Source organism: Tasmannia lanceolata, unplaced genomic scaffold (assembly GCF_043159265.1).
Source record: "Tasmannia lanceolata isolate RefF3 unplaced genomic scaffold, GAP_Taslan_0.1 ptg000006l, whole genome shotgun sequence".
Lineage (NCBI taxonomy): Eukaryota > Viridiplantae > Streptophyta > Magnoliopsida > Canellales > Winteraceae > Tasmannia > Tasmannia lanceolata.
The window spans coordinates 33,853,006-33,990,123 of NW_027518683.1; the positions used below are offsets into that span (position 1 = coordinate 33,853,006).

The 137,118-nt window shown below is 38.8% G+C and overlaps 2 protein-coding genes and 1 pseudogene across 2 annotated transcripts; 2 read left to right on the top strand and 1 right to left on the bottom strand.

Annotated features, from left to right (window-relative positions):
* Positions 1-11,711: 11,711 nt before the first annotated feature.
* ARF4 (auxin response factor 4) lies at positions 11,712-64,482 on the bottom strand. Its single transcript, XM_077383075.1, has 12 exons — positions 63,767-64,482; positions 63,607-63,663; positions 63,156-63,332; positions 62,919-63,003; positions 62,247-62,337; positions 62,008-62,172; positions 28,507-28,626; positions 28,355-28,430; positions 13,707-13,869; positions 12,825-13,615; positions 12,551-12,741; positions 11,712-12,068 (listed from the first exon to the last, which is right to left on the bottom strand). The coding sequence occupies exons 1-12, from the start codon at positions 64,031-64,033 to the stop codon at positions 11,885-11,887; spliced, it is 2,367 nt and encodes a 788-aa protein (XP_077239190.1). The 5' UTR covers positions 64,034-64,482; the 3' UTR covers positions 11,712-11,884.
* A 10,134-nt stretch (positions 64,483-74,616) lies between these two features.
* On the top strand, positions 74,617-86,650 carry LOC143878945 (putative amino-acid acetyltransferase NAGS1, chloroplastic pseudogene; annotated as a pseudogene).
* A 27,487-nt stretch (positions 86,651-114,137) lies between these two features.
* On the top strand, positions 114,138-120,323 carry LOC143880247 (Peroxidase superfamily protein). The gene is made up of 5 exons (XM_077383077.1): positions 114,138-114,895; positions 116,150-116,298; positions 116,542-116,730; positions 117,661-117,826; positions 119,767-120,323. The coding sequence occupies exons 1-5, from the start codon at positions 114,820-114,822 to the stop codon at positions 120,171-120,173; spliced, it is 987 nt and encodes a 328-aa protein (XP_077239192.1). The 5' UTR covers positions 114,138-114,819; the 3' UTR covers positions 120,174-120,323.
* Positions 120,324-137,118: the final 16,795 nt, after the last annotated feature.

The following is a 137,118-nucleotide window of genomic DNA, read 5'->3' on the forward strand; positions in this document are numbered from 1 at the left end:
AACTTCTTACAATAGTGTATTGCTCCAAAAGGCCCTGCAGATTTGGTCCTTTGATCTCTTGTTTTTAAAATGATTTGAAATTCCAAAGTTTTGTGAAAACTTCTAGAAAAACAAACCAAGATCCTCATCAGAACCAAATCTGACAAGGATTGTAGAGTCGCCACCTAGGAATGGGCCTAAGACCCTTAATTGACTTTGTAAAAGGCTTAAATCTAACCAAAGCACTAGGTTGTGCTAGGTTATGTGAGTGGAAGGTGTTAGGCACCGCCCATGAAATCTTTGTCTTATGAATCAAATCCACTATTTTGATAGAGTCTAATCTCATTATTTAAATCCTGGTCTAAAATTTCGTACAAAATTAATTCTATTTTGTAATTTTGTACAAAATAGAGGATAATTTCGTATATATTTTCATACAATTTTTAATTTGAAATTTTCCTCGGAAATTGAATTTTCATACGAATTTGTTCATACAAAAATTACTAATTGATTTATACGAAATTCCAGATTCCAAGAATTCTTATGCAATTCTCTTGAAATTTTCAGAGCCAAACTCTAATTATGATGTTAGAGATTATTAGAAACCTAATTCTAAGAGATTACCGACTGGATTTCTTTCAAAATTCAAATGACATTGAGTTCTTTTTGTGAATTTTGGGAATTATGGAAACTTTGTCCACAATTCTCAAATTCCATAATTAGATCTCACTGGAATTTGAATAGATCAAATTATAACTGATAGAACTAACCTAATTCTACTACAATTTGGAGAGAAAACTAGAGAACTAGGGTTTGAAGCCCTAAATCCCCTGATTTCCTCCTAATTCTAGTTATTCTACACAAAAATCAAAATAAAAGAAAGGAAAACCTGTTTGTAGTGACTTTTGAGTGGAGAAGTGGTGAATGAAATAACGGCGCTCTTGCAAGAATTCCGGTAAACTTTGGTAGCGCTCTGATTCTTCAATCAATCTTTCCGGCTAATTTGACGGAGAATTCAAGCGAGGAGACTGAATAAGGCCTTTAAAACCTTAGTCTTCTTTGGAATTTCTCCGGCGAAGTTTCCGGTCAGATTTCGGCGAGCTCCGGCAAGTTCATTCTTTATCTCTCTCAAAAAGGAATAATTCCCAATATTTCGAGAAAAATTGAATGAAAAATCCCAAAAGTCCTTGAATGAATCGAACCAGGGCCTATTTATAGGCACAAATAGTTCGATTGTGAGGAAGAGAACTTGAAAATTTTTCTTCGAGGATCCATGAACCAGGCGCGTAATCACACAGAAAGCTGTGAAAGAAATCACAAACAACGAGATGGAAGATGACCGCGAACCCTGAGGGGTTTTGTCCGTACATCACTAGGGTGCTTGTAACTCTACACCCGTTAGATCTCAGTCCGATGAAGATAGACGAGTGAGATCGAGGATCGATGGAAAGATGCTAGGAGGAGAAGAAGAAGAGGGAGGAGAGAACTTCCGTGTATGTAGAATGAGCTCTAAGCTCACTTATATAGAGAGAAGAAATTTGGTAATTTCCAAATTACCCTCAAAATCTCTACACTCTCTCAAGGGCAAACAAATCGCACTCCCTCTTCAACTTGATTACAGTTGTGCCATCAATAATTAAATCACCAAAATGCCCTCCAGGCTCAATGAAAATTACTAAGCAGCCAAACATAGAGGCAGTCAAACCAACGGCACAAAACCAACCATCTAGCAATCCTATCCATCCATGTCTGATCTCAAATATTGAAAGCTAACAGGTGAGACCTCAGGGACCAATCATCTCCTCAACGTGAGCACCGTGCCAAATCTCCATCCGACCAGCATGGCAACATCACAATCACATCTAGCCTGCCCTAGACCCACACGATATACACCGAGATGAACTGCTCTAATCCCAAAGAGCCCCCATCCACCTCAGCATGCACTTGTTCATTTGTCGAGCAAACTAATGCATTGCAAAACCATTTCCCAAAATAATCATATTTAATTATATGAATAGATTTAGAAAACAATTTGCAAAACTACAGATAAAACAAGATAAAAATACTGCAGCAAATAAAGAGAAACAAGTGCACGCCATAGCCCAGCCATAGTGTAAATATCATGGGATCTTCCCTAACCACAATGCTATTCCGTATCGATCTTGCTGTAAATATCATGGGATCTTCCCCAACCACAATGCTATTCCGTATCGGTCTAACTTCTTTCCCAGCAATGCGCCATTAGGTCAAATTGATCACAACCGTAACGCATGCCAAAGTAGCAAGAATCAAACCTCAACTTCATAGTAAAGTGAAGGGTACTAAGGGTAGAAGGGTCACTTACGGAACCGGTTCCTCACACATGGTGCTAGGTAAAAGGGATTAATCCTGCACCTATAGGTAGTGGTCTCTAGCACGTGTCGTACCCAGTGCACATGCCATGGTGTAAATCTAGAAAGCACATACCTATCCAGAACTAAATATATCTTCATGCGCTTACACCATGCAGGATCGATCATCAACGACTATCAGGCTCATCCGACTCATCTTGAGAATACCTCATCCTGGCTCTAAAACCTGTCAATCATCCTGATCTCCTATAGAATCAGGACGGCCAATCACCTCCTCACACATCCCAGATGTTGAGGTGGCCAATCGCCTCCTCATATTCGGCATCATCTCGCACATCCCAAATGTCGGGGCTGGTCTGTGTCGTGTGAGTAGCAGACCAACCTGTTGATGATCATCAACCAATCTCAATGATTAATTAAATCCATCTAGTCACTTAACATGCATCTCCACAATAATGCAATGATAAGCAAAACAAGCTTCCACATATTAAGCAAGAATAATCACAATTATTAACATGCTTAAAATAACTAGCATTCATCAAATCCAAGTAAAATTGACTGAAAGGACACACCAATGTCTAACACAAATGAGAGGGAAAAGTCTTGCACAAATTTCAAAAAGTGGTTACATATCTGGATTTCGTACGATTGGAATTTCGTACAAAGATTTTGTATACTCTGGGGATGTACAAATGCAAATTTCGTACAAAATAATTTCAAACAAAGTTTGGAAATTTCATATATTTTATGTAAATACAAAATTATTTTGTACATAATAAAATGTACGAACTAGGCTCAGAAAGTGGCTAGCTTTCTGCTGTTTGCTAGTTTTTTGTGCTCGATCTCGGGAATCTCAGGTATGCAAGCTCTGGGCTATAATTGCAAACTGGTTTGGGTTATATTTTGTGCTAAGTTTGGATGATATTTGGGATTAAGCAAAGGTTTTGAACTGGGAATTCTTCCACTCTTTGTGCCCATAATAGACCATAATTCTACCATCCAGGGAATGCCAAAACTCTCTGGATCACATGCTTGAGATATAATATCACAAGGATAAGCTTTACCCCTCCAAACATGGATTCATCATTTGAAGCATCATCGCGCCAAACTATCATCAGTCTGATTTTGAAAAAATGGGATGTCTACAGATGCCCCTCTTTCTCAGAGAAAGTGAAGTATAATAATTCCAGAGCAAAATAGACAACAACATTTTGACAAGAGAGGACTGACAATAGGGTGCAAGTTCCTTGGGTCCTAGTGTGTCCGTTACCAAGCACTCTTCCTGTCAGGTCCTTGAGTTGAAATCTCTCGCTAACAAGTTTCGAAAACAAACAACAACTAGATGGGTTAGATCCCCGAGTAGGAAATTTTTCACTAACCAATTCATTTTGAAAATTTTGATTAAAAACATGAAGACATCAAAGCATGTCCTTGAGGAATTCCTCTCCTTCACTAAGTTGCTGAATGAATCAGGTCCCGGGATGTGGAAATCATCACTGATAAAATGAATTGGGTCTTGGGATGTGAAAATCCTCACCGACCAATTTCAGAAACATTTTCACCCTGCTAGGGAATAGAAAAGAAAGCTAATCGTAAGCCCAAGGGTTCCCATGGGTTCAATCATTCACCTTACCTTCTTGTTTTGAAGCAAATACAAATTGATTAGCATTGATGGACTGATATGTTGCTTTGAGGTGTTGTGTTATATACAAGAATTTCACATGTCAATCGCCATTACACAACTCATCTCAACACATGGCTTGTGGATCCACACACACAATGATCAAGTAGCTTGCACTCATAGTGAAGACATCATCATTTGGAGATGTTCACGTCAAGAAGCTCGAGATGAAGATCCCACAAGTTCCGTAGGAAGTGTCAAGAAGAAGCTTGGAGATGAACCAACATGGTGACACCTCATGTACCTCTCAACATGTCTTGAAGATTGGAGGGAGTCACAAGAGCCAAGTCAAGTTCAAGATGTTCACTTTTCAATAGGTTTTCAAATGGTTTTCATACTTAATATTTTACATCTTTGGAAACCATACACACACACACCCTAAAATGTGTTTTGAAAACCTAGGACTAAAGCCCAAAGACCATGGCCCAAGACCCTGGACTTTTAAAGTTAAAATGAAATTTTATACAGGGCCGGTCGACCGGAGCTTCCCAGACAACCGCGGAAGCAAGGCTGGAAGTCCAGCACTTGGCTTCAAATAGCGGGCCGGTCGACCTCGGATAGGTTTTTGAGCGGAATTTTTAATAAAAAAGGTAGCCCTCGCCGGACGATCGCCATGGGCCGGTCGACTGCGACGGTAAGAAATTTGAAAATAAAAGAAGTGCGCCCGATAAGGGCGGGTGACCACCGTAGCCCGGTCAACCGCCACTGTCTGGCAAACTAGCCGTTGGGGCTTCTGCGGCTTGACTTTTTCAACACAGTAAATTACTATTTTGCCCCCAAACGGTCATATTTTCAAATACACTATATATACCCTATCAAAACCTATCTAAAGAACCTTTTGCAAGATCAAATCCTATCCTTTTGAGCTTAAACTTTCATAACAAAGGTTTTACCTCTTTGAACTTGTACTTTTACATTCTATCAAGAGGAACTCCATAGGCTTTTCATTTGTATCTTTCTTTGGAGTGTTTGTGAGCTTAAGAGTTTGTAATCCACCTATTAAGAGGCAAAGAGAGAGTTTTACTTTTAGTTCTTCATTTGTATTGATGGTCTTCGATTCGACCCGATAACAAAGGTGAATCCGTTGTAAGATGGAGTGTCCCCTCGCAAGGCTTTGTGCAAAAAGGGTTTGTTCCCTTTGGAGATTGGAGAAGGTGGTGTACGGCTTGGAGATTCGTCATTGAAAAATCTCATCTTTTAGTGGAGCATCCAAGGAAGTAAACTTGGAAGAGTGGAGTAGGTCTTGTGATAGTCCGAGCCACTATAAAATTGTGTGTTCCATGTGGCTTGGTTTATCTCTTCTCCTTTCCTTTGCAGATCTTGGTGATTGGTAAAGTCTAACCCTAACTTGTGTCTATGTTTCATTGAACAAGAGTTAGTAAATATAAACAATTGTAATATCTAAACCCTAACTTTATCATCTTGATTATCTGAACAAGGGTTAGACTAATAATTGCTTAATTGATAAATTGATTTGTAAGAATCCATCTAATTAAGCCAAGATTTTTTAATTTGCCGATTCACCCCCCTCTTGGGTTGTCACACCTGCATTTCACTAGTTTTGAAAATTTTATGACAGTTTGACAGTAGCAAAGTGAGTCATCGAGGAACATGGTTTTAAATTTCGGTTTCGGTACCGGTTCGGACCCCACCAAAATCGATATTTTGCTTGAAATCCGACGGACTAATAAAAAATTATTTTATTCGCAATCGAAATCCCTGAAATTTGGGTCGAAATTTCGGGATAATTATAAAATAGTTAAAAAATTGAAAAAATTGGTCAAAATCCCTAAAATTTCTCATGAAATTTCAAAAACAACGAAATTCCGTACGAAATAATGACACGTTTCGGGTATGTGCCATTTTGGTTTTGGTCTCCACCGAAACCCGTCGAAATTTCGGATTTCGATCGAAATTTAAAACCATGTCGAGGAATTCCTCTCCTTTACTAATCTATGCAAATGGTCAGGTCCTCGGATGTGGGAATCCTCATTGAATCGGGTCCTAAGATCTGGAAATACTTGCCGATAAATTTTGATAACATGTTACATTGCTTGGGGAAAAATCATCAAGGTAAGCTAACCTTGAGAAAAATGAAAACCTTTAACCATGAGAGTGCTTTTATAACCATTCACTTATTTTTTGAAAGAATTTAAAAATGGTCCAACAGATAGGCGGGTCCCATGAGACTTCTCACCACACTCTCTATCGGAGAAAATTGAAAGAGAGAGAGGGAGGGAAGCCGCACCCTCGAATTGAGAGTTTCTCATTAGCTACTCAAACTCTAAGAATTCCAAAGAACAAACAATCAGGTGGATCTCCGAGAAGACTTTTCACCACAAAAATTGTCTAAGAACATAGAAAGAGAGAAGCCAGTCTCCCGAATAGAGAGTTTCTCACTGGCAAATCAAAACCGAAAAGATACAACAATTAGATGGACCCCCAACGGGATTTCCCATCTTACAAACCATCGGGAAGAGGTAGGAATTAAATGAAATTGATTGGATAACACAATTGGAATTCACGGGATTCTTTCATCCCTAATTGCATTAGGAATAAACTGAATTGACAATTCTTTCATCCCCAATTGCATTAGGAATAAACTGAATTGACAATTAGACAGACCTGTGGTAAGGTATGTCACCATACTAATCGTCGGGGAGGAATTAATAGTTAGATAGATCTGTGGAAAGGTATCTAACTATTGGGAAGAACACAACTGGACTTTACTGGACACTTTCATACTTCCAATTATATTCGAGATTGAATTGATAGTTAGATGTATCTGTGGAAAGGTATCTAATTATACTAACCATCAGAAAGATTCAATAGCTAGATGGGCCTGTGGTAAGACTTCTCACCATACTAACTACTGGAAAAGAGTTTGGGAGCTTCTCACCAGCCATCTCTCATGAAAGGATTGATAATTAGACGGGCCTGTGGCAAGGCTTATCACCTTACTAACCATCAAGAGAGGTAAGCCAGACTCCCAAGTCAGGAATTTCTCACCGGCTTTTCCTTGGAAAAGATTTAATAGTTAGATGGGCCTGTGGCAAGGCTTCTCACCAAAACAACTATCAAGAATAGGTTGAAGGATCAGGTTGACCTCGAGGGTCCGTGATGGTACATTATGAAAGAGCCCCGCAAGAATTGAGGGTCCATGGCGATGAGCCATGAAGAGACCCGCGGGAAATCGAGGCTCCAGGGAGATGAGCCATGAAGAGCCTGTAGGAAATTGAGGGTCCATGGCGATGAGCCATGAAGAGCCCACAGGAAATCGAGGGTCCATGGCAATGAGCCACGAAGAGCCCCGCAAGAATAAAGGGTCCACGGCGCTGAGCCATGAAAAGCCATGTAGGAGATCAAGGGTCCATGGCGGTGAGCCACAAAGAGCCCCGCACGAGTAATTTTGAACAAGTCTAAGGCAACTGTAGACACCTCATTTTGACCGGACCCTAAAAACCCAAAATCAAATAAATTCTGAAGTTTAATAAAATCCCGAAACCAAATCTCAAAATCTCCGAAGAACCAAGCCCCGAATGCAAAAGAGCCTAAAAATCTAAAAGCTTCCTTGTTGCAAAGCCCTAATGGAGCCTAAAAATCTCAAAATCTCTCCAATCCTTGATGACAAGGTATTTCGTCCTTGCTTGGAAAGTTTACATTAGTTTTTTTATGACATTTTGATGTATATCCATAGCTGGGATGAGCATTTACAACACTTGCATAGTACTCTGGAGCTATTACAACATCACTATCTGCATGTTAAAAAAAAATCAAAGTTCTTGTACGACCGCCTCGAATTTGAATATTTAGGACATATCATCTCCAGTGAAGGAGTATGTATGACTTCATGGCCTAAGCCCAAATCCTTGAAGTCGTTGCGTGGGTTTCTAGGGCTGACATGCTACTTACTACAGGCATTTTGTCAAAGGGTACAATGCAATTATCGCCCCGCTGACAAGTATGTTGAAAAAATATGCCTTCTATTGGACCACAAAATCTGAGTCTGCTTTGACCAATTAAAGTGTTTCATGGTGACAACTCTAGTGAGGACTTCATCGGGTCCCACGGTGTGTTCCGATCAGGGCTGGCAATTTCACCCGGAAAAGCGGGGATCTGCCCCGCCCCGCTTGGGGAGGGGATTCCCCGATTTGAGTGGGGAAGGGGAAGGGGAAGGGGAAGGGGATTTTAAAAATTCCCCGGTGCGGGGAAGGAGAGGAGAAGGGGATGGAGTTCGCCCCGCCCCGCCCTGCATTAATGCCATTTTTTTCTTGTATTTTTTTAAGTGTTTTTTTTTTTTTTTTTGGGAAAACTATTAGAAACCCCTTGGATCAAAACATATCTACAAGATTCCCCCAAAATTTTCATAATTTCCATTAGTACAGTTTTGTCCCTGAAATAGCTTTTTATGTTTTCTTTTACCCATAATCTATTGGGCATTGTCCCTCATTATATTAGTATATTACCCTTAGAAATCCCTAAAATCTCTCCATCGAACCATCACTGTAAGGCAACATTAAATTCTTTGAAAATCTCCCTCCCCCAAATAAAGGCAACATCTCTCTGATGAGTGATGAGATTTTATATGGTGTGCGTTCGTATAGTCCATTATTTTTCAAAAAATAATGTATGTGCTACACCATAGGATGATCCAAACCGTCCATTTGATAGGCTACAATTTAAAAGTTCTTTACAGGCCACACCATAGATCATCCAAACCATCCATTTGATGGACCACAACGTAAATAGATTGCGGCCCAAAAATCATTTCCATAGGATGATTGCAACCCTCCGATCTATTGAAGGTACCATAATATGCAATTCCTCTAAAGATCAGAGGGTTGGGATTATCCTATGGAAATGATTTTTGGGCCACAACCTATTTACGTTGTGGCCCATCAAATGGACAATTTGGATTATCCTACAATGTGCCCATCAAGTGGAAGGTTTGGATCATCCTATGCCTATGGTAGTATGGTGTGCCCATCAAATGGACGGTTTGGATCTTCCTATGGTGTGGCACGTACAATACTTTTTGGCAAGTGGGATTGGGAATTAGGGATCTGCTAGGGACTATTGATCAATTAAATGAATCTGAGAGCAACCACCTTTGTCCCCATGTTAATAAAATGAATAAGACAAAATCTTAGCCTATGTGGGTTGTGTGGCTACTCTCACATGCAACAGCCAAGCTGCAACATGCCTGAAGTGATTGTCCCTAGCAAATCTTTAGTTTTAAACCTAACATTTAACAAAGTAAAGTGATTGTCCCCGAAGAATGCGGGGCGGGGAAGGGGAGGGGATGGGGATTAGATATTCCCCATGGGGAGGGGGATTCCCCACCATCCCCGCAGTGGGGAGGGGAAGGGGAGGGGGAAAATTCCCCGCAGAGGGGAAGGAGTAGGGGACCCCAACATCCGGCCCCGACCCGCGCCGTTGCCAGCCCTAGTTCTGATAAGGCAATAAGAGAGGACTCTAGCGTTAGCTTCGAAGGCGCTTTCTCCATCTAAGGTAAGGGAAGAACCTTAAGGAAAAACCGCATTCTTACCAATACGAAGGAAGAAAGAAGGAGCCGCTCGTCCCGGTAAACGAAGTACGCTTTGGTGAGCGAGAAGCAGCCAGGTATAGGAGAAGGGGCGGTTGGCTCAGTAAAGTAGAGAATAGTTCCACTTGGTGATTAGTGCCTCGGCTCGGTTGAGTAATGTTGTTTACTCGGCTCGCAGCAGACTTGTTCTAGTGGAAAGACATTTCTCTCTGGGAAAAACACATCAGATTTGTTCGCTAGAGCTCATAACTGAAAAATGGTGGCTTGGCTTTTTGGAATTAGAGAAGAACTTCTTTGCGTGGGCGGCGTACGTACAAGACTGTTCGGACCCTCTCCGTCTTGTATGAGGTGCATTGCCATCGTCTCTTTTTCCTTTGCCAGGTTACATGGCGCCAAACTGTTGGTGCTCGAATCTGACTCAGGGGCTCGAGGGCATCACTAGCTATCTAGCTGGGGCAAAGGAGCAGTCGGCAGGGTGAACTGCTGCCAAAGAAGTTGGCCAGGAATGCCCAGAGTTGGAACTCAGGGAAACCCTTTGACACTCAAGTCAGTTGAGACAACAGATGGACCTAAGTGCTAGGAGAGGAAATGGTCATTCTGAGTGATCAGTCTCTCGTACCCGGCTGAATCGACTGGAATCGAATCATTTTCATGGCGTGACTGTTTACCTTTTATATGCGGAGGTTCCGTAATTCATGGAGAAAAAATGGAGTCGTTGGAAGGCAATCGCTAGCATTGGTGCCTGTATCGGTTCTGCATTGTCTCATGAGCTTTATGGCGGTGGCCGATTGGGCGGCAGGACAGCACATGGTTTTTGGATGTTGTGTAGACTGGAGGTACGATGTTGGCTGAGAACTTGGGTGCTTGTTGAGGATCCGGTTCTGCTATGCCACGTGGTGGTCATTTGTTATGCGGTTGCCACCTTATTTTACCCCGACACAATTCAAAATTACTATTGGATAGCCTTTTGGTTTGCTATAAGCAAAAGTATAGGTATGGGCCCACCCACCCAATGATCCAAACTAGGGGTGTAAACGAGCCAAGCCGAGCCGAGCTTGGCCAGGCTCGGCTCGGCTCTTTAAGCTCAAAAGCTCGGCTCGGGCTCGAACCAGGCTCGCGAGCCTTACCGAGCTCGGGTTATATTTAGTTCACACCCCTCATCTTCCCTGTACAGCCCTATCTAGTGTAATTTGACTACTCTTTTTACACTATAGGGGGTGGTCCAAGTAACAAATGGGGTTCCAAAAAAGATGTGGCATATTTTGCCTCCCCCTTTCACTCTCCCTGGACAACCCTTTTAGTGTATATATTAATATATAATATATATTTAAATATATTAAATTCTTAACGAGCCTTAACGAGCCGAGCCGAGCCGAGCCTGGCTTAGTTCGGACTCGGCTCGTTAAGCTTAAAGAGCCGGCTCGGCTCGATAAGGATTCGAGCCAAGCTTTTTCCGAGCCGAGCTCGAGCGAGCTTCCTAGCCCGAGCTAAAATTGACACCCTTAATCCAAACCATTGATTTTTTAGGCTCCACCATGGATGGACAAAATTATCAAGCTTTAATTGCTTTTAGTCTTTTAGTTGATTGATATAAGAAATAAATTAAACCCTAATCTATAATAAACGATACTATACTATTTTAATAATGCGAAAATGTAAACATTTTTTTAGGTGCTTTGCCCTTCCCTAAATCCCTTTATTTCTTCTGCTTTTACTCTTATGTTTTTTTTTTTATTTAGCCCAAATTATCGGCGTGTGATTCTCTATCCGCCTATTCTTGCTTTTGGATTGGCATTACTGTCGTAAAGGGAAAACGATTCCTATCCGGCTATCCAAACACACCCTTAAGGTCGGCCTCGCCGAAGAGTGGAAGAAAGCCTACAAGGCAGAAAGTCAAATGATAAAAGAAGGGGCGAGGGGGGCAAATTTTATGTTTTAAAAATAAGGGTGATCCAGGAAACAATAATAATGTTGTTTTTTATAATTAAAAAAAGTTGTTCTTATAATGATGAAAAATCCAAATTAAAGTTTCAAATTATATCCACTAACCTTAGCTACACATGCTGTAGGTTAGATAATGGTTTTCAAATGCTCATTCAAACCCAGAAATCAATTTGTATTGTACATCAAGGTGAATAGCAAATGTTCAAAATAATAATTCAAAATGAAACTTAAACATTGTCATTCATGGTAAATGTAATGAAATCCCTTCGAGGGGATCGATACAAACTAGAGCTTTTAACTCTCAAAAGTACATAGCTGATCCAGCTTTAGGAAGTATGTATAAGTCAATATGGGAGGTATTTAATCCCATAATAACCACAGAATTCAAGTTCTAGTCAATGTGGGAGAAGAATCCTGAGGGTCAAGTGACGAAGATTTTGAGACATCGATCACTACCGGAGCTTCTTCCAAACAGCTTTGAGCATCATCACTGATCATTCCAATTGTCATCTTCTCCACTTCCTCTTGCGTATATATAAGAATCTTGGAAACGATGTTACAAAACTCCCTGAAAAAGATCCAAAGACATAATGGCTAGGAGCTAGTGAGCATATTCATAATCAATGAAAGGAAACTAATCACAATCTCTACAATATATGGTAGCCACTCGATAACGACATGAAAAGAAATGGCACTCTGGATGGATTTAATATGCATGAATTTAGCGTATAACTAATTCAGCGACATGAATGAATGGAAAAGTACATTAGGCTCTGTTTCCTTCGATGTAAAGAAAATCAAATTTTAAGCCCATTTTAAGAGGGAATATGGGCTCAGTTTCTTTCGATGTAAAATGGCAGTAGAGCAAATTTTACGCCCATTTTAAGCCAATTTTTAAGAGGAAAAATGGTTTCCGTTTCTTTCGATGTAAACGAGTGTAGAACAGATTTTATGCCAATTTTTAAGAGGAAAAATGTTTTACACCCATTTTACGTCAAAAGAGAGAGAGCCTTAATGAATAAGGAAAAAACATTATAGAGAGATACTCACTCCCATGGATCATCCCCCACAAGCATCATGTCATGTTCACTGTCTGTGTAAACAACTTGCCATCCTTTCTGAGGATCACACAACATGCCTTCCATATTAAAAATTCGTTCCAGTTCAATCAGCAGGTCATCATAGCCATGCAATTTGGAGAGATCAACAGCTCTTCCCACCATATTCCCTTGCTTGTGGACCTACACTCGGTTAACATAGGGGCATCGATTAAAAGAAAAAAGAAAAGGCCATGACAAACTATATCTGCATTATTACAACTTACCTTAGTACAACTACGCCGACCAGAGCTCGCCGAGTTTTGAAGGGGAGTTGCAACAGCCAAGGAAAACCCGAAAAGTTTACAGGCAGTTTTAGTTTCACCATGAATTTGATGGAAGCTTCTCGAATCTGTCTCTCGAGTAGCAGGATCAGATAAAGGGTCCAGTGGGCTTGATAACTTTACTATGTCCTTTGAAATAAGTTTGCCTTCATTGGCTCTCAAAATGTCAATGAACTTGGGAGTTTGGGCAGGAGAGAAGTTGAAACCAGCACTACCTCTCTCGAAATTGATCATGTGTGGTTGCGTTTTAGAACCATAGTTGTGTGTGTGTATGCCCTCAAATGGCATCATATTCAGATGACTTCTCAAGTACCCATATTCAACACCTTCCTGTGCATATGGGCTGATGCTATGGTCGGGTCTCTGGGACGTGTTGAATGTACTGCAATCATGACCGCTTTCTTGCCAAGCTTTACGTTCAAACTCGGCTCTTCTAGGAAGGGATGTAACAGGGAGTATTTCTTGACCTTGCAAGACCTTCTGGAATCTTCTAGATTCCCTAAAGCCTACGCTCGTACCAGGACTAGCAGAATGTGCTAGCAAAGACTCGTTAATGCCAGTCTCAATAAAGGATGATCCAAGACTTCTATATACTGGATTGCACACCTTGAAGTCCAATTGTCTATTTATTTGATCACCAGCATCATAGGGTGATCTAAATACTACATTTTCTTGACCTTGCAAGACCTTAGAGGCTCCAAGAGATTCCCCAAAGTCGATACGATTACCATCAGCTGTAGTGGGAAACCACACAATCTAGATCTTACAAAAGTTAAAAGACACCAGATAAATACAATTTTAAAACAACGACAAGAATGTTATTACCAGAAAAAGGGGCATCTTCTGAGGAAGAATGCCAACTTGTTCGTAGTTTCTTCGACCGTGGGCCAGATGGAATGCTGAAGGCCGGTAGAGAAATTGATGGCTCAATCTCCCATGGAGAAACTCTTTCTTGATGAGCACTCATGATGTCTTTATCCCACCTGACCTGTCACATATCACAACCAGAAATGTACGAGTTAGAAAACAGTAAAATTATCAAGACTATTACAAAACTAGCATGCAATAAGACTGTGTATTAGTTTGTAAGCAACAAGTAGACCATGTTTCAAGAGAATCACTGATCGCAATAAAATGTGGTTGGAAGTGGAAAGAAATACAGCAACTAGAACTATGGTTGTCTGTAAGTACTTGTAAAGCTCTTATCAATATGTGCATATACTTTTACTATCATAAATATTCCCAGAGTACTGGAAGATTGGAAACCCATGCTTATCTTTTGGGCAAGTTCCAAACATGTTTTACAAAGTTCTGATAAAACTTGGAGGATGGCTCTGACATTTTGTTTGAAATGAATCTCCGAATCTTCTGAAACAAATAGGGCCTCCCCATACTGACCGAAAGTCACTGAGCTCATTTCGGGAGATCACCCAGAAGAGTTAAAAGACACCCGTAAAGGACAAGCAGTAAAAGCTCAAACCATCGCTTGGGACAAACTTGACCTTGTGAGAATCTTCTCTTGCTTGAGCTTCCACATTTGTGGAATGCTCGGGAGAGCACATGGGCACAAAGTGTTGAGGTGCATTTTGTACACTCGTGTCATAGTGGGTGTCAGTTAATTAATTGATGCTCTACTAACGAAGCATAACCTTGAGGTCCATTTAACCACAACTAGGATGAACTTGGAAAAATTGGGTCCAGGAGTGTGATTCAGTGATTGACAGTAGTTCATTCACCATTGATGGTTCAAGAGAGATGTGACTCTTTGGTTTTGTGTACCCACAACCTCATACAATTTGTGCAAGATACAAAATGAAGTGTAACCAGGGCACATGGAAAAAATAAGAAGAGAAGGGTGGATGCTTTATAGAGAAACCATGGACAATCATACTAGTGGTTTACTCTGATGCCACTCTGGTGCAAAATATCGAACCTGTGATGTGTTAAAAAAAGCATATATGTTCATGATGTACTTTTTGGTGGATTACCCCCCATTAAGGGTATTTTAGTCTTATTACGTATGGAAGCCATTTCATCATATTAACAATTAATGAAGACATGTCACGTAGTCTAGGGAAGAGAAATAGAAGAATAAGAAAGAAGAAGACGAGATGTACAAGAGAAATAGAAGTAGAAGAGAAGAATTTTAGGTGAGAAAGAAGCACTCAAATCACTCTCAATTCAATTAATCATCCAAAAGTTATTATCCCTAATACATGAGGCCTATATATAGGCAATTGAAATAAAATCCATGGAAAATAAATGGCCTGACAATTAAAAACATGAAAATAAATATCTGTGAATCAAAATAACATGAAAATAAATTCCTAAACTAAATATTATGGAAATAAATCCTAATGGGAAAATATGCCTCTTATTAGGCCTACAATCTGCATCATTCTCTCCTTGAAAAAAACTCATCCTCGAGTTCTAGTCCTTCTGGATCAAATACGTAGACGACCCACTCAAGCAGCATGAGTCGCAATCCGCCATAGCCTCGAATGTTGTATAACGCGCGTGATATCTGTGAAAGTGGTATGGAATGCGAAAGTAGTGATAGAAAAGACATCATCCATGGAGAACCATAAGGAAACAAATCTCCCCTGACAAGTAAATGCGATAGGGAATATAGCAACGTACTCTTCTTGGATTGGAGTTCATGGGTAGCATCAATCCCTACTCTAGAAGATCAATATCTAGGAAGCCTCAGCAAAACTTCTCATTAATCTGAGAGTCTCATTTGCCCCAACTGAACCAAACGCTGCAAATGCTAAGACCTCCTAATCAACCTGCGTAACAAAATCATCTGGTCAGCACAAGGTTCCACAATCCGCTCAACCGGCTCAACGATAGGGCAAACCTTCCTAATATGCTCTCGATCATCCATCTCAGGTAATGGCTCATCAGTCAGGTCACTCAGCTCTGACTCATTATGGTGCTCGGTTGACTCTGTCAATGGATCAGTCTCACAGGGCTCTGCCACAATATCTGCCCCGAATGTGGAAGTGTCAACCTCTCTCACTAGATGCTCAACAATCGGCCCTAGGAAAATCTCTGAATCGCCATGCTCATCGATGTCGGCCTCATCAACAACATCAGCTGTCGGACCACTAACATTATCCGTGTCTAGCTTTTTATCTGACTGATCAATGTTTGACATGGGCTCGTGCTCAATGTCGATAACGGTCTCATAAACATCCGTGTCTAGATCATCACACGGCTCCTCAATAGTGTTATCAACTTCATTCTTAGCTGATTGATTTGTCACTTTCATCTCGTCCAAGTCACGCACTATCCTTTCCAATATTGCCTGAACTTCGACTTCTTGTACAAGTCGAGCGGCTTCTTCACCCATCAATATTTTTTCATACTGATATGCTAATATCGCTTAAATACCCATAAACTCATCACGGGCCTCCTCCCATTGATGGAATGGAGGCTTGCCTATGTGACGACGCTCCGTCACAATGCATATCCAAAACGACTGGGCTTGTTGTTTCCTAGTTTCTCTGGCTCGGTAGATGGTTGCTCAGTGATGATAGCAGTAGTACTCATGATATGCAAACAAAGCATAGATCCACCGTAGACATGCATATCCTCATAATAACTATAGGGAGTGTAGCCTTGCAAATATCGATCATCATACACATCAAAAAATAAAATCAACCGTCTGATATGTTTGTCATGTTGAATGGAACACAATGCTTTTCACGGACCGTCAATTGGATGTCAAAAAGTTGCTGATAGGATGATGGAACATGATCAACGGCCGAGATTTCTCCTGTAACCGGGCTGATAGTTGCAATTTGTTGCTGAAAATGAGATGGATGAATTCTACTAGTCACACAGAACAAATCCCGTGTTGAAGTTGCGAGCCAATTCTTAGCAGAAATAGCTCAAATGAAGAGAGAAAATTCTATTTCTGTTTTCTGATTTTTTTGATTTTTTGGCAAGTGCCTAAAGGTAAAAGAGGGAGGTCAAATTGGGTTGAGAGAATGAGTGGGGGTGCCCAAGGTAAGGGGGGGGGGGGGGGACAAGTTTATTATTTTTTTTCTGGGTTTTTTTAAGTGGGAGGGGGTGGGTTATTGACCTTAAATGAGAAGGTAATTACTATTACTAGGGAGGTGTTCTAGGAAAAAGAAAGGGGGGGGGGGGGGGGAGATTTTCCTCTTCTTATTTCACTTGAACAGTAACCCACTTGGAATTCCTTTTTTTTTTCCAGAGAGAGAGAGAGAGAGAGAGAGAGAGAGATGACGCAGATGGTTGCGGGGGTCGAAGCTTCGCCGAAAGATCCCCAACGAAGGCGCAACTTTGACGAAGAGGGTTTTCTCCTTTTCTTTTTTTTTGTGGGGCTGGGATTTAAAAGGGAAAGATGGGTGAGATGGAAGGGGCGGTTTGGGGACATAAATTCAAGGGTGAAGGGAAGTGGATCGGTGGCTGAAATTGAAGGACTGTTGGGATTGTATGGGCATTTGTGGGATGAGAAAGGAATTAAAGAAAGGCTGTTGTTGAATAGAAGAAGAGGTGGGGTTGAAACAAGTTTGGGTAGTTTGGGGTTGAAACAAGTTGAATAGAAAAAGAGGTGGGCTTTTAGGATATGGGGACTAGTTTGGGTAGGATCTGTAGACGAAGAAGAGGTGAGGTTGAAACAAGGGCTGGTTATGGGTTGATGAAACAGTAAGGTTTTGGGGTTCGGGTTAGAGGTTAGGGTTTGGATTAGAGGTTAGGGTTTGGGTTAGGATTTCAAGGGTTCTATTGGGAAGAAGTTTGAGAAGATGGTGGGCTGGTTCGGCTGAGAATAAGCTAGGGAGATGAGATGCCCTTGTTTGTGATGTGTTTGGGCAGAAAAAAAAACATAGATTGCAAGGGGGTTCGGCTAGGGTGTTTCGGATGGGTTATTGACAGGGACTGGTTCGTGGGTTTTTGGGACAGAGATTTGGCTCTGGCGCGGCTCTGGTGGAGATGTTTGCTTCGGATCTTTGGCTCTGATACCAAATTTGATGTAGTCTAGGGAAGAGAACTTAGAAGAAAAATAAGAAAGAAGAAAGAAGAAAGAAGAAGAAGAAGAGAAGCACTAGAAGTAGAAGAGAAGAAATTAAGGGAGAAAGAAACACTCAAATCAGTCTCAATTCAATTAATCATCCAAAAGTTATTATCCATAATACATGATGCTTATATATAGGCAACTGAAGTAGAATCTATGGAAAATAAAAAGCCTAACAATAAAAAACATGGAAATAAATATCCTAGAAACTAAATTCCTAAACTAAATATTATGGAACTAAATTCCTAATAAGAGGCATATGCCTCTTATTAGGCCTACAATCTGCATCAATATGTCTACACTCTTCCCCACAATTTTTTCCTCCTCTCTGTTCTTTTAACTCCATCACTCAATTCAAGTAGGCTTTCTACATGGTACAATAGCTCTGGGTAGAACCTAGTCTCTTTCTTGAAAAATCATTATCCATTCATTATATCCCCACTTTCGCCTGACTTCCTTGTCTTTCCTTTTGCTATTGTGCACCTCAGGTTAAGGCTCATATTAGCACCTGACTTAAGTGAAATCTCGATATAGAAAAGGATCCCTCCTTATACCCTAAGTCAAGGTGCAAGTTATTTTTTTTGAAAGGTAAGTTTAGGTGCAAGTTAGCACCTCAATAGTTGGTGCAAGTCAGTCTCCTCTCAACTCCCACTCTTTTCTTAGAAAAGAAACCAAAACCCAACCCCTCCTTATGCAATCTAGGGTTTTCCAAGCCCTGCATAAATCCTTGTCATTTTTCCTTTACCACTTCCTTTGATTCGAATTTCCTCTATCTTCTGATTTTTTTCTTCTCTAGTTCTTCCATCTTTCTACATCCTTCTTCCTCTTTTTCATAAAGTTCCTTTCCTACACGCAATTTTTGTTTGTCTCTTCCTTTTCTTTCTCAACTATTTATCTCATTTCCCTTGGCAGCTTCTTTTGTTAGAAGGGTTGTAACCCCCGGGCAAAATCACTACGCATAGCGGAACTAGAAATAATGAAGAATAGAAATATTTCTTCAATTTTACCCTTTATCCCAGGGATCCTAGGGTCTAGATGATCTGATGGTGATCAAAATAAAACATAGAATATATAAATTACCTCAGTTGTTATTGCAAAGAAGAACCTCCACGTGATCTACTCCTCGAACGGCTACGAACGATCTAATCACCGCGACACCACAGGTCAAACCGATGGATTCCTTTTGTTCTCAGTTATAATCTGATTTAAATCAGACATTTAGATGGGAAAAACAGTTTTCTTTGATGGAGCTTTGGTAGTTTTCAGAAAAACTAGAAGTAGAACTAGTGAAACTAGAAGAGAGAAAGAGAGAATTGTTAGACCTTTTGGAGAGTTTTTTTAGCATGGGAGAGCATCCAAAAACGTGCTAGATTGATTTGTATAGAGTTGGTTTCCAACTTTTAAAAATTTCGAAAGTTTTCTCACAATTTGACTCATATTGGGAAAAATAGTTAACTAAACTTATGAAATTGGAAACCAACACAAAGTGGGAACTTATGGAGGCTTCCAACTAGCATTGGGAGTGTTCCCAACCTTAAAAAAATGTGGCTTGCTGTTAGAGAACAAGGGTATAATTGGAAAAATTAATTCCTATTTTTTATCCTACAAAATCTCCTACAATCTCTCTCTCTTTTCCTAGTAATTCCCCTTCCTATTTTCTCTCCAAAGAGATATTGGAAAAGATTTTATTTAATTAAAAATAAAGCCAAATCGGATTGGGAATCCATAATGGGCATCTTTGCATTGGGCCCACCCAAGTCCTATGTGGATTTTCACATTGATTTTCCAATTTAATATAAATTCACATTTAATTCTCCAATTAAATAAATGAAATATCTTCCCATCTAATGGGATTAAAGCTCCATCGAAATAATAAGTAATTCCCAAAATACCCCTTTGGGTAACACTTAACCAATCTGGTATTCCAATTGTGTCCCATAGTGCATATACTCCATTGAATTTTGTAAATCTTTCCATTTGCATCAAATGTCACGAAACTAGTTTGTGCGTGCAATCCAATAAATGCGGGACCCCTATCCAAAGGATATAAATGGGTCATTCACGTTGTGAGTGGGATCGTTGCAGGGATTCGACAGTCGATCCTGTAGAACCCAAAAATGGCCCCACCGCGATTTTTGCTCCATAGTCAAAACTACTATCGCATTGGATCAGTGGCCTCTATCGAGACGTAATCTTGAAGATAACCGTCAAATCATCATACCCCTAACCACATCTAATATGTGCAAGTTCCTTCCCCTTTTCACATCTACTGAGTTGGGTCTTACGGAGTGTGGACGTAGACTACCCCCTGGGCCCACTCATGGTATACCTTTCAGTCAAGCAGTTTGCGCCCACAAATGCGTTTCCTAAAAACATTTTAAAATATTTTCTGTAAAACTTTTGATAAACCTTTTATAAAATCTACCTGGCCAGGTAATTTTATAGGCCTATTGCTCTGACCAAAACTGTAGATGTTGTCCCAATAACTGGGCGGAGAATTCCATGTCGGGTATCCCTATTAGCCTCGTAGGTTTGTTCAACATTCCAGTAATACCGTTAGGTGATCCTTACTAGAACGACTATTACATATACCAAGAAGGAAAGATGGGCCCACAGACCAATATGATCCCTCAGGTCGAAGGGCATGTAAAGCGTCCTATCTAGGGGTGCAACTCGGGTCGGGTTGAGGCCAACCCGACCCAACTCGAGAAAGGCAACCTCCAACCCAAACCCAACCCAACCCGACTTTGAACCCAGCATGGTCAACCCAACCCAACCCAAATTGATTTTCCCCTAAACCGAACCCAACCCGACCCACCCAATTTCCCAACTAGAGAAGAATTTGTTAGGGTTAGGTCTTTTGCCTTTTAGGTTTGTGATAGGTTAAGATTACACATCCACTTTCTACACAGTATTGTGTGATAAAATACCGTTTGTCCCTCCACCACAACATATTTGTTTCATCAGCAGCAAAGAAAAGCAAAATATGTTTCAATAGAAAATTCTACAGACAAACGAGGTGGAGGAACCAATAAAATTACATTACAGATCCTCCTCGTAGAGAAAGAGAAGCCACGACGGTCGGAGGAAGCCAGAGAATATGGAGGCCGCTGTTTCCTTTCTTACTTCTTACGCTTCTCCGAAGTCTGAACCAAAGAGGCGAACTAGAGAAGAAGGATTTGTTAGGGTTAGGGCTTTTGCCTTTTAGGTTTGTGGTTTTTTACTTTTTTGAATTTCAGTCTTTTAGACTTTTTGGAAAGTGAAATAACTTGATTAATAATGTAATCCGTAATTGACGCCGTGGAAACTTAATAGTCGAGAAAAATTAAAAAACATGAAAGCTCTGCTCAATCAATACACGTAACATATTACTATTTTAATATATTAGTCGGGTTACGGGTCGGGTCGAGTTGCTCGAAACCCCAACCCAACCCAACCCGATTTCCGGTCGGGTTGACAATTCCCAACCCAGACCCAACCCAGAAAAGCTCAGCCCAACCCGCCCAAAAAACAGGGTTGAACCCGTCGGGTTCGGGTTGACCCGACCCAAGTTGCACCCCTAGTCCTATCTGGTAGAATAGCCTTACTATCTCCTGTCCACAGGCTATTCTAATATAATCATGTTCAGTGCACAATCCCATTGCCGCACCCACTCTTCTTGCTTAGGGTCCACTACTCAAGCGACTGAGATAAGCCCCTCCACAACAAGTGCATGTAGGCAAGACTGGTGCTAGTTGTGTATAGGAAGAGATGTCTAATCTCGACCCCAACTAGGAACCTTTAAGGTCTACAAAGGACCGGAATGCCATATCTCCTTGCTTCTTAGGATCTGTGAATCCTTGAGCATGGGATTCCTACTTTTTTTTTTTAATAATTTACTCATTGCTCCCTAAGGATAAATATGTGTAAAACAAATAAGCACATCTCATATATTTATTTAAATAACACCCAAGAATGACATGAAATGAAACTTTTAATAATAAATAAGCGAAGTACACTGGTTTTTAGGGCACTAATTCTAACAATCTCCCACTTGCCCTCAAAGCCAGTCATGCATATATCTGAAACTCATTCCTTCAAAATGCTTATTAAACACCTTTTGACTAAGAAACTTAGTAAAAGGGTTTACCACGTTATAAGCTGAAGCTACTTTTGCCATGCCACATCTCCCCTGTCAATAATCTCCCGTATCAAATGATACTTCCGAAGGAGTGCTTGGACTTTGATCAGGCCCGCAGTTTCTTTGTTTGAGCAATCGCCCTGTTGTTATCACAATACAACGTAATAGGTCTCTCAACAAAGGGTACGACTCTAATGTCATCTAAAAACTTCCGCAGCCATACTTCCTCTTTCGGTGCATCGCTTGTAGCGATATATTCTGGCCCAGTTGTGGAATTCGCTGTGGTGTCTTGCTTGCAACTCCTCCAAGATACTACTCCATTAGCTAAGGTAAACACAAAACCCGAAGAGGCTTTCATGTCATCAACGTCAGACTAAAAGTCTGCGTCGGTAAAACCAGAAATGACCCCGTGTGCTCCATAAATCAAACAGTAATGCTTAGTTCCCTTAAGATATTTAAAAATATGTTTAACTGTCGTCCGATGCTCAGGACCTGGGTCCGACTGATATCTGCTAACCACACTGATAGAGTGACAGATATCTGGCCTAGTGCACAACATGGCATACATAAGAATTCCCACAACCGGAGCATATGAAACATTGTTCATAACTCACTTATCATCAGGTATCTTGGGAGACATTTTCTTGGATAGCTTGATTCCATACTTGAAAGGAATTAATCCTTTCTTGGAATTTGTCATATTGTATCTCACCAATATCTTATTTATGTAAGTTTCCTATGACAGTCTAAGCCTCCTATTTTTACAGTCCCTAAACAATTTAAGTTCCAAAATATAAGAAGCTTCACCCAAATCATTCATCGTGAATGTTCTAGAAAGCCATAGCTTTGTAATGGATAACATCCCTACGTCATTCTCAATGAGTAGGATATCATCCACATACAACACCAAAAATGTCACAGTACTCCCACTTACCTTCTTGTAAACACAAGCCTCATCTACATTTTAAGAGAAGCCAAACTCTTTGACCGCTTGATCGAAACGAAGGGTTCCAACTGCGAGACGCCTGCTTCAATCTATAAATGGATCTCTGTAAATTGCACACTTTTTGACTACCCTCTCCAGCAGCCTCAAAACCCCCTGGTTGGACCATATAAATATCTTCCTGAGTGTTTCCATTCAAGAAGGCGGTTTTGATGTCCACCTGCCAGATCTCGTAATCGTAGTGCATAGAGATGGCTAATAAAATCCTAATAGACTTTAGCATAGCTACTGGTGCGAAGGTTTCCTCATAGTCAATACCAGCCTCTGAAGCACGGGTACTTTCCCCAACCCCACGCACCAGTGTCGGGAGCGTACGGGTGCGCCCAGGTACGCACCCAAATCAAAAAATAAATAAAGATTTTTTAAAAAACGGGTATGTGTCGGGTGCTTTTGGGGTACGCACCCGACACATATTTACCCTTTTTTGGCGTGAGAGTTGTCCCGAGTAAAAAGGGGGGCGGTTAAAAACTTAAAAATGGGGGTTTAAATTAACTTAAAAACCCTAGAAAGGTTTTTTCCTCCCTCTCTCTCCCCGATGCTCTCTCTCTCTCTCTCAGCTACCACTCTCTCTCTAGGGCTCTCTCTCTCTATACGGTCCTCTCTCTCTTTCTCTACGACCCTCTCTCTCTCTCTATCCGACTCTTTGTCTCTACGACCCTCTCTCTCTCTCTCCAACCCTCTCTCTCTATCCGACTCTCTCACTCTCCGTCTCTCCATCTCTCTCTGTCTCCCTTTTTTATTTAGGCCCTGTTTATTTTAGATCGTGACAACTTATTTAGGCCCTTTTTTAGATTGTGACTCACAATTGAGCGCCCAAAACTGATTATTGGATTCAAAACTTTGTTTAATTTTGAGTCAAATAATCTGTTGGGGCTCTCAATTACATTTAGGCCCTGTTTATTTGTGAGATTGTGACAACCGATTGAGAGCCCAAAACTGATTATTGGAGTCAAATTTATGTATAATTTTGAGTCCAATAATCTGTTTGGGGCTCACATTCGGTTTGGAGTTGGGACTTCGGACAACAAACCATGTTTTTCTTGGGTTTCAACTTTCAATTACTGGGTTTGCTACTTTGCTTACTAAAATTGTTTTTGGTCTTTTAATATATTTAAGAATATCCTCATCCGGTGCTAGTGTCAATGCTGCACAATCACATACACCTTCTAGTGATGAGGATGTCTCGAAGCCTTTATGAAAACATGTGTCTAGATATGATAGAGATCCTAAGGGGGGAGAAAATGTGAAGTGGCAACGCAATTGTTGTCAGAAGACTTTTAGTAGCTCATACACAAGAGTTAAGGCTCACTTGTTAAAGATACCTGGGCAGGGGATCGGAGCATGTCCTAAAGTGAAAATGAGTGAGCTTGTTGCAATGCAAAGAAGGTTGGAGGAAGAACCCAAGGAGATTATGAAGCAAAATGCTCCAAAGAAAGTGTCATTGAGCCATCACCTAGTAGTGAGTCATTGGGTTGTACAAGAATATTTATCCCTCCAAGTTGTGATTTAAAGAAGAGAAAGACAAATGCAAATGAAAGTTTGAGTGCAATTGAAAAGGCATTCAACATTGCGGTACATGATCAACTACAGGCCGAGATTGCTAGGATGTTTTATTCCGGTGGCTTGCCATTTCACCTAGCAAGGAACCCATACTATGCAAGTTCATACACTTTTTCCGCCAATAATGCACTTTCGGGTTATTTGCCTCCGGGGTATAACTTGTTAAGGACAACTCTATTACAAAGAGAGATGGCTAATATTGATAGGTTGTTGCAACCTATTAGAAATACATGGAAGGAGAAAGGCGTGAGCATTGTTAGTGATAGATGGAGTGACTCATAAAGGAGGCCTCTCATTAATTTCATGGCGGTAACGGAAGGTGAGCCTATGTTTCTTTAAGGCGATAGATTATTAGGGAGAAAGAAATGACAGATATTTCATTGCTAATATGTTGAAGGAGGTTATTAATGAGGTTGGGCATGATAATTTTGCCCACGTTGTTAGAATAAGCCTATGGGCATTCTAGTAATTGTACTTTGCCTTTCAATATATAAATAAATCAGTGAGGGGGAGACAACCCTAACTTACCATTCTTTTCTCTCTAATCTCACTTAACATGGTATTAGAGCCAAAGGTCTCGAGTTCAAAATTCCTAGATAGCAAAAATCCACATGCGATGGTCGGCCCAAAGTGGGACCACATGTGCCACATGTTTGCCAAGTGGGCCACACGTGCGGGGGAGTATTAAAGTATAAAAGATAAATAACGCCTTTCTCCAACAGCTTAAGCTTTTGGAGAAGTTGGTAAGTTAACACATGTAATTACCAATAATGCTCTAAATTGCAAGGCCACCAGACAACTTGTTGAAGCTCAATTTCTTTCCATTTTTTGGAGCCCGTGTGTGGTGCACACTCAACTTTGCTTTGAAGAATATTTGTGTGGCAAAGAATGTGGAAAATAATGAACTTGTCTGTGAAGAATTCGGTTGGATCTCGAATATTGCGGGAAATGTCATGGTAATCAAGAATTTCATCATGAATCATTCAATGAGATTGGTCAGATATAATGAGTTTAATAGTTTGAAGTTACTTTCCGTTGCAGAGACATGCTTTGCAAGTGTGATTGTGATGCTTAAGAAATTTAAACTCTTAAAGCAAGGTCTTCAAGCCATGGTGATTAGTGACAAATTGTCTTACTATCGGGAGGATGATGTGGGAAAAGCAAGGTTTGTGAAATAGATGTTAGATGACATTTAGTGGGATTCTATCGAGTTCATACTCTCCTTTACACCTATGTATGATATGCTTAGAGAGTGCGACACAGATAAGCCTTGTCTTCACTTGGTTTATGATATGTGGGACACAATGATTGAGAAAGTGAAGACGACAATATATAGGCATGGAGGAAGGAGGAAAGAGGAAAGAAGAGTTGTCTAGCTTTTATGAAGTGGTGCATCAAATTCTTGTTGATCGTTGGAACAAGAGCAACGCTCCACTTCATTTCTTGGCACATTCGTTGAATCAAAGGTGACTTTAGTATGAACCTTATTTCTTAGTTTTAACTTCAAATTGAATTATTATTTTTCTATTATTAATTGTATTATAGCGAAGAATGGCTTACTGAGGGTTTAGATTGAGTTCCTCCACGCAAGGATGCTGAGATTTATGCAGAAAGGATAAAGTGCCTCAAAACGTACTTTCCCAATTCAACGGATCGCACGAAGGCTAATGTGGAGTTTGCCCACTTCTCTATGAAGACTGAATTATTCAATGAGATTGATTCCATTGAAGCTTCTTATGCAGTCTTCTTGTGGCGAGAGGAATTAGAGCACTTACTCCTTTGTGCATTCCCTGAAAAGGAATAAGATAACTCCACAACGAGCTCAGGACTTAGTTTTTGTTCATAGCAATCTTCATCTTTTATCAAGATGATCTCCACAGTATCAACAGAGAGAGACAAAGATGTAAGACATAGGTGGAGATTCATTTGATTCGGGTGGAGATTCATTTGATTTGTTTGAGGATGTTAGGGTGCCTGAAGTTGCTAGTCTTTCACTGGATGAGCCAAAGTTGGAGGTCGTAGTTTTCACAGATGATGTTGAAGATGATATTGGAGATGAGGCGACAGAAGTTGTGTTTAATGAATGATGCGATCATGTACTTGGATGGAAGGTGGGGGGATAAGGATCTGGGGATGACAACTTGATTGAGGTCTCAATGATTCATCGCGGAGATGCTAAGATCTACAATGCACGACTCTAACAGCAAAGAAGACAATTATGTCAAAGGTCTCAATGGTTCTGATAGCGAAGAAGGTAAGGTGCACAATAAAAGAGAAAAGAGTAGAAAATTAGAGTTCTATGATGCCCATGCCTTGGATCTCGCTCTGATACCGTGTCGAAGTTTAGAAAATCATCATTGCTTGATTCATGTGAAGAAACAAAAGATGAAGAGAAGAATTTTCGTGAAGGTTGAATACAAAACCCCATTATTTGAAGCATTTTTATAATTTTACTCTACAATAATTTTAGACTATGCCCTTGGGGACATCAATGATGGGCCCTATTAAAATACGAATAAGCATGCATTGTAACTTCATGTAAATCTAACTTAAATTCTTAGAAATTTATATCTATTTTAGAGGATCTATAAGTAGTTCTGATGGGAAAAAGGATCTATCATTAACATATCTATTTTAGAAAATATATAGTAAATATCAGTAATGAGTTAAAAATGAAGCATTAATATATAAAACATGATAATTATACGCTCTATGAAATTGGTGACATCTATGAAATTGGTTACACGAACTCATTGATGAAAATAGTAAAGTGGTTGGACAACATCATGAAAAGACGAAATTTGTAACCAAGCCAAAGAGATGGCATAAAACATCTAGGATGATTGCAGGAACGTATAGAGAGCGCTTATCCCTGAATCATTTCTTGGTAGCCGAGGAAAATTTTGGGGAAGAAAAAAACTCTATCTTCCTACCTACCACAGCAAATGGTAGATGTTAACTTACCAACTTCTCCAATAGCTTAAGCTGTTGGAGAAAGGCGTTATTTATCTTTTATACTTTAACACTCCCCCGCACTTGTGGCCCACTTGGCAAACACGTGGCACATGTGGTCCCACTTTGGGCCGACCATCGCATGTGGATTTTTGCTATCCGGGAGGTTTGAACTCGAGACCTTTGGCTCTGATACCATGTTAACTTACCAACTTCTCCAATAGCTTAAGCTGTTGGAGAAAGGCGTTATTTATCTTTTATACTTTAACAGTAGAAAAACCCAAAAGACTAGTGACCTATACTTTATAGAGGGGAGAAAACTCAGGCTTTATATGTGGTTGCAAGCAATAGAGCTGATGCCATTTCTTCCTCTCGTCAGCTCACCACTAGCAGTTAAGAGTCTTGCACAATGTTCTCGGATCAAGAAACCTTGTAAACACACACCCTCTTGCTACTAGAAATGCTAATCTTTTATTCTTGAAAGAAAGCAAGGAATTTTCATAACTAAATAGACATTTCATATCGGCATCAATGTGAAAAACATATCCATCAGGACAAAAATGACAATTTAAGAGCATTGTGATACCAAATCCAGGTTCTATAAATTGAAAGTATAAGCCACTACCATCATAAATCTCCATTTTGAATAAGGCCATTAAATTTTCATAACTAAATAGACATTACATATCAGCGTCAATGTGAAAAACATATCCGACAGGACAAGAATGATAATTTAAATAAGAACATTGTGATACCAAATCCAGGTTCAATAAAGTGAAAGTATAAGAAAGTACCATCAAGCATCTCCATTTTGAATCAGGCCATCTAAGAGGATCCATATCACTCATCCCACTTACAACACCAGTGCACCTGCAAAGAACATGCAAGTTCTAATATGGAAAGAATAAGATATGATAAACCATACTTGATTAAAAAAATAACGGACCTCCTCTCCACTGTATCTTCCATATCAAATCTCATTTTGAACCTCATCCCAATTGATACAGGGCGCTTGATGCTTTTAACATATTTTTGAAAGGGTATGACAAACTCAGCAGGACTGCCTCTGCATTCCATCATGTTAAAGCCATCAAATGCTAATAAGAGTTGCAAAGGTAATGAAGAAAATTAAGTAAGGGTTTCACGTGCATAAAAGAATAAGACGAGCACTGATTTCCAAGGAAGAGAAGAATAATATTCATAGTAAAAGTTGAAGGCAAGAACTTTATTACTTTTTCTAATAAAATTGCATTTAATACAATTGATCGGTGGTAGATTGATTTTCACAATTAAAAAGAAAAACAAAAAAGTTAGTGGAACTATTCATAGTTAGAAAATATCATAAAGCTACAAATATGAGCATAAAATATCATTTTCCCATTAAAGAACATTTTCTACGAAAATGTAATCAATTGTTGATAAATTATTTCTGCTATGAAATAACTTCATACAGAAATGCACATATTAAAGAACTATTTATTTACTACTTCCGTTTGTCGAAAGATAGTTTATAATTTGGGAATTGCTAGCGTCCATCGCAAAAGAGTTTTCGCGGCTGGTCTGTCGCACATCAGACCAGCCACCTCGTTAATGAAGACAACAGCTTTTGTCTCCATTCACGAGGTGGCTGGTCTGCGTGCGACAGACCAGCTGTGAAAAGCCTTTTGCGATGGACCTTAGAAAATTCCTTATAATTTATATTCAAATAAGTTAAAAAACCAAGATATGGCAAAGTGGTGGGATTTGATAAGATTTGGATCGAGTCTGATAACAAGATGTCGATTTATGCAAGGACAAAACAGACCCTCCCTAGGCCATAAAAGTTTACTGGCATGATCTGATATCACTTATAGCTGAGCTGAAACCGCAGATGTCTACAAAGTGGTAAATCAAGTTGCTGCTTTTTTAGTATTCACGCTTGCAATAATAAGGTGGTATACCAAGTATTCACGCTTGTTGATTTTTATTATGTCTTTAGATTTTGGAGAGATCTTCCTAATAGTGCAAGAGGTGCAGCTAAATGTGATGATTTGGGTATAACAGGTATACGATGCAACTCAGTTGTGAGTTAGTATTTTTTTTTTTTTTTTCAATTCAGAGGTAAGGTGATATATCCCCCTTGTACATTTTTCTTATATCAATAAAATTTAAGGTTCCAGCCTGGGTTTTTAGTTAATTTTCGGGTTAAAAAAGTTAAAAAAGACAAGCAAAATTCTGTATTTTAAACCTCTCTAGCTAAGGAATCAACCATTTCATTAGCCTTTCTACAGATATGAGGAAGGGAAATTCTGGGCCCTCCAAAGATATGTGCATACCGATCTGACTACGCTAGGAAGCATATTTCATTAGAATTTATAAATTTCCTTCCTTTGTCCAGAATTTTACATCAAAGATCTTTATTTTTGAATAATTTTTACATCAAAGATCTTGTGCTCATACTTATAAAAAAAAGAGTTACTGAATGTAAATCTAGTCATCTACTTGACATTGTGCATACTATAGTACTTAATATAAGTGTTACCTAATATTCATTCGGGGGATGCTGTTTTAAGTGCATGCCACTTGATTAATCGCATGCAATCCTCCATCTTGAATCAGAAGACACCGCGCACCTACTTCATTTTCCTAATACTCATTTGTTTCCTATTCCTCCTTGTGTTTGGATGAGTTTGCTTTGTTGGTCTGAGCCCTAACATAGATAAAATAGATCCTCTCGCTATTGTGTATTTTATTAGGTATTATCTTACTCAAAAACGGGTATCGATGCTATCATTCTGTTTCAAGAAAAAGGTTTGCAAATGCAGATTTTACCTTTTTTCTTTTTCTTTTTAAAAAAGACCTATTTTTGTACTTTAAATATAGTACAAGAAATAGAATTATTTCATACTCCAAGAAAGCATAATTTTAGAGAAAATTGTGCATGTCTTCCACTCCCTTTTCTATTCTTGCTATTACCCCCATGTCTAATGTTGATGATTCTCAATCCTTTTCATTAGCTAATGTACATCAAGAGCAACCACTACATGTATATACACAACAGATTGCAAAAGATATGAATTGACCCATCAACCATGATTTTAAATTTCTACCGAAGCCGATATAAAACAAAATAATTCTGTTTCCATCTCCACTGAAACACATACCGATACCAAAATGCATACCCAAACTGAGACAGTAAGTTTATATATTGCATTATATCGGTTAAAACTTGGAACCATGTCGATTTCGATTAAATTTTTTTTCGTGAAAATCATGAAAAAATATGGAAACATATGTAAATGATGGAAATTTGAGACGATACTTCAGGAAATGCTACAAAAATATTTATTGTATTTAAAAATATAGAAAACAATTAATTTATTGTAGTAAAATGTTAAAAAACTAATAAATAACACTTAGAATTTATAAAAATTAGAATGGACAAATAAATTATAAAAATAACACAATTAATTATATTGTTACATTATATACTATATTATATAATATTATAACTAATTTTGGCTCTAAGACCCTTTTGGAGGGTTTCAGAGTGGATTTGGAGATGCCTTAATTGAAGTACCATTCAGTAGGCACATGATTATAGGATCTCAATACCCACTCTGAAAACCATCTATTACCTGTTGTGAGGTCTTATCAAACATTTCTGAGAATGTTGAAGGACTATGGAAGAATGTTTAGCCATTTGTCTTCTCTGGATCACATTGACTCTTTTGTTATCGAATTCCTCAAATTAGGACGAAGGGTAGAATTTTCCATCCTTATTAATGGTTTGACCTAATTAAGGTAGTTTAATATCGATCTATTTATTTCTGTTGGCTGTAACACTTGCTTGTGACCATTTTATATTAAGAACTCAATGCATAACAGTGACGGAAACTGTTTTAGATCCCATCTGAGAAAATGGGATCATTGCTGATCATAGTGTTTAACAATAGATTATTATGTTCGATTTCTCCTACGTATATGCATGTCCATTGTTTGGATCACATTTTTTGTGCCATCTACTTATGCATGGCAATGATTAACCCAAAGGAGCAACATTGCCTTGTACAAATAGATATTATGAGGGAGTTCTATGCATACGAATTGACTTGAAGAATTTCTTTTACCAATGGTGAAAAATTACTCTAGTGATGTGTTATTTGTGTTTGGCTAGCCTCATGTTGGAGAGCCGATAGTATGTCATGGCTCGGCCAAACGAAAGAGTCATAATGACACTAGATTCTCGCCAAAATTACATTGATGTGCCTTTAGTGATTTTGAACAATCTAACTAAAATTTCCACGAACTTAGATTGATTGACATGGATTATTTTGTCCGTACTCAGTTGTTTGTGGTTAATAGTATTTATAATTGTGAGCATTTTAGTAAATGTGGCCTTCAGTTTATAGCATTAAACGCTAGTTCTGTTTCACAATAACTGCTTGGTATTGAGTACTTGACTACTTCCAACTTTAGCAAGTGGAAGAAACATATTCATATTTTTCTAGCCTGCATGGAACTGGACTGCATTGTTAAAGGATGAGCCCAAGAAGCTAGAAATGAAAGCTCTCTGGAGCTAAGGCTACATATTAAAAGTGAATGTTTTAACCACATGGGTCTGATGATCATGAAAAACTCTATTTCAATGTCATTCTTAACATGAAGAAAGGACTTCACCACAAAGGAATTCATGAACGCAGTCAAAGAATAATTTAGAAGATCTCTAAGGCACTTGCTAGTACCCTTGTGAGGATGATGATTGCTATGAAATACGATGGGCACTGTGGTGTACATGAGCACATGATGAAAATGAACGATATGGCCTCTAAATTGAAGTGTATGAACATATAAATCTCTGAAGGTTTCCTCATTCCATTATGACGTCTCTTTCTCCGCATTTCAATCGTTTTTAAGATCAGTTACAATATGAGAAAAGAAAAGAATAGAGTAAGCCAGATGATTGTCATATGGTTGTAGGAGGAGAGGCTTAGGGCTGAAAAAGTTGGCACTGCTAAGGTTGCTACTCTTGGATCATGTAAAACCAAACATCGAGAAGAAAGGTAAGAGTTTTGGCAAAGGCAACAAGAAGAAACTTGCAGACGTCAAAACCCAGCACAATCAATCGAATTAGATAAAGGTTGGCATTAAGTATCATTTATGGAAGAAAATCTGTCACATAAAGGAGTATCCTAAGTTCAAGGAGTGGCTGGAAAAGAAGGTCAAATCCCAATCTTCGATGTTTTGAGTCCTATTCAAGGTTTTAAATTTCGACCGAAATCCGAAATTTTGGTCGATAACAAAATCGAAATTGTATAAAGTCGAAACGTTACTTTATTTTGACCGAAATTTCAAAATTTCGGTCGAAATTTCGTTTTCCTAAAATTTCGGTCCTTGAGAAATTTAACTGATTTCATCCAAAAATCTGGATTTTTAGATATTATTTGATATTATCCCAAAATTTCAGCCGAAATTACCGAAATTTCGGAAATTCCAATCGAAATAAATTGGGGAGAAAAAATAGCCGTTTTAGGGATTTCGTCTAATTTAGCCCGAAATTTCGGCTGAAATTTCGGTTTCGGTGAGGACTGAAATGCATTCTGAAACCGAAATTTAAAACCTTGGTCCTATTTAGTTGATGCTCCTAGAAACACTTCGTGGATGGATACTGGTGTTACTATTCATATATCAGATTCTAAGGAGGAATTTCTCTCTGTTGGAAGGTTAGTAGAGGAGAGTAGACAATTGCAGTAGGGAATGAAGTAGGAGTGTGTAATGTTCCCTTTTAGGAACATTGATCAAGGCTCGTGGTTCGTAGTGTACAAGGGCCACTCTTTTGGTTTTTCTCACAAGGGTTTTCCTTACGGTGTTATGGTGGGTGTGAGCCACAGGCCATCTTCATGTGGGGCCCACTCCGTAGGACAAAGATTGGAAAGAAGGCAAGGCTTTGGCCATGTGGGGCCCCTTTTTGTGTGTTTGGGCATCATTCAAGGGGTCGGATCGTGTCGAGGTGACCCACTTGCGAGGCCTATGGAGTGGGAGTCCCTCTTTATCTTTGGGCAAAGGCTACTCACTTTTGGGTATTTTCACAAGAGCATTAGAATGATATTGGCACCCCATGTGGTGAGTGGAAGGCTTTGTTAGTACGGGCCAAGAAGGGCACAATCATGCAAGGGGTTCTTTGGCTAATCTAATTAAGATGTTGAAATGATATTGACAGCCACATGGGATTTTGGTGGGCATCTTGCAAACATATATAAGATGGGTCAATTGAGAAAGAAAATTATGCTTGCTTATTATCTCCTTGTCTCGAAGTGAAGTTGGCTAGTGTAGCCGATCAGCCGTGGTAGTGAGATAGTGCATCTCCTACATGGTGAAGGTGCAGTGAGCACCCCATCTATCCTCCTCGCAGCAGTGTGCACTTGGAGATCGCCCATCTTCCACAATCATTCAAGAGAACACCCCCTCCATGAGCAGTGCGCCCTTGGATGCGGCAACCATCTATCCTTCCCCATCTACTCTTCTCCTTCCCTACATATTCTCCACAACATCCCTCCATGTAATGCCCCCAATCTTTTGTATGTGACTGAATTGATACATGAAGAGATTAACTTCAGATTGCCCATCTTCCACCTATCTTTATATTGTGTTTTTGCATATGGTATATTAAATGGAGTGCTGCCATTAGTGCTATATGAATGCAATGCAGTCTTTTTCTTGAGTGTTTAATGTTCTTTATAGAGGTTGAAGAAAAGGGTCATTACAGAGTGGGTGCTGCTGAGGTGATTGGGACTCTGTCTTATTTTAGATACAGACATCTTTTTGGATTTAGTAAATACATTTATGTTCCTATTATGACGATGGACCTTGATTTTGCTTCAAAAGTTCATTCCTTTGGCTATGAATTTCAGGTGGAAATAATGGTTTATCTCTACTCAAATCATTCCACTTAGTATGTCCAGTTACCCTACAGGGCAATCTGTATGGACAAAGATTGGACTTGCTCGGACTTGTGTTGTATATAATGATGTAATCAGAAATGTTGGAAATAGATAGAATCGAGTTAATGAGAACTCATCCAATATGCGGCATAAATGTTTGGGCCACAAATCCAAGGAAAGACTGGAAAGATTGATTAAGATGGAGTTATATTCACTTGATTTTACTGATTTTAGTGTTTGTACGGATTATTGAAGAAAATTTACAAAGACTAAAATAAGGGGTGCCACTAGGAGTAATGGTTCACTAGAGGTAATTCAAATTAACATCTGTAGACCACTTCTGACTCTGACCGTTGGTGGTCAAAGATATTTCATCACTTTTATTGATAACTTTTCCCACCATGGTTATCTTATTTACGAAAAGTTAGAAACCTTAAATATATTTAAAATCTATAAAGAAGAAGTTGAAAACTATATCGTAACTATATCGTCACGCTTTTCCTTTGTTATTTCCTAGATTCCTCGCCTATTCCTCTTCCTCACATTCCTCTGATCTCGAGCAAAGACCCTCAACTCTCAAAGGGACCACCAATAGCCCAAATCACTGTAGCAAACCCTCCCCTTAAATCAATGGATAACACTTGAAGGCCCCACTGACCCAAAGTGATTTAGAAATATTTTTTTTCTCAATGGTGATTCAGTCATGATTTCTATAGCATTGCTTCTTCTTCGGCCAAAATCTTGATTTCATTGTCTTAAAAGACTTAGATGGTAAGGTCTGCTAGAGGCCAAGAGTACTACAGTAGATATTCTTAGACGAACCCCAATCTAGGAGAATTCGCTTTGTACCTGTGGGAGAATGATCTCGTCTCTTCGTATAACTTATGGGTACATCTGAGAAGAATGGTGTAGCTAAGAGGCGAAGCTGTACACTTATGGACATGGTGAGGAGCATATCCTGCAACTCATTATTGCTTGAGTTCTTATGGGGTGAAGCCTTAAAAATGGTGGTGCATATCCTAATTGTGTTCCTAGTAAGGTTGTTTCTAAGACTACTTATTTGCTATGAGTTGGAAGGAATCCAAAGTTAGGGTATTTGCACATTAGGGGTTATTTAGATGAAGCAAAGGTTCACAACCCACAAATAAGGATTTTGGACCTTAAGACCATTAGAAGTCATTTCATTGGTTAACATGAAAGAATTTTATTATATTGCTCATAGTATCCGTGTTACCAAGACTCGACATGAAAAATGCATAGAGGATGGTGACCTCGGGAAGAGTGTTGTGCTTGTACCTAGAAAAATCACTTTTGAGAAGAACTTGGTCGTTGTTTTAGTATCGACGATCTAAGATAAATTAGTGACAATGCCTATTCTTGAGGAAATTGATACACCAGAAGGTGCATCTGAGTTGGCACCAAATAGTGTTCATTTTCTGGATACCTTGGGTCGGGACTTTTTGCACTTTCGGCATCAGATTATTGGTTCGGGGTCTTTCCCCTCTCTCACGGAGGTCTATTCCCATGCTCAGCATTGCATCCCGGCAGCTCCTCCATTCTTCTCCCTACTGATGGCTTCGTACTTGCCGCCTATGATGGTGGTGACTGTCCTAGCCATGCAGGTGGCTCCTTTGCCCGTAATAGAGCCCGCAGAGGCCGTGGTGGTGGCCGATCGTACTGCACTCACTGTCAGAAGGAGGGCCATCATATTGAGACTTGTTTCACTCTTCATCAAGAGCTCCGTGCATCTCGTTCAGCGCATCTTACCACCACTGACGTCCCTGATGCCCTGGCCATTCCTACAACACCAGCACAGGGTGATACTTTCGCTCTCTCCAGGGCAGATTATGAGGAGTTCCAGCATCTACGCTTGAGCAATTGCCCACCTACTGTAGGTTTCGCACATCCAGGTAGTTCACCCATCTCTCTCCTTAATAGCTCGAGCTCCTGGATTATTGATTCGAGGGCCTCCAATCACTTGACTGGTAATTCCACTTCCCTGAGTTCCTTTCGATCTTTTCATTCTGCCTCTCATTCTGTCACATTAGCCGATGGGACCACTACTCTCATCTCTAGTATTGGTACTCTTCCACCATATTCGAGTTTTACTTTATCTTCAATACTTTGTGTACCTAGGTCTCCTTTCAATCTGATTTCTGTTAGTCAGCTTACTATACACCTTAATTGCTCCGTCTCATTCTATCCCTCTTATTGTGTGTTTCAGGATCGCTCGATTGGGAGGACGATTGACTCGGACCGTGAGGTGGATGGACTCTATTGCCTCGGCAGTGATTCGCCCAGTACTGCTTTACACAGCTCTGTAGATTCGTACTTGTTGCCGTCTTGGCCATCCCTCTCTTCAGAAGCTTCGACAGACATCTACTGTGTACTCTCTTGTTCAGTCTATTCATTGCGAGTCATATGAACTTGGGAAGCACCATCGTGTGTCCTTTCCCTCTAGGGTTATTAGTAGAGTCTCGCATCCTTTTGATTTAGTGCACTCAGATGTATGAGGTCCCTCAAGGACTATGTCTCTTTCTGACTATAGATACTTTATTATTTTTGTGGATGATTACTCTCGTCTGACTTGGTTATTTTTTACTTAAAGATCACTCTTAGGTTTTTAATGCTTTTCGCATCTTTTATGCTGAGATCACTAACAAATATAATCGTACTCTTAAATGATTGTGCACTGACAACGCTCAAGAGTACTTCTCTACTGACTTTCGAGATTTTTTATCCACCCATGGCATTGTTCATCAGTCTTCTTGTACCTACACCTCTCAGCAAAATAGTGTATCTGTCAGGCAACTGCGATATTTTCTTAACATCACCCGCGCTCTCCTCTTCCAGATGCACGTTCCAAAAACTTTTTGGAGTGATGCGGTTCTTACAGCCGGCTTCATGGCTAATCGCCTAGCCTCTTCAGTATTGGATGTCTCCTCTCCTTACTCGATCCTTAATCCTGAAGGGGATCCCTTTCCTCTCATCCTACGGGTCTTTGGGTGTGTCTGTTTCATCGATAATCTCTCGCCCGGCCCGGATAAATTGGATCCTCAGGCCGAGAAGTGTGTCTTTCTGGGATACTCTCGTACCCAGAAGGGCTATCGCTGTTATAGCCCTTGCATGAGATGCTTATTTGTTTTCGCCTACGTCACTTTCTTTGAGTCGGTTTCCTTCTTTACTACTACTGCTGAGAGCAACCCTCTTCTATCTGACCCTCCAGTTCCCCTTCCTCTTCCTATTGTTCATGATCGCGTTGATTCCTCTTCTTCCTTAGATTCTTCTGCTCCTCCTCTGCCTTCTCCTTTGCCTGCTCCAAAGGTCTATCAGAGACGGACAAGACTCAATGTTCCTCATATTACACGTGAGCCAACGCCTTCTCAGCTGGAGATGCCAGCGCTTACATCTCAGGTACCTTCTTTACCCCCTTCTGGTGCGCCAATTGATTCTCAGATTGCATTACATACTCGGTCCATACGACCGCTCACTCTATTTCTTCTGTTGTTTTCTATGATCATCTCGCCCCTATGTTTCACAATTTTGTCTCATCCTTGTCTTCTGCTTCTTTGCCTAGGTCTGTTCACGAGGCTCTTTCCCACCTAGGCTGGCGTGTTGCTATGGAGACTGAGATGGCCACTCTTCAGGCCAATCATACTTGGGAATTGGTTCCTCTTCCTCATGGGGCTCAGCTAACTGTCATTGGGTATTTTCCATTAAAAATGTACCAGATGGAACTGTTGAGTGTCGTAAGGCGCGCCTTGTTGCCAAGAGCTACACTCAAACATTTGGGGTTGACTACACAAAGACTTTCTCCCCCGTTGCCAAAATTCTTTATGACAGAGTGTTTATCTCTCTTGCTGTCAACCGAGGATGGCCTCTCTATCAGCTTGATGTGAAGAATGTCTTTCTACATGTAGATTTGACTGAGGAGGTTTATATAGAGCAACCTCCAGGATATGTTACTCAGGGGGAGATGTCCTCCTCAATATGCAGACTTCGCAAGTCTTATATGGGCTCAAACAATCTCCTAGAGCATGGCTTGGTCGATTCAGTGATGCTATCATGAGATTTGGCATGAGGCAGTGTGCAATTGATCACTCTGTTTTCAGTCGATGTTCTGACGATGGCCATGTCCTCCTCATAGTCTATGTTGATGACATTATCATTGCAGGCAGTGTTACAGCTGGAATACAAAGGTTGAAGGATTTCCTGCAGAAGGAATATAGCACAAAAGACCTTAGGCGCATAAGATACTTTCTGGGGATTGTCGTAGCTTATTCTGGTAGCAGCCTCTCTTTCTCTCAGAGAAAGTATGTGCTAGATCTGTTAGATGAGTCTGGTTCTCTAGGGATGAAACCAGCTGGTGTTCCTATGGACTCAAATACAAAGCTACTTTCGAAGGAGAGAGATTTGATATATGACCAGGGCAGATACCGTCAGCTAGTTGGGAAGCTTATTTATCTCACTGTTACTCGCCCAGATATCTCATATGCAATTAGGGTAGTTAGCCAGTTTATGAGTGCTCCATGTATCTCTCACTGGGCAGCAGTGGTTCAGATTCTTCGCTATCTGAAGGGGGCACCATGGAAAGGCCTGCTATTCAAGAAGCATGGGCATACAAGGTTGGAAGGATTTTGTGATGCAGATTGGGCATGATCTCCAGCAGATAAGAGACCCACCACTGGCTATTGTACCTTTGTTGGGGGCAATTTAGTGTCATGGCGAAGTGAGAAGCAGGACAATGTTTCCAAGTCAAGCGCAGAAGCAAAGTATCAGGCAATGTCTCATACGGGTGGAGAGCTTATTTGGTTGCGTTCTCTCCTATCAGAAATTGGTCTTTCTTCCTCTTCTCCAGCCCAGCTTTATTGTGATAAGCACATAGACCTGCTATTCACATTGCTACCAATCCTGTCTTCCATGAGAGAACCAAGCACATAGATGTTGATTGCCATTTTATTCGTCAGAGAATACAATGGGGCAAGATACACGTTTTCTTCACTCGATCAGTGGACCAACTAGCTGATGTCTTTACGAAGCCTTTAAGTAAAGCCAAACTAAATGACATTTGTAACAAGCTTTGAATGTATAATATCTACATTCCAGCTTGAGGGGGAGTGTTAGATATGTAGATGTGCCTAAGGGCAAAGTGGCCATTATACCCTAGTTCTCTTTTATCTAAATAAATAAGTTGGAGGGAAGGGGGGGGTATGCTCTAAGTCACATACTGTCCTTTTCTTCTCTTCTCTAACTCTCAACAGAAGCATATAAGAAGAATCCCTTATGCTTTTGTAGTTAGGAGTCTCATATATGCTCATGTATGCAACCATCCAGACATAACTTGTGTGGTTGGTATGCTTGGAAGGTATCAAAGTGATCCTACTATGGATCATTGGAAAGCAGCCAAGAAAGTTAAGGACTATTTGCAAGGGACTAAAGATTATGTTCTCACATATAAAAGATTAGGTAACCTTAAGGTAACTGGTTATTCTAATTTCTACTAAGTTGGTTATTGGGACACTAGGAGATCCACATATGGATATTGTTGCAAAAGAGATTAGAGAGAAAGTGTGTGAGTTGGGTATCTCCCCCTCACCCTTTTATTAATATAATAAAAGTTGTACAATAACTACAATGACTAAAATGCCCATAGGCATATAGGCTTATTCTAACACTCCCCTTCAAGCTGGAATATATAAATTGTACATTCCTAGCTTGTTACATATGTCACTCAGTTTTGATTTATTTAATGGTTTGGTAAACATGTCAGCCAACTGTTCTGCAGAACGGGTAAATACAGCGCGTATCTCCCCTTTCTGGATTCTCTGACGAATGAAATGACAGTCAACTTCAATATGCTTTGTTCTCTCATGAAAGACTGGATTCGTCGCAATATAGATAGTTGCTCCGTTGTCACAATACAACTGTGACGGCGAATGAAACACAGTACCAATCTCAGCTAGGAGTGATCTCAACCAAATAATCTCAGTCATAGTATGCGCCATGGCTCTGTATTCTGCCTCTGCACTTAATTTTGCAATGACATCCTGTTTCTTACTTTTCCATGAAACTAGGTTACCTCCAACAAAGGTACAATACCCAGTAGTCGATCTCCTATCCACAGGGGATCCAGCCCAATCAGCATCTGAGAACCCCTCAATTCGTGTATGACCATGTCTTTTGAATAATAATCCCTTTCCGGTGAACCTTTCAGATATTTGAGTATTTGAACCACTGCATTCCAATGCAAAGTACGAGGAGAGGTCATGTACTGGCTAACCACCCCAACGGCATAGGATATATCAGGGCGAGTAACCGTAAGGTATATAAGTTTGCCCACAAGTCTTCTATACCTACCAGGATCCTTCAACAAGTCACCCTCTTCTGAAACTAGCTTCACATTTGGATCAATGGGTGCAGCTACAGGTTTCACACCAAGATTTCCTGTCTCTTCTAACAAATCCAGAACGTACTTCCTCTGTGATAGAGACAAACCACTAGAAGAATATGCAACCTCTATCCCAAGAAAATATCTGAGACGTCCCAAGTCCTTTGTCGCCAACTCTTTTTGTAGGAAGGCTTTCAGTTTCTGAATTCCCCCTAAGTCACTCCCTGTAATAATGATGTCATCGACATATACAATTAACATAATGCATCCTGCTGAGGACTGATGACTGAATACGGAGTAGTCCACACCACACTGCTTGAGGCCAAACCTCATAACTGCCTCGCTAAATCTGCCAAACCATGCACGCGGCGATTGCTTCAACCCATAAATTGCTTTTCTGAGGCGACAGACTGATGAGGACAACTCCCCCTGAGCAACATAACCTGGTGGTTGCTCCATATACACCTCTTCAAGGAGGTCGCCATGCAGAAAAGCGTTTTTCACATCTAACTGGTGAAGATGCCATCCATTATTGACTGCAAGGGAGAGGAGAACCCGAACAGAAGGAATCTTCGCCACTGGGGAAAACGTCTCATGATAGTCGACACCGAATGTCTGAGTGTAGCCCTTGGTCACCATACGAGCCTTCAGTCGATCAATGGTGCCATCAGGTAGATATTTAATGGAGAACACCCAACGGCATCCTACAGGACGAGCACCAGCAGGTAGAGAAACTATATCCCATGTGTGATTCGAATGCAGAGCTCCTATTTCATGATCCATTGCAGCTCGCCATCCTGAGTGATGAAGAGCCTCATCCGGAGAGTGAGGTAACACAGCAGAAGACACAGACAAGACAAAGTTTTTGAAATGAAGAGTTAGACGATCATAAGAGACAAAATTAGAAATGGGGTGAGCAGTAGAATGAAAACGAGTACGTGAAGCAATAGGAGAGTCAGAAACAACTACAGGAGATGAAGGTACCTGATGAGAGGGTAAAGAGATCTCTGCCTGTGAAGACGATTTGTCGGTGTGAGGAAGTTGTGCCTGTTGTTGACGATGTTGATATTGGACTTTAGTAGGGGGACGATCCACCCTAGGAGCACACGAATCAACCTGTCCAGTGGGGCAAGCAGGAGGAGGTGCTAAGGAAGTCGGAGGAAGAGGGGCGAAGAACAGGAAGAGAAATGGTCACATCAGGTTCCGTTCTGACAACATGAGGAACGGAGGTAGAGCCAAAGAATGATTCTGATTCAAAAAAGGTCACATCAGCTGATACATACCAACGGCGCAGACGCGGATTATAGCAACGATATCCTTTCTGGGTGCGAGAGTAACCCAGAAAAACACATCGTTCTGACCGAGGGTCAAGCTTGTCGCGGCCAGGTCCCAAATGATGGACAAAACAAACGCAGCCAAAGACACGGGGCCTAAGAGGGAATGAATCCTGATGTGGATAAACGATGTGAAATAGAGAATCCCCATGAAGCACCGAAGATGGAAGACGATTGGAGAGGAAACAAGCAGTGAGAATGGCGTCAGACCAATAGGTTTTAGGAACATGCATCTGGAAGAGGAGAGTGCGAGCCACCTCAAGTAGATAATGCAGTTTTCTTTCGGCGACACCATTTTGCTGCGAGGTGTATGCACAAGAGGATTGATGGATAATGCCATCAGATGAGACATAATCTTGAAAGCCACCAGTACCAGAAAAAAACTCACGTGCATTATCAGTACGCAGGCATTTAAGACTGCAACTAAACTGGTTTTTTATTTCATTATGAAAATTTTGAAATGCAAAGAAGACCTGGGAGCGGTCTTTCAATAGATACAACCAAGTCATTCGAGAGTAATCATCAATAAAAATAGCAAAATACTGAAATCCATTATTCGACGCGTCCCTAGAAGGTCCCCATACATCACAATGAACGAGCTGAAATAAACTATCTACTCAAGTGACAACTCGAGAAGGGAAAGACACTCTATAATGCTTCCCGAGTTCACAAGACTGACAATGAAATGGAGAGACAGAAGAGGGAACTAAGGATGTCGCCCGGAGGCGCTGAAGTGATGGGTGACCCAGTCGACAGTGCCACTGAAAGGCATCCACTGAACTGTGTAAAGCTGACGAAGAGAGGCTACAGTCAAGACGGTACAGGCCATCCACCTCACGACCCGATCCAATCATTCTCCCAGTCGAAAGATCCTAAAAAAGACAGTAAGATGGAAAGAATGAAATAGAGCAAGAAAGATTTTTCGTAATTTGGCTAACAGATAATAAACTAAAAGGAGATTTAGGTACACACAATACTGAAGATAGCGAAAGATTAGGTGAAGGACATGAGGTACTAATACCAGTGATAGGGGTAGTGGAACCATCAACTAAAGTAATGAACTGAAAAGCAGATGGAAAAGTGTGAAAAGAAGAGAGCTATGACGAGTTACCAGTCATATAGTTCGAGGTTCCCGAGTCAATGATCCAGGACTCGGAGCTAGAAAGTAATGTAGTATGTGAACTACCTGGCTGGGCAAAGCCCGCAGTGGCCTGTGAAGCACTCTGTCGAAGGCACTAGAGCTCCTCATAGTCTGCTCGCGTAAAGGAGAATGAGTCATCAGCAGGTGGCAAGGCAGGGGCAGAGACGACTGAGTCAGATGGGACAGAATTGCTGAGGTGAGCTGATCGAGACGGCCTGAGCTTAGGGTGCAATGTGTAACAAGTCTCAATGACATGGCCATCGCGCTGGCAGTGGGTGCAATAAGGACGGCCACGCCCACTCCCAACACGACCACCACCACGGCCACGGGCTCGTGAAAAAGAACCACCAACCCGAGAAGGACGAGTACCACCACCACCATCATATGCTGCAAGAGCCGAACGGTCAGAAGTAGGGCGCGAGGGAGTCTCGCTAACGCACTGCTAAGCTCGGAAGTAAGTCTGGCGCAACGAAGGAATGTTCCCAGAACCAAGAATCTGTAGCGCAGATGGGTAAACTCTGGGCCTAGGCTCTCAAGATAGTGCACCACTCAAATCTGTTCCCGTTGACGCCGGAGAACATTAATATCAGAAGTGAGTGGCAGAAAGACATCAAGCTGCTGACATAAAGAGATGAACTTCCCGTAATGAGTTTCAAGAGACATGTCGTCACGATGGAGCTGTATCCACTCAGAGTATGTGGAACATATACGAGTGATGTTCTCAACCCCAGAATGCGTTACTGCAGTATGATCCCAGATCTCCTTCGCAGTCGGAAGAAGAATCAGAGTAGAATAAATATCAGGAGTCGTACTCTGCCATAGAAGACTCCGTATCAATGCATCTTCCTGCTCCCAGCGAGTATACGTAGGATCCTTAGGCGAAAGAGGATCCTCACGAAGGTAAGTCTCAATCGCAACCTTCCACGGTAAATAGTTGGTTCCATCAAACTTGGCAATATTCAACTGTGGGTAAGAATTTTCCACAAGTGCCAAGTGAGAAGAAAAAGAAGAAAATGCGGTCGAGGTTGTCGTAGAGGCACTGACATCAGTGGTCATGCCAATGGAGGGATCCACAATGACGGGAGGATCTATAACGACAACGAATATAAACGAACAAAGAAACCACTACCAACAACAACAACAAATAGAAAGGAGAGAAAGATAGGCAGAACCAACAAATCAATAGAAAGAGTCATATGACGATGTCAAAGGTGCAGGACATGAGTATAGAGAAACCCATAAAGAACCAAGAAGATGCTGAAAGAGAAATGGAGAAGAGGATTAAAGAAGATCAGCACATTGAGCAAACAAAAACAATGAAACGCAAGACCAGAAAATAGATTAGGGTGTAAAAGAGGGTTTTATAGGGTATAATAGATTAGGGTTTAAAAGAGAGGAGAAGTAGCGGTACTGTAGCAGTACTGTAGTGGTACTATAGCGGTACTGTAGCGGCACTGTAGCGGATTAGGGTTAGGGTTAGGTGAGAGAGAGGGAGAAGGGGGAGGGTTTAGGGTTAGGGTTAGGCTCGTATAAATTAACAGTTGAATTAAAGGTTGATTTCTTTACTTAATAAAAAATCATAAGGTTTTGCTTGTACCATTATCACTCAAGGGTTTACAATTATTTTTAGTAGTGAAATCATGGGTTTCATGGTGATATAATTATACGAGCCTTTTAGTTGTCTGTTTTTAAGACCATATGTTTCACAAATTTTCTTTTACAATTGATAGTATTAAATAGACCATAGGGCTCACTTGTATTAGTAAATGCTCAAATTTTATCCATTGATGACATATTTATGAATGTACGCTTGAGTCTAAATCTGGGCAGACATGTTAATTATATTGGCGTGTGGATTTCTCGATCTACTAGATATGTATTCTAGGTATTATCCTCCTCAAATCTTTACAAACTTCATTGCATCAATTAAATACTTGAATAACAGTTGACCCTAATTAATAATAATCAAAGGTTCCTTTTTTATTGATTTTATACTCCGATCAATAGTTGGGTGTATCTTTAATAGATCAAAAACTTCATCTGTGGACTAATAAGTAAATTCGCATATTAGATAACTTACAACTGTTGATCATATTTACATAGATGTAAGTATTTCTGTATGAAAGCTAAGACAGGAAGTGGCCATCTTTGTTGCACAATCGAACCTTTTGAGTGAAACTTTGATTATGCCAGCGAGATCTTAGTATATGTATCTCATCCTTGCCAGGTTATCAATCTTCCCACCTCCTCTAGGGGGCTCGTCAATTTCTTATCCACAAATCTAACTTGAAGGCAGGTGACAGCTAGACCTTGTTTTGTAATGGTTTCAATATAATTTGTTTCATACAATGTAATCTTACGTATACAATTTTCTTAGTGATAACTTTATAGATCATTGTACTTGTTACTTGAAATGACATGAATAATAAACTATTTCTAACCTTTATGTGGAAGGATGTAGGAAAAGAAGGCAAAGGTAATGTACTTCAAAATCCTCATTTGCATATCATACATGGGAGAGAGTGAAGGGGAAATTAAGAGTGTGGTGGTATCATCCTGGGACCTAAGGTCCAAAAGCTAACGCGAAAAGCGTGTACAGCCTTTCGTTGGCAAACCATCTAAAGGGACCTCCATTGAAGACCTCTTGTCTTCCTCCATTGAAGCCCATGCCCTAACTTCTTCTTCCATTGAAGCCCGTGCCCATGCCCTAACTTCTTCTTCTTCTTCTTTTTCTTTCTTCCTCCATCATCACAGGTTGCCCCCCTGGAAAACACAACTCTTCGCTGGTTGCCCCCCGTGAAAACCCAACTCTTCCCTGGTTGCCCCCTGCGCGCCCCCCTGGGAAACCCAACTTTTCCATGTTTGCCCCCCCTAGAAAACCCAACTCTTCCCTGTTTGCCCCCCTGGAAAACCCAACTCTTCCCTGTTTGCCCCCCCCTACGCGTTCTCCCCTCTTTTGTAATATCTTTCCCCATCTTCTTTGACTTATAAGGATAGCGTTCTTCTCTTCTAGTCGTCGGGTGTTCATGCCCTAAATCTTTCTGTTACATTTCTCACCTTTTTGGTCGCGGCTCCGCTTTGTTACATTTTTCTTTGCTTCCTACTTGATGACTTCAGCCTTGTCTCTATGTTTCGTTGTAGTTCCACAAGTATGAGGCTTCATGCTTGTTCTTTCGGAGTCCTTCCGGCGGATGTTTGTGGTTTTTCCTTCTGATTGTTTATCTTCGTGGTGATTTGCTTGCCTATATTTGGCTGCCCTTTTTTGTGGGTGTCTGTGATTGTTGTGGTGTGTCTTGTCTGGTCTGCTTCACCCACATCCCATTTGAGTTTTGGTGTTTATTATGGCCTTGCCATCAGCTTCTTCCTCCTTCATTTCCGATGTCGGTGACCTCTATAACATCCATTAAATTGGATGGTGCTAATTACCCTGCCTGGAGTCGTTCTATTCACCTCTATCTGCGAGGTCAGGGCAAGTTACGTTTCATCACGACGGATCCTCCGAATCCGAAAGATGCTGGGTATGATAAGTGGAGTCAGGATGATGCCCAGCTTCAGTCTCTTCTCTGTCAGAGTATGGAACCAAAGATTGGAAGCCACATGCTATTTCTGGATACATCACGGGCAGTCTGGTTGCGTGCTGAGACACTCTATTCCAGCAGCAACAATCTGACGCGGATTATTGATGTTTACAATGACTTCTTTCGTATCTCGCGTGGAGATAAGACTGTCGCTGAGTACTATTCGGATTTTGTTGGTCTTTGGGAGCAGATTGATATTTATCATCCACCATCCACCGACCTTAAGGTCTTGGCTCAACAGAAGAATGAGCTCCGTACTACTCGGTTTTGTGGTGGCTTAGGGCCTGAGTTTGTCCCTCTTCGGCAGCAGATCCTTGGGTTAAGCACGCTCCCATCTTGGATGAGATCTTTTCTCGCGTTCAGCGCGCTCTACGTATCGATCCGGCTATCTCTGTTGCTGGTGACCAGTCCGCATTTGCTGCCCAGTCTGGTTCCTTTCGGGACACTCGTGGTAGGGGTCGTGGTCGCAATCGTCGCGGATAGGGCCGTGGCTTTGGCCGAGATTCAGGAGGAGGCCGTACTTATGCGGATCGTGGCTCACGTTATTGCAATCATTGTGACATGGAGGGTCACACTATTGATTTCTGTTATGATCTCCATCCCGAGCTGCGTCCTGCTCGAGCAGCCCACTTCACTTCTGAGACACCTGCTGCACCTACTCCTACTACCTCAGACACCATGGTCGTCTCTCGGACTGAGTATGAGTCACTTTTGCGCCTACAGGAGAAAGGGAAACAACCGGCTGCTCAACTTGCTACAGAAGGTAGCAACCCATCTTGCTCCCTTAGCCACTCTGCTTCCTGGCTCATTGATTATGGTGCCTCTCATCATATGACCGGTAACAGTACACTTCTTAGTTCTTTTACTTCTTGTGCTCCTACTAAGATGGTCACCTTGGCCAATGGGACTCGATATCCTATTTCAAGCACCGGGACTTTACAGCCACATCCCACTTATCCTTATCATTTGTACTCTATGTTCCTACTTTTTCCTGCAATCTTCTTTCTGTTAGTCAGCTCACTAATCGCCTTAATTGTTCAGTCACATTATTTCCGTCTTATTGTGTTTTTCAGGACCTTGCGACTGGGAAGAAGATTGGCTTGGGGCACGAGACAGATGGCCTATACTACCTGGATGATGCTATCACTCCCACGACGTTTAGTACCTCAGCAGATTCCTTTATGTGGCACTGCCGGCTCGGTTATCCTTCTCCTGAGCGTCTGCAGCGTTCTTCAGTTGTTTCTGGTGTTATTAGTCATTTTCATTGTGAGTTCTGTCAGTATGGAAAACACCATCGTGTTTCCTACCCGTCTCGTTCTGTTAGTCGTGTCAGTAGTCCTTTTGATTTAGTGCATTCTGATGTTTGGGGTCCATGTCGTACTCCTTCTATGTTTGGTGGGAAGTACTTTGTTATATTTGTTGATGATTTTTCCAGGATGACCTGGCTTTATATAATAAAGGATCGTTCTGAGGTGTTTTCTACATTTTGTTTATTTTATGCTGAAATTACAAATCAATACTCATGTTCCCTTAAATGTTTACATACTAATAATGCCTGTGAGTATTTTTCTACTCGGCATGGTTTTCAGGAGTTTCTTTCTAGTTGTGGAATTATTCATCAGTCGTCTTGTGCCCACACTTCACAACATAATGGCGTTGTCGAGCGGAAAATACGGTATCTTGTAGATATAGCTAGCACCATTTTGTATCAGATGCATGTTCCCAAATCTTTTTGGGCTGACGCTATGCTTATAGCCTGCTTTCTAGCTAATCGTCTACCCTCTTCAGTTCTTAACAATCGGTCCCCTTTTTCGGTGTTACACCCTTCTGGGGATCCGTTTAATTTACCTCCCAAGATGTTTGGGTGTGTTTGCTTTGTTCAGGTCTCACCCCAGGACTTGATAAATTGGCCCCAAGGGCAATCAAGTGTGTTTTCCTGGGTTATTCACTAACCCAGAAGGGTGACCGATGCTACAGTCCTCAGCTTAGCCTCAAATTTATCAGTGCTGATGTCTCCTTTTTTTAGGATACTCCCTACTTTCTTGCTTCCTCTTCTTTACCGGTATCTCCTCCTCCGTTGCCATTGCCGGTTCTGGTTCCCAGTTTGCCACCGGATCCGGTTCCAAGTTTGCCACCGGATCCGGTCCAGCGTCCCTTCCAGGTATAAAATCGCAAACGTTTTACTACTTCAGTTGAGCCTTCATGCCCTGCCATCTCTTCTCAGCAAGCAGGTCCTTTACCCTCATCCTCTGATGATGCTGCTCAGGTTGATGAATCTCTTGATGCCGCCATTGCGAGCCTTACTCGTTCTCGTACCACTCATCACCCTATTTCTGATGCGGTAAGTTATGCTCGGTTATCTCCTTCGTATTCCGCATTTATATCATCTTTGTCATCGATTTCTATTCCTCGCTCTGCTCGAGAGGCTATGCTTGATTCGGGATGGCGAGCAGCTATGGAGGCTGAGATGGATGCTTAGGCCAAAAACCAAACATGGCAGTTGGCTTCCCTTCCTCCTGGTGTTCAGGTAGTCGGATGTAAGTGGGTGTTCACCGTCAAATACCTACCTGATGGCTCTGTTGAGAGGTTAAAAGCCCGTCTTGTTGCAAAGGGCTTTACTCAGACTAATGGGATTGATTATGTTGAGACATTCTTTCCAGTGGCAAAGATTCCATCCAGCCGTGTATGGATTTCTTTGGTCGTGAATCAGTCTTGGCCCCTATATCAGTTGGATATCAAGAATGCGTTCCTCCATGGTGATTTGCAGGAGGAAGTGTATATGGAGCAACCACCAGGGTTTGTTGCTCAGGGGGAGTTGCAGCATACCGTCTGTAAGCTTAGAAAGGCGATTTATGGTCTTAAACAGTCTCCTCGTGCATGGTTTGGGAGATTCAGTGAGGCCATCCTACGATTTGGTATGAAACAATGTGTTGTAGACCATTCTGTGTTCAGCTCTCGAAGCAAGGATGGTTTGATTCTCCTGGTTGTATGTGTTGATGACATTGTTATTACAGGGAATGACAAAGCAGGAATACAATGCCTCAAAGATTTCCTTCAGAATGAATTCAGCACAAAAGACCTTGGTGTTCTGAGATACTTGTTAGGCATTGAAGTGGCACATTCACAAAGGGGGCTATCTTTGTCCCAAAGGAAGTATGCTCTTGATATTTTAGAAGAAACAGGTCTTCCGGGAGCAAAACCTGCACAGACTCCTATGAATCCAAATGTCAAGCTTTCACCTGATCAGGGGGAGCCACTAGAAGATCCTGATCGATACAGACGGTTAGTAGGACGGTAGATCTATCTCACAGTCACTCGTCCGGACATTGCATATGTTGTTGGTGTGATTAGCCAGTATATGAGTGCGCCTTGAACATCACATTGGTCAGTTGTAATTCAGATAGTGAAGTATCTGAAGAAAGCTCCAGGGAAAGGTCTTCTCTTCAGGAAGCATAACCATTTGAGTATTGAGGGATACTCTGATGCTGACTGGGCCGGATCTCCTGCTGACTGGCGATCTACTAATGGCTATTGTACCTTCATAGGTGAAAATCTAGTATCTTGGAAGAGTAAGAAGCAGGACGTTGTGTCACGATCCAGTGCAGAAGGAGAATACAGGGCCATGGCTTACACAAGCTGTGAATTAATTTGACTACGGTCGTTTATGTCAGAGATTGGGTTCTCATACTCCTCACCTGCGTCCCTCTACTGTGACAACAAGTCAGCCATTCACATAGCTATGAATCCGGTATTTCACGAACGAACTAAGCATATAGAAGTGGATTGTCACTTTATTCGTCACAGGATTCAAACAGGCCAAATTCAAACCGAGTTTACTCGAACGAATGATCAGATTGCAGACACGTTTACCAAGCCGTTGAATGGAGTTCGATTGAGTGATTTATGTAACAAGTTGGGCATGTATGACATTCATACTCCAGCTTGAGGGGGAGTGTTAGAATAAGCTTATGTAGCTTAAGGGCATTATAGTCTTTTCATATTCTTTTCATAATAAATATGTGTGTTAGGACAAGTAGGCTAACACACAACATTTCATTCTCAAATCTCTCTGTTAACAGGATAGTATCCCCGAAACGGCTCGGCATTAAATGCGAGACCGAAATCCGAGTCCATAACGCCACTACCTTTGGACAGGGGTAGTGGGTAGTCGTGCGGCAAGGACACCGGCAAAAAGAAAATGACAGAAGAAAACTGACAGAAAAGAAAATTGGGAAAAAGCCGGATGGATATACCTGGGGAATGTGCTGTCTCATTTTACATACTCGTTGCATACATAGTATAAACTTGAATCATTGTCACTCATTTTTATTTATATTGCCATGGATAGTGTAATTCATTTCCAGTCTTTATTATTATTTCTAGATATTGCTAAGGATTTGGATTATAGTGTATGCACTTTTTATATTGTCTCTCTTACTCAGCTCGGTCTCTGGAAGAACCTGCTCTAACGTTGTTTTCTCCACTACAGGAGTTGAGGCGTTAGATGGCGGAACATTTGCAAATGACGAAAGCGTGGGATAAGGGATTGTGTGATCGGCGAGTTCGTGTCGTGGATTATTGCGCTATGACGTCTTGCGTAATTTTCTGTTCTTATTTTTTTGTCGGGACTTTCTTTAGTTTGAACTTTAGTTGTTAAAAATTTACTTTTCATTTGGAGAATGAGTATTGAAGGGACCTCTTGTTATGGTGGACTTATTTAATTTGGAATAAGATTTTGGTTGTGGATGTTGGTTATCTTATTTACCCTCTTTAAAAAAAAACTTTCCATGATTTTTGCGTTGTTCTTTTGCTCGTAGCGACTCGATGGAATCGGGTCGTTACAAAGAACAACAAATCAAGTGAACTTTCAAAGCATATTGAGATTAATTATCGTATTGCAAAGGAAAGGATTTAGAATAATCTAGTGTTTATATAGAACTAAGTACGAACTTATGTTGGAAGACCCCATGACTGAAGGCTTACCCCTTATGTTCTATAAGGAACTTGTTATTCAGAGTGGGGAACATGTTATTCAGAGTGAGAGTAGTGGATAAATTTACTTATTTTAGATAGTGGGAGTTTGCATATGGTACCGATATTTTTTGTATTAAGATCACATTATTATATAATAATATATTTTGTTTATCATTTGGTCCATAGTTTTTATTGTGCATATATATGGATGTTTATAAGAGGAAGAATGTCTAAAAGACATGTTGAATAACATGTATTAGAGGTAGTTTAGTCATTACTTATGTGTAGAGGGTATTTTAGTCATTGTACATTGTTGCCCTAGTTTGGGCCTATATATACATCATTTACATGAGGAGCTCCCTAATGGAGACTCTCCATCTGTAACGACCCGGATTTGGGGCAAATTTTTAGACAATTTTTTGTTCTTTTCTTTTTCCAAAATCCAAAAATCTAAATTGCTACCCCAAAAGAGAAACAAGCTGACACATCTACAAATTACTAATTATATTTCTTTTGAAATTACAAACCATCATCACTAAAATCCAAAAGTTCCCTGACAAGGATAACTAGTCAAACCAACAAAGCCACCTGGCCTAACACTCTTCCCTCGATCCCTTAGTGGGCTCACATAATAAAAGTTAACAGTAATGAAATTATATTATAACAATGATCCTTATGTCAATGAACAGAATAGGCAAGAGCGTGAATAGAGATATGGAAATCGAAATAAGAGTATCAGTATGATAGTAAAAAGACATGAGAACAAATAAAGAGGATATCAATGGATCATGGTAGAGATAAATAACGCCAGAACCAAAACCTCGTATAGGTGGAAGAACATAGATAGGTACCGTAAAAAAAATCACATCGTATACCAAAGTATACGGTCTCAAATCCGAATCATTATATATATATATATAGAGAGAGAGAGAGAGAGGAAACGGTTTGTGTGCAGCTGCACAGAGAAGCTATATGTGCATGGCTGCACAAACCATGGTGGGGGCCACATTTTTTGGGGGATCCAAAGCATACATTTGGAAGGCCCTTCCATGGATAGGGTGTGCACCAAAAATCACCCCTATAGGATCATCCTAACCCAATCAAAGTTGGAGGGGAAAATGGACAGACGCTGTTTCTGCCCATTTTTTCCCTCCACAAATGACAGGTTTAGGATGATCCTAAAGGGCTGATTTTTGGTACACACCCTATCCATGGAAGTGCCTTCTAAATGAATGCTTTGGATCCCCCAAAAAATGTGCCCCCCCCCCCACTATGGTTTGTGCAGCCATGCACAGATAGCTTATCTATGCAGCTGCACACAAACCATTTCCTCATATATATATATATATATATATATATATATATATATATATATATATATATATATATATATATATATATATATATATATATATATATATACACACACACACACACACACACTAGTAAAAAACCTCGTGCGATGCACGGGCCAACAAAGAACTATACGGACCACATCATAGGTTGATCCAAACCGTCCTTGTGAGGGAACACAACATCAATAGGTTGTGCCCGTAAAATCATTTTCATAGGCTGATCCTAGCCCTCCAATCTATAGAGGTTTCCATAATTAAAAAAGCATAAAGGAAGGGGGTAGGATTGAAATTATGTGGTTTTAATGGGTGCCTTTGTTAAAAAGCATAAAGGAGGGCGTAGGATTGAAAATATGTGGGTTGAATGGGTGCCTTTGTTAAAAAGCATAAAGGAGGGCGTAGGATTGAAAATATGTGGGTTGAATGGGTGCCTTTGTTAAAAAAAGTCAAAAAAAAGTGATGTGTAATTCTCAAAGAATTTTGGGAGAAATTCAAATAATTTTCTGGGCAGCTACACTTTTCTTATATATATATATATATATATATATATATATATATATATATATATATATATAGAGAGAGAGAGAGAGATAGAGAGAGAGAAAGAAAATAAAGTATGTGCCACAGATAAGCTATCTGTGCATGGCTCACAAACCATAGGGGGGGCCATATTTTTTGGGGGATCCAAAGCATTCATTTAGAAGGCCCTTTCATGGATAGGGTGTGTACTATGTTTCTTCCCATTTTCCCCTCCACAAATGGCAAGGTTAGGATGATCCTATAGGGCTGATTTTTGGTACACACCCTATCCATGGAAGGGCGTTCCAAATGAATGCTTTGGATCCCCCCAAAAATGTGGCCCCCCTATGGTTTGTGAGCCATGCACAGATAGCTTATCTGTGCAGCTGCACATATTTTATTTCCTCATATATATAAAGGAAAGTATCTCTAGTCGGTCGACTAGAGAACCTTCTCTAGTCCACCGACCAAAAACACAGTGGGCCCACATTGTTCGGATGATCCAAAGCATTCATTTGATGGGCTCTGACATTGATAGGGTGTGCCCAAAAAATAAGCTCCATAGGATCATTTTAACCCTTGGATTAGTGGAGGTTGAAAATGGACAAATTTGTGGAGGTTTATACCAAGGTTGCCAGAGCGGGAATCGAAAGCGGAAATCGAAGGCTCCCAGGGAAGAATCCTGCTCAAGGTTGCCAGAGCGGGAATCGAAAGCGGGAATTGAAGGCTCCCAGGGAAGAATCCTGCTTCCTTGGTTTACACACATCCATTTTAACCTCCACAAATCGAAGGGTTAGAATGATCCTTTGGAGATGATTTTTTGGGTACACCCTACCTATCTCGGGGCCCATAAAATAAATGACTTGGATCATCCAAACAACATGGGACCACTGTGTTTTTGGGAGCACCGTATCTTTGGGGTTTATACGCGTCCATTTTAACCTCCAGAAATCTAAGGGCTAGGATGATCCTAGGAAGATGTTTTTTTGGGCACACCCTATCTATGTCAGGGCCCATCATATGAATGATTTGGATCATCCAAACAACATGGGCCCACTGTAGTTTTGGTTGGCGGACTAGAGAAGGTTCTTTAGTCGACCGCTTAGAGACACTTTCCTCATATATATATATATATATATAGCAGAAGAGAGAAGAGAATAATTTTTTGATTTATTTCAAAATTCTGTCAATTTAACACATCAACATGGTGGTTTTTTAGTGTTTAATGCCCTTGCCATATGTATGTCCAAACTAACTACGTGAGGGTAAACAAGTCATTTTATTATTTTTCCCCTACTTTTTTAATGTGAATGTGTCACGAAAGTCAACATTGCAGCCTTTCTATATGCAAAATTACGGAAAGTTTGTAGTAATTACATGATATTACGAATTCCGGACACCTTTAAAAATATTGACGAATTCCGGGGCACCTTAAGAGGAACAACAATTATGGAAACCTCTATAGATTGGAGGGCTAGGATCAGCCTATGGAAATGATTTTAAGGGCACAACCTATTTATGTTGTTTTCCATCACATGGATGGTTTGGATCAACCTATGATGTGGTCCGTACAGTTCTTTGTCGGCCCGTGCATCGCACGGGGTTTTTTACTAGTATATATATATATATATAGGAGAAGAGAAAAGAGATTTTTTTGAATTTTTTGAAAATTCTATGAGAATTACACATCACTTTTTTTGACTTTTTTTAACAAATGCACCCATTCAACTCACATATTTTCAATACTACCCCCTCCTTTATGCTTTTTAACAAAGGCACCCATTAAAGCCACATAATTTCAATCTTACCCCCCTCCTTTATGGTTTTTTAATAAAAAATCTATAGGGTGATCTTAACCATCCGATTTAAGAGGACTTATGAAAACCTCTATAGATTGGAGGGCTAGGATCAGCCTATGGAAATGATTTTTTGGGGCACAACCTATTTATGTTGTGTTCCATCACATGGACGGTTTGGATCAACCTATGACATGGTCCGTATAGTTCTTTGTCGGCCCGTGCATCGCACGGGGTTTTTTACTAGTATATATATATATATAGAGAGAGAGAGAGAGAGAGAGAGAAAGAGGAAATGGTTTGTGTGCAGCTGCACAGATAAGCCCATGGCTGCACAAGCCATGGTGGGGGCCACATTTTTTGGGGAATCCAAAGCATTCATTTGGAAGGCCCTTCCACGGATAGGGTGTGTACCAAAAATCAGCCCTTTAGGATCATCCTAACCCTGCCATTTGTGGAGGGAAAAAAAGGGCAGAAACAGTGTATGTCCATTTTCCCCTCCAACTTTGATTGGGTTAGGTTGATCCTATAGGGCTGATTTTTAGTACACACCCTATCCATGGAAGGGCCTTCCAAATGAATGCTTTGGATCCCCCAAAAAATGTGGCCCCCACTATGGTTTGTACAGCCATGCACAGATAGCTTATTTGTGCAGCTACACACAAACCATTTTCTCATATATATATATATATATATATATATAGAGAGAGAGAGAGAGAGAGGAAAGTGAAGCTACACCGCCGGCTTAAAATACAATGGGCCCACATTGTTTTGGTGATCCAAAGAATTCATTTGATTGGTCCTCACATAGATAGGGTGTCCACCAAAAATCAGCTCCATAGGATCATCCCAACCCTACGATTTGTGGAGGCAAAAATGAACGTGTAAAAACCTTCACAAATTTGTCCATTTTTGCCTCCACAGTTTGAAGGGTTGGGATGATCCTATGGAGCTGATTTTTGGTGGACACCCTATCTATGTGAGGGCCAATCAAATGAATGGTTTGGATCACCAAAACAATGTGGGTCCATTGTATTTTAAGCCGGCGGTGTAGCTTCACTTTCCTCATATATATATATATATATATATATATACGGGCCAACATACATCACATACTGAAGCATGTGGCTCAAAGTCATCATATATATATATATATATATATAGGTCAAACATCGCAATACCGAGGTAAGGCGGGTCAAAGTCATCGTGTATATGCATACGTTTAAAATATAAAAAGATCATAATAATTTATTCCAAGTGGATAATATTGCAATTCTAAATAAGAGACAATGAGCATGAACATAAGGAACATAATTATAATATCTAAACCATTAAAGGAACTATTATTAAATGAGTCAACTATCATTCGCCTGAAATTTTTGGGCGTAGAGAGATGAAGTATGAAGCTCTATGTGTCACTCGGAAGTTAAACCTATAATTTATTACATGTAAAGCGTGTTAATTAACATAGGCTGAAACAAATGTTTTGTGGAGGTGAGGACTGTAACATTTCTATCCTTTATGAGTACCAGAGTAACCCAAAAAGATGCATTTCTCGGAACGAGGTTCCAATTTGTTCAAGCCAGGGCCTAATCTATGAACAAAGCAAGTATAGCCAAAAATACGGGGAAGCAAAGGGAAGGGATCACCAGAGGAATATAGGATAGAAAATGGAGTCTGACTAGATAAAAGAGAGGAGGGTAAACAGTTCCCTAAGAAGCAAGCCGTGAGAGCCGCATCACCCCAATAAATCTTGGGGACTCGCATTTGGAACATGATAGTGCGAGTCATATTTAATATGTATCGTATCTTTCACTTGGCGACACCATTCTGCTACGAAGTATAGGCACAAGAAGATTGATGTATTTTTATTTTTTTATTTTATTTTTTTTGAAATGGCTAGAAGATTGATGTATAATACTCCGTGAATCAAGAAATTGATGAAAATCATTACTATAAGAGAAATACTCCTTTGCATTATCAGTATACAAGTAAGAAACAGAACATTTAAATTGATTTTCAATTTCAAAATAGAAACTACAAAATGCATTAAATAATTCAGAACGATCTTTCAGAAGAAACAACCATATAATATGAGAAAAATCATCTACAAATATAACAAAGTATCTAAATCCAAATTAAAAAAAGTACGTGCAGGACTCCATATGTCAGAATGAACAAGCTCAAAAGAGCGAGACGACCAACAACCACCACATGAAGGAAAAGACTATCGACGGTGCTTTGCCAACTCACAAGACTCACAAGACTCACAAGAAAAGAACTCAATAGAACTAGTTTTAAAAGGGGATTTACGAAGTGTCTCTGCAGGAGGAAAAGGAGACCGCATCAATCTTCAGCGAATCCATCTACTGCGAAGACGAATCAATTGGCTCCATAATCAGACAAAAGCACAATCACAAAGTGTAGTAGACCTCCAACACACGGAGAGGACACACGAGCAATCCACTGACAAACCACTATCAAACAACCAACAACAACGATGGCATAAAGTATCGAACAACCACTAACAGAATAGGAAACACAACCACCAAGCAAAATAGTGCAGAACCACACCCGTAGGCGACAACATAAACATGCCGAGAGTACACCACAGCTCAAATAACGAAGAGGGAAACCAACATCAGAATCAACCAATAGTAACGGATGAGAAGCCGCAACTCCCAGTAACGAAGGCAAAAACCACCAACATCAATAAGGAGAATCAACCGCATCCACCAATACCAATAACAACGCTAGCACCATACAACAACCAATCACCAACAAGGAGCACCAACAATCACCAAATCCACCATCAACAACCAAGACACAACCAACCACAAACAACCATCCAACAAATCACAAATAATCATCTAGGGCAAAGAAGCAACAAAGCCACCAACATCAACAACCACCAATCACAAATACCATCACCAATAATAGAGACGAATAAGCAACAAACAATGTCTCGTAACAAGAAATCTAAAAAAAAGGAAGATAAGAAACAAGTTTAGGGCATTAAGAAGAAGTGATTTAGGGCTGATTTAATGAAAGAGGGTTGTGAAAGGTTGAAAGGGTAGAAGAGTGGAATGACTGAATCTTACTCCATGAAAGAGAAGGAGGGTGGAGGCTGCTGTGTGGGTGGGAGAAGGGGGCGGCGGCTGGGTTTATGGGAGAGGAGAAGGGGGCGGTTGGGGAGAGGGGTAGGGTGGGGTTAGGTTTAATGGAAGAGGAAGGAAGAAGGACGGATGGTTACGGTTAGGGACAAAAACCCAAATCGATTTCAGTTAGGGTTTTAAAAGAAAGGAAAACAAGAAGATGGGAAGAGAAAGATGGTACCTTTGAGGATGAAGGATTACTCCAACCTTTAGCTCTGATACCATGTTAGATTATTACATGGTGTAAGAAGATAAGAGGAAGAGATGTTGACAGAGAGGAGAGAAGTGGGCATGATGGACAGAAGGAAAATCATGCCTTCTCTCCCATACGCACATGTGTGTCTGTAGGAAAGTGATATATAAGCCCCTTTTGATTACTTGGAACACCCAGCTGCAGTGTATCAATGACTGCAGAGGGGCTGATGCACTTCATGTTAGAAGGATTCAATGGGGCTGATTGCCACGTACACTGCTGTTGGGTGTCCAAGTAATCAAAAGGGGCGGATATATCACTTCCCCATATATATATATATTGATGCAATCCAAAAATTAGCAGGAAATTTTGAGGATGGCTATTTTGGGAAGTTTCATAAGTGGAAAATACGGAAAATTTCCATGAATAAGGAACTAGTTTTGGTGGAAACTTGCAGGATTGAGATATTGGAAATGTGTGTTATTGGAAACTTGCAAGATCATGCAAACTTGTAGATTTGGGAAAATGCAATTTCTTATTCTCTTAATATGTTGTTTCCTAAAGCTGGGTTCTCATTTTCTTATTTAGTTTGTTTCCTAGATTTGATAGACTATAGTTGCTTCTCTTATTTGTAGCTAGTTTTAGCTTAGGGAAACTTTAATATTTAGATAGATATGCCAATACCATTTTTAGCTACTTTTTAGATTGTAGAAATCTTTTGGAAATCTTTTAGAGATGTAATAAAAGAGATGGATGATTGGAGTTGGGGGAAGTTTTTGAGATTGAATAAAATTTTATCTTCACGGCATACGTGAGATTTCGTACGAGTTCTTGTTACTTGTTCTTTCTTGATTTTGTTTGATCTTGGAATCCAAGTTGCGCCAGATTAGTATCAGAGCTATCTCGTTCCTACGGTTGGCAGCGGATTGATCATTCCACCGAAAAGAAGAGGCGCTCATACCGTTCCGATGACGGAGATTGTTACACGAGATGAACTAGCCACGCTTCAATGACAAGTCGAAGACTTGACGGCCCGGATTCTTCACTTGGAAACTTCTGGCCAAGATGAAGAAGCCGAAGAGGAAGATGACACCCGCCTGAACCTTTTCCATGACAGGGTGCAAATGGAGGCTCTAGTGAACCCGCTTGAAAGAGACAACCACAGTTGGGAATCCGGACTGAAAATGGAGATGCCTGAGTTCCATGGTGGATTGTCCGCGGAAGAGTTCTTGGATTGGTTACGAACAGTGGAAAGAATATTCGAGTTCAAAGGGGTTCCAAACCACAAGCAAGTCCAACTTGTGGCTTTGAAGCTGAGGGGACGAGCCTCGGCATGGTGGACACAATTGGAAGTCAGACGATCCCGTCGTGGAAAATCTAAAATCAATACTTGGGAGAAGATGAAGAAGAAAATGATGGAAGCCTTCTTTCCTTTTATAGACTTTCAATATCTTTATCAACGACTACGGAATTCAAGAGAGAGAGAGAGAGAGCCATTACTTATCGAAGCGAACGATGAAGACCAAGGTGAACCAATCTATGATGAGTACGAGGATGATGATGAAGATGAAATAGTGGAACTACAACCCATTTATGATGAGTATGAGGACGAGGACGAGGATAAAATAGTTAAAAAAAAGGAGTTGTTTGGGAAGATTCACAAGTGGAAGTTTCATAAGTGGAAAATACGGAAAATTTCCATGAATAAGGAACTATTTTTGGTGGAAACTTGCAGGATTGAGATATTGGAAATGTGTGTTATTGAAAACTTGCAAGATCATGCAAACTTGAAGATTTGGGACAATGCAATTTTCTATTCTCTTAATATGTTGTTTCCTAAAGCTGGATTCTCATTTTCTTATTTAGTTTGTTTCCTAGATTTGATAGGCTATAGTTGCTTTTCTTATTTGTAGCTAGTTTTAGCTTAGGGAAACTTTAATATTTAGATAGATATGCCAATATCATTTTTAGCTACTTTTTAGATTGTAGAAATCTTTTGGAAATCTTTTAGAGATGTAATAAAAGAGATGGATGATTGGAGTTGGGGGAAAGTTTTTGACATTGAATAAAATTTTATCTTCACGGCATACGTGAGATTTCGTACGAGTTCTTCTTGTTACTTGTTCTTTCTTGGTTTTGTTTGATCTTTGTGTTTGGGCTGCGCCATATAACAAATCCAAGAAAGATATATATATATATATATATATATATATATATATATATATATATATATATATATATATATATCTTTCTTGGATTTGTTTGATCTTTGTGTTTGGGCTACACCATATATATGTGTACACACACACACACACACATATATATATATATATGAGAAAACTGTTGGTGAGCTTAAGCGCACCATTTTTTTGGTGCGCTTAAGTTGTTATAACGCCTCCCATTGGTGCGCTTAAGCAGGACCCAAACATTTAAACGAATAGGAGGCATTATAACAACTTAAGCGCACCAAAAAAAGGGTGAGCTTAAGCGCACCAACAGTTCTCTCTCTCTCTCTCTCTCTCTCTCTCTCTCTCTCTCTCTCTCTCTCTCTCTCTCTCTCTCTCTCTCTATATATATATATATATATATATATATATATATATATATATATGCCGGTGTGTAGTACAATGAGCAGAATAACCTTATGGTATACATCTAACCGGTACTAGATTTTACCCCTGGAAGAATAAATGAGAATTACAAGAACACTTATGACTTATGTCAGTACAAAAGAATATGTAACATCAAGAATATAAATCAAAGCACCTTCAAAAGTAACATCTTTAAGTCTTTGGTTAATTGGATCATTGAAAGCCACTTTATTCCTGTGGACAGGAACACGGAAGGGAAAAACACTAGCTAACAAGGGAGTCAAAGTACAACAAATGCAGGGCATGGACAGACCATTTAGCTATATACTTTGTGCCATCTAAATCAGAAATCTATCAAAGATGTTGTTTGCTAGCAATGTAATATTAGTTTAATGTTTAAACTGGTAGGAGGTACCTAATCCACACTTGCATGCCTAAAAAAGAACCTAAAAACTGTTTATGAAACCCATCAAGCTGGCAAACAGGGTGATATTTAATAATTGTACCTTGGGCAGTAGAAAATGTCAAACATGCTTTTTGTGGATATGGCATTTGCTACCGACGAAAGAATGCTGAGATGCACATTTTGACTCCCAACAACTGAACAAGGAACACCATTTTGCGGTCGACAAGCTCTTCTAATCCCTAATCTTAGTTCTCCATTTTCACCCCTACAGAACAGTATGTTTACAGCGTTTCACATAGCCAAGTAGAAGTAATATTTAACAATTCCTCATATTTATACCTTAGAAAGAGTACCGCATCCCCTGAAACAAGATTCTTTTGGCTTACAAAGATACTCCATCCTGTAGTAAGGAGATGTCGGCGTGGCTGACCTGGAAAATAACCATGCATTTCTGTGAATTTTAATTTACATTAACTCGGCCAAAGTTTTGTACACGTCTTGTTTGCAGTCAATGAATGGGCCAAGAAGATTGTAAGTCCACAATTACCATTGAAAGCTACTCTTTATTAGATGAATAAATATTTGACACTTCGAAGCATTTGAGTCTACGTTGAAGATGCTACATAAGAGGCCAACAACACTAGTCGGACAAGTATAACTTCCCCTTTAATGAGGATGGATAGGTTTAAGCAGTAGCTTCTGTAGTAACTTTCAAGACTAAAGGCCTGTTCGTTTGAGATTGTTACAACCAATTGTGAGCCCCAAACCTATTATTAGACTTAAAATTTCATTTAAATTTGAGTCGGATAATAGGTTTGGGGCTCACAATTGGTTATCACAATCTCAAACGAACAGGGCCTAATAGTGGAGATTTGTTTAGATAGAAGGTTTGATAGTGATTTTTTCCTCCATTCAAATCTTTAAGCGAAAAAGATAAACAAGTGAAAATATGAATAATTCCTGAGTAATGTAAAAAGGAATGGTCAATGAAATTGAGGCATTCAAATGTACCTCTGTAAATATGCCGAAATCTCCATTCTACACCATGTAAGTCCTTGGCAACAAGCTCTTGAGAAGGCCTTAGCTGTTTATAATCCTGTAATCCAGTATCGTAAAGTGCAGAAAATATAGAAGGTAATAAGCAAAAACTATGAATTGAACCGATCTCCATAAGAAGCAATAGAATAAGAGAGTTCAAATTCTGATTGCAACAAAAACAGTAAAGAAGAAAGAAATGAATGATCTCACTAGAGGTGGGAAGCAGTCCTCTGCAGCTCTACGTGGAACAGAAAACCCGCCATGAGTGCTAGTATCAGAGGCTGTAAGTGTCTTACAGAACATATGTGGGGCTGATTTACTAAATAAATCCGCTTCTTTTTCATCCTCAGCTTCATTCTCCTTTCCCTCTAAACCTGCCTCACTCAACTAAAAGCCACAAAGATCGCGTTACCATCCATAAGGGTATAAAATTAGACACAAAAAACTAGTCAGAAATACAAAATGAGATGAACAAACAAGAAATAATTCAGCATTCATGGACTAAAAGTATAAAAAATCAAAGAGGGAACAAGTTGGGTTTTTATTAATTCACTACACCAATACAACAACTTTCCTTCAAAATTGTCAGAAAGTGGAAGAAACCCAATTCATGAGGAACAAAAAATAAATAAAAAGAAGCTTTGTAACCATTTGAACATACATCTGGCTGAGGCAACAGGGCCACTTGTGCATAAACCTCATCACTCTCCTTATCAGCCTACCCCAAATGAAACAAGTGTGAGAAGAAAAAACAAACAATAGTACAACAAATTTACAGATAATCCATGATTAAAAAAAAAAGTCATTGGGTTCTCACTCACATGGAGCTGTATGCTTACAACCCTGCAGAAAATCTGAGGAGGGAGGTCATACGTAGGAATCTCCAAGCATTGATAAGGGGATGAAACAACAGTCTGCTCCAAATGACCTTGTGGGAAGTATACAACTACACTCCCTTTCTTGGGCAGAGAAACCAAAGGGCCAGCACAAGCATGCCATAGCTCCAAATAGATTGAACCACCACCATCACATTCAGACACCCCATTACAAATTGCACTCTCCCCCTCTTCATTCAGATCAATTTCCATGAAACCCAAAAAGCAAAAGCAAAATAAGGAGCAAAAATACTCCCTTCTCACTCACAATAGGAGCTCAAGAGAAACAGCAAAAAAAGAAAAGGACCCTCCAAGCCAATAAATATCAAATAATAACTTGGAATTGTTGCAGGATTCCTCCCCCAAATCCATTGCAGTAAGCAGAGGCAGAGGCAGACATGGACAAAGGCAAAGCAACACACAACAAAAGGGAAAGGCAAAGGCAACCCATTGTTCTGTTTTTTGTAATGGCCACTGCCTTTAATCAGGGGAGAGGAGACAGAGAGACTGACAGTACAAAACTAACCCTTTCCTTTTCCTTTTCACTGTTGAGAGGAGCCCAAGACAAAACAGGGGTTATCATTTCATCTTTTCAAGTCTTTGGACGATACAGAACCAGATGCATTCTAGTGGCACACAAAAATTATAAAATTATTTTCCCTTTTTCGTCCTCCCTTCAAAGTTCGAACACAAACATAATTGCTTTACTTTAAATAAGGAAAAATATAGAAAGACTTTGGGTGAGATATGATAACTAAAGTAGTACTAAATTCATCATTTGTCTAAAGGGCGGTGATAAATCGATCCCCAAATATCTTAAGTCACCCCTATGGCTCTTTCTCTCTCCTCTGGGTTAGAGAGAGGAGAGAGACATAGGGGTGATTTAAGATATATGGGGTAAATTTAAAAGGGAAGGTATTCCTGTGGAGAGAGTTATTTGCGACATTCCATGTTTTCCTTAAAAAGGGCTACTTAAAATATTGGGATTTCTATATGAAACAATTACCAATGGGGAACAAAAATTAGGCGGAATTATCAAGGACCCATGCTTTTCAGAAACCAACGAGGGACAAAAGAAGTCTGGTCAGTAAAAGCTGGACGAAAATGCCCTTTGGCATTTACAACACGTTTTCACCTTATTTTTTCCTTCTTCCCTCTTCTTTTACTTTTCCATTTTCACCTTTTTTTATTTTTTACCCTATTAGTCATCTTCCTCCTTGTTCAGCCACCATTATTGCTGACAAGTCTTGAAAACTTGAAAGTTAAGTTCTTACCATCTATCTCTCTGTATCTAGGTTTTGTTTTTCTTTTTTTAGGATTTCACACTATTTTTCATTCGTCTGTTTTTTATTTATCTTGTTTAGGGTTTAAGCGGTTTGTATTTTAGGGTGTGTTTTGGAGATAATGCATGGATGGCTTCACTCACTTTTTGGAGGACAAGTGGTTGTATAAGAAAATTTTGATGTAATATCTACATATTTTTTGATGTACTTAAATTTTTATTTTTATTTTTTTTAAAGAAACGAATTGGGATGTAATACATGAAGCACATTTAATGAATACAACATCCATTTCTTTTGTTATTTCTATGATGAGCAGAATTGTAATGCCATTAGAAGAGTTGCTATAGGCAGGGGTTTTGTAGCAGAAGGGGTTAATCAACTCTCTGGAAGGGGGTTAGCAACTCTCAAAAGTAGGGTTACCAATTTCCGAATGGGTTTGTCAAGTGCCTGAAAATTGGCCGATGGTACTAGAGTTTTGGAAAGGGATTTTCAAGTCTCTGGGATTCGGGTTATCTAGTATAAAAAATGGGGTTACCAATTTTCGAATGTGGTTATCAAGTCCCTGAAAATTGGCCGAGGGTACTCGAGTTTGGGAAGAGGTTTTCAAGTCTCTGGGATTGGGGCTATCTAGTACAAAAATGGGGTTACCAATTTCCGAATGGGCTTACCAAGTCCCTGAAAATTGGCCGAGGGTACTCGAGTTTTGGAAGGGGGTTTTCAAGTATCTGGGATTGGGGTTACCAATTTTTGAATGGGCTTATCAAGTCCTTGAAAATTGGCCGAGGATACTGGAGCTTTGGAAGGGGGTTTTCAAGTCTCTGGGATTGGGGTTATCTAGTATCAAAATGAGGTTACCAATTTCTGAATAGGCTTATCAAGTCCTGAAAATTGGCCAAGGGTACTAGAGTTTTGGAAGGGGGTTTTTAAGTCTCTGGGACTGGTGTTATCCAATATCAAAATGGGGTAACCAATTTCCGAATGGGCTTATCAAGTCCCTTATGAAAATGTTTTTACTTCCTGTTTTTTTCACTCGTTCATTTTCACCGTTTTTTTCTTTCTACCCTACGATTCATCTTCCTCATCCGCCATTGAAAGGGACAAGGATAAATGAAAAACCTTAAAACAAATGAAAAATTAAACTTAGATACAGAGATATAGATGGGAATGAACTCACATTTCAAGTTTTCAAGACTTTCCAGCGACAATGGTGGATGAACGATGAGGAAGATGACTGGTAAGTAAAAAAACGAAGATGACTGGTAGGGTAAAAAAAACAAAGTTGAAAATGAAAAAGTAAAAAAAAGAGGGAAAGAAGAGAGAAGTGGGAAAAGTGGTAAAGCAAAACGTGTTGCTTACTCGAGAAAAGGGCATTTTTGTCCAACTTTTACTGACAAGACCTCTTTTGTCCCTCGTTGATAATTTCAGAAAAGCATGGGTCCTATCGATAATTTCACCTAATTTTTGTCCCCCCCTTGATAATTGTTCCTTCCTATATTTTAAACGAATAAAAGTAAAAGAAAACAAAAGGGGCTTCTACGGCACCTTCGCATTTGCACCTTTGCACGTACTTTTGTATGTAGACACCAACACATCATTAGATAGAGATTTTATATGGTGTCCCACCCTTGATATTTGATCCAACAGCAGCCTAGTTTTAAGAGGCCGCTGTTTGATCAAATAATTTTTTGATCAAATATTAAGAATGGTACTTTTATAGTAGCACCTATACTACACTTCATAGAACAATATAATTTCTGTATTAGAAAATGTTTTTTTAACATGAGCTTTTATATGGTGCCCGATTGGTCATGCACATGCAGCCCAGAAAACAGTGGGGTCAACATTGCTTGGGTGATCTAAACAGTTCATTTGTTGGGTCCTGATGTAGATAGTGTGCAAAGAAAATCATCTCCATATGATCTGGTGAGGTTTTAAATGGACAGCACATTATGAAAATCACCACAAATCAAAGGGTTGGGAACATCCTGCGGAGAATAATTTCTGGTCACACCCTATCCTCATCAGGGCCCGACAAATGAACGGTTTGGATCAGTCCAAAAAAGAGGGTGCCACTGTTTTGTTGGGCTGCACGTGCATGCACTGCGGTCCACAATAGGCTTCCGCATGCAAGGCAAAAAATACTACTGGGCATGGACTCTTTCGGCGATTGGACAGAATAGAAACGGCAAACCTCCAACCCTCGGGGCCAAGTTTGATAGCCCTTGGAGACCATTCAAATCATGAAATGTCTACTTTTCATTAGACTTTCCTTTTGATGTAAGATTTCACACCCATTTTTACACTTACAGGCTTCTTCATTTCTTTGGATGTAAAATGGGTGTGATGTAAATTTTTCATCAACTTTTTTACGTAAAAATGGGAGTAAGTTTTGTTTTATCCTCATTTTAGGTCAAAAGAAACATAGGCTAAATAAAGGTTTAAAAATTAATGTAAAATTTGTTTTATGCACATTTTACATCCAGAGAGAACCTTAAGAAAAATGACTATGTAGGACACGGACCTACAATGTAAAACATGATTCAGCAAAAAAACAGGACGAGAAAATTCGAGATTAATACGGTATTTGTTACATAGTAAAGAAAGGGAAACACAAAAAAATGAGTTTAAAATTTTGTCATTTACCAAATATATTGGAGGCAACATTGGCAAGTTGGCCAAAAGAACGTGTTTAGTACGTTAAACAGGTTTAAACAGTTTTCCTAAAAAATGGAGTTTTTTTTAACTATAATAATATTGTTGGCCATCATAAGTTTCCCTTGATCCTACCCTCATGGATGATTATAGACCATATGATCTAGCATGTTAAAATTAGACGTCTTAAAGACATCTAATAGTTGATTTATGCATGCCTCAATCATGCACATGGTTTTAAATTTCGACCGAAATCGGAAATTTTGGATTTCGGTGGAGAACGACACCGAAACTACACATACTCGAAACAGTATATTATTTCGGGCAAAATTTCATTAATTTCCCGAAATTTCGGTATTTTCTAATTTCGTCAGAAATTAATGGGATTTCGACGGAATATATATTATTTAATTCCAAGGTCAAAATTTTGACGAAATCTGACGAAATTTTCAAAATCTCAACCGAAATTTCAAAGATTTTGAGAGAAAATTGGGGGAAAATAAATAAACGGGTTGAATTTCCGTTAAGTTTGTAAAGGCAAAGGAAGACGTTAAAGGAGTGAATTTATCCTCAATTCTCAGTGAGAATTTGTCATAGAAACCATTTTGGGGGGTTGGGAGAGATTGGGTGTAAGCCCAAGGATTTCCATGGGTTTAATCATTCACCTTACCTTCTTGTTTTGATGCTAGCAAACCAAATTGATTAACATTTATGGACTAATGTGTTGCTTTGAAGTATTGTGTTGCATACAGGAATTTCACATATCATATTGCCATTATACAACTCATACAACACATGGCTTGAGGATCCACACATACAATTATCAAGAGCTTGCACCTATAGTGAAGATATCATCATTTGGAGATGTTCAAGTCAAGAAGCTCGAAATGAAGATCTCACAACCTCCTAGCAAGTGTCAAGAAGAAGCTTGGAGATGAACATGCCATGGTGACACCTCATGCACCTTTAAGCATGCATTGAAGATTGGAGGAAGTTATAAGAGCCAAATCAAGTTGAAGATGTTCTCTCACAAGTTGAAGAAGTCCAAGAAAGTGCAAAGGAGCCGATACATTCCAAGAAGACTCAAGGTTCTTTACTTTTAGAATGTATTTAGAGTCCTCTTGATTTACTATAAAATGCACTTTCAAAAGGTTTTCAAAATGGTTTTCATACTTAACTTTTATATCTTTGAAAACCATACACACATCTAAAAATGTGTTTTCAAACCTAAGACTAAAAGCCCAAAGACCATGGCCCAAAATCCCTGATTTTTATATGTTAAAATAAATTTTTGAACAGGGCCGGTCGACCGGGAGTGTCCCGGGCAACCGCGGCAAGGTTGTTGGAATCCCAGCACTTGCAGGATTTTAGCGAGCAGGTCGACCGGGGTGAGTCAGGCGACCGCGGAATGGTTTCTGTCGAAACAGAAACATTCCAACTTGGTCTGGGCGGGCGATCGCCATGGGCCGATCGACCGCAGAAAGGTTTTGAGCTTAAACTTTTAAACAGACAGGTAGCCCTCACCGGACGACCGCCATAGGCCGGTCGACCGCAATAGTAAGAATTTTGAAAATAAAAAAGTGCGCCCGATAGGGGCGGACGATCGCTGTGGCTCGGTCACCGCGCCGGTCTGACAAACTAGCCGTTGGGGCTTGTGGGGCTTGAATTTTTCAACCCAGTTTATTACAGTTTTACCTCTAAACGGTCACATTTTCAAATGGGCTATATATACACTATCTAAACCTTTCTAAATAAGTTTTTGAACATTTTTGAAAGATCAAATCTTATCCCTTTGAGCTAAAACCTTCATATCAAAAGTTTAACCTCTTTGAACTTATAACTTTTACATTCTATCAAGAGGATCTCCATTAGGCTTTTACATTTTCATTCTTTGGAGAGTTTGTGAGCTATCATTGTTCGTATCAAGCCTATTAAGAGGATAATAGAATTCTTTTCTTTTATTTTTCTTCATTCGTGTTTGAGGGTCTTGGATTCGGCCCAATAACAAAGGTGAATCCGGTGTCAGAGGGTGTGTCCCCTCGCAAGGCTTTGTGCAGAAAGGGTTTGTCCCCTTTGGAGTTGGAGAAGGAGTTGGATTTGTACGGCTTGGAGATTCGCCATTGAGGAATCTCAACCTTAGTGAAGCACCCAAGGAGGAAAACTTGGAATGGTAGAGTAGGTCTTGTGATAGACAGAACCACTATAAAAATTATGTGTTTCTTGTGGTGTGGCTTCTTCCTTCTCTCTCTCTCTCTCTTGCACTTGTGGTGATTGGTAAACTCAACCCTTTGCTTGTTTTTATGTTTGTTGTTTATTGAACAAGGGTTAGAGCATATAAGCATAAAGTAATATCTAAACCCTAGCTTTCATTATAATCATATTTGAACAATGGTTAGACTAATTAATGCTTAATTAGAAAAATAATTTTAATAATCCACCTAATTAAGTCAAGAATTTTTAATTGACCAATTCACCCCCCCCTCTTGGGTTGTCACACTTGCATTTCATTGGGCAATGATAAATTCAGCCCCTTCTATTACTATATTCACCCCCTATTTGTCAACATGGAATGCACAACCCACACCATAGGATGATCCAAACCATCCATTTGATGGCCCACAATGTAAATAGGTTTTACCCCAAAAATCATTTCAATGGGATGATCCTAGCCGTCCGATCTATAGAGGTTTGATTATATGGTTTGTGGCAATATGCATTTTTCAAAAAACGTTTGAAACCCATTTTCATGGGATGGTCCAGATCATTCATTTATTGTGCCACAATAACGTTTGAAACCCATTTTCATGAGATGATCCAGATCATTCATTTATTAGGCCACAATGTAAGTTTTGCCCCAAAAATCATTTTCATAGGATGATCCTAATCCTGTGATCAATAAAGGGACAACCTCTATAGGTTAGGATCATTGAATGGAAATGAGTTTTGGGGCACAACCTATCTACATTGTGGCCAAACAAATGAACGGTTTGGATCATCCTGTGAAGTGGGCCATACAATCCTTTTTGTAAAATGGTGGACTATGCAGCCACATATCATATGTTGTCTGGTTTTTTTCAAGAAACTACTGGAGAGCCCACTTCACAGAATGATTCAAACCGTTCATTTGTTGGGCCACAATGTAAGTAAGTTTTACGCCTTGGAAATAACCATAGGCGGTGGATTTCACATACGAAAATGATAAGGAGACCCATGGGATCTGCAATGAAAATGTGACATGTGTACACAAAAAAATCTACTTTTGGTGATTTTCCTAAATCTATGGGCTGACACACGTCACTTGTGAGTTGTGACTTTTCGGTGGTACTCTCGTTTCCCTAGCATTACTCTTTCAGATATGGCTTTAAATTTCGAAAATGGGTTTAAAATTAAAAAAAAAAAACACTTTTCACGAAATTTTGGGTGAAATTTTGGAAAATTCGACCTAGATTTCTTACTCAGATTATTTTTTTATTTTTTATTTTTAAAAAATTGTATATTAAATTTTGACTGAAATTATAGAAATTTCCGAAATTTAGGTCAAAATTTCGTACATTTCGGTCGAAATTTTATATTCAAAAAAATTGAAAATTTTACGGGCTGTAAGGAATTTCGACTGAAATTTCAAAATTTTGGTTTGGGAGGGGGCAAAACTGATAGCGAAACCGAAATTTCAAACCATGATCATGCGAATGCGATCTCTTTTCTATAGCAAACCTATACCCATTGGTGATCAACCATCAGATGAGCACACTCGATCACCAAACATATTGTTTACACCCATATTTCAAATTTTAAAGAAGGGTTAGTAACACTTATAGCGTCAAGAATTTCATTAAAGAGTTGATTTGAGTGGTGATTAGAACATTTAATGACTTAAAGTTGTGAATAACTGTGATTGATCGCATACTGATGTGTAAAGCATTTCAAATGGAATACAGAGATGTGTTATGCCGTCAACTATTCGAATGACTTAAAGTTGTGAATAAATGTGATTGATCGCATACTGATATGTAGAGTATTTCAAATGGAATATACAGATGTTTTATGCCCTCAGCTATTCGAATGACTTAAAGTTGTGAATGAATGTGATTGATCGCATACTGATATGCAGAGTATTTCAAATGGAATACACAGATGTGTTATGCCCTCAGCTATTCGAATGACTTAAAGTTGTGAATGAATGTGATTGATCGCATACTGATATGCAGAGTATTTCAAATGGAATACACAGATGTGTTATGCCCTCAGCTATTCGAATGACTTAAAGTTGTGAATAAATGTGATTGATCGCATACTGATATGTAGAACGTTTCAAATGGAATACACAGATCTGTTATGCCGTCAGCTATTCGAATTAGAATTCAAATAACATTATTTAAGTCATTGGCATCGTGTCTTATACGTGTAATGCAATCGAGATGGAGATCGAAATAATATTGCCACTTCAACTTCATAATTTGTAGAGGTTAACGAGTTGGTGCCCTAAAACCCAGTAATTTCGCATATTAATCAATAAAAGTTTATTTTCATGACAATTAATGGGTACTAAAAGTTAAATATGTGTGATATGTTACTTGTTATTGACACGTATTTATCCTTAGGTAGCAAATTATAAAGTAGGAAACCCATGCTCATGGATTCACAGATCCTAGGGAGCAAGGAGATATGGGATTCCGGTTCTTTGGAGACCTTAGTAGTTCCTAGTTGGGGTTGAGGTTGGGCACCTCCTCCTGTATACAACTAGCATCTATCTTGCCTACATGCACGAGATGTGGAGTGACTTATCTCAATCACTTGGGTAGTGGACCCTAAGTAAGATAGAATAGGTATGACAATGAGATTGCATACTGAACATGATCACATTAGAATAGCTTGTGGACAGGATAACATTGAGTTATTCTACCAGACAGGACCCTTTACATGTCCTTTGACCTGAGGGATCATATTGGTTTGTTGGTGAGTCTTTTATTTTTGGTCTATCTAATCGTAGTTCTGGAGCACTTTGCACTTCGTGTGTATGTATCGTCGTGAGGAGCAATTGAAGTGCGTAAATTTTTTGAGATTTGATATGAGTGGCTGCGATCTAGATCTTGGATCATGCTCGGGTGTGCTCTAATGTCTAGTGCTTTATCAGGCGCGGTCTAGAGCATAGGATGGTGTGGTGACGATCGGTGTTTGATCAAGTGCAATTTTGATTGTCGGATCATGACTAGTCGTGTAACAATGATCAAAGGCCAACCGGGTGCAATCCAATCCAGAGATAGGCGATCGGTCATGATCTAACAATTATTGGCAGAGGATAGGGGTTATACTAAAGCCAATAGTCATTCCAGAGCCGATGTGGATAGTAGAATCGCAATCTAGTGCGATCTACTAGTCAAACAAGCAACCCATCATGATCAGGTGCCATAAAAAGGTGCAATTCAATGTGAGAAATCGCCGAAAAGTCTATAAATAGACCAAAACCTCACCATTTGCTTGGTAATCAGAAAATACAACAAATTTGGGATTTCCATAACCTTTTCACCCTCTTTAGAGATTTAAAAAATCTCTTTTTATTCTATTTGTGTTTTTTCTCTAGCTATCTAATTTTGAAATCTCAATAGGTAACACAAGAGGGCGGTGAATTGGATAATTAAAAAGTTTACCTTAATTGAATGTAAAGTTAAAACTAACTTTATCAATTTTGTATTTATAGATCTAACCCTTGTTCAATAGAGCATAAACATAAATGAAGGGTTTACATATTACCAATCACCACAAGGACGAAGAGGATGGGAGACGATGCAATCGTGTATAGTGGTTCGGTCAAAATCGAACCTACTCTACTACCCAAGTACGGGGTCTTTTCTTGGGATTTTCTTTCACTATTTGAGATTCCGCACGCCGAATCTCCGGGCTTTATACAAACCGACTCCAAGGAACAATCCATTTTTGCAAAACCGCCTGCAAGGAAATCACTCCTCTTCTCAAACCACCTCCAAGGTAGTGATTCCTCTTCGCAAACCGCCTCAAAGCTCCTCTTCGCGAGTACAATGAATAGTAGAAGAAATGTAAGCACTCTCAAGCCTCTAAATAGGCAAATAAGACAATCAAAGCTCACTACAAACTCTCTCTTAAAGTTATCCAAGAAAATCCTAAGTCTAACACTTTTGGATGTAATCAAGATCAAGGCACACGTGTTTGGTGAGAGGTTTGAAAACCAAAACATGATAACCAATGGATTAGTGGTTGTTAGGCTATTTCAAAATGATTTCATCAAGTTAAAATGGAGCTAGGATCTCCATTTTATAGCCTTTGGAGGGCAAAATGGTAAAAACTGGGTCATTTTGAAAATAGTACACGAAGCTCCAACGGATCTATTTTTACGTGGTCCCAGTCGACTGGGTCGTGGTGGTCGCCCGCGGGCCATGCGCTGGTTAGAATTTAAAAATGAGTTTCAAAGTGTCTCAGTCGACCAGGAGTGTCGCGGTTGACCGAGTCGGTCACTCGCTGAATGGTTTCTGACCAGTTTTCTATTTCACCTCGATAAATGGCCGATTGACCGGGGTGGTAGGGTCGGTCAACCGTCGATTGTAAAAATTGACTTTTCTAGTTATTTTTAGGGTTTCTTTTGCAATACTTTTGGGTTTTCTCTTGGACATTAAAAACATAAATTTGGGGGGTCCAAGAGAGTGTGCCTTGATAGAGAAAACATCAAGCTTGTGTGGGACCCGATCCCGTGAGGAGGGCACGACCTGCCTCTCTCTTGGTCTCTCGTACCCACGCGGATGGCGTGTGCTTTTGATTTATTATTGATGTAAATCATCTTTTCCGTGAAATTGGGATCATAAAAGAAATCCGAATTTCACGCAAAAGAAAATGACTAAAGTCGCCACCCAGGTAAGGGATCTAGTACCCATAAGTGACACTGCAGTGATCTGTGATCCCAGAAATCTAGATCTGTTACCTGATTACATGAATGGAAGGTATGATGGATTACCACCATATGTACCATTCTCGTCTGGTAATCCGATCTTCAGTTCCAAAGATTAACTCACTTAAATCTCTTTTAAAATGCCCATTTAAACTCCTTTGACGTGATTTACTGGACAGGCACCTTAAATGATCTAATTTCAATTTGGTTCCTGATGCATCTTTTGATTCTCTCAATTTAATTTGATTCAATCTATGTGAAAGTTCTCCTAAAGTCTAATTTTGGAGAAATCCTAAGTGATTTAATCAATTTAATATAGGGTTGTAAAATGATAAATAAATAAACAAAATAATCCTAAAACCCTACTGGAGTGTGTGTAGGGTCGACTTGAGCTTGGAATGCCATCCAAGTTATTAACGTACCCAAGCCTCACTGGGATCAAAGTTGATGTAGTTCGGTGGCCTAAACTAAGCTACATGCCTAACTCATCTAGGATACCGATCTAGACTGGACAGACTGTTTCAACAGTTTTAAGAGAAATTAATTAATTTAAGTTGATTATGTTTTATTATCCTAGGACTCAATCTAAGATGTTATATGATCCTATCTAAATGCAAGACACTCCCTAAACTTATGCAGGTGGGCCCTACATCCTAGGTTAACCTAGGCACGTCCTATAGGGAAAATGGGTTAACTAATGAAACCAAGGCCCGGTTGCTAACAATAGCAACCGCCCGTGATGAGGCTAGCCGGACTCCTAACTCTAGGACTCCGTAAGACCTAGAACTCGACGTGACATAAGTGTTCCTAAATTGGCTCTAAATGCTCCTACGAGGTGGAACCGTAATCCAACGGTTTCAGAATTGATCTGAGTTCGGGTTTGCCCAACCCAAATTATCAAGTTGGTAATTTCCATCTTTTTAAGGGTCCCTATCACCTAGAAATCAGGGTATTCTAAGGCTCTATGGGTATATTCACCTAGGCTAGGGTTTTGACCAATTTAGCAGGTTGTGAAGACTCTCGATGAGTTTTAACAATTTTTACTTCAGTAATTTGAGGATTATGATGTTTCTGGAATATTTTGATGTTCTGGAATTTTTCATGATTTTACGAATTTTAATTGATTTTAATAATTTTTACAAATTTAGACAATTTATTGGTGTTTCAAAGGAACTTATAGAAAAAATAAGCCAATTCGATCCAAATTAGTACTGAAATATGCTCATAATAGTACTAAATTTTTGTATAAATTTCACATATGTTTACTGGACTTTACTATTTTTAGTGTATTTATTTTCATTATGGCTGATTCAAATAAAAACCACTAAAAATATTAAATGGTGTAAAAAACTCCTGAAAAATTCATACATGATATTAATGGACGAATCCATCTTATTCCAGAATTTCAGCTTCCGAAGAGTTCGTTTGATAACAACTCCTTTACCCATGTAGAAAATAGTTGTTTTTCATTAAAAATTCTAAGAAAAATAATAAATAACTACTAAATTCTTTGAAAATTTTTCTATGCTCTTTAAATGTCAAAAATCTACTGGAAATAAAATTTCATCAAATTCTGAATTGATATAATATGTAAACAAATTTTAATTCACCAAATAATCCTTTTCGATGTATTTCTTTAATGAATTTTTAGACCATCAAGATGAAAATAATTTTATTGAAATTTTGAATTTCTAATGTTCTTTTGACTCAAATAAAACTCAGAAAATATAACCTTTGGAAAAATCTATAATTTTAAACTAGTTTCTTTGAAAACGACTCAAAAAATGAATTGAAACCCTATTTTCTTGAATATCCTTTTTTTTAAAATTTAGAACGGCTTTTCTTCCACTAAAATCAGCATTAATATGAATTGGTGAATCACATATAGTATTATATTCATGCAAAATAATATCTCATGATTTTTTCACAGGAAATCATAAAAAAGAAAAGAAAATAGATCCCTAATCATGCTACTAGTTCTTAACTTAAAAGAATTTGGGTACTAACCTTTGATCGCTAATTCAAGGTCTCTAAGGCTTTAATCTGAAATATCTGCTTTGATAAGCCTTTTGATACGTAATAAAGAAACCCGAATCGCCGAAGAGATGAACCGCTTCGAATAATAATCAAGAGAAGATGAAGGAGATATGTTTCTTTCACTTGAATTCAAAGAAATATGGCTAATTTCTCCACAAAAAGGGGTGGACGAATTTTTTTTGGAGAGAGAAAGGGCTGGACGTTTTTTTCAAGAAGGCCACAAAGGTTGGTTTAATCCATATTTGTAGAGAAAACTAGGGTAAAAAGCAAGAATAACAATTTTCCATGCGAGAGTTACCTTTTTTGCTTTATTTCTAATTCCCTTTATTGCCTTGCTTTTCCTTCTTGTTTCCTAATTATACATATTCCCATTATCAATAACAATTAGCTTGCTTGCTGACTAAGTCATGCCAATTGTATAGATAGAGAATATATACATTACTTTTTGGGTGTATATAGAGATTGAGATGAGAGAAAGAAAGTAACTTTCTATTCAGATGAGAGAAAGAAAGTAACTTTCTATTCTCATTACATTCTAATTTTGCTCTGTTTCTTTCTCTCTCTTTGTTTCTTTATTGTGTTGCATTTTTTTAAAGAAAGACTACAAATATCTTATACTAATTAGGCAAATTGCTATACTTTGAATTTCTAAATATTGTAGTTTCCAAAATAAAAAATGCAAGATATCATGGTGATTCCCGTCCAAAAAGCACCGCCCAACTTTAAAGCTCATTTTTTGACCTATTTAGCGTAAGAATTACAAAAAGTTATAACCTACAAAGTTGTATCCCTTTGAAAGATCTTTCCAACGCATATTTACACTTTAAATTTGGCTAATCACTTAAAGAGTTATTACAATTTTAGTAGGCTGAAATTCCCATCCAAATGACACTACTTGATCTTAAAGCTCGTTTTTGACTTATTTCGTGGAAGAATCACAAAAAGTTGTAAACTAGAAAGTTACAGCCCTTCTCGAGATGTTTCCAATAAGTATAGCTACAAATTTTTTTGACAAGTGGTTAAAAAGTTATGATCATTTTAGTGAGCTGAGTCTGTGTAGTCTTTCTTTATAAGTGAGGTAATTCATTTTATACATAAAAATAGTGGTCCCTCAACCATTGTAGTCGAATTAAAGAGATGAGAGCGGGCCTACACCAAGTGTTGGGAACATGGGTAGGTCCCACACACATGACCGAACCTCTCTCCCCATTGGAAAAATCATTTTTACCCAAAATGACCTCGTTTGATCAACACATATAAAAAAGTGTCCAAAATGCCCTCGAACTGGAGTACCCCCTTAAGGGTGAAGTTAAAAATGGAAAGTAGATGAGGAAAATTTTCAAAAATATAAAGTATTGAAATTCACTTGAGATGATGGATGATATCAAACAAGATCATTTGGAACTCCCTGGAAATACCCAAAATACCCTTAGGACACAAAATTTCCAAAAAAGATAGAAACCCTGAGAAATTCTAAAAATAGCAGGTTTTTCAAAATACTTGAAATCATTCATGATTTCTCAGACAAACTTTCGGGATAATCTAGGACACATCAAAAATGACCAAAATACCCCTAAGATGCAGAAAATGATAAAATCGGGGAAAACCCTGAGAAACTCTAAAAATAGTAAGTTTTACACTTGACTGGAAATACAAGATATCATCATCTGGAGACTAATGGAACCCTCTAGAGACCTTCGGGATTGCGAATCAACACCAAAATACTTAAAATGAGATGTAATTTACCCTAAAATGCGAGAATGCTTAACCTAATGCAAAAGACTGACTTGGGATTTAATAGACCAATCAAACCTTTTGCTTTTTAAAGCATAGCAAAATGGGGGTGTCTACAGAGTGTTAGAGATGCAACTTATAATCAGATTTTACATCTCTTGAGTCTTCTCTTTGAACTTGATCTTTAATGTGCTCCGTTCGATGCTTGACTTGGTTGAGATCTTCAAATCTTCACTCCATCTTGTAGGATCTTCCATCAAATGTCCTTTTGAGCTTGCTCCCATTAAGATTGAGTTGCTTTATGTAGTATCCACATGGATCTCTAAGTCATGCATTGTGTTGTGTCTTGTAATGTGCTAATATTTTCCTGTTTCAACACAACACTCAAGGCAATTTATTAGTCCTTAAAATCTAATCAATTTGTGTTTGTTAATCATCAAAACATGGGTGAAGGTATGAGGATCCCTTGGGAGAAACCTTGGGCTTACAATTTTCTACAGAAACATAAACTAGTATCTCATAGACTTGACTAATCTGAGGGTATTTCGAGTTTGTTTTCCGCTTGTGCATAGTGTCAACAAACATCAATTGATCATATTTATTGGGCTTCAATGTATCATGGAAGCAAACTCAAGGATCCACTTTGCACATCATTTATTCAAATTGGGGCGCGGGGGGGGGGGGGGCGCTATTTTCTTAAGGAAAACAATGTATATAATGCACCTTGAAGCATCTCATCTCCTTTTTCATCAACGATTCTTCAACATCTCCACCATAAAGTTTTTCCCAACAATGTCTTTAAGTCTTTTCTCTTTATACTAAAAAAATTATTAAGTCCTTGTCCACAATGCATTCGAACCAATAATTATTTGATCGTAATTTGCACATTACTCGAATTCGAGGAACATATATAAACATAAATTTCTTCGATCCCTTGCCTAAACTCAGGATCACTACAGACTAGATGTGCCAATGGTGATGAAAAATAAAACATAAAGATCAGAAATTATTCCAGATTGGTTATCCGACTGATAACCTTTGTGTGATCTACTTCTTGCCTTCTGAAGATAGATGCCCCCGAAGTTGAATCAGTGGCTTCCTTTGATTGCCACAAACAAGAGGAATGATGCACTTTTCTTCTTCTTCTAGTTCTAAACTAGAATAGGGATTATGGAGAATCTTGGATAACTAAGAGGAGTGAGAAAGTTTTCTTTAAAACTTAGAAGTTGAGAGAGGAGAGAAAATGTCCAGTCCTTTTCTCTTTCCCATCTTTCCATACATATATATATATAGAAAGAGAGAGATAGAGAGGGATGGGCTTCCAAGAATTCTTGGACGTCTCTCCCCTCCTTTTTCTCATATAACTTTTTATTTTATAAAATATATTAATTATTGTTAAAAGAGTTTTAAACAAATTCTCTTTACCTTTATCTCTTTTCAAACTTGCAAATAAGAAATTAGCTAACATAACAACCAATAGGAATCTAGAAACCCATTTATCTCTTAATTAATTAATCATATTGATTAACTAATGTTAGATTGCCATATAGTTTGGTAGAGAAGGAGATTGTGAAGAAGAAGAAGAAGTTAAGAGAGAGAATCATGAGTGTTGTCTCTCCCTCCACGATTTAATATATTTATATGATTATACATATAAAATGACAATAATGCCCCTATGTGTCTAATAGTCCCCCCTCAAGCTGGAATGCATATATCATACATTCCAAGCTTGTTACATGCGTCCTACAGGCCCTAACGCTTTGGTGAACACATCAGCAAGTTGATCTGTGGACCTAGTAAACATGGTGCAAATCTCTCCTCTTTGGATCTTCTGACGAATGAAGTGACAGCCAACTTCAATATGCTTGGTTTGCTCATGGAAAACTGGATTGTTGGCAATATAAATAGCTGACTGGTTATCACAATACAACCGTGATGGTCCCGAAGAAGGAAAACCAATCTCTGACATGAAGGAATACCAAATTAAACTCTCCAGTTGTATAGGACATAACTCTATACTCAGCTTCGACCCTAGATTTAGACACAATATCTTGCTTTTTACTTCTCCAGGACACCCTATTACCACCAACGAATGTACAGTAACCAGTCGTAGATCTCCTATCTGCTAGAGAGCCTAACCAATCTGCATAAGTGAATACTTCTATAGTCTCATTCCCATTATTCCTAAAGCATAAATGAAATCCCAAGTTCGGATGGCAACCTAAGAGGGAGGGTGAATTGGGTTCAAAAACTTTGCCAAAAATTTTGCTGAATTAAAACTTAATGGCAAATAAAACTATTAAGCACAAATGAAAACAAACCACAAATGCACAAAAGGGATAGAGAGAGAAATAAAGTGCACCCGAGATTTATAGTGGTTCAGTCACGACCAATGACCTACTCCACTCCACCAAGACTTCTTGATGATTTCACTATGGATTCCCTTAAAGGAGGGGAATCAACCCAATTATAAACATAGTGGCTCCACCTGGCAAAACTCGCCAACCCGGAGAAGGCTCCGCGTCTCCAACATTCGCTCTTAAGAAGGCTCCACACGTCTCCTTACATTCGCCCTATGGTGCGTCTCCACCACACTTGCCAAACAAATGATTGAATCAAGAAAGAAAAACAAATCCCTTCAAAGAGGGTTGCAACATATGTAGAAAGGATGTACAAATCAAGCTTAAGTCAAATTCTTGTTCAATGGATGTGAGAGGCAATAAATAGGATTTAATCACTCTTTAAGATGTTCCAAATAAGTGTTAGAGTGTCTTGGATCGCTTCGAATCAATTAGAAACACACACACACACACAAACATATATATATATATATATATATATATATATATATATAGAGAGAGAGAGAGAGAGAGAGAGAGAGAGAGACAAAAAACTAGCCATTCTATGGGCATTTTGGTAATACTTTCAAAGCCCCACAAATTAGCCATTTTAACTCCAATGGATAGAAATCTAGCCGTTGGCAGTTGAGTGGGGTCGAGCAGTTGGCTGGCCCATAGGGTCTGGTGGCTATGTATAAAAAAACCTCATATAGCCGAGCCAGTTGAATGGGGGATCTAGTCGGCTGGCCCAAACTTGGAGCAAAACTGTTTTTCAAACATGACTTTATTGGCAGTCGGCTAGAGGGCTCCAGTCGGCTGGCCCGAGATGAAAAACACATCTGGTTGAAAACAGATCAAATGGGTAGTTGGCTAGGGATGTTTAGTCGGCTGGCCCTGCCAATTTTGCACATTTTAAGGCCGAATGATATTCAATTTTGGGGTGTTGTCTCTAGGTCTTGTCCCACTAAGTTAATCATGTTTAGGGACTATTTTAACCTATGTTTAGTGCCTCAACAACATTAACAAGAATGAACAAATACATTTTAATTTGGACTTCAACTTGATCTTCACTTAATCTTCAAGACTTCAAGTCCACCATGCTTCTTGGATCTTCCTAGCTTTAGGGCACACCAAAATCATTCCAAGTTAGCTTCAATGCCTTGATTCAAGCTTCCTTGATTGCACACTAATGAGATCTACAACTTAGAACACCAAAAGCACATTAGTGATATATGTAAGCCCAAGGGTTCCCATGGGTTAATCATTCATCTTACCTTCTTGTTTTGATGATTAGCAAACTCAAATTGATTAGCATTTATGGATTAATGTGTTGCCTTGAGATGTTGTGTCATATACAGGAATTTCATGTCATAATTGCCATTACACAACTCAACTCAACACATGGCTTGTGGATACACTCACGTATGATCCAAGAGCTTGCACCTACATCGGAGTCATCACCATTTGGAGATGATCAAGTTAAGAAGCTCATGATAAGGATCCCTCAAGCAACCTAGCAAGTGTTAAGAAGAAGCTTGGAGTTGAACAAGCCATTGGTGACTCCTCATGCACCTCTTAACATGCAGTGAAGATTGGAGGAAGTCACAAGATCCATGACAACGTTCAAGATGTTCACTCAAGCCGAAGAAGTCCAAGGAGGTGGAAAGAGCAAAGACATTCCAAGAAAACTCAATGGTATACACTATTAGAGTGTATTTAGAGTCTTCTTGATTTTATGTTTAAATGCACTTTCAAAAGGTTTTCAAATGGCTTTCATACTTAACTTTTTATATCTTTGAAAACCATACACACACCCAAATATGTGTTTGAAAACCTAGGACTAAAGCCCAAAGACCATGGCCCAAAGCCCCTGAATTTTAAAGTTAAAAATGAAATTTTACTCAGGGCCGGTCGACAGGGCTATGCCGGGCGACCGCGGGATGCTACCTGGAATTCCAGGGCATCTCGAAATTTATGGGGTCGGTTGACCGGGGTGAGCCGGGCGACTGTGGATCTGTTTTCTGGAAATCCAGAAAACATCCAGGTCCGGTCGACCGCGATAGTGTTTTTGAGCTGAATTTTTATTCAAAGAGATTGCCCTCGCCGGGCCAGCGCCATAGGGCCGGTCGACCGCGCCGGTATGAAATTTGAAATTCAAATAGAGAGCCCGATAAGGGCGGGCGACCGTTGTGCCTCGGTCAACCGCCACGGCCTGGAAATAGAGCCGTTGGGGCTTGCGCAGGTTGACTTTTTTAACCCTGTATTTTACAGTTTTACCCCCAAACGGTCATATTTCCTTGTGGGCTATATATACACTATCTAAACCTTTCTAAACAACCTTTTGCAAGATCAAATCCTATCTTCTTGAACATAAACTTTTATATGAAAAGTTAAAACCTCTTTGAACTTGTATTTTTACATTCTTTCAAGAGGATCTTTATAGGCTTTACATTTGTATCCATTCCTTGGAGAGATCATGAGCTATACAAAGTTTGTAATACGCCTATTAAGAGGCAAAGAGAGTTCTTCACTTTATTTCTTCATTTTATTCTTAAGGGTCTCCGATTTGGTCCGTTAAAAAAGGTAAATCATTTGTAAGAGGAAGGGTTCCTCGTAAGGCTTCATGAAGAAAGGGTTGGTGCCCTTTGGACTTCGAAGGAGAAGTTGTATGTACGGCTTAGTGATTCGCCATTGAAGAATCCCATCTTAGTGGAGCATCCAAGGATGAATACTTGGAAGAGTGGAGTAGGTCTTGTGATAGACCGAACCACTATTAAAATCGTGTGTTCCTTGTGATTGCTTATCTTCTCCTTCTTCTCTTGCACATTGGTGAATGGTAATCTCTACCCTTTACTTGTTGTATCTGATTTTTATTAAACAAGGGTTAGAGTATATGAATCTAAAGTAACTTCTAAATCCTAGCTTTCAATATCTTTATTATTTGAACAAGGGTTAGACCATATTTGCTTAATTAGAAATTTAAGTTTATTAATCCACCTAATTAAGACAAGAATTTTTAATTAGCCAATCTACCCCCCTCTTGGGTTGTTACACATGTATTTCATTTGGTATCAGAGCATAGGCTCTTAAAGAGATTTTTTAACTTAAAAAAAAAATCTACAAAAAAAATCTACAAGAGATAAAGATCCATGACAATCCAAATGGATTTTGAGTGGAACAAATTATTATAGACACCCCATTTTGACGGTGCCCTAAACCATCCAATTTTGTGTAAAACCCCATCAAATGATTGAATTATGGTCCTCAAATTTCACCCTAAGCTAGGTTAAGCTGCCACCAAGGTCCCTGCTAAATTTCAGCCCAATCCGAGCAAAATTACAGAATAAGAAGAGCGAAATAAGGAGCGCAGTCTTATCTAAGCTTCACCCCAAAATTCCATGTATTTGAAAGGAAATTCAGGTTAATCTAAAACTCTAGGTGCCCATGACCACATTTTTGAAAATCTTAGAATCTTAGGAATCTCCCTGCAAAATTTCAGAAAATTCCGCCAAGAAATTGCACTAAAAGACAGAGTAAGTTGGTGCAGTTATCAAGTATTAGGGGGGTGAATTAGTCTGTTGAAATCACACATTTGTGCAGATATTAAATGGGGTGCCGATATCAACTATCAAAAATTCTTATAAATACCTGTTAATCCTTATTAAAAAAATAAAAATAAAAATTCGCAGAGGAGAGAAACAGAGAGCGAGAGAGTTTTTTCCCAAATCCACTAACCCCGAGCAGATCCGATCATCTTCTCCAGCGAGGAGCGATTTTTTCGGCCGTTTCTTATATAGATCCAAGATCCGAGGTCTGCAAGGGAGAGAGCTCATTTTACAGATCTGAAAAACACACACACAGAGAGAGAGAGAGAGATTTCCGGTCATCTTCTCCGGTGGTTTTTCTCTGCTCCGGCCATCAATTTCCGGTGGATCTTTTCTTCTCCGATTAGCCTCTCCTTTAGGTGTGTTTAACATAGATCTTCACTCTTTTGTTGCTGTGGATCTTAGAAACCCTAAGCTTCTTATTCGTTTTTTTAACCCTAACATTTTACTTCATCTTCTCTAGTAAACCCTACCGGATTCCGATCACTTTTGCAGAGTTCCTTCACCTTTTTCTCTGATTCATTGATAGCTTTAGATTTATTTTCCTTTAAACCCTAGATCTAAAACTATTTCTCTTTCTAAACCTTAGATCAACATCTGTTAACCTTGTTTTCTTAGCCGTTCAATTTATCTTTCCTTTATTGTCAAAAATCTTAGATCTGTATTGTTTTGATTATCTGAAACTTGATCCCATTGATTTTGGTAAGATCTGCCGGAATCCAGCCATCTAATAGCAGATTTGATCACGCTGTAGCTATTTTTTTTTTTTTATAAAGTAAGATCCAATTGATTCAGTTGAAGAAAAAATGAAGAAGAATTGAATTGTTTCAATTGGAGATTTTGCTTTGATCTGACCATCTTCACCAAATTTCCTTGTTAATGGCTGTAATTCTTAAAATTCTATTGTGATTTGGCCTCTGCAACTAATATCGCCAATGATTCTGCATACATTTGGAGTTTTGGTGGAAGAAAAATCAGAATAGAAGGTTTACAGGGAAGAGATTAGTGGAAAGAGCATTAAGAGAAGAGGAGTCGTTGGAGGTATTGACCATGGAGCAACAGGTGAAGTAAAGAAAATAGATGTTTCCCGTATACGCAAGAGGCTTGATGGAGGCTGTATAGTAATAATGCAGATTTGCTAAATCGAAAGCGAGCTAAGCAAAGTGAAGTAGCTGCCAACTATGTTAAGGCTGTTGGTGAAGAGGATATTGTTTATCCAGGATATCTCGATAGGAATGTGACTAGCATTCTTCATCTGAATGGGAAAGGTTTCAATGAAAGGTACAATACAACATTTCAAAATGGTTTTGGTTTTGATAATGGGAATGGGCTGTGGTCTGGTGAGCAGGGATTTACTATTGGAGGTGAGGAACGACGTAGCAGATTAAATGGTTACCTTTCAGAATTGGCTGCTGCGGCTTTCGTTTGCAGAGGTGGTGTTCAAAGAGTTCATTTAGTAGATGGTACTCTTCATGGATCTTTATTATTGGAGTTATTTACAAGAGATGGAGTTGGGACAATGGTGGCTAGTGATGTTTATGAAGGAACACAGATGGCTAGGGTTACAGATATCCCTGGAATAAGACAACTTATACGTCCATTAGAAGAATCTGGTGCATTGATTCGAAGAACCAATGAAGAGCTGCTCGAAGCCGTTGATTCCTTTATCGTTGTGGAGAGAGAAGGTTCAATCATTGCATGCGCCGCTCTTTTCCTTTTCTTTGAGGACAGGTGTGGAGAGGTTACTTCTATTGCTGTGTCCCCTGAATGCCGTGGACATGGACAAGGAGACAAACTTATAGACTACATTGAGAAGAAGGCATCATCCCTTGGAATGGAAAATCTTTTTCTGCTTACAACAAGGGCTGCAGACTGGCGCTGTCCATCTCACTGTTAGAAAATACCATGTCTGATTTTATATGCTATTAAAGTGGGTGGTGAATCAAGAGCGGAGCTGAGCGTCATGATCTACTATCCAAAAGAGGCTTACATAGACAGATCTGGATCTTTTGAACAATGAAACAGAGTTACAAACTCTTTCCAAGGGGTTTTCAATCAATGTCACCAGATCTGGTGATATCTTGGTGTTGAGCGAAATTCCAATCATCTTTCCAGACATGTATTACGGTGAATTGCTCGTCGTTCATGGCCTTCTCCAGGTACTAACAGCACAGGTATATCTAAACCAGTCTAATGATTCTTTCTCTGGTATTCATGGATATGACAAGGATAAGTTCTTGGATTATGCTGAATTAGGACATTAATTGTCTTGATCTGTAAGTTCTTTGCCGTTTTTCTGTTTGAGGTTAGATCTATGGCCTCCTTTGTCTTGATTCTTGATAAATTGAAGAATATTGTCACAGTAAATGTACAAAGATTCAATTTCAATTTTTTTCAAAGGGCGATGAAGGCGCTAGCCCAAGCCCATCCTTAGGGGGACTCACCATATCATGGTAGTACCCTCTTTCTTCTTCTTCTTCCCTCTTTAGGTAGAGAATTGCTTAGACGTTTAAACACTAGTAGTCCTTTCTTTACAAAGGGCGATGAAGGCGCTAGCCCAAGCCCATCATTAGGGGACTTGCTCAGTCCAAGTAGCACTCCCCTCTTTACTTAATAGACTTGTCCAGTCTTTTAAGTGTGTATCCCTTGTATATTAGAAACCCATTCATTGCACGGGCAATGAAGGAGATATCTGGAGTCCCTCTCTTTTTGGAGACTTGCTTAGTCTCATTGACACCTCTCCTTGTCTCCCTTCTTATTTTTTTTAGACTTACTCAGTGTTTAGAAACCCTTATAATTTGTCCTCTCATTGCAAGGGCAATGAAGGAGTTATCCAGAGCTTACCCTTTTAGAGAGACATGCTTTGTCTCGTAGGAAAGCTTACCTTCAGGGAGACAGGCTATGTCTCATGCAGAGAATGTTGTATCCTTTAGAGACAAGCTTTGTCTCCTTAGTGAGTCCATTCCTAGGAGATATGCCATGTCTCATTAGCACCTCTCTTAGAGTCATTTGTTTGAGAGTCAGTCCTTTAGCATAGGAGTCAGTCCTTAGCCAGAGAGTCAGTCTTTCAGAAGTTTGTCCTATCATCATAGGGGTTAGATTTCTTTCCAACCTCTCATCAAATCATGTGATTTTTATCCACTCTTGCAAGGTATATGATGCTGTCCAACCCTTGTAGAGTCGTGATTCTGTCTTTTTCCTCCGCAAAGCATAGGATGCTGTCCAACCTTTGCAGGATATCAGGAGTCTGTCCTCCCCTTATGATGATAGGATTTTGTCCTCTTGAGTCGAAAATAACAAAAACACTTGAAAAACTGAAAATCTCAAAAGTATTGAGTCTTTAAGAGTAGTTAGGAAAATTTATTCCGAACTACGTTGGCTTGATCCCTTCCCACAGGGTACGTAGTGCAGCTTGGGATCCACATCCCAAGTCCAACCAAACCTTTAAAAATAAACATTTCAAACCTTCAAAAAAATACAAAAATTCTTCAAAACCTTTTCAAAAAGATCTTCCCCTAGAGTTAGGAGTCTGTCTTAGCTGTTTGGGGTGTTTTAGAGTTAGGAGTCTGTCGTGATTTGTATTGATATGGTGTGTCCTGTCGTGTGAGTGTCCCTAGAGTTAGGAGGCCTCAAGTCGATCGGTTAGACATTTAGTCGAATTGATGGCTAGACTAGGAAGCATATAGTCAACCCATGGTTTTCATTAGAATGCACAGCCTAGTTACACATAGGATGTAGGGCCCGCCTGCATTAGCTTAAGGCTAATCAACTTGTATTAGTTAGGGCATATAGAGAGTCCTAAAAATTACAATTCACTTGAATTTAAGCAATCATACAAGAAGCTTTAAAAATCAGTCGAGTCTAGTGGATAGAGTCTAGGATAACGGTTCTAGATGGTTAGGCATCGTAGTTTAGAATAGGTCATTGAACTACGTTGACTCCGATTCTTCCTGAGGCCGGGATACGTAGAGCAGCTGGGATGGACGGCCATCTTGGTCCGAGTCAAGTCCTGCATTAGAGTTTTATGATTCATGTTGTCAAGTCATGTATAGAGTTGATTTGTGTTGTATGTTTTGCTGTGTTTTCTTACTTTCATGTACAGATCCTATACCTTTAGCTGTAGCATGCATGTGTTTGCACACCAGAACTCAGATACCAATTAGGTATGACACTCATAACCTAGCTATTCTTAGGCGACACTTCTCTCATTTATTTTGTGTGTGCTTATTATTCACCTCCGAGACATGCATGATTAGATAGACGTCTTTTTGGAGATATTTGTTCCCATTTCATATGACTTTCGCCCAAAACTCTTCAAAATCAATAATAAATGACATAAGAGACCAGGTGCTTGCACTTGGGCGGACGAGGTGCTCTTCGGACCTTCCAAATTCGTAACCAGGCACGAACCTTCTTTTTTATATCTCTGGTTATCCGTTGCAACAGAGCATAGTATGAGATCCTGGGCCCACTTCCTTGGATGACGACTTTTCTTTGTTTAAGGTACGCTTCGAATCTGGGCTAGTCCCCGAATCGAGAGGTATCTCACCTTTGTATCGCCACTCATGCTGTGAGAGGCATTATTCTTTCGAGAGTTCCTTGGTAGAGCTCTCCATTCACGTGGATGATCCAGAGACTTCGTGCGGGGCCCTGTCCCCCCGCCTCTCTCGGATCGGGGTCCACAATTATAGAGCTTGGAAAGTAAAAATATTTGCCTATCTCGAATTCATAAATTTTGATATCTTAGATGTCATTGAAAGGGGATTCTCTATTCCAAGGAAATGCACTAAAAATAATGCAAAATTATTTTTGTTAAATTCAAAAGCTATTATCATAATATGTTGTGGACTATGTCCCAATGCTTTTGATAAAATTTCTTCATGTACAAATACAAAAGATATTTGAACTAATTTTGAAAAATTTTATCAGAAAAATGATGGTCTCTCTTCAAATGATAAAAATGTTGCTTTTGAACAACAAGAGACTTTACAAAAATCTTTTGCAAAAGAAATTTTAAAAAAAAATTCAATTTCCAATTTGGAAAAGCAAATTAAAAATTTGAAAGCGGAAGTTAATGAAAGTTTAAAAAGAAATGAAAAATTAAGTCATTTGAGCAAAATTTTGATAAATAAAAATGATGACTTAATTAAATAGTGCAATATCCTTTGGAAAGAAAAGAAAAGAAAAGCCTTCCAAACACAAACACAGATTTAAATAAAAAATATACACTTGTTTGTGAGAACGAAGAAAAATTAAAAGCTAATTTATCTTAACAAACAAATTGCTTTGAAAGTCAATTAAATGAGATTAAATTAGTTAATAAAGAACTCTCATTAAAGAACCAAAGATTACAAGAAGATAAAGACAAACATATATGTTCACATATGTATTCTTGTGGTTCTAGTTGCTCTTCATCTACCCTTGCTTATTCATGTTCATATTGTAGTAGATTAGGGCATCACAAATTTAGGTGTAGGCTTAGATTTGTGAAGTCAAACAATTTTGTGTGGATAAGAAAAGATTCACTTCCCCACACAAACTTGGTTGTAACCAAAATGATTTGGGTTCCAAAATCCCCCACTCAACTCATTATTTAAAATTATTTATATATGAGGTTGTGCTTTAATTGATATATTATATGAATTTCACCTCTAAATACTACATTTCAAAGTTGCATTCTTTGTATCTAGACCACATGTGATTAAATGATATATCATTTGAATTTATGAGCTTGGATACATATATTTGCATTTGTTTACTACAAGTTGTATCCATGCTCTTATGTACTTAATGATAACATCATATTCATATTATAGTCTAAAAGTAAATCACTTTTGTATTCACATTAGACTATATTTTGAGCTATATTGAAAATCTTTAAAAAAAATAATTAATCCATCTAAGTGCAAAAACACACACACATGCACTTAGCATCCACAAATGGAGAGCTTATCCTGACAATATTTTGCTAGTCATATAGTAAACTTATGTAATCATCCATATCTAGCAAAATCGATTTAGAACATTCTCTTTGAACTTCATTGAAAACATATATCAATTCATTATCTTGAGCATTAAATGATATGAAAATAGAAATGAATTTTTAGACGTCCTCACATAGCCTAGGGATGAAGTTTACATGTTCATTAAAATCCCATAAATGCAAGAAAAATAGGAGAAAATGAGTTAGACCACAAAATCCCCTGAAAAGTATTGAAAAATCCAAAACAGGGGTATAGCGGTCGACCGAGCCTCGGAGGTCGATCTCGGTAGGCAAATAGGAGAAAATAAATAGAAACAGGTTAGTCGCGGCGGGCGACCGTGTGAACCCGGTTGACCGCGGGTAGTCGAGATGGGAAAAATAAAAAGAGTTAAGTGAGTCGCGGCGGGTGACCGCGATAACCCGGTCGATCGCGAACGGTCGAAAACTGTGTTTTGAAGGGCGTCCGCGAATCAATTTTTTCATTTCCGCCGCTTCTTTCTCTCCTAGGGTCTTCTTCCTTCTTTGCTCCCAAGCCATTTTCGGTTGAAGATCATCAAGATTAAGGCATTCAAGTGAGTTTTGATCCATCTCTCTTTCTCTCTTTCTCATTTTCTCATCTTCTTCCATGTTTTCATCCATATAATCCTTTTATACCATTTCTTCTCTTTTTCTATCTCCATTTCTCCCACAAATCTTTCATCTTCTATGTTTTTCAATCTTCATCCATTCTCCATCATGTTCCACTAAATCCTTTTTGCTTTAACTTGATTCCTCCATTTTCTCTCAAAACCCTAACTCTAGAATGTCGACTTCACTTAGCTAGCAAGCAGGGCAACAAGCCTTCTCAAGCTATGTCGCAAGTTTTTGTTGTTGAAACCAATATGATTGGTCCTGCATTTTTCTGGTGTGTAGATACTGGTGCGACCTCACACATCTGCAATATTTTGCAAGGGTTAAGGATAAGCAGAAGGCTGACTAATGGCGAACTTAACCTACAGGTTGGAACTGATGCAATTGTTGCAGTTTAGGTTGTGGGTGATTACTATTTGTCATTTTTCAGGGGATACTTACTATTAAAAGATTGTCATTATGTGCCTTCTATAAGAAGGAATTTGATTTTTGTGTCTAAACTTATTTCAGATGGATATTTAGTAGATTTTAATAAAAGTTCAGTTTTTATTAAAAGAGAAAATTCTATTATTGTGGAAGGTGTATTAGTAGATGATTTGTATATGATTAACGCCAAAGAGAATGTGAGTAACATTGAGAGTATTCCAAGCGTTGATGTTTCGAACCTCAAAAGGTCAAGGGACATGGTAATTCTAACTCAACTTTGGCATCTTCGATTAGGTCATATTGGCGTAGAGCGGATCACAAGGTTAGTGAAAGATGGTCCATTAGATTCTATTTAAGTGGAACCCTTTCCAACTTGTGAATCGTGTCTACAAGGCAAAATGACCAAAATCATTTTAAAGGCAAGAGTGGAAGAAGTGAAAGTGTATTGGAGTTAATACATACGGATGTTTGTGGACCTCTTTCTCATCCTGCGAGAGGAGGGTTTGTCTACTTTGTGACTTTCACGGATTACTATCAAGGTACGGATATCTATACCTAATGCGACGTAAGTCTGAGACCCTTGAAAAGTTCAAGGAGTTCAAGAATGAAGTAGAAAACCAGTTAAATAGAAAATCAAAACTCTTCACTCTGATAGGGGAGGAGAGTATCTCCCGGATGAGTTTAATGACTACTTAAAAGAACATGGTGTAACGTCTCAATGGACTTCACCTGCCACACCCGAGTTGAACTGTGTCAGAAAGAAGGAATCGAACTTTGTTAGACATGGTTCGATCCATGATGAGTTTTGCCAAGTATCCACTGTTTCTTTGGGGGTATGCCTTAGAAATAGCGCTCTAGATCCTTAATCGAGTCCCAACTAAGTCAGTACCAATGACCCTATATGAGTTATGGACGGGTAGAAAACCCTCATTGAATCACATGAGGATATGGGGTTGTCCGTCCATGTTAAAAAGATAATGCTGACAAGTTAGAGACTCGAACAGAAATGTGTCTCTCTATTGGATATCCTAAGGAAACAAAGGGTTATTGGTTTTATAACCCTGGCGAACAAATTTGTGTTGTAAGCTGGAATGCCACATTTTTGGAAGAAGAGTTCATCCAAGATGCAGGTGAGATGGAGAGGATTGCCTTGGAAGAGCAATCTGATAATCTAATAGAGAGATATGAGAAAACTGAGCAAGAATCTAATGAGCCTACTCTGTCACTTCGACATAGTATTAGGGAGATCAGAAGATCCCGTAGATATCTCTATCTGGGTGAGGAAATTAATCCAAACATAGAAGAAACGAATCCCCTTAACTATAGCGAGGAGATGTTAGACATCGATGCGATCAAATGGTTAGATGCTATAAAATCCGAAATGGACTCTATGTATTCCAACAAGGTCTGGACTCTAGTCGATCCACCAGAGGGTATTAAGCCTATTGGATGCAAATGGATCTTTAAGAGGAAGAAGGGCCCTGATGGAAAGGTGGAGACCTACAAGGCACGGTTTGTGGCAGAGGGTTCAAAAGAGTGGAATTGATTATGAGGAAACCTTCTTGCCTGTAGCTATGTTAAAGTCCATTAGGTATCACTGCACATCATGATTATGAGATCTGACAGATGGACGTCAAAATCGCCTTTTTGAATGGAAACGTCCAGGAAGATATTTATATGGTCCAACCAGAGGGTTTTGAGGCTGCTGAAGAGGATAAACAGAAAGTGTGTAAGTTGCAGAGATCCATTTATGGATTAAAGCAAGCATCTCGCAGTTGGAATCATTGTTTTGATCTAGCGGTCAAAGAGTTTGGCTTCTCTCAAAATGTTGATGAGGCTTGTGTATACAAGAAGGTCAATGGGAGTGCCGTAACCTTTTTAGTTCTATACATGGATGACATTCTACTCATTGGGAATGATGTAGGAATGCTATCTAACACAAAGTTATGGCTTTCTAGTACATTTGCATTGAAAGATCTGGGTGAAGTTTCTTATATATTAGGACTTAAATTGTTTAGGGGCCAAAAAAGTAGGAAGCTTGGGCTATCACATGAGGCTTACGTAGACAAGATATTGGTAAGGTTTGATATGGCAGATTCCAAGAAGGGATTAATCCCTTTTAGGCATGGAATCAGGCTATCCCAGAAGATGTCTCCAAAGACATTTGAGGAGAAACAGATGATGAATAAAGTTCCCTACGCTTCAGTTGTGGGAAGTCTTATGTACAAGGCCAGATATCTGCCATTCTGTAAGTGTGGTTAGCAAATATCAGTCAGACCCAGGTCCTGAGCATTGGACGGTGGTTAAACATATTTTTAAATACCTTAGGAGAACCAAACATTATTGTTTGCTTTATGGGGCAGACGAGTTAGTTGTTTCTGGCTTTACCGACGCGGACTTTCAGTCTGACGTTGATAACTTGAAGTCTTCTTCAGGCTTTGTTTTTACTTTGGCTAGTGGAGCGATATCTTGAAGGAGTTGTAAACAAGACACCACAACAGATTCTACCACTGAAGCAGAATATATCGCTGCCAGTAAAGCGGCGAATGAGGCAGTATGGCTGCAGAAGTTTTTGGATGACCTTGACGTCGTTCCCTCTGTTGAGAGACCAATTATGCTGTATTGTGATAACAGCGGGGCTATTGCTCAAGCAAAGGAATCAAGGTCTCATAAGAAGTCTAAGCACGTCCTTCGGAAGTATCATGTGGTATGGAAGATCATAGATAGAGGAGATGTTGCCATAGCAAAGGTGGCTTCAACGGATAACGTGACAGACCCTTCCACTAAGTCCCTTAGTCAAAAAGTGTTTGACAAGCATGTTGAGGGAATGACAAGAATGTTGAGGGAATGGGTCTTAGATATATGCACAGCTGGATTTAAAATCAGTGGGAGATTACTTTAAATTCCAATGTACCTTGCATTTTTTTTATTAATAAAGAATTATTTCATGACATCTTTGGGTGCTATTTTGTTAATATGTGAGATGTGCTTGTTTTACACATATTAGTGTAAGGCCAAGGGTTCTCTTAAGGGCTCTCATACTTTCACCAATGTTTTGATGATTAACAAACACAAATTGATTAGGTTACTAAGGACAAATAAGTTACCTTGAGTATTGTGTTGAAACAGGAAAAAAGACAGTACATAACATTACACAACACAATGCATGACTTGGAGATCTATGTGGACACTACATGAAGCAACTCAATCTTGATGAGAGCAAGCTCAAAAAGGTATTTGATGAATGATCCTACAAGATGGCGTGAAGATTTGAAGATCTCATGCAAGTCAAGCATCGAACGGAGCACATTGAAGATCATGCTCAAGAGAAGACTCAAGTAGTGTAAAATCCGATCATAGGTTGTATCTCTAACACTCTTGATGTTTTCTCTATCAAGGCACACACTCTTGGACCCCCTAAAATTGTACTTTTTATGTCAAAGAGAGAACCCAAAAGGATGGCAAAAGAAACTCCGAAAAATATTTGAAAAACACAATTTTTTGCAATTGGCGATCGACCGACCCTAGCACCCCGGTCGACCGGTCCTTTAAAAGGTGAAATATAAAACTGGTCAGAAGCCATGTGGCGGGCAACCATGACATGCTCGGTCGACCACGATAAGGAAAAATCTGTTTTTAACATTTGATAAGAACATGGCCCGCAGGTGACCGCGATCGACTCGGTCGACCGCGGTGATAAGAATTTGAATTTTTCAAAGAGCGCCCGGTGAGGTGCGGGCGACCGCTACACCCCGGTCGACCGCTCCTCTCTGGAAAACTAGTTGTTGGGTTTTCTGCAAGTTTTTACGGTTTTACCCTCCAACGGCTATATCCATTCAAAGGCTATAAAAAGGAGTTTCAAACTCCATTTTGGTAGCATGAGATCGTGTATAGACTACCGGAAATTGAGGAAGATGACAGTGAAGAATAAGTGTTTATTACCACGGATAGATGATTTGTTTGACCAGTTGCAGGGGGCCTCTGTATTTTCTAAGATTGATCTTTGTTCTGGTTATCACCAGTTGAAGATCATGCCTGTTGATGTGGTGAAGACAGCTTCTAGAACTCGGTATGGGAACTACGAGTTCTTAGTGATGCCGTTCGGTTTAACGAATGCCCTTGCAACTTTTATGGATTTGATAAATTGGGTATTTAGACCCTTTTTGGATCAGTTTGTCATTATCTTTATAAACAACATCTTGATATATTCTATTGATCGAGCCCAGCATGAGCAGCATTTAACGGTTATGCTTGAGACCCTTCATCAGCATAGGCTATATACAAAGCTGAAGGAGTGTGAATTCTGGCTTGATCAGGTGACCTTCTCAGGTCACGTGATTTCAGGAGAGGGGTTAGCAGTGAACCCCCAGAAGATAGAGGCAGTATTGGATTGGAAGCAGCCAAGTAGTGTTTCTGAGATCCACAGGTTATTACAAGCGTTTTGTGGAGGACTTCTCCAGGATTGCAGCACCACTTACCAGGATGATCCGTAAGGGGTCAAGTTTATTTGGACAGATGATTGTGAGCTCAGCTTCTTAGAGCAGAAGAGTATATTGATATCAGCCCCAGTATTAGCAATGCCAGTGAGTGGTCCGAGTTTTAATATTTATACTGATGCTTCGAGGAGAGGACATGGCTACATATTGATACAGAGTGGTAGGGTGATAGCATATGCTTCAAGATTGCTAAAGCCACATGAGGAGAGTTATCCTACTCATGATTTAGAGCTTGCAACAGTAGTTGTTTGGGCTGAAGATCTGGAGACACTACCTATATGGGGTATCGTGTGAGATCTTCAAGGACCATAAGAGCTTGAAGTATATTTTTACTCTGAAAGATCTGAATATGAGATAGAGAAGGTGGATTGAGCTGATAAAAGATTATGATTTGATTATTAGCTATCATCCTGGGAAAGCTAATGTGGTAGCTGATGCACTTAGTAGAAAGTCATTAGTAGGGTTAACTTATTTGCTTACTTCTGAGAGGCAACTCTTAGAGAATATGCAGAGGTTGAACCTGGAGGTTTGTTGTACTAGAGTCGGTACCTAGATAGCTCACTTGTAGGTTTGACCCACTTTACTTGATCAGATCAAAGAGGCTCAGTTAGGAGACCCTGAGTTACAGGGGATTTAGAGGCAAATAGAGTCTGGTGCAGAGACTGACTTTGCCGTGCACGCAGACAGGTTATTGCGTTTCAGATCCTGTGTTTGTGTACCCGATGATTCAGAGCTAAGGAGACAGATACTTAAGGAGGCACATTGTACTGGGTATACAGTTCATCTTGGAGGTATGAAGATGTACCGAGATTTTCAAGTCTAGCTTTTGGTGGACAGGTATGAAGAGAGAGATAGCTCAGTTCATGGCTCGATGCCTCACTTATCAACAAGTGAAGTCAGAGCATCAGAGGCCCCCTCCTTATTCCTGAATGGAAGTGGGAGCATGTTACTATGGATTTTGTACTTGGACTTCCCCAGACACCTAGGGGACATGACATGATTTGGGTTATTATCGCCCGGCTCACGAAGTCGGCTCATTTTCTGGTGATTAGGATAGGCTTTTCTCTTGAGGCACTTGCTAGATTATATACAGAGCAACTTTTCAGATTGCATGGGGTGCCAGTGACCATTAGGGGTGCAACTCGGGTCGGCGGGTCGGGTTGAGGCCGACCCAAACCGAGGAACCCATTTTTCCAACCCAAACCCGACCCGACCCGAGTTCCTACCCGACGACATTCAACCCAACGCAACCCGAGGAACCCTTTTTTCCAACCTGAACCGACCCGACCCGAGTTCAACCCGACCAAACCCGAATTTTTAAGCTTAAAAAAATAAAAATCATAAAAAATGTCGGCTTTCACTCGGGTCGGGTTGCCGTTTCCTCAACCCGAACCCGACCCGAACTCAACCCGGGTTGGGAAAAGTCAATCCGAACCTGACCCGAACTAATCCCAACCCGACCTTTTTCAGGTTCAACCCAACCCGAGTTGCACCCCTATCTCTCTCTCTCTCTCTCTCTCATGCAAGGTTATTTGAGAATGAAAATCAATTTCAATTCATTTTCATTATCATAAAATCAAGAGAAATTGGGAAAATTAAAAAAAATGTGCAACATTTGGAAAAAATATATGTTATCTGATTTATGATTTGGAAGTATTTGAGAGCAAAGTTTGATTGCAAAGAAGTAGAAAAGGAGAAGAAATTTCTGAAAATTTCTAAGTTTAATCTTGTCTTTCTTATCCTTTTGATTCATGCGTGATTTCCACTCACTTTTAGCAATCTGGTAAACTACAAAGTTGTATATATCATTGATTTAGTGTGATTACATATATATTTTTCCTGATTTGGTTTATATTTGGGAACGTTATACCAGTTTTTTTTAACTGCAGTTTTAAAGACATATTAGATGATGTTTTTCATATTTTTTGGCCACCTTCGGCAAGATTTGGCCAGAGGTGTCAACATGAAAGTTGTTGGAAATATTTTAAATAACAACTTTGATGTTTTGATCTAAGCCCATATAGAAATGGTTTAAGAGTTCTGATTGTTACAAGATTTCAGGTTTGAAGAAAATGGTAGATTTTGTGCTTTTTGAAGTTTTCACTTTTCCGGCCATCTTCGGTGAGATTTTGGCCGGAATTGTCAACTCAACAGATGTTCTTTGGTGTATAATCTACAATTTTTATATTTAAAAGTTTTGATAATTCATGTATTTGATTTGTGTTTTAGAGGGTGCCAAATCCCAATAATATGGAATTCTGCTTCAGGGCGGTATACCGGCGTTACCGGTATACCGCGACCCCTCTGGAGTTTATATGGTGTAGTTTTGGGCCAGTATACCAGCAAGACCAGTATACCGCTACCCAATGTATGTGTAATTTACACTTTAAAGTGTGTTTTGAGTTTTGAATCGTGGTTACACCACCTTATATGACTTGTACTTGATGTTTAAGACCTAAGAAAGGCATTGATTTGGAAAATCCCATTATTGTAGGGTTTTATGAAGAAAGAGAAAAAGAAGAAAGAAAGAGAAAAGGCAAGGATAAAGTGATTTCCTAGTAAGTGCTATAGTATCTGTCAGAATGAATTACCTGTAATGCAAACTAAGCAAGTAAAAGACATGAATATGTGAATAAGAAATATATATATATATATATATATATATATATATATATATATATATATATATATATATATATATATATTGGTTTGATTGATTTCTGTCTGGTTGGCTATTCCTCTAATTTGATTGATTTCTGTTTGTTTTGTTTTTCTTGCTTACGCTTATTATTAAGTCTGTATATACATTCTTTGACATGTGCTTTTTATATGCACCATATGTCTGAAAATCTGCATTTGTATTATGGACCCGCAAGTGGTATATCTGGATATGGACCTGCCAGTGGTGTATTTGGACATGGACCTGCCAGTGGTAAACCTGGACATCATATTCATTTTGAATCTGAATTTGAATATGAACTTGAGAATGACTCTTTTATATTTTTCTTGTCAGATAAATTTATTATATTTAGTTCTGCCTTTACATGAACATGAAAAAGTTATATGATATTATATGATATTCTGATCAGTGGCAGTTAGTTATACACTGCTAGATTATTGTATTGCTTACTAGCCCTGGGCTAATGTGCTCGATGCTGCACATTTCATACTTTGAGGCATTCCTCATTTTTGATTCGACCGTTTCGAGGCCTGCATATCGAGGCTGAGTTCGAGAAAGTGGCCATACCAGGTTCGCCTAGCTAGTGTGCGATGCCTGCCATGTGCTTCAAGGGTACCCGGGTCGGGGGCGTGACAAGGTAGTCTACTAATGCAACTTCCCTAAGGAGATATGAAGTCTGACGTAAAATTCTTAGGGCGATGCTCCTGCATCAAACTCCGCTTCTGAAAGAACTCATCCTCGAGTTCCCAACAGCCTCGCAGTGGAAGGACTCCACTTAAGTAAAAAATGTAGATGATCCATTCTCTCATTGTGAGTAGTGATCCATAACTGTCACTCGATCCCGTGCAACTCAACAATATGAACAGTTCCTACGATTGTGGCGGTGTAGTGACATGTATCCCGTCCTCAAATAGTAAAGATGTCAATCTTTGCATATGGTTGCATTTGATGCTGGTGGAGTATCGATAGGCACCACCATATCAATTTTGTCAATATCTGTAGGGACCTCCTTCGCAATGAGGGGAAAGGGAATCTCTTATGCAACATTTGCATACGTGTATGTATACACTCCCATTTTGCTCCACTTTACCAAACAAAGTTTTTTCCAAAGCCTTATTCATATTATAGGGTTAGGTACTTAGGTTCTTGGTTCTTCTCTATTTACATCTAGCTTCTTACTTTCCTCCGTTTTTAGGTCTGTTTCTCATTCTTTTCTCACTTGTAGGCATCCAAAGTATTTCTAGGGTATGTCTATAATCTCCATTTACAATTTCATATTTATTTAGACATTTTCCTGCTTTTTAGGGAAATTTCCAAATTTCTCTTATTTTTTGGGGTTTCTCCCATTTCCGGAGATTTTTCTCATTTCCAGAGGTTTCCTAAGAGATCCATTAGTTGTCCCCTACTTGTTTTTTAATTTTTTTATTCCACATTTTCCATGGAAATTTCCTCCATTGTCTTTTCTTTCGTTTTCTTTTCTTTTCTTTTCTTTCCCTTTCCTTCTCTTTTCCTTTTTCTTCTCTTTCATTTCCCACCAAACAAAGGGGAATTCGAATTCCCCATGTGCGATTTCGGCACAATGGGTGGGGCCCACCATTTTCTAAGAAAAATTGAATGTAATTAATTTTAAAGTTTGAAAATTGAAAAGTGGGGCCTACCAAAAGGGTTTTAATTCAAATCAAAATGGTAAGCTATGGATCATGATCTAAATCAAATCCAGACTTATTTAATATCATGTTGTTTTAAGAGGAGGAGTCTCTCATGGACATTAGATCAAGGATCAATGGTGCATGAGAGTCCTCTTTTAAAATAACTTTAAATTTAAGGGAGATGATATTTTCACCCCCTCTGCAGTACTCATTCTCCCCCCTTATAACGTGAACAGTGGGAAACTTTTACGCTTTTGATGTCAAATCACGTCAAAAGAGTCGAATGCATACTGCAGGGAGGGTGAAAATATCATCGCCCAAAATAAAAAGGAATTTGAAGTCTATCCAAACTTAAACTCAAAAGTCTATTTAAACCACATCATGACAGCCCCAAAAACGAATAAAGAAACATGCTCTCCCTCCCTTGTGAAAAAAAGCCTCCCTCTCTCTCCCTCTCTCATTGCTCTCTTCCAAATTGAAGTTTTGTCAAGAATTTCTTCAAAAAAGGGTATGTTTTCAAATCCTTTCTTGTCTTTTCTATTCAATTCTTAGATCCACGCTTAGATATCATGCCTAGAATAGTTTTTCATGTTTTCTTTTGAATTCTATGATTAGATCATGATTTCTTATGTGTTTTGCATGTTTTTTTAATTCAAAACCCTAATTTGAACCCTCTTAGGAACCTTTTTTGGGCTTTTGATTTTGAATCCCTTAGCTATAAGATTTTTCTAATTTCTCTGAAGCGAAACTCTAAAATTAAACCCAAAACAACTCAAAGAATAAAAAACTCGAATTTATCCAAAAAATTTTGAATTAAAAATAAATTTTCTTTTAAAAAACCCCTTTTTCTTTAGAAAATTGTAAAAAAATAGCATACTTTTGAGACAATTAACCAAAAATTGTCGAGATGTTCCAAATGAATAGAAAAGTTGATTTCAAGAAAGATAATTCGAAAAAAATAAAATAAATAGATGAAACCCTCATTTATTTGGAAAAAGGTAATTTCTTATTGAAAATTTTGGAAAGATAGAAATACTATATGAAAATAGACCAAAATTTAACAAAAGGTTCCAATTAAATGTAAAAGTTTATTTACAGAAAGAAAACATCAGAAAGATTATTTAAAATAGATGAAATCCTTATTTATTTAAAAAAGGCACTTTTTAAGAGAAAATTGGGCATCACTAGATATTCCATAGGTTTGCCTCAAGACCTAGTACTACCCTCTTGTAATCTTATTTGGATTACGTTTAGTTAGATCAAAGTCATAAAACTTCCCCATGGATCAAAATGGCCCCTCATGTCTAAGGACATATCCAAGAGTCCTGTATAACAGAATAACCTTATCCTGTTAGACATTAGTGTGGCCTTTTAGTCAATTTTACTTGGATATGATGAATGCAAACTATTTTATGCATGATAGTAATTGATTATTTTTGCTTAATCAGTGAAAGCTTGTTTTGCTTATTATTGCATTATTGTGGAGATGCATGTTAAGTAATTGGATGGATTTAATTAATTGTTGATATTGATTAATGATCGTCAACATGTATGGTCTACTACTCACACGGCAAAGACCATCCCCGTCATATGGGATGTGCGGGATGAGGCCAATTGCGAGGAGGTGATTCACTACCTCGACATCTGGGATTTGTGATGAGGTAATTGGCCGCACTGATTCTATAGGAGATCAGGATGATTGGCCTGTTTTAGAGCCAGGATGAGGTATTCCCGAGATGAGTCAGATGAGCCTTACAGTCGTTGAGGACTGATCCTGCATGGTGTAACCGCATGACGATATATCTTGTTCCGAATTGTTGTGTGCTTTCTGGATTTACACCATGGCGTGTGCACTGGGTGCGACACCTGCTAGAGACCACTACCTACAAGTGCAGGATTAATCCCTTTTACCTAGCACCGTGTGTGAGGAGCCGGTTCCGTAGGTAACCCTTGTGCCCTTAGGACCCTTCGCATTGCTATGAACTTGAGGTCTGATGCTCGCTACTTTGGCATGCTAACCTGTGGTTGTGATCAATTCGACCTCCTGGTGCATTGCTGAGAAAGCGGTTGGACTGATACGAAATAACATTATGGTTGGGAAGGATCCCATGATATTTACACTATGGCTAGGCTATGGCGTGCACTTGTTTCTCTGTATCGGCAACGGCATTTTTTTCGGGTTTTATCGATCATATTACAAATTGTTTTCTAACTATATTTATATAATTAGATATGCTTATTTTGGAAAATGATTTTGCAAAGCATTGGTTTACTCGACAAATGAACAAGTGTATGCTGAGGTGGATGTGGGCTCTTTGGGATTAGAGCAGTTCAACTCGGTGTATATTGTGTGGGTCTAGGGCAGGCTAGATGGGATTGTGATGTTGCTGTTCTAGTCAGATGGAGATTTGGTACGGTGCTCTCGTTGAGGAGATGATTGGTCCCTGAGGTCTTCTGTTAGGTTTCAGTATTTGAGACTAGGTGTGGATGGTTAAGATTACTATAGGATTAGTTTTGTGTTGTTGATCTGACTGCCTTTTGGGTTGGCAGGTTGGTAATTATCATTATGCCTTAGGGGTATTTTGGTATTTTAGATCACTAATGGCACGACTGTAATAAAGTCGAAGAAGGAGGGCTTTTTGTTTGCTCTTGAGAGTGTAGAGATTTTCGGGATAATTTGGGAATTACCAATTTCCTTTCTCTATATAAGTGAGCTTATTGCTCATTCTCTACACACGTAATATTCTCTCCTCCCTCTTCTTCTTCTCCCTCTAGCACATTTCCATTCACCTCAATCTCACTCGTCCATCTTCGTCAGACTGAGACCTAACAGGTGTATAGTTACAAGCACCCTAGTAGTGTACGTACAAACCCCCTCAGGGTTCGTAATCGTCTTCCATCTCATTGTTTTGTGGTCTCTTTCGCGGCATTCTACGTAATTACACTCCTGGTTCAGAGATTCTGGAGAGAAATTATTGAAGTTCGCTTCCGCATAAACGATTATATCCATTTCTTATCCACAGATTATTATGTAAAGTGATCCGTTCAGTTCATGATCTAATCATCGCACCCATTTCACCTGCTCAGGGTCAACTATCCTAGTGACTGAGAAAGGCCACTCCAATGTGTGTATGGAGGAAGGAACGATGCCGGTTATGTGCAAGTACAAGGTGTCCAACATCAACTCCAACCTTGAACATTTTAGGTCTGCAAAGAACCGGATTGTCACATCTCCCCGCCACATAATCTCTATGTGCATGACCATTCCTACAATCCTACCTAAGGACAAATGTGTGTCTAAGAGCACATCGCACACTCCAATAAGTAACCAATAGATGTCATGAACTAATAAATATCGATTTCAATACTACAACTACTGGATTTTAGCACATACACTCCAGCAAAGGTCTAGTCGATCTGCCACTAAGGACCTTGCTTAGTGTTGAAGCATTGCAGAATAGAGATCACTGACAACAATCATGTTTGGTAGAACATTGTAACCTTGTGCCGAATTTCGCCTTGATTTTCCCGGGACAAATATAGAGGGGCCACTAAATAGGCCTCCTAGAGTAGGATTCAACCTAATTAAAAGCTGGAACTGGCCAAACCTGATTCCGCCATCTGGCAGGATTAGCACTTGGAAGTGCAGATCTAGTATATGGTAGCTGCTGGACTACTCCAATGTATGGTAGCTGTTGGACCAGCTTATTAACCTACCAAAGAGGCAGTTGTACCAGCACTACCTGCACCATTCTATTAGAAAGCAAACTAAAGAGTCTATCTACCTACATGGAAAATTTCTCGATAGAGAAATAGAAGGCGCATATCACTTCAGAGATTTGGCGAGCCACCATTTGAGACAACTCATAGAAATTCTCATCCAGGTGTTGCCTAAATGTAGTGGTCACATCTTGAAGTGACACATGCAAGTCCGAGTTTCGCCCTTGTAAAGGGGTTCCTCCATTTGGTTAAAAACGATTCAGATTTTCCCTTAGCAAAGTATTTTCCAAATTAGAAGTCCTTTGATAATGTCTTTCGACACTCTCAAAAATGTTATAATCATTAGCATTTCTTAGAGTACCAATGCTTGCACTTTGCATTTAGTATTATGAGCCATATAACGTCGCATAATGCACTTTGGTCCCACTGGGCGTGCCCTAAAAGGGTTTTCGGTCTTAGATGTCCCAGTGCGGCCGGTCAATATACTGTGTGTGGAGTATGTGTTCGTGTGAGATGAGCGGGCATGCCAGCCTCCAAAGAGGAAACAAATCAGAAACTCAATTCCAGAGGTCGATGACCTAAACATTTTCGTCCCCTGAGATTTGATTTCAGACGATTAAAAAGAAGAGAGGAATGTCACTTCTTCCTTGGGCTCCTCTTCCTTTACACATATGGAAAGGAATTTTTATAGTACAGATTGATACCAAATGTGGGGTTGTCGACACACCAAGAATGTGAACGACACGTCGACACGCCCAAAATGTGACCGACTCGCTGTTTGTCAAAACATCGATCATGCATAATACAAATGAAACCATTGATGCACACAAAATGCAATGGACTCTCAATGTCGACAGACTATGCTATCTTGCTAAATGACAAAATGACGAAGGCAAATCGCTAGTACAAGGGATAGTTGAATTAAAAAGAAAGACCCCCTAGGAAGATGAACTCATTGTTTCCTTAATCCAGAAAAAGCTAAAGCTACAAAAAGTAAAGGGTACAGAACTAGAAAGATAAAAGATAAAATGTTAAAACATGTTTGGATTTGATTCTAGGACCTCTTCCTTGGAGGCAAACGTCTCCTTATATAGCTCTATTCGGGTAACCACTCCCCATTACCTCACGTTCTTTAGGAGGGAACTTTTTGGTAACTGCCTATCCCAGGCTCCCTTAGATGCACATCCTCCTTTTTTCTAGGTACTTATCACCCTCATTCGCTCGTGTGACAACTGAAGAGCACCACTTCTTTGACCCTGTCCAACTGGATAGTTATTCAGCAACTTGGTCCCACTTGACCGATCGAGCTTAGAGATAGGTATGGATAGGAGGGAAATCCTAATAACTATCTGCTCTATTACACTCCACCACTCATACTTTCCCCCACTCTTATCGAGTGCCAGCTTGGCACATAACTTCATTGAGAAGTCGTCATCTGGTAATTCGGTCTTTTATAACGATCTTGTCCGAAAATGGTGTAAACATATAATTGGCACTACCATGCTTTAATAATTGGACAAAATCAGCTTGTCTTTTATGTTTTAATTAGCTTCTCTCTAATAACCTTTGTTGGTTGTTTAAATAATAGAAGAGAAGATGAGTTAATGCAATTATCAAAACATGGCAGTGCCAATATTAGTAGCCTCTGAGTTATTATAAATCGACTACAATACGTAGAATACTAATAACCCTTGACAACTGTTAAAATAGAAAAAGACAAGATTACTTAGTGCAATTATGAAAACATGGCAGTGCCAATATCAGTACGCAGCCTTTAGTTATTATAAATTGGTTGCAATACCTAAAAAAATAGTGTAAGTTATACAAATGCTATGCGTATTTTCAAGGGAAAATGACCGAAAAAGCTCTTTCTTGCACAAATATTAAAAAAACAGTAGTGTTTTGAATAGGACCAAAGAAGAATGCTTTACACTGTTCATATTTTGGGGAGGTGTAGACACCCCCATTTTGCTCCGCTTTAATCAACAAAGAAGTTAGTGTTTCGCTGTCAGTTTGTCAGTATTCTCCATTTCGGTGCCCGTCTCCTATGTTTTCTCGATCTTTTCGGTTATTTCTGTCATGGTTTGCGTCGTTCTGATAATTGTTGAGAGGGGTTGTTTGCGAGAATTCGAGCAAGAGAGCTTGGACCCGTCAGTGGACCCGTATTGAACATCTATTTAAATTTGGATCAACCGGGGGGCCCGCATATTGTTTTAATGAAAAATGAGTTTTGAGCTTGCTTCGATCTAATGAATAAAGATGTCCATCAAGGGAGCGGTCAAGATCTCAGAGACGTCGTTTTAACAACCAATTTTGCTACGATCATCAAGTTGAGTTATTCGGATAAGCCTACAGAAATGGTTTAGAGGGGCGCAGCCAATCTACATTATGTTGCATCAATTGGATGGCTTGGATCAGTTTTGGAATAATTTGAAAAGCATAACCCATTTACCTGAAAGCCCACTAAGATGTACGGTTTGGATCATCTAGGGGATCGCCATTTTGAGCAATTTGGATTTTTAGAAAGAGGAATCCCTTGGCTGATAAGGATTACCCATAAGCAATAAAATATTGCTAAGCATGAGAAGCAGCAAGAAAAGAAACTTCCTTTGTAAATGACATCCCCGAACCATATAAGCAGCTGGTAATGGAGAGTATTTTGGGTAAGCATATAATGTGGGAAAGATATACTCTATAGGGCAAAGGGAGGAAGCGACACAAGGAGAAAAAGGGCAGCAGACTTGGAAGAAAAATCGAAAAAAGAAACAGCAGCCAAGCTTTCTATATTTTCACTCGATTATTGCTCTTTAGGATCGAGGAGAAAAGGGCTAAAAGAGAAAAAAAAGATTAAAAAGGAAAACGATGGATGTCTCGGCAGAGGGAGGGAGAGCAGTTCTGTGAAAAAAAGAAAGAGAAGGAGGAACCCGATTCACACTCTCCATCAACCTTTCCCCAACTCTGTCTATACTCTCTTCTCATCTCTCTCAATCCTCCCTAGGCCATCATTCTTCTTCTCTATCCCCTCTAGCCCTCCGCTCACCTTCTGTTACAAAGAAAAAGAAAAAGAAAAAAAACAGAAAAACTAAGAGCAGAGTATCGGTAATCCCTCTACATCCCTCTCCATAGAAACTCTCGCTCAGTCCTCCCTCTTTCAATCTTCCCATTCTCCCACACTCAACTGTTATTTTTACCTTTCCTTCTTCAACTTCCCCCAAAAAAAAAAAACAGAGCATTGTTTGTGTTTTGGACGAAAAAAAAAAAAACAAGAAAAGCTAAAAAAAAACAGAGTTTCGTATCTGTTCTCATCTTTCTCATTCTCTCTTTTAACTTCCTTTCGCTCTCCCTCTCGCTCTCTCTTGATCCCTCACGCTTTGGCTCAGCCGTCCAGCTCTCATATATTCATCTCCTCAACAGCCTTTTGCGCTTCTCATAAGTAAAAAAAAGAAAAATGAAAAATCTCAAAAAAACAGTGTCGAATCCATTTGTTTCCCTTCTCTTCAACTTGTTCCTCTATTTTCCCCATTTAATCTCACTCTCTCACACTCCACTCTCTCACTCCCATTCAATCTCACTCTCAATCCTTTTCTATCTCTATCTTTCTCACTCTCAGTCATTCTCTCACCTTCTCCATCCCTCCATCTCCACGTGAAAAAGAAAAAATAAAAAAAAGAAAAGAAGAAAAGCGGACTTCGAATCGAGCGTCGGCGGGATTTTCGGATTTTTCGGCTTTTAGATTCGGCGAGGATCTCCATCACAGGTTAGTACACTATTCTCAGATTTTTCCCGGATGATTTGGTATTTTTTTATATTTTTGCATGATTTTTAAGCATTTAAATGAATTTAATTTAATATTAAATGTGTATGCTCAAAATCATGATCTGCATGGGTGTTTCAATTCCGTTTCGTCTCGAAATTTAATACAATGATCTATCTAAATAGAGTAAAATAACTATCGGATCGGATCGGACATTGGATCAAAGGTTTTTTAGAATTTGAGTGAAGAGTGGAATTTTATTTAAAATAATGGCCGATAAATTACGAAATTCGAAAAAATAGCCATCTCAGGATGATCTATTTTTTGGAATTTTAAATTTTTCTTGTGTTCATCATATCAGAACAAGATTAAAGGATATTTTTCGGAGTCGTAATTTTCTCGAAAATCGTGTTTTAAAAATAGAAAACTCTTCAAAAATATCTTTTTGACGAAGAAAAATAAATTATATACTAAACGGATTCCAAAATTAATGAAATTTCGTGAAAAAATAATATGATACTGATAAAGTCTACCATGAATTTTTGAGAATTTTTGGAATTTGTTTGGTATATTATTTTATGCTTTCTTTGAAAATTATCATATTTTGGGGGAATTTTTACTGACATCAGATCACAGATAAAATTCTCAAAAGTTTTACAATAGTCTTATATTCCATATTTCTTGTTGCTGTAAACTTTTCAAGTGATTTGGATCTTGTTTCATATGGGATGTAGTGTTAATTCATAATCTGGGCTGAAAATTGAAAAATCCGAAATTGATAGTAAATAGTTTCTAAAATTCATGCAAATCTCACAGCATGCTATTTTTACTTATATCTTACTACTGTAGGAATTGTATTGAATTTAGATTGCTATTTCTAGTAGTTTCTGTGTTATTTTTGCAATCTGGTCTTATTATTGTTAAATCAAAATTAAATATGAGTTTAATGTAAAAATCTGCAAAACCCTTTCAAAAAGCTACATTTTATCATATCTCATCGCTGCAGAAATTTCAAATAATTTCGAATTCGTTTGCAACAATTTCACTTGTAAAATCACTCATACGGTTTAAAATTGATAAATTCCATTGAAAATTCGAAATTAATTAAAAATCATTATTTCTAAAGAACCTTAAATTTTTGTCACATATTCACTCCTCAATCCATTGAAACAGAAATTTTAGATTTCCCTGGAAAAATGGCCAACGCATCCATAATCGTATCCCGATTGCAACCGATCTTTGACAATTTGAATATTTAAGCTATAGCATGTTGTTGGCTCCGAGGTTATCGTCCATGGAAATCCTGAGATATGCCAGGCAATAAGATGCTATAACTTAAGTATTAAATTGCACAAGAAAAGAGCGCACGATTCCCTTCCTTGGATGTCGTTCTAGGCCGAAATTGGTGAACTCTAGAGCTATTGGTAATCCTTAAATGTCCAGAAACTGAAAATCCTTGAAATCTGAAATTCATTAACTTCAAGAACTTGAATCGATTTGTCTCGAGTCTTTCGGAACCATTGGATTATGGTTTTCGATATAAGAACCATTAGAGCCCAATTTAGGAACACTGGTGTCAGGTCGTGTCCTAGCTTTTAGGGAGTCTTAGGTTTTAGGGAGTCCTAGAGTTAGGAGTCCAGCCTCATCACGGACGCTTGCTATGGATAGCAACCGTACCATAGGTCTAGTTACACTAGTCACCCATTCTTTTCCTAGGACAAGCCTAGTAAACTAGGATGTAGGTTAACCTGCATTAGTCTAAGGAACAACTTGCATTTAGATAAGAATCATATAGCATCTTAGATGAAATCCTAGGATAATAAAATCCTCAACTTGAATTAAAATAACTTCTCTTAAAACTGTTGAAACAGTCAATCTCGTCTAGGTCGGTGTCTTAGTTGAGTTAGGCATAAGTAGCTTAGCTTAGGTGCACCGAACTACGTTGACTCTGATCCCAGTGAGGCTTGGGTACGTAGGCAGCTTGGATGTCTGATGGCATACCAACCGCGAGTCGGCTCCACAATAAATTGTGGGGTTTTGTATATTAATTTTCTTGTAAATTCTTAATTAAATTACTTAGGACTTTCCATGAAATTAGAATTTTATGAGAACTTTCACTTAAATTGAATCCAGACAAATTAAGAAATCAAGATACACATTTAGGATTCACATTGAAATTAGATTTTAGGATGCATGTCACATAGTTCACACACTAACATAGAGTTAAATGAGCCATTTAAAAGAAATTCAAAAGAGTTAACTATTGGAACTGAAGACCGATTATCTGGTAGGAATGGTGCATGTGGCGGATAACTCCCCATACCTTCCATTTTTGTAACCAGGTAGCGAGTCTAGATTTCTGGTTAATTATGGGTCCTAGATCCCACATCTAGGTGGCGACTCTATCAGTCTCTTTTGTGTGGAATTCGGATTGCCTTAGTGATCCCAAGTTCACATAAAAGATGAATTAAAATCAATAATAAAAGAGCACACGCCAATCGCGTGGGTACGAGAGACCAAGGGAGAGCGTGGCGGCTCGCCCCACCCCTCTCGCGGGATCGGGTCCCACAGGAGGACACAAATGCCCCTCCCACCCATTCCCACTAACAGAGGTCTTGTCAAGACACAAATGTCCCTCCCACCCATTCCCACTAACAAAGGTCTTGCCAGTTAGTAAAAAGTAGGACTTTATCCCTTTTGCCTTTCTCTCATCTCATTTTCACGTATTATCTTCAACATGTTGCCATTTTGCCTTTTACCTCCATTTTTCTCTTTTTCCCCATCCACTAGAGGAGTTTGAAGATTGTTGTGTAGGTACTCTCTTTATATATCTCTGTATCTCTCTCCATGTTTCGCTTTGTGTTGTGTAGTGTTGAGCTAAATCCGGTGGGTTGAGCTAAACCCATATTCAGCCACCATTTAGTGGTACTGAACCACTATGTAGAGTGTTTTATGAAGAACTATTGATCATAGTTATTGTGAACCACTATCTAGAGTTCAATCTAGAGTTCATGTGTTATAGTGAAGCACTATCTAGAGTTCAATCTATTGATAGTAGTTATAGTGAACCACTATGTAGAGTTCAATCTAGCCTTCAAAACAGGCTGAGCTAATACCGTTTTGACCACTATCTAGTAGTTGATGTGTTTACATAGTGTTTCGTAAGTGTAAATAATGGTTAAAACTGTGTTTACATAGTGTATTGTAACTGTAAATAGTGGTTGATGGGTTTAAATAGTGGTTAAAACAACATAAGTAGCGGTTCAGGGTTGTTCAAGGTGGTTCATTTGATTGGATTCCATCTAGTTTACATTGGTTCATTGGACTGGGTTCCATCTACTTCAATAGTGGTTTATGATTGTTGGAATAGTGGTTCATGTGTTTACATAGTGTTTCCTAAGTGTAAATAGTGATTCAGAGGGTGTAAATAGTGGTTCCAACTCTACCAATAGTTGTTCATGGGTGTAAATAGTGGTTAAAACAATATAAATAGTGGTTTAGGGTGTTCAAGGTGGTTCATTGGATTGGATTTCATCTATTTTATATTGGTTCATTGGATTGGGTTCCGTCTACTTTAATACTGGTTTAGGATTGTTGGAATAGTGGTTCATAGTGTTAGAATAGTGGTTCATGTGTTTACATAGTGTTTCCTTAGTGTAAATAGTGGTTCAGATGGTCTAAATAGTAGTTCCAACTCTGTTAATATTGGGTCATGTGTGTAAGTAGTGGTTAAAACAATATAAATAGTGGTTCAGGGTTGTTCAAAGTGGTTCATTGGATTGGATTCCATCTATTTTATATTGGTTCATTGGATTGGGTTCCATCTACTTCAAAGGTGGGTTAGGATTGTTGGAATAGTGGCTCATAGTGTTGGAATAGTGGTTCATGTGTTTACATAGTGTTTCCTAAGTGTAAATAGTGGTTCAAAGGGTTTAAATAGTGGTTCTAACTCTGACAATAGTGGTTCATGGGTGTAAGTAGTGGTTAAAACAATCTAAATAGTGGTTAAGGGTTGTTCAAAGTGGTTAATTGGATTGGATTCCATCTAGTTTACATTGGTTCATTGGATTAGGTTCAAAGTCGATTTTGCCCTTTCCCTTCTCATTTTTGGGGGCCATGGTGGAGGAGTGGGATGGAGGGTTGTTGGCTTTTGAGGGTTTGGAGGTTTTAGGCGATTTTCTCCTTTCCCTTAGGTTTTGAGGCTTTCTACTCAACTGTTTGGTTTGGGGAGGGTGGAAGAGGAACTTCAATAGAGGGTCGCTTTTGATTTTAGGGTTTTTTTTTCTAAAAAAAAGTGGAATGGGCTCTGGAATCGGCTTTGCAACTACTGTTTTTATCGATATCTACTCTAGAGTTGCCTCTATCAATACTGGTCGCTTGCATCAACAAGGTTTTTTTAGAAAAAAAGGGAAATGAAGTCGACTTTGAAACTTCTGTTTTGATCTAAGTCGACTTTGAACCTACTGGCCGCTTGCAACAGTAAGCATTTTCTGCCCAAAAGAGCGAAGGAGAGTCGACTCTGACATTTACTTTCAAACTAGTGTTTTGTCGAAGTCAATTCCAGAGTCAACTTCGAACCTTCTGTAAAATACATGAGATGATGTTGTTCCCATTCCACCTAAACAGTAAAGACCCACAAGGAGTTGCTAATCATAATGACTAGGAGCTAGACCTCTAACAGAGATTGTAATTGTAACTCTTAACATGTGTCAAATGGATACGATTCGACAAAGCGGTAGATTTGATAGCAACGGGACCATAAACCACTCTTGAGGCGCCTTGCAACGTTTCTGTTCAATTTTAAAGAAAATAGAAGTTTTGAAGTCAAAGCTTGAGTCGACTCTCAAATGTTTTTTTAACAACTACTTACACCTATAAACCATTATTTACACTTACGTAACACTATGTAAACACATGAACCACTATTCGAACACTATAAACCACTATTTCAACACTCCTGAACTACTATTGAAGTAAATGGAATCCAATCCAATGAATGAATATAAACTAGATGAAATCAAATCCAATGAACCACTTTTTACAACCCTGAACCACTAATTATATTGCTTTAACCACTAGTTACACCCATAAACCACTATTGTTAGAGTTAGAACCACTATTTATACCATCTGAAGCACTATTTACACTTAAGAAACATTATGTAAACACATGAACCACTATTCCAACCATATAAACCACTATTCTAACACTCCTGAACCACTATTCAAGTAAATGGAATCCAATCCAATGAACCAATTTAAACTAGATGGAATCGAATCCAATGAACCACTATTTATATTGCTTTAACCACTAGTTACACCCATAAACCACTATTGCTAGAGTTGGAACCAAAATTTATACCCTCTGAACCACTATTTACACTGGAACACTTTGTAAACACATGAACCACTGTTCCAACACTATGAACCACTATTCCAACACTCCTGAACCACTATTCAAGTAGATGAAATTCAATCAAATGAATAAATTTAAACTAGATGGAATTGAATCCAATGAATCACTTTTTACAACCCTGAACTATTATTTATATTTTTTGAACCACTACATACGCCCATGAACCACTGATGGTAGAGTTGGAACCACTATTTATACCCTCTCAACCACTATTTACACTTTGGAAACACTATGTAAACACATGAACCATTATTCCAACACGATGAACCACTATTATTCCAACACTCCTGAACCACTATTCAAGTAAATGAAATACAATTTAATGAACCAATTTAAACTAGATGGAATTGAATCTAATGAACCATTTTTACAACCCTGAACCACTACTTACACCCATGAATCACTATTGGTAGAGTTGAAACCACTATTTATACCCTCTGAACCAATATTTACACAGTTTTAACCATTATTTACACTTAGGAAACACTATGTAAACACATGAACCACTATTCCAACACTATTAACCACTATTCCAATACTCCTGAACCTTTATTGAAAAAGGTATGAGATAAAAGGTTGAACATGAAAGCTGAAAATGAGAAGAGATAAAGGTTAAGGGAAATGATATCCCCCCCCCCGACTGATAAAATCCCCCCTTAAACGTTATCTATTAACTTTCAAAGGTAAGAAAAAATCGTAAAGGGGGTGAATTTATCCTCAAGTAGTGGACCATTCTCATGGAAAATGTTGGGGGGGGGGGGGGGGGAGATTTTATCAGTCAAACGGGGTGGAAATATCATTCCCCAAAGGTAAAAATGATAAAATCTTACTTTTAGCTTAGGATTTGTGACTGACAAGAAACCTGTCAGTGGAAAGGGCAGGAGGGGCATTTGTGTCCTCCCAATTATATGAACAGTGTAAAGTACTCTTCTTTGGTCATTTTTAAAACACCACTGTTTTTTAATATTCAGGCAAAAAATGGCATTTTTTTTGTCATTTTCCCTATTTTCAATTGTGTAAAATATTTAGTTTTTAAAAATAATGTGAAAATATCAATTCAATGAATTACTAGAAATAGTTATTAATTCTTCTCTTTTTGAAATATATAGCCAATTAAAAGGCCTCACCGTGAAGAAAATGCAAAACCTAGAGATGTGCGCCGACCTAGATACGCACTACCTCATAAATCTTAGTTATAGGAATATCCTAATCATTCCATCCGTTAAAGTGATCTATTAATTCCATCCGCAGATGTTTATTATGATTTCAAGCATAAAAAGTCTCGGAAGTTTACGATCATGCTAAGAAGAAGATTTTTGGGGCATGATGGCCTGTGTACACATCGTGGTCCAACAAACTGATGGTTTAGATATCAACCAAATATATTGGGTCTAAGGAGAGGAAAAAAATTACACTCAACACGGACTAACATTCAACATATAAAAACTCTTAATTGATTTTGGTTTTTCATATCGCTTTCATGGGGGTGGTGGTGGGAGTCGGCGGGCGTGCAGAAGAACGTGGTTGGTGATATGATGAACTAGGGATTAGTGGTGGGGTTTAATTGATTCTAATAGTATTTATTGCACCACGATTTTCCTATTTAAGAGGGACTTGCAATTGGAGGAGAAGGCAAAAAACTAGTTTGGGGTCTCTTTGCACTCGTCCAAGGAAGAAGAGATGGGGATGAAAATCGAAGGGGTGATTTGGACTCCACATTTGTTGCTTTTATTCCTCTTGCTCGTCCTCCCTTCTGGTATAACTATTCTTTTTGTTATTGTTATGTTTTGATGTACAATACTTCCTTAGGGCCTTGATTGATTTCAAATGTCAGCTTGATAGGCCTTGGTTTGGATTTCCAATGGCCCAAAATTATAATAATAATGTAATTCTAATTTCTAATAATGTGTGTTTTTCTTGGGAAATGATATATCATCTCCTTTTCTTCCCAGGGCCGCCCCCTTGTACTGTAAAAGGAGTAATCATTTATACACTGGATGGCGGTGGCCTGGCCAAGAAAAATGGGTTTGTCATTGGACAAGTTGGGCCAAAATCTACGCATAAAATGGACCCTATTGGTATTATAAGTGATAAATTCACCCCCTTTTCTTCCCCAGGCCAGCTCCCTTTAGTATATTTATATGATATTATATTCTTACACTACAAGTGGGTGGCCTGGCCAAGAAAAAAGGGTTTGTCATTGGACAATTTCCGCCAAAATCTACGTACAAAATCGACCATATTGGTATTATAAGTGGTAAATTCGCCCCCTTTTCTTCCCCGGGCCATCTCCCGTTAGTGTATTTATGATTAGGGTGATGATTTCACCCCCAAGAAGGAGGGATCAGGGATTTCGCCCCCCACAGACGTGAATTGTACGCTTTTTGACGTCAAATCATGTTAAAGGGAGCGCATCCGTCCTACAGGGGGTGAAAAAATCATTGCCCTTATTATTATCTTTTTACACTACAAGTGCTGGCCTGGGGAAGAAAAGGGGGTGAATTATCATTGCTCATACTTACAATATTGGCTGGACCTTTATGTTCTGCTAGAGCTCCACAAGATATTACAATAAGGCCGCTCCCTATGGAAGCATTCCTCGCTTAACATTATACTCTTCTTATGAGATTATACGTTGATAAAACTAGATCATTTCACTCATCAAACATCACCACCGTACATGTGGCTTCCTTCACGATTAGATGGACTTTCGACCACCCATTCTGATGAGTTGCATCATACATGGATGGCCAAGTGTATAGAAACAACAACCATCAATGATCTTAACTATATGATTATCCCTCACAAAAGTAAGAGCCCAATGATAGGATGGCTACGATCATCTGATGGGTGTAATGCTTATTCCATCGTTCATCCACGGTAGGGCCCTCCATACGAACGCCACAGATCTTACTACAAAGATGGTGGGGTTTTGTGATGAACCCATCATCGTTGTGTGTACGACAAAGAAATCCATGTTTTGTTAAATTACTAAGGAAAGATGTTGTAGGTGAGGGTGACCTGCGTCTAAATTATTACTCGGAGAGCTGTCCAAGAGCCGAAGAGATTGTAAAGGAAGAGGTTGGTAAGCTGTATGAGAAGCATGGGAATACTGCTGTTTCGTGGGTCAGAAATCTCTTCCACGACTGCATGGTTAAGGTCTCTCTCTCTCTCTCTCTCTCTCTCTCTCTCTCTCTCTCTCTCTCTCTCACACACACACACACACACACACACACACACACAAATCTCTTCCACGACTGCATGGTTAAGGTCTCTCTCTCTCTCTCTCTCTCTCTCTCTCTCTCTCTCTCTCTCTCTCTCTCTCTCTCTCTCTCTCACACACACACACACACACACACACACAGTTTTAATGCATGACAAGATTATCTGCTGAGAATGCAGTCATGTGATGCGTCGATTTTGCTGGAGAAGGCCGATGGCATAGTCTCTGAGCAGAAATCAGATAGAAATTTCGGGATGAGAAACTTCAAGTACATAAAAACGATCAAGGATGCCCTTGAAAAAGAATGTCCCATGACGGTTTCTTGTGCAGATATCGTCGCTCTTTCGGCCAGAGAAGGAGTGGTCATGGTATGTTACTATGTTTAATATGGGATATGCTAGGGACCGTCGCGTAAGATATTTTGCGCAGGGCTGTTCCATGTGAGAGCAGCCACCTCAGATGAATTAAATGAATGGGACAAAATCTGAGCATGTGTGGTTGCTCTCACATGCAACAGCCCATCTTCGAAATGCCTTCTGCGATGTGCATGGCAAATCACAATCTCCATACTTTTGTGTGCAACTTGGGTCTGGCCCAGGTTAAAAATATATATAACTTGGGAAGTTAATTATGTTTTGGTGCACGCCCATGTTTAGATAATTGCACTAACTCATCTTGTCATTTCTTTCTTAATATGATACTGAGATCTTTTTTGGGAAGGGAGATGATATTTTTGTGAAAACCCTGACAGCTGGTTAAATACCAAAAGACAAGGTGAGTTAGGACAGCTATCAAAACATGGTAGTGCAAATATCAGTAGCCTATATATGTTTTTATTGCATTTTTCTTGTTTTTGCCTTGGGCCAACCCGAACACAACCCAACCCAACTCAACCCGACCCGATATGGGAAAAATGAGTTGGACGGATTGGATTAGGGTTAATCCACTTCGACTTAAGGCCCTGCTTGGGTTGGGTTAGGGTTCACGAAATGCTACCTTGGTTTAGGCTAGGGTTTGCCTCAACCCACCCAAGTTGCACCCCTACCAATAATAAGTATTCTTCAATGCATGAAAAATTGACACTAAATCGTAGGCAAACCCCGCATGTATGTGCACTAAACAGATGCTTTACAAGCCTGTCACACATAACTGATTTTGAATTTGGAACTAGATCACCAATGACTCACTCGAATTGAGTAGAATCTACTCATTTTAGAGTCGAGTTTTCGAGCTCGAACTATGATATGATCTGTATTCTAGATTTTTTTTTATATTTTTAAACTGTGATAATGTGGCAGCTAAAGGGGCCATATATTAGCATGAGAACAGGGAGAAGAGATAGCACAGAAAGCCATGCTGCACTGGTAGATGACTTCATTCCTCGCCACAATGATACCATGTCTCTCGTGCTTTCTCGTTTTCAATCCATTGGAATTGAAGCAGAAGGAACCGTTGCTCTTTTAGGTATGTAAATTCCATTCCTTCTTCTCAAAAACTTTCTTATAAAAAACAAGAATGATATAAAATAGGTATTTAAGTTCCCTTTGATCTGGATCATCCATCAAAAACAGGAATAATCTATCCGAATAATTCTGCATTATAATATCTATGAGCACGTGAAATGAGGACACTTGATCTGGATCATTAAATCTGATGGACCCGCAAATCGGATGATCCTAATCCTTTGATCAATGGCTGAGTACACATGTAAACACGGCAAACAATTAAGCAGTTAAGATCATGGAAGCTAATCAATATTCATGCCATTTACAGTGCCTGGTGAGGCTCACATGATGCACGGTCCAGATATAAATTCCCATCATTCGGAGTTGCTGATTTATTTTTAAACCAAGGCCTTATTTGGATAGCAGTGGAACAGAAAACTTTTTAAAAAAAAAGTTCCTATTTTTAACTCGTTTTTTACTAATGAAACAGTTAACTTGGACCAGCGTGTTCAGGTGTTATTAAGAGGGATATTCAAGTGATCGACCATGACGTCCCTACTATATTAACTATAGCCATAGTAGTTCCTCAAGAAATGACTTTCTTGCAATTCAAACAGGCCTTATGTCTTATATTCTTTATTGTTGTTTGTTGCATCCCTTATTTTTATGAGATTTTATATGATATGTGGCCGTGAATTTCACAGAAAAAAGAAAAAGTACAGTGGGGCACACCTATTTGGAGGATTCTAACTGTTTATTTATTTTATTTTTTTGAATAAGGCAGTTTTTATTAAAAAAACAGAACCGAGATGGTCTGAAGAGAAACAAAGAGAAGAGACGGGAGAGTTAGAACATTTGTTCATTTCTAACTGTTCATTTGTTCATCCATCCTAAGTAACCCTCCAATTAATTTATTTGTCGTAAAATGTATGTCAGAAAGTTTAGAAATTGACACCAAACTCCATAAATCTAAGGTTTAGGATCACTCTAATGAGAAGGTTATTTGAGCACACCCTCTCTACGGTGGGACTAAAAATGGAATGGTTTAGACCATCCAAATCACTAATTTTAATTGAACTAATAATCCGTCCTTTTTCACATATCAAATATTCCATTTTTCCATTGTTCGAGCTATAAGCTTATTCAAAAAACAAAAATCTCAAAAACTGTAGACAAAAAACCCGTTGCATTAAAAAAGAAAATTAAAGAAGTCATTATGATAACAAAACAAGGGAAGTGATATATTTGCCCCCTTCTCTTTCCCGGGGCTACCCCCTCGTGTATTTATGACTACTCATTTTCTTTTTCACTACGAGGGGGGTGGCTGGAGGGAGAAGAGGGGGTGGCCCGGGGGAGAAAAGGGGGTGAATATATCATTTCCCCGAAAGAAAGTAGAATAATATTGTTTGGCCAAGAAATGGCACAGGTAGCCCAGGTGGGACCCATGTCTAACTATCCAAACCGTACATTTGTTGGTCCTCTCCATGAGGCCACATCTTGAAAATCTCCTGCATCATATGATTAAAACCATCTGAATAGTGGCTTGCAAATCAAATGGACGCTGAGAGAAGAAAAAAACTAGACAGTTAAAATTGGAAAACAAATCTACCATTAGATGGCTGAGATTTTACATTTTTCAGGCGCTATATTTTATCTATTTATTAGGGATTTGCTAGCAAAAGGCATTTCGCGGGTGGTCTTTTTTTTTGCATCTGACAGCAGCCACAGAGGCTCACTTTTCAGCAGATTCTGTCTTCATTCACGAGGTGGCTGCTGTCAGATGCAACAGACCATCCGCGAAATGCCTTTTGCGATGGACCACTAGCCAATCCCCTTTTATTATGCTTTGCATCTTATGGGGTGTTTGTTCTTTGTTATAATGTTTGTTATTTGACTGAATTTGATTAACTTAACTTTAACTCATCCCTGAATTTGATTGCCACACGCCCATGCATTCAGGAGCCCACTCAGTGGGTAGAGTTCACTGTGTGAACCTTGTGGATAGACTCTATCCAAACACTGATCCCACCTTGGATCCCGACTACGCCACATACCTCAAAGGCCGCTGCCCATCACCACAACCTGATCCTAATGCCGTGGAATATGCTCGAAACGACAGAGAAACGCCGATGGTACTCGATAACCTGTACTACAAGCATCTTTTAAGCAACAATGGCCTCTTGCTAGTTGATCAACAGTTGGTTTCCGATCCATCTACAGCGCCTTTCGTGGAGAAGATGGCCTCTGACAATGTGTACTTTCATGACAGCTTCTCGAGCGCCATGCTTTTGCTATCGGAGAACAATCCACTAACTGATGATGCTGGGCAAATCAGAAAGGATTGCCGCTTTGTCAACAAGGAGTAGTATTTCTGAGAAATATGATCTTGCATATATAAAATATAGGAAATAACCAAATAACATCCTCTGTTTGAATCTATGACCGTCAAATCAAAATATTGATTGTGGCTTTCTTCTTTTTTGCTTATATATTGGGAAAAAAAGTTCTAGCTCCAATTATCAGCTAACAGCTAACAGCTAACAATGGGAATGGAGCGTAAACAAGTTCATATACTTGGTATATCGGGATATGTATTACATATGGGTAATTGATCGAGATCAGCAAGGGGATTATACCGAGGTTTCGTAGATTCTAATAATCTAACAAGGCATATACATTAATAGGTTAATTAGAGTATAATATGTAAATCTAGGATCAAGGCAAATAAAAATAGATATAATCAATAATGCTCTTCGTATATGTTGAAATTAATCTAATCTAACCATGCAATTAATATGGAAGATGTTGGAGCAAGCAGATGAAAGCAATAGATCTAACTAGAAAAATAGTGCAAAATAAAATTGAAATATACTTACTTGAATAGAGGATGATAACAATCTGGATTGTTATATTGTTGTACGTCGTAGAACACCCACCTTAAAGTGTTATTTGCCCCAACTCCAGTGCAAGGATCACACGACCGAACCACCTTCAGAAACAGAAGGAGAATAGATTGTTGTAATGCATCGCTCAACAATCCGATCAGACAAACTCTCTATAGAAGCAGACGCTTTCTATTATTTTGAGGCTCTAGATTAGTCTCCTTTTTTTTCAGTCTCTCTGGATACTGGAATGAGGGCTTTATTTATAGAGTTCAAATAGCAACCCAAAGGTCTCCTTGGAAAACTAAGGGACTGCTTGAAGAGACACACCCATTTAATGCAACTATTCATGGAATCATCGAATTCCAAGAGTCGTGCATGAATCTTTAATTATTCTCAAGAGTCATAACTAATGAAAGCACTCAAAACCAACTGTCACCATTAATGGATAAACCAAAGAGTCATGGAATATGAAGAGTTGCTCACAAATAGTCATAGCTATCATGAATCTATTAATATCAACCATTAAATAGATTCGTTGATCCAACTCATTCACTTATCCAAGTCATGACTTTTGGAGTTTCAACGAATATGCAAAGCCATCATTAAAGCCTCAAATATATTTTGAGAATTTGAAACTATTCATTGGAACAAAATCTAACAGAAGACAACAGTGATTAGGAAGTTACCTCGATCGGTCATGGTTGATGATCTATCTGGGTGGGATATTCTACAGGTTCTCTGGATGATTAAATCTCATGAATTACTTAGATGGCAACAGAGACCAACCTTCTTTATACAAAAATATTGCTAGTGTCCTACCTATAACAGAACTCTAATTAGTTTAATTGAGATGATCTAGACCAAATTAATTAACTACTAATCCTCATGTAGTTAACTTACGACTACACTAAAACATCCATAAGAAAAATAAGAGAAAACCCACTCTCTTTTATCTCACCTCTCGCCCCCGTTGTCTAATTATATTATACATTATATAGGCTACACACCTCCCTCCCTCCCTCTCCAACTAGGATACATGACATCTAAACTACAAACTACTTACACTAGGTGACTCCAGTATGAGAGCATGCAATAGCTTTTCTCTTCTCAAACTAGGATGAGCAAAACTCAATGCGGGGAAAGGGACACAATTCAAAAAATATCCACCTTAGCTAATTTCTTAGCCACCTGATATATTATGTTAGTCTATACATCAGTTCTTTGTTGCCACTAATCACCTTTGGCCACTGAAACAGAGATTCCATGATTAAACCCAGATGATAACTTCTATGTATGTGCGTAAACAACATCATTTTACTATGGGAGATACCACATTACAAGGGTGCGAATTATCCTATAGGGGGTGCGAATTTATCATCTCCCTTTATTATCTACAGCATCTTTAATACGGACCGTGGTTGCATGCCACAAATTTAAGTCTGAAAGCACAATTAAACCAAAGGGCCAAAATTTTGGTAATCTAAGGGATCAAGACAGTAACATCAGCTACGGGCTCCTAACACTCTGATCGACCATCTATAACAATCGATCCACCAGCTTGTCATGGTTTATCCCGTACTGATCTCAACCGGTTTGTTTCTAAGAGATCCCATGCGGGCCACAATTCTACGAAAATCATATATCAACCAACAAATCCAACTAAACCATTGTATTCAAAACGATCTGATTACCTTAGATAACCTTTGAATTGACTCATTTTCATCATTTGATGTTCTGATCAAGGGTTGAAGAATGAGCGACCAAGATTCAATAAAAAATTATTGACTATGTGTCACGCCCCATACCACGCCCTTGGCAAAGGACATGACAACGCCGTACACCTGCAAGATAAATCCCACAAGCATACAAGGCTACAAAGCAATAACAGAAATATACCTGGCATTCCATGACTAAAATATCATAGTCTCCACAATCAGTACTTAGCATAGTCAATCATCTCTCAGCTCTCACATGATCAAAATAAAATAGAATATAAATGTAGTCTTATACAACTTAATCAATATACTCACTTCCTACTAAATCAAAGAAATAAGCTAAATCTTCAAGCTAAACTGGTCCAAAAGCTAAGTGTCCAATTCCTCGTTCTCTGCACGAAGGTCAAAATCTTAAAAAATGTTATAAACCGTAATCAGCTGAAAAGCTCAATACATAATAAAGCACTACTCTAAGTGTAGGTCTAAGCATGCCATGGCTCAAAGGATCAATCAAAGGGGTCAAAACTTAATATTGAATATCTCATAGGGTGCATAACAAATACTTAGTAATAGACAAAGTGGAATAGAGCTAATAGTACCAAAACAGTAATCAAAGTCAAAATGAGAACAACGTATAAGAACAATAATCAATGCCAGAATCAAAATAGAGGTCAAAGTCTAAAGGTGTCCAAAGTGCAGCTCCACTTCAAGATCATTGGCCTGGTCCAGAAGACGCGTTATTGCTTACACCAACCGTCCACGGTGTGGGACTAGTTCCTCAAAGTTCAGATACAAGTTAACATGGACAGTGTTTTATCCCACTGATGGCCCAGATGGTCTAGTGTACTACCCCCACGTGGGCATCAAAAGTCCAGTGTACAACCCCACGGTCGGTATCAGAAATGTTAGCCCAAGGGTTCCCATGGGTTCATCCAATCACCATGTTTTGATGATCAACAAACACAAATTGATTAGTTCTTTTATAGACTAATGCGTTACCTTGAGGGTTGTGCTATAGACATGTATTTACAGCTTGATTCATGCTAGAACATCACAACACATGGCCTATGCTTGAGAATAAACCAAACTCAAGTCAAAGGAGCTGGAACAAACATGAATCATCATGCCTTGGAGGTTCAACCAAGGAGAAGCTAGATCTCAAGCATCTCGAGCATTTGAACAAGCAATGGAAGATCATTGAAGGCCAAAGCTTGAGGATCAACATGCACAAAGGGAAAAGAGCTTGAACTCAATGGTGGTATCATCCATTAAAGGTGTAAAAGTAAGAAGCTCGAATTGAAGATCCCATAAGCAAGCCTTACACTCAAATGAAGATCAAATGAAGGCTAAGTAAAGAAGCATTCAAAAGAGCGAACAAATTGGTAGAATGCATTCCTCTCTCTCTTGGATTTATTCTTGATCAAGGCACACTAAAAAATACCCCAAATTTTTTCAAAAGTGACCCAAAACCAAGTGGCCCCAAAGCCCAAGTGCTAAGTTAAGTTTCAAAATTTAAAGACATGAAATTAGCACTTGAAAAATAGATCCAGCACATAAATCCTATCATAACCGGTCCAAAATATTTTTAAATATTTTTGAAAATATTTTTAACAGAAAGATATCATCATTTTCATTCAAATTGAGTCTAAAAACGTTGAAATCCGATAACAAACGAAGGGGATATGAATTTTACAAGTTTCAAGCTGAAATCTGGAATCCAGGTACAGAATTCTGTGGGATCAAACTGAAATCCGTGAAGCGCGCTGCTCCCTAAAAAATATAGTCATTGGAGCTCTAAAAGTTGTACAGAATTACGGTTTTGCCCATGTAACGGCTAGTTTTGATTTTTAACTACATATATGGGTTTAAACTTGCATTTTAACTTGATCAAAAGATTATCCAACCCATCTAAGGCCTATACAAACACTTGAAAGTATTTTTGGCTAACATATCTCTCCGCAACCCTTATGCCTTAATTTTGACAAATCTTCTAGAGAGTTGAAATATGCTTCAATTGTAGTATTTTGAGAGTTGTAGTGAGCTTTGATTGTTGTATATCAAGTCTTCAAGAGGCTAAAAGAGTGTTTTTTTTTTGTTATTCTTCAACATTGTAAAGAGGGTCTTCGAATCGGCCTGCTAAGAAAGGTGAATCAAGATTGTAAAGAGGGTCTTCAATTTGGCCTGCTAAGATAGGTGAATCAAGCTTCTTAGAGGGTTTCTTGATCCGACCAGTTAAGAAAGGAGGATCACATGGTAGAAGTGACAAGGAGGATATAGACCTTAGTACGAAGACTAAGGTTGAACTACTCTAAAATCGTAGTGTTCATCTTTTCTTCCTCTACCTCCTTCATCTTGATTGGTAACATCTTTACTTTGCACTTTACTTTTAATTTTCCAAAGTAACAAGGGTTAGTTGTTTTAATTGATTTAAATTTTAATAAACCCAATTCACTCACCTCTTGGGTTGCCTAGTGAGATTTCACTTGGTATCAAAGCATATGCTCTTAAATAGGCTTTTATTTGAAAACCTACAAGAGAAAGATCTATCGGCAACTTAATGGCATCTAGATTTTCATGTTTTGAAGAAATCGATTTTGGATCTTAGTTGATCCATATGAAGTCCTATCTTAAGAATCTAGATGTGGATCTTTTGAAAGTAATTGAAAATGGTTTTATCCTAAACTCTAAATCTGGAAGAATTAGTGATCATGATAAGAAGTTGTTTTCATTGAATTCAAAAGCTATGATTACACTATCTTGTTCTTTACCATATGACATGTTTGAAAATATTTCATCTCCCAAAAATGCTAAAGAAATTTGGACTGCACTTGAAAAGAACTATAAAGAAAATAATTATCTTATGACATTAGAAAATGATTTTGATGATGATTTGTATGAATTCACCTATTATGAATTGTTAATTGTATGTGAAAAACTTCATGAAAACTTGAATTTGCAAAGATCAAGAAATAAGACTGTGAAAAATACTTTGCAGAACATAACTAGAAACTTTGGGATTTTAAAGAAAGAATATGATTCACTTGCCTCAACTAATGAAATTTAATCTTGGGAAACCAATCTCTTAGTGATAAAGTAGAAAAAAATTTGTAGGAAAATAAGGAATTTGAAAAAGAAAATAAAGAATTGAAGATGGATTCATCTACTGAGATCAAAAATTTGAAAATAGAAGTAAATGAGATGAAATCAAAAAATGAAAAATTGGTTTTTGAAAATAAAAAATTATAAGAAAATAGTAGATTAATGTGCAACCATAAATCTTCTTGTAGTGATTGTCATAGTACTTATCCTTCTACTCGTCCTATTAGATATAACTATTGTGGTAGATATGGACATTACAAGTTTAGATGCAAATTTAGAATTGTGAGAAATAGTAAGTTTGTTTAGGTTATAAAAGATTTATTATGTAACACAAATAGTTGGACCCAAGATGGTTTGGGTTCCAAAACCCCCAACTTGATCAATATGTTGATTATCTTAGATTTAGGGGTTGTGCTTTATTGACAACATCATTTGAAAGTGTGTTAATAGATAACATATGCATATAATAATACCATATGTGATTGTGCTTAAATGAACTTATTTCTTTTAGACAATTGTGCTGAAACTTGTTTACATCGCTTGATGAGAAAATTTTCAATGTTCTTAGTTGTAAATCATAACTACAAACATTCCTCTAAGTGAACTTGCCCTCACTAAATACTTAACTATGCATTTAGTATCTATGAGAAACTACAATCAAGAATGCAATGTTAAAGCCACATGAAAGCCATGGTTAAGCAACCATTATTTGCCCATTGGTCCAAGTCAAATCCCAAAATGAATACTCTTGAAATCTTGCAATGGGATTCAAATGTGCTTTAATTGTTAAAATCATTTGAAAATGTGGTAATATGTGGTTGCCTGTGATTAACTTGATCAATTTTTTTTTAAAACACGATCTAATAAATGACTTTGAATTGAATTGTGCTTATTCTTTGGATGTCATAGATTTATGCATGATTTTGTGCCTAAAATGTAATCGTCTAAAATCTTGCAAAACTCATTCATTGTGGACATTATGGGGTAAAAGGAAACAAGGCAAATATACTTAGGTATAACTTGATTTGACTATGCTTATATGTTTATTGATCATTTTCCTAGAAAATAAGAAAAAATTCATCTATTTGTGATTGATTGAATGCTGAATTGGTCATAAGTGAAACAAGATAAATGGTGTCTGGTTGTTAAATAAAGCAATCTCTCAAGTTTTTAGAAATCACCTTCAAAATACCTCAGGAACTTGATAATTCAAAGTACAATTCTCCAAATGAGTCCCAAGATCATGAACACTTAAGAAGAAAATATTTTCAAATTGAAGATTCATAAACAAAAAGAAGATAAAGTTTTGACTTGAAAAATGAAAGCATTGGTCTCATCCAAGAACTTCAAGACCTAAGGAAAACAAGATAAAAATGAAAACCTTATGATATTAAAAGATATGTCTAAGCAAAAAATTGAAAATCTTAAAAGATCTAGATGCACAAATAACGTTAAATACCTCAAGGCATCTAGTAGTCATATAAACCTATACTTGAATTATGAACATCATGATCAAAAGCAATTTGAACCAAAAGGAACAGAGATGGGTTAAAAGGAAAAGGTATTCCAAAAGCTTTAACTTGTACTACTATATACTTAAGATCTCCTAAAGTTATTTTTTGTATTATATGAAAATCCTCAAAAAGGGTTATAAAATGTAAAGTTGGAATACATTAGCCCAAGGCTTCACGTTATAATGAAAAGAAAAAAATCCTTGGCTTATTGAAATATCCCATCTAATCTTACAAGTCCTACATTAGAAAAGGGAGAATGGTAATGAAACTAGGTTCAATGCATGAAATTCATATTACTCATCCTAAATATTTAGTGGACAAGTTACTCAATTCATGCCCATATGCTAATGGTGTTATTCATATATGGAATGGGCACAAAAGGAAAATCGCTTGCTTTGATAAATAGTAAGATGATTTTGATACATTCAAACAAGTGAAAATTAAGCATCAAGGTAAGGGATGTATTAGACTTTATTAATTACCTAAACCCTTCATCATTTGTAAAGTTTCTCTAGGAAGAGGAAGATAAAGCTGAACTTATATAGAATGCATATTTGAAATTGATACATAGAGACTATATTGTGCTAGCTCATGATATACATATCCTCTGTGTTGAATATATATAATTGATAAAAAGAGAAAACTTGAATTGGAATTGACACTAAAAGCCCTTTGAACACTGAAACTCAAAAGGTGAATACTAAACATTGAGAATTACCAAACACCATGAAAGGCGCTTGTACTTGAATATCATATGATTAGATCAAATTATTTATGTATCATGGGTATAATTAATATATTAATTGAAATTAGGAATGTATAAGGAAGCAATATGTAAACTAATATCTATACATATCCTATGAATCTCATATTTGGGCTAACATATCTTGTGTACCTTGGTTATGATGGTTGTTTATGTATTTGACAGTTCTTGACTCTCATATATTTTAGTTTTCTATGGGCGTCTGTGCTTTGAGCTCAATGACTTACCTTTATGTATGTGTGGTTTGTGGATGTGGATGTGTTTTTAGACCATCCATGAATGGCTATGTATAGATTAGCCTTGTTCATGTATTTTTGTAATGGTACACTCAATTACATGAGCCATGGATGGTCCTCAGACATGTATATTATGGGTCATCATCTTTATGTCCAATTTCTAAAAATTAAGCTTAATTGGTATATATATTACTGTATTTTATCACCCCTGCTTGGCAGTATCTGCATGCGTGAGATGTTAAATTTTAATAAAAAAGCTACTCAATTGGTGCCCTTAGCCTTCTTAGTTCTTAAGAGGGAGAAGGTACCTTCACTATAATTAAAATACTTAACTATTTGGCATTTTGCCAGCATCTTAAACATAAACAGGGATATGTGGTTTCCCTAGCTATTCATATGTATATGATATATACTTAAGGGAAGCCAAATTTAAAAAAATAATATTAATATCACATTCAGCGGGAGCATGAGCTAAATTGTAAATCTTTTATGCTAAAGCTGTTTATCATGAAGAGCCTTTCTTTATGGTCATCATCCAAATCATGATAAATTGACACTTAGTAGATAAGTGTCATTGTAGCCCAACAGCATGCTATCTCATAACCTCTTGGGATAATAACTTCAGAAAACCCTTTGAATTTACAAGCTGTAAAAGTCAAAAATAAAGGGAGAGCTTGAATGATATATCTATCATGTACACGGGCTTATCATGTGAACTTTTAATATGGTTATCTTTGTATCATTGATAAGTACCTATAATATGAGCATGAACTGGGAATCAATCTAGAATGGCATTTATAGGATTATTTAAAACTTGAAAATCTTTAATCCTAAGATTATGTCTTATCATGTGTGATTATGTGCTTATCGTGTGTTTGCAAGGGCATATCAACACATCCTTGATAAGTTTTGTCACTAGAAGCTTAACTGGCCAATCATTCTAGATCTATATTCATATGAATGAATCAATATGGTTATCTTGATTCCTATGAAGGCTTATCATTAGTCTTTCAAAAAGATTAAACTAAATCCATGATAAGTTTTCCAATAATAGCTTAAGCATGTGTATCATTCTTGAATTATACTCATAGGATTGAATTGAACTTGAAAATCTTTAATCATGTATAGATCTATATGCTTATCATGTATGTTTCGGGTTGCTCACATTATATCCATGATAAGTTTTTCAATAGGATCTTAAATTGCATATCCTTCTTGATTTCTACTTATCATGTATAGTTTCACTTGATTATTCGATATTCATAATAAGTGTTGAAAAATATCTATTATTTCTTATCATAATGGGTTTAAAATGATATTTACTCATCACCTCATGATAAGATTCTATAAGGAATACAAAAAAATTGTGGATTATCATGCCATACTTTAAACTTGCCTATTATTTCTCATGATAAGTATTAGAAGAGCTTTAATTTGACACAATATTCTTCTTTTATGGGTCATAGGGTTACTTAATATTAGATACCTTCATATACACCCTAAAATTGTACTAAAATAGGGTATCTCTTTGATTTTTCAATATAGGATTGCTCTGTCTTAGTTCATCTCAAATTCATATGTTCTTATGCTCTTATCATGCATGTAATCACCATGTATCTATGATAAGTTGATAGGGAGAGTGCCTATTGAATATCATTTATCTTATATTGGGTTTTAACATTTAATCCACCATTTTGCTGATGCCAAAATGGGAGAATTTATAAAATTGATTAGTTGTCCATAGTATATATGCATTATATGCCTTATATTATCATTTCTAACTTATGCATATATTGAGGGGAAGTAAAATAAATCATGTTGCATATCTATTTGATCTCATCTTCATATCTATTTTGGTATTTCAAACATCCTAATCAATTTGGTTTGTCATCTTAAAAAAAGGGAGATTGTTAGCCCAAAGGTTCCCATGGTTTCATCCAGTCACCATGTTTTGATGATCAACAAACACAAAATTGATTAGTTCATTTATCGACTAATGTGTTGCCTTGAGTGTTGTGCTATAGACATGTATTTACAGGTTGATTCATGCTAGCACATCACAACACATGGCCTATGCTTGAGAATGAACCAAACACAAGTCAAAAGAGCTAGAACAAACATGAATCATCATGCCTTGGAGGTTCAACTAAGGAGAAGCTAAATCTCAAGCATATTGAGCATTTGAACAAGCAAGGAAAGATCATTGAAGGCCAAAGCTTGAAGATCAACATGCACAAAGGGAAAAGAGCTTGAATTCAATGGTGGTATCATCCATGGAAGGTAAGAAGCTTGAATTGAAGAACCCACAAGCAAGCCTTACACTCAAATGAAGGCTAAGTAAATAGGCATTCAAAAGAGTAAACAAAATGGTAGAATGTATTCCTCTCTCTTGAATTTATTCTTGATCAAGGCACACTCAAAACACCTCAAAATATTTTCAAAAGTGACCAAAAACTAAGTGGCCCTAAGAACCAAGTGCTAAGTTAAGTTTCGAAATGGAAAGACATGAAATTAGCACTTGAAAATGGATCCAGCACATGAATCCTATCATAACTGGTCCAAAATATTTTTCAAATATTTTAACAGAAAGATCTCATCATTTTCATTTAAATCAAGTATAAGAACGTTGAAATTCGTTAACAAACGAAGGAGATATGAATTTTACAAGTTTCAAGCTGAAATATGGAATCCAGGTATGGAATTCCGTGGGATCCCACGGAGTTCCGTGAAGCGCCCTGGTCCCTAAAAAATATAAACGTTGAAGCTGTAAAAGATGCACAGAATTACCGTTTTGCCCCTATAGCGGCTAGTTTTGATTTTTAGCTAAATATATGGGTTTAAACTTGCATTTTAACTTGATCAAAAGGTTTTCCAACCCATCCAACGCCTGTACAAACACTTGTAAACTATTTTTAGGTAACATATATCTCCCCAACCCTTGCGCCTTAATTTTGACAAATCTTCAAGAGAGTTGGAGTAGACAAAATTTTGACTTCAATTGTAATATTTTGAGAGAGTTGTAGTGAGCTTTGATTATTGTATATTAAGTCTTCAAGAGGCTAAAAGAATGTTCTCTTCTTGTTCTTCTTCAATATTGTAAAGAGGGTATTCGATTCGGCCCGCTAAGAAAGGTAAACCAAGATTGTAAAGAGGGTCTTCATTCGGCCTGCTAAGAAAGGTGAATCAAGCTTGTAAGAGGATTTTGTGATCCGGCCCGTTAAGAAAGGAGGATCACATGATGGAAGCGCCAAGGAGGTCTTGGAAAGTGGATGTAGACCTTAGTATGGATACTAAGGTTGAATCACTCTAAAATCATCGTGTTCATCTTTTCTTCCTCTACTTCCTTCATCTTGATTGGTAACATCTTTCCTTTGTACTTTTAATTTCCAAAAGTAACAAGGGCTAGTTGTTTTAATTGATTTAAATTGTTATAAACGCAACTCACCCCCCTCTTGGGTTACCTAGTTGGATTTCACTTAATCCAAACCTCCACATAAGTATCCAGATATTGAATCCAAGGTTCATATCAGAGAGCTCAGAGATCCAGATCACATAATAGAGGTTCCTAACAATTATTATCAAATGTTCAAAGTAGTAACAATACTATAGGTAAATTTGGTAGGCAAAAAAATAGGCATGCTAGACCCCAGATAATCTCTAGAATCCATAGGTACGATACAGATACAAAGATCTCAATAGCTATAACAATTCGAAGTGTATATGGTTAAAGAAACACCAAAAGTAGTACATTAATAACGTACCACAATGACAAATGTTTTCTTCGAATTCACGTTGACAGTAAAATACCCAATCCAAATAAGTCATATTCATTACTCAAGGACCTTTAGAAGTAGGCCAAGAACAAATATATCTGAAATCCAAGATCCAGAAACAAACTAACAAATCTCGGCAGGTTCAGACTCCCGAACTGGTCCTTTGGACGCCCAAACACGTCCTTCAGAAGCCTCTCTAGACATCCCTGAGAACTTCCGAAGGAAATGGGCAAATTTTGTGTAGAAGAAGAGTTATCTCTTTCAACACTTTTGTGTAGAAGAAGAGATATCTCTTTCAACACTTTTGTGTAATAAAGCATGTGCGAGAGGCTTTTTCTGTTCATTCGGCCATTTTTTTGAGTTTGCTTTAAGTATCCAGAAAGTTGTATTCTCGGTTTTGTATCTCTCAATAAAGTTCATGCACATTTGTCCGTGGATCCAATCTGGATCTGGTTCTAATATATGTCTCAGATATTTAGTAGCTGAAATTATCATGGAAAGGGCAATGTCAGTTGTTATGTTGAAATGGATCATTAGATCGTAATTGGAGCTTAATTTCCAACTCACTTTTGGAAATTGAATCAGTGATGGAGATCTTTTAGATCTGGTTGCACAAAAAAAAGTGACAGTGCTGCCCAGTTTTGAGAGGGATATGATGGATCATTTCTTCATGAGTTCCTGAACTCTTCGTTCAAATCCTTTTGCAACTTCATGTTATTAGAAAACCATCGACTTTCATGTTTTTCATCTTTATAAATTGAGATGTTAAAGGAAGTTTGGAACTTGGTACTAAGAGAAAAATGTTGTGCCTCTAATCTGTTCTTTTAAATACCTATTCCAATGCGCTCATGTTTCTTTGTTTGATAAGTAGTCCTCAGTGGAGAATTTGAGTGGATAGTTGCATTGTAGAATCTAATTCCAAGCCATTTCCATCAACATCATCAACACAGCTGTTTTGTGCTTGTTAAAAGGCCCAACCGAGATGTTTGGGGAACTCAAATGAGATAGTAAAATTATAGCCTTGTTATTGTTGGTAAGAAGGTCAGACCCAATAGGTGAGCGCCTATTGGATTAAGCTACCACATGGCATTCAACATCTTTTTGAAGGAAGGTCAACATTAAAATTCAGTTCCCCATATCAGTAGCCTAGTACTTTTGCCTCAGCTTGGGTAGAGAATCCTTCCCTCAACAAGCACACTGAACTAGGCTCAAGAATCCCATATAGTGAAGCTGTGGAACACCATTGGTCCTTTGTGAGTGAAATTCAGAACCACACATAGGGCTCTTCCTCATTTTTTTGGTATCAGAGCTTACCACCTCTACATCAAAATTCAACTCTCGGGTTTCAGTTCCCTTCATGTTCGGATGCTCGAACCGGACGTCCGAACACCCTAAATTGGGCGTCCAAAGTGCGGGCTGGGTTTCAGTGCGAGAATTCAAGCTTTTACCCGATTTCTCCAAAACTTCATTAATTCATATCTCCTTCGTTCGGACTCCAAACCGCACGAGGTCGGATCTGATGGACTCCTTGCACAAAAAGGTGAATCCATTAAACCCGATTTCACATTCCGAATCGCTATAGAGAATTATTGTAACTAAATTTTCACTTTTGGGCCAAAATCTTTTAAAACTTCAATTCTATGGCTAGAACGATGTGATCTTGGATTCGTGGGGATCAGAGAACGATATAAACCCCAAGGAATCCGAGAACATTCAAAGAGTTCTTATTCTAAGTCATACCGATCGTCAATCACATCCTTTAATTACTTTAATCCTTGTTTTAGGGTTTCCAAGAAAGCAAAATCAACTAAGAACATAGTTCTCACCTCTATTCACACTTTCAGATTCCAAAACAGGATCTCCCTCTCTTTCTCTACGAAATTCTTCTCTTGGGTTGAACAAAACATTTAGGGTTTGTTTTAGCTCCACAAAAGATGTATTTATAGGCTTTCTTAAGAAGTCCTAATCAAAGCCAATCTCTCAATGACAAAAACACCCCTCACTTAAAGTGGGAAACGAATTTTAATAAATCGTGCATTTTCAGGTATTTACATTCTACCATCCTTATAAAGGTGATGATCGATCTGGGCTGGATATTCTACAGGTTCTCCGGATGATTAGCTCTCCAATGGGATAGATCTCATGAATTACTTAGATGGCAACGGATACCAACCTCCTTTATACAAAAAAATTGTTAGTGTCCTACCTATAACAGAACTCTAATTAGTTTAATTGATATGAACTAGACCAAATTAATTAACTACTAAACCTCATGTTGTTAACTTACGACTACACTAATACATCCATAAGAAAAGTAAGAGAAAACCCCCTCTCTCCTCTCACCTCACCCTGTTCTCTAGGATAGTGGATACATTATATAGATTATGCGCCTCCCTCCCTCCTAGTCCAACTACGATATAGGACATCTAAACTACAAACTACTTACACTAGGTGACTGTAGTATTCAATCAAACCAGTGGGCTAATTTCTTAGCCACCTGATATATTATGTTGGTCTCTACATTAGTTCTTTGTTGCCACTAACCACCTTTGGGCATTGAAACAGAGATTCCATGATTAAACCCAGATGATAACTTCTATGTATGTGTGTAAACAACCTCATTTTATTATTTGTAGCATCTTTTATATGGACCGTGGCTGCATGCCAAAAATTCAAGTCTGAAAGCAAAATTAAGAGAGAGCACCAAAATTTTGGTAATCTAAGGGATCAACACAGTAACATCAGCTACGGGCTCCTAACACTCTGATCGACCTTCAATAGCAATCTATCCAGCAGTTTGTCATAGTTTGTCCCTTACTGATCGTGCAACATCATTACGGGCCTCAATTCAACGAAAATTATATATCAACCAACAAATCTAACTAGACCATTGTAATCAAAACGATCCTAGTATCTTAGATAACCTTTGAATTGACCAATTTTCATCATTTGATGCTCTGATCAAGGGTTGAAGAATGAGCGACCAAGATTCAATAAAAATTTATTGACTAAGAGACAAAATTCTCCATCAACATTCGCAATCTAGGATGATCCATCCACTTCATAGTCCCACATCAATTTCGATCATTCAGAAAAGGCCATAAACATTAAATCAGGTAGTAGTGATATAATGGATGGCCAAGATTTTCCATGTTTCACAAGCAATCATGCACTCAATGGTGATTTTCCCAACAATTGGAATTAGTTCGAGAGGATCAGATGGTTTTAGTTGATCAAGATCGACGAAAGGGACACGAACGGGGTTGGCTACTACAGTGGGTTTGCTCCCCATATACGCATTTTCTAGCCCCCCCCCCCCCCCCCCGGAGTTATCCGATGCACGTGGTTTATGGGTGATTGCATCCATAGGGATTAGTCCCGCCCTAAAATGGGGTAGGGATACCCTATGTCATAAAAAAAGATTGTCGAAAGGGTCCAGAGTCAGACATTAAAGCTAAAAATAGGGTTTTGGTCAATCAACTGTTAGGTACCTTACCGAAACACCAAAAGCTCCAAAGCTGATGGAACGCGTTAGGCAAGGCCTTTTAAACATGTTCCAAACTAGGCCGGGTCTCACCCAATTCCATACCTAGGCGGGCCCCTACTCAGGACTATAACATACCACCACGCTTCCACATTCGCCGTCCTCGGCGGCCCACTTTGTAACGGCTTTCACTCTTGCCTTTTTTCTAGGCAGACCTTTCCACAGGCCACCTCTTCTGTGACCCGAACATGGGACGTGGTGGCTGCTCTTATACCAAATGTTAGGTACCTTACCGATAAACCAAAAGCTCCAGAGCTGATGGAACGCGTTAGGCAAGGCCTTTTGAACCTGTCCCATACCAAGCTGGGTCCCACGCAGTCCCATTCCTAGGCGGGCCCCTACTTAGGGACCGCAACATCAACATATTAGATCGACGAGAGAGATTGACAGCGAAGGGCAATGCCAATATCAAACACTAGGGCCAAACCCACTCATAAAGTACCAAAATCTGAACATTACATGTCTCATAAAAAATCTCCCAAATACCCTTGAAATCCTCACTTTCCCCAAATGCCCTCTTCTCCCTAAAGAAATCCAACTTGTTGTCTATGGATAAAACCAAGCACGACCCTCCGACCCGGTTGGCACCAACATGGCTACTCTTTTCAGAAATACTATGCTAACCCCAGCAACACGTACGAAGAACGGAAAGCTTCAAACAGCTTCCTGACAAGGGATTGCTTCCTGATGAAGTGGGCAGAGTTTGCCATGGCAGTGGCCAGTGGGTGAGTGGGGCTACAGGGTAGATTGTGTTACGGTCCCAAGTATGGGACTGGGTGGGACCCAGCCTAGTATGTGACAGGTTTAAAGGGCTTTGCCTAACGCGTTCCATCAGCTACGGAGCTTTTCGCGTATGGGTAAGGTACCTAACATTTGGTATCTGAGCAACTACCATGTCCTATGTTCGAGTCACGGAAGGGGCGACCTGTGGAGAGGACTACCTGGAAAGAGCTACCTAGTAAAAAAAAGCTAGAGTGAAAGCCGCCAGAGTGAAGTTGCCACAGAGTGAGCCGCCGAGGAAGGGGCGACCTGTGGAAAGCCGTCAGAGTGAAAGCCATCACAGAGTGGGCCGCCGAGGACGGCGGGTGCGGAAGCGTGGTGGTATGTTACGGTTCTAAGTGGAGGCCTGCCTAGGTACGGGACTGGGTGGGACCCAGCCTAGTATGGGATAGGTTTAAAGGGCTTTGCCTAACGCGTTCCATCAGCTCTGGAGCTTTTGGCGTATCGGTAAGGTACCTAACAGATTGTGGGTGAGAAATGTAGTTTCGGAGGGTTCTTACCACCAAATCCTTTGGAGTATTTTGGTCATTTGTGTAAACTCAACTACTACTGAAAAAAAAGGAAAGGGTGGAATGGCTAGAAATATACAAATAAGGATCTGGACAGAACCTTAAAGCATGATCCAAGTTCAAAATTTTGTTCAACTCCATATCCAAATGGACTGAACCCAATTGATTTGTCATGCGAATCAAACCTTTGCAGAGAACCAAAATAAAAATGGCCATCAATTCTTACCCATGGACAAAAGTTGGATGATTGGGCTGCTAGAATCATTCAATTGTTTTTCATCACCATCCAATGTCACGTGTAGAGGGCACCACAGACCAATTCAGGCAGTGCATCATGGTACAAATCTTCTCCCCAACTTTAGAACCTGTATTCTATCACAAGTGCCATGAAACACAGCCGGTTTAGTCCAAAAACATGGTTTAAAATAGTAATTAAGCAAGAGTTAAACAATAACGAGCCGGATGAGCTTACTGTCGATACCTAAGAAACCTT

What these genes read in the sequence shown, in the direction of transcription:
- ARF4 (XM_077383075.1), bottom strand. Translation starts at nt 64,033, where the DNA reads ATGGAAATTGATCTGAATGAAGAGGGGGAGAGTGCAATTTGTAATGGG. An exon ending in CCCTGTTGCCTCAGCCAGAT is followed by an intron (nt 63,333 to 63,606) that starts GTATGTTCAAAT and finishes TGTGGCTTTTAG; the next exon opens with TTGAGTGAGGCAGGTTTAGA. An exon ending in CAAAATGGAGATGCTTGATG is followed by an intron (nt 13,870 to 28,354) that starts GTACTTTCTTAT and finishes GATATGTGACAG; the next exon opens with GTCAGGTGGGATAAAGACAT.
- LOC143880247 (XM_077383077.1), top strand. Translation starts at nt 114,820, where the DNA reads ATGGGGATGAAAATCGAAGGGGTGATTTGGACTCCACATTTGTTGCTT. An exon ending in CTTGCTCGTCCTCCCTTCTG is followed by an intron (nt 114,896 to 116,149) that starts GTATAACTATTC and finishes AAGATGTTGTAG; the next exon opens with GTGAGGGTGACCTGCGTCTA. An exon ending in AGGAACCGTTGCTCTTTTAG is followed by an intron (nt 117,827 to 119,766) that starts GTATGTAAATTC and finishes CCATGCATTCAG; the next exon opens with GAGCCCACTCAGTGGGTAGA.